Below are 104,016 nucleotides of genomic sequence, written 5' to 3'. Positions count from 1 at the left end.
TTGCTCCATCTTTCATGTGACAGCTCTTTAGATATTTGAAGATGGCTATTGTATCTCCTCACAACATCCTCTTATCCAGGGTAAACATCCAACTCCCTTAACTGTTCCCGACCTTGATCATCTTGGTCACCCCTCTCTGCACACATCTCAGCTTGTCAATATCCTCCATAAACTGTGGTGCCCACAATTGGACACAGTACTCCATGTGTGGTCTGACCAAGGCAGAATTGAGCAGTACTATTATTTCCCTTGATCTGGCCATTATACTTCTGTTGATGCAGCCTATAATGGCATTAGCTTTTTTTGCTGCTGCGTCACACTGCTGCCTCAACCTGTATTAATACAATATGCAGTTTTCAACATAGGTCTACAAGATGAACTTCTTTCTGCTTTTCAGACAAGCAACAATCATTTAAAGACACTACCTTGAAAATCACCAAGGTAAATGCCTTCATTGGAATTTTAAGTGATGGCATCTGGCTTTAGAGCTGAAGAAATTGTACCCTAAATATGGAGACACAGCATACCACATATAATAGAAAATCAAAAGGAAGGTTAGCTCACTTTTGTCTTTTAAAGGTGTGTGTGTGTGTGTGTGTGTGTGTGTGTGTAGTGATGATTTACCTCTGGTGGAAGGTATGTTAGCCCATAAGAGACTTGCTTGATTAAGCGTGCACATATAATCTCGGATCACTTGGAACAAAGCTCTGCTCATGTAAAGAGAATAAACGATCACTGCTTTCTCTTGGTAAACTACATAAGCGGATTAGCTGTAGTGATACAAAAAGCAGATAGTCCAGGGATCATCACAGATATTTATTCAATTCTGATAATAATACTTGGATGGGAGTAAATGCAGAGGAAAAAAATATCTCTTGTTGGGATTGTATGATGTTCAGAAGTGGCAGCCCTATCGGCCCCAATGAAAAGTACATACCATTACTTTCCCCACCAGGGATTTTGCTTAATTATGCTAACAATCATGGTGCAGGCAAAAGGAGCTATTTAGGGCCCAGCTTCCTAATCATTAGAAATCTTGCTAAACTTTTTCCACTCATCTGTGACACTTCATCAGACATTACCTACATGCTTTCCATCTTGTCATAAAGGTAATAAACTTGGTTTTGTTTGTTTTTAAAGTGAAAGCTTGGATTCTCAGCCTTACTATGCCTAATATCAATTTCTCTATATTTTTAGGAATTGTAGAAAGTACGTGATCTTCTTTCAGCTTTTCCTTTCTGAGCTCAATGCTTAAGATGGGTTTATCTTTGCCTCTGTAATGAACCTGTGATGTTTGCCACTGTACAGTAGGGGGAGAACACTGATTTAAATGTCTTTAACAGGGCATTAGGTAAATTAATGGGGAATAGGTTATTGGCAAGGGCTGTCAGCATTGAACAGCTAAGGGAAACCTTCAGGGTGAGAGGCAGTCTACCATTGAATAGCAAGTGCTGAGGAGCAAACAGACAGAGGATTAAGAAGGGCCTGCTTGCTTTCCTTGTGGGATTGCTGAAGGCATCTCCCTGGCCACTGAATGGGTCTTTTGTCTGATCCAGTAGATCTCTTCTTACCATCCTCGATGTCTGACAGTCCCAAATCCTGAATCATGCTCTCTTTGTGTGTATGTGTGTGTGTAATTACTACAAGCAAAATATCTAGCTGTGGCGTCCCCTGTTAAGAGTGTTGCCATAGTAACATGGGCACACTTAAACCAAGGGAAAGCAAACCGCTGGAAAATAATCATGTTCCGTTCTGTTTTTTCGTTTTGCACTTGGAAAGCAAGGTTGATCAGAACTTCCTCTTCATGGGAACAGGCAAAACCAGATAACGGCACTGAATGAAGCAACACCAGGTTGATCTTCATGTGAGAGCATCGCTTAGAACAGAATCAGAATAGACTTGTTCACAGGGCCGTGTCAGAAACAGGCAATATGCTAAAACATTTATTTTTTAGATGCCAGCAGCTTCCAAGATGATATTTGTTTTTCCCCCACCCTTGAATAATTGAGAGAGCATTTTAAAGGGGTTTTCTGTTCCTGCAAGAGGGCCTTTTAAAATTGCATGATACGGAATCAACAGACCGGAAAATGTTAGTAGAAAGTTCATAATTTATTGACTGGTTTAGAAGTTTCCCCTGGTGAAACCTTCCTAAAGTATTAGAAGTGTGAACACAATAAACATTTATTTATCTTTTAAATAAAATTGGGAGAGAAAGGTTGGAGAAAATCGGCAGAGAGTACTCTGGTAAAGAGATTGCCCCATCACAGAAGGCAACAAATGGAAAATTATTTTCTTCAAGAACTACTGTTTAAAAACAAAGAAAACCAGCCTGTCTTTCATTAGTTACCAGCAGAAGGTGCAAGGGCCTTGCTATTGTCTCATCTGGTTTCTCTTGCCTTCCTCCCTCTCCAGACTTTATCTTCCTGTCTGTTGGCCAACCAGTGAAACTTAGGATAAAGCCTTACTTGTTTCACCCGACTTTTTAAAAACCCACCCCAAATCTTAGGCAACCTTAGCATTTCATGTTGCATCACCCCAAACTCCTGTTCACGGAAACGGTCATCTGCTCAGGCACCTCAGCATAACTCTGGCTTGAGTTTTCAAATTAGATGGAAGCCGGTTTGAGGGAAAGGAATATTTCTCAAGGAACTGCAGGATCCCTATGGATTGTGGTTGACGTCATGTGTACACAGCTTTGAACATCAGTGGTGGGAGCAAACGGTAATGTCAACACAGCCTTACTCTGTGCACTAATGCTACACCGCCCTTTAAAAAGCAACCACAAATGATGCTCTCACAGAAAAGCCCATGTGCCATGACATGGGGAAAGTTGATGAGTCCCCGAGAAGCCATGGGAGGGTGGAGGAATGAAGAAGGGGAGAAATCAGCCCACTCCCCAGTGCAGCTCTACAAATGTTGTCCTAGTGGACCATCTGAGCTCTCTCTGAACGCCAGCTCTAAGTTAAGCAACCTGCACAGATCCTACTCTGCTGCTGTAGGAAGAAATATGCTTGGTTTTGGCATCCAGGACAGAACAGGTCCTCTCCCCACCCCCAAGCTCTAATGCCCAGGCCAACATGCTTCAAGCAAATAATTATTACTTGTAGGGACCAAACCACATGCAATTTTGGAGGGCTGCGCTAGCTTTAATAAAACCTGAACAAAGGCAGTTCCTATTTCTGTTGCTGTCTGGAAGCAAGTGATCTCAACAGCATAATAAATGCTGTGGGAAGGTTAGCAAAATGGCATTTGTAATTTGTGATGATGTACACAAGCTGTAAACCTTCCTCCGCAGTTCACTGGAGTCGGTCTTCATTCTCTCCCCCCTATGATTTTTTTTCTTTATGCTTTAAAAGGCTGAGGATGAATGCTTGCAAAATAATAAAAAAATGGAAGGACATGTAGAGCTAGGTTAGGGCATAATATCATTTTCTGTTGTCTTTTAATAGCCGTATGCCTGCTTAGCTAGCTAAAGCGAAGTCCAATTCTACAAGTAAGAAAGCCCCTTTGTGTTCAGTGCACTGATTTGTTTATTAGTGGCTGGGAGCGCATGTCCTTTTTACCAAGAGAGTTCAGCCTTAGAGCATAATCTACTCGGTTTCCAAATGTGTCTCTTCTCTACAAATGTAAAAAATCTTAAAGCATGTATGAAGGAAAGGCCATTGTTGTTTTCCACTCATATACAGTTACCCTCTACAATAAGTGTTCCTCTTTCAGCTGGGAACAGGAGCGTTCTGCCTTTATTAGAATCAACTAATAAAGCATCGAGGACGAGATGGTTGGATAGTGTCTTCAAAGCTACAAACATGAGTCTGACCAAACTGCGGGAGGCAGTGGAAGACAGAAGTGCCTGGTCCATGGAGTCACGAAGAGTCGGACACGACTAAACGACTAAACAACAACAAATAAAGCATCAGAACGCAATGTGCAAGCTTTTAAGAAAATCAGAACTCGTGATCATACTGGATATTACGCAAAACAAACAGGTGAGGGATCATGAAAAAAAGCCCTTTTGCAGCAGGTGATAAGAGTCTTGTGATGGAGTGGAGAAGGAGTTGTGTAGAATTAAATTGGATTGTGTCTGGTGCAAAGAGTTGTTGGGCTCTTTTGGGGAAAATGTAGCAGTTTATGGATTTGGTTTTAATGGACTAAGACAATTTCCCTTTTGAAATGGTTACTGGTGTGTTTTAATATTCAGGAACTTTTCTGCTTGCGTAAGCAGCTGAGTTCTGCTCGTGAATAATTCCTGCACAGTGTGAAATGGTGCAGATGCCTAGGCATGCACAAAGACTTCAGAGAGCCGGAGTAGAATTTATTTTCTTCATAGGCCCAATAATAAAATTCTAGGTGCATAGGAAGGCGCTGACTGGCTTTTCAGAAGAATCAGCTTTGAACTATTGTCATTCGTGTGGGGATGGGGGTGGCTACCTCAAAATCACTTGGGAGGATGAATGTGCCTAGCAAGCTTTAATGTGCTGTATCTGAACAGAAATCCAGAGAGGCAGCCTCCAATACCTTACTTTATTTAATGCATATATTTAACAGGATCCCAGCAGCAGCATTACTGGGAGGATGAGGGGTGGGGAGGTCAGGACTGGGTGGGCCCACTGGTGATAATGCCAGAGTTTCTTTACCAGTGAGGTAAAAGAGTTCAGACCTTGCCATTATCTTTCCCACTCCCTTCACTCTCATCTCAAGCAGCACTGAGGCAGCTGCCAGGAGGCTATTCCTGTAGCTTCCGGCAACCCATTCCTGTTTTTCAAGTGGTTTCTAATGGCTATCAGGGTTCCAGGTTGGAGTTCACGCCCGTCCTACCTGGAGATGCCAGGGTTTGAAGTTGGGGGATGTTCTACATGCAAAATGTATTCTACAGCCCTACCCTGTTTTTATTTCCCTTCTTCAGTCACAAAGGGTTATCAGAGCATCTAACAACTGAAAGTAATAGCCTAAAAACAGTCAACCCATAATAAAATATTAAAAACAGCAGAAGATAACGGGTAGATTTAGAATTGTGTAAGACTAGAAACAAACAGCAGGAAAAATAAATAAATAAATAAATAAATAAATAAATAAATAAATAAATAAATAAATTTCTAGTACCCCGCTCATCTGATTGGGTTGTTCCAGACACACTGGGTAGCTTCCAGCAGAATATAAAGAACACACAATACATCAGACATTAAAAGGAAAAGACCCAAAGCCAGAGAGAAGGAACATGTGTCTCTCCAAATATTGAACTGCAACTCAAGTCAGCCCTAGCCAGAATGGCCTATTATGCTAAAGGACTATGGGAGCTGTAGTTTAGCAATATCTCAAGGGCCACAGGTTCTCCATCCCATCGCTGGAAAAATGCAGATATCTTTACTGAGTGCTGAAAATATGAAGTCAACATCAAAGCAAATATCTCTATGGAGTGCATTCTAGAAACACGGTCCCACTACTAAGAAATCTCTGCCTTGGCTTTTCTCATCTCAACAACAGAGCAGTTGAAGGCTGCCCACAGGCAATCCAAGAGGCTGAAGCGGAGTCAACGGCGCTTTGAGGTATTTGGTCTTGACCTACTCGGGGCTGGGAGGCGATGAGGACAGCACTTCAGATTGTGTTTAGAAGTGGACTGGTTGCCAATGGACTGACAAGAATTTGATTTAAAATGTTGAGCCCAGCCTAGCGGCAGCATTTTATACTAGCTGAAACACATGTGAAGTCTTCAAAGAAATCCCTTAGTGAACAATGCACTAATCCAAAATGTACACACAGCTTCCAAGAAGCTGGGTTTTCTGCCTTTGTACATCCTTAGGCCTCAGCAACGAATGGGCTCCAAGTAGCTAGGTTTGGGTGTCAGAAGCAGGTGCTACATAATCCAAAATAGCCAGGGAAGCACTTCAGGCCAGGACATAGTCATTTAAGCAGCCAGCACTTTCTCACCAGCCAACACCAAGACTTTATAGGGCCTGGTGGCAAAGATCTCCCTCAGGGCTGTCTACATCCACCCCACCCACTCCATTTTGCACTTTTGACCGAACGCTTCACTTGAAGCAGCATGTAATAATAAGCCATTAAGTGTTCTTTAACACAGGTAACATCCAGCACAAACGGGGACTTTTTTTCTGATGATGTTATCTTGTATGATTTGTTTCTGAGTTTTTGGTTCCAGAGAGACAAAAAAGAAAGAGAACAAATTGGTTTGACGTCTGGCTGAGGATTGATTGCAGCAAATGAGAAATGATAGCTAGACGTGTTCCATTTTAGGTTATTTCTAATGGTTTTTCTTATAACTGGATCCGAGACACTTGGGAGCTTTTGAGTGTCAATCTCACTTTAATACTGCTGGTCTAGTGATCTGACGGTAATTGACAAAAGAGAGTTCCAACAATGGAGAAATTAAGTCTTACGTTTAAGACTTACAGGGTAATTGTGTTAAACAAGATAGCTCTTCCAAAGCTTTTGTTCTCCTCACAAAGAGGGCCTATCCACATACATGGAAAGGCTTTGAAATCTCTGCAAGCCATGTCTAATCACTTCATGTGGCTTGGTGTAAAGCTTAGATTTGGGGGGAAATGGGCGGAAAAGACCCCCATACATAGCTGTCAACGTTTCCCTTTTTTTAAGGGAAATTCCCTTATTCCAAATAGGATTCCTCACAAGGGAAAAGTTGACAGCTATGCCCCCATAGCCTGTTCTCTTGCAGTCTGAGTCTTTTTTTGTAATACTGCTTGCCAGCTAAGAAATGTATTGCTTTGTAATTATTATTATATATTCATTATACACTTACATTTAGAAAAACTACGACGACGACAACTAGTTGGATTTTGATCAGCTACATTCAGGAGCTCTGTGGAGAATCTTATGAATCCCTCTATAACAGAACATAATTTGTGTTTGTTTAATGTGTGCATAAGCGTATGCTTGTGTGTTTTTCAATATACCTTTTATCATCTCTTTAGAACACTTTTGTAATGTCCTAAAACTTTTTCTGTATTCTTTTTTAATGTGGTATCTTTAGCAATGCGAATAGTTTTAATAATATGAAGAACAACAACCTCATAACTTTTGCTGCCACACGTTAGTTTTAAAATGTCCCTTTGGAATGTTTTGTATTCTACTGAGGTTGATTGATCTACGGTTTGATGGCTTCCTTTTTCTCCATTGTTCCTTCTCCTCCTCCATCTCCTTGCCAACAGCTTGCTTGCCTGCCTTTTTCCTCTGGCCAAGAGGAAGCAAAGTATGGCAAAGAGGAAGCAAAGTATGGCAAACACTCACCCACCAGTAGCCTCCCTTCCTAGCAAGCAATCAGGTAATGGTAGTGAGGAAACCCACTAGCCCCACTGTACTTAAGAGCCCTCCAAAAACTGCTGCTGGGAATTGAAAGGGAACTTGTCAACAAGGACATCATGGTTTAGTTGATCTCAAAGGATAACTGAACTTTTATCCAATGATCTTGAATCTGCCTCTTTTGCAAACAACACGCACTGCAGAGCACAGGCCCAGGACACTCCAACCTAAATGTGAATTGAGCATTCAGGGAGCACCAACAATCATTAAAGGGGCTCAGCTTCTTTTCTCAAATTCTTGCTTCCAGGTAAAACCATGGAGACAGACCCATTCACATTAATCAGTGCACAACAGGTACATCCAGACCCCTTGCAACTGGTTGCTATGGAATCTTGTGGGATCTTAAAGGGTGACACATTTATTATAGCATAAGGTTCTGGGGACTGGGATCTACTTCATCAGATGCATTCCAAGTTGAGCTATGCTTTTTAATAAACATTGGCACAGAGAAAACAATTGTTTCAGAAGCACATATTTCAGCCTCCAGGCAGTGCGTGAGACAAGATTTGCTCAAAGAAGGCCAATGTCTTTAACCTTCTGGAAACCCAGAAGTGCAACCACATGCAGCTCTACAAGGAAGGAGTTCCAAAGGCATGGAGCTACCAAGAAAAGGTCCTGTCTCTCAAAGGTCTAGGAGCTGGACACACGGCAAAGCTCTCAGACTGAGATCCCAGTGCGTGGGCATCATAGTATGAGTGCAAGTGGCTCATCTAATAGCTCAGGCATGATTAGGGCTTTGAAAATTAACACCAGCACTTTGAATTGGGCCTGAAAATACACTGGCAGCCAGGGCAGCTGATAGAACGCAGATGCTATTTTTATTTATGAGATTGCATGTGTTAATTTCAGTTTGTACCAACTCTGGATCCTTCCAGGTGAAGGGCAGGCAAAAAGTGGTCTGCATATGAATAAAATAAACAAGAACAAATGAGAGGTATTAAACCTTATCTCCCTGATGCGCTAGCTTTCTAGAGGCAGGTTTGATTAAAATAAGAAATAGTTTGCAATATAATCGCCACCCACAGTTTGCAGAGGTAAAATCCAATAGGCTACCACCCGCTCTGCTGCTCCTCCAATGGCCCCTGTCCTTTTCGGAATTCGATGCCACGTGACCAGAGCCTTCTTTTTTTTCCGACGTGGGAGGAGCTTGAGAGCATTCATTCACGAGGCTGGCTGAGGGGGAGGAGCTTTCCTGCCTTTGCTTCACTGCGGCGCGCTTCTTCTTATGAATGAAAGCGGCTTGCCCGCTCGTCTGGAGCGGAGGAAGGAGCCCCGGACAGGTAAGGGGATTTATGAAGTGGGGGGCGGGACACGGGACACGACGAGCTTCGGGCGCTTCTCCCGCGGCTTCCTCTCCTAGCAAACTCAAGGGAGTGTATGTCTTGATGGGATGGCTGCAGGTGGGCTCAGAAGACTATTTAATTCGGAGGGGACCCTCTGCTCTCCTTGCTCTTTAGCAGCACCGTAGCCACGTTTTTACTCCGAAGCAAGCCCTGTTGGCGGATCGATTCCACCGCTGCGCGCGTGTCTCAGCCGCCAAGCGTTGAATCGCTCCGTCCCCTTATTGTAAAGGGACCGTGTGGAATTGACCAGTGGCTCCGTATCTCCGTAGAAAGACGCGGCAGGGGTGGAGGTGCCGTCTGGAATCGGAACCGTGCTAGAATCGTAGAATTAGGAGGGACCACAAGCGTCATCTAGTCCATTCCCTGCAATGCAGGACTCTTTTTGCCAACGCGGGGCTCGAACCCACGACTGTGAGATAAAGAGTCCGGTTTGCCTGGAAGCGGGAGTGCAGCTGTGACTGGGAGAATCAATACTCAGCTGGGAACGTGTAAATGGAGGAGGGGAGGGGGTTCTTTTTTCTCTCTCTTTGCCTCCCTCCCCGCTCTGGTATCGCTGCCGCTATTGCTTTGCAGCCACAGACTTTTGCTGATGACCCGCTGTGGCTGCTGATCACCAATTTCTTTAGTCGAGGCAGCTGGTAGAAAGGATATTTATTTAGCTATAGAACCTTTCGCAGACTGCTTTTCAGTCTCTAAAAAGAGAGTGAAACATGATAAAATTAAAGACAAATTGGAAGAACGGCAGCTTTTTTACTAAAATGGGAAGGGGAACAAAAGATAAGAGTTTTTTTAAAAAATGCTTTTTAAAAACACAAGCAAATAAAAAGGTCTCCATCAGGCGCCAGAAAGACATCAGAGTTGGCACAAGGTGAGCTTCCTTAGGGAGAAAATCACTGATACCATCTACCTGTGAAGGAAGTTAGGGAAACCTGGACATGGAGTTTGGAGGAAGATCTTAATACATGGGCAGGTTTGTGCAGATAACCGGGTCTTCTAGTCATTTAGGTTACAGAATGGAAGCCAATGCAGTTGCTTTAAGATTGGTGAGGAATAGTGTATACACACACACACTGCACCAATTGAAATTTCAAGGGCAGCCCCATGTATCTTGTATTATAGTAGTGCAGATAGGAAGTTATCAGAGCATGGCTAGCTGCCACCTGGCCAGCTCTGTCCAGGACCAGCCATAGCTGGTGGAAAATGCGTTGTGTCCCAGGTGTAATTTGAGCACTCAACAATATGGCTGGATCAAATAGCTCCCCTCAAAATAAAAGCTAGATTATGTAGGCAGGGTGCAATCTGGCCCACTAGCAGTATCTCTGTCTTGTCTGGACTCTGCTTTAGTTTGTTGTTCCTCATCCAGTTTACTGCTAATTCCAGAATTGGCTGCAAAACATATTGTTGGATCTCTGTGTGTGTTATTTCACTCTTGGGATTTTTGTAGTACAGAAAGTCACCACTGGGACTGTTTTTAGCATTTTCGATGCTGATTGAACTGTTGAAAGTAAGGTGTTCCTTGAAACAAATGTCAAGAATATGAAATGTTAAAGCAGAAACAACTGGAAAATAACCAGAGTCTCTGTAGAAGAGGTGCTGTATTTTTATGAAGTGGCCTGATCCATGTCTTGTTCTGCTTGATTGAGTTATTTCTGAGATTTCTATCTTGCTTCAAACCTCATGTGATATTGTGCCTTTTGTGTACACCAGTGCTTTTTCAGTGGCATTTTCTTTTGCAGCTCTTTCTTGAGAGAGCAGCTCCTGCTCCCCCATTTATGTTCTGTCAGACAGAAAAAGTTGTACAAGCAAAATGGCATTTAAAAAGGAGCTGAAAGCACAAAGTGTTGGGGGCTGTTTTCTTTCTTTTTTAAAATGCTCTGGATTTTTTCCTTTTATTTTTCCTGTGGATTGATGCTGCTGATTTATGGAAAGTTTCACACAGTATATTTAAAGCACAAGCAACACACATTTATAGCCATGACTTTCCGCAAAGAATTTTAGAAACTGCAGTTTGTTGAAGGTACTGGGAAATAATAGCTCTATGAATGGGGAAATCACAGCTCTCAGGATTCTTTGGGGAAAGTTAAGTGCTTTAAATCAGTGTTCAAAATGCCCCAGGTGTTAGGACCTGTGCAAGGAGCAAAACATTCCTATCATGACTCAGTAGAGATTTCTGGGCACCAAGTTGGCAACCACAGTTAGTCCATAGTTAATACCATTTCCATTTCCACTGTGTGTGTTTCTCCTTCTTCCATACTGGGACATGTGAATTGATGTTAGAGCAAGCCATGGTCAAGCAATGTAGTTGAGATTGTAGAATCGTAGTGTTGGACGGGAACCCCAGGCTCATCCAGTCCAACCCCCTGGTGAATAGAAATTCTGTTGTGGCGACCGTAACCCAGGTTTAAGGTGCTATTTGTTGCCTGGCTTTCTAACACTGCTTTAAATGTATGATATGGACCTGCCCTGTATCTGTGAGAAGCTATGAATGTTCTGTTAAGCTGATGGCTAGCAATTGTGCTCCAAAGGGAGATAGAGAGATGGAAATCATCTTGTATTTGCTTTTCTCTATCTGTTCTATCTGTCCATTATATTCTCTCTGGGGATGTGGGGTATGGGCAGTACTCTTCACTCCAACCCAGATGTTTCATCTCCTTCTCTTCTTGTAGCCCATCCCCATGACCGCATTTCAGAATTAAGAGTTATATGTGAACTATTTTGTGTGAACCTGTTAGAAAAAAAGTGAAGCTGGTTGGAGGCTCTGCCGATCATATGTAGAAACTGTGTTACAGTGAGGAACGGTACAATGCATTACAAATGTGGGCGAGGACAAATGATCAATTACTGTCATGCTTTCATGAAGAACTTAAACAATTTTTCATCAGTGAGTGAATAATAGCTTTGTCTACTCTGGCAGAACCACAGAGTGAGATTTATTCCCCCACCCCCATTGTTGAACTGCTTCAACAGACATTAGAATGGAAACATAATTGAAATTGTTCTGAAAACATGCTGAAGAAGGATTGGGAAGGACAGAAACAATGTATGATGTGCAGTTCCACCTAAATATCTGTGGTTGTGGCACAACTGTGGACCTTGGCAGCTGAACAATAGAACCACAGAATTCCACAGAGCCTAGGACTTGCCAATCAGAAGGTTCGAATCCCCGGGACGGGGTGAGCGCCTGTTGCTCGGTCCCTGCTCCTGCCAACCTAGCAGTTCGAAAGCACGTCAAAGTGCAAGTAGATAAATAGGTACCGCTTCGGCGGGAAGGTAAACGGCGTTTCCATGCGCTGCTCTGGTTCCCCAGAAGCAGCTTAGTCATGCTGGCCACATGACCACATGACATGCCAGCTCCCTCAGCCAATAAAGCGAGATGAGCGCCGCAACCCCAGAGTTGGCCACGACTGGACCTAATGGTCAGGGGTCCCTTTACCTTTAAGGGACCACAAGGACCATCTAGTCCAGGGGTTTGCAAACTTTTTCAGCAGGGAGTCGGTCCACTGTCCCTCAGACCTTGTGGTGGGGCGGACTATATTTTGGAGAAAATAAAGAACAAATTCCTATGCCCCACAAATAATCCAGAGATGCATTTTAAATAAAAGGACACATTCTACTCACATAAAAACACGCTGATTCCAGGACCGTCCGCAGCTGGATTTAGAAGGCGATTGGGCTGGATCCAGCCCCTGGGCCTTAGTTTGCCTACCCATGATCTAGACCTACCCCTGCAATGCAGGAATCTCAACTTAATCATACGTGGCAGATGGCCGTCCATCTGCGACAGCCCCCAAAGTTGGGCCTGCTACCTTTACCAGCCTGGAGCTGTCACAGTTAATTATTTTCCCTGTTGGTTTCAGTTGTGGTGGAAGGAAATTAAAAGGCAAAGATCTGCTAGGTGAGAAGAATGGAAAGCAGTGCCCTACTCCCATCCTGGCCAGCGTGAGCTGGCAAGGGTTTGGAAGTGACAGATGATCTGCCCATCATTCCTACTCCCCATCCTACAGAGGATTGCTCTCCCCATCATTAGGTGGCAGAGACTATAAGACGCTTCCATACAGATCCCTGCATTCCTATTTAGACTACCGTATATAGTTCCAGGCTTTGTTAATTTGTAAGGGCATTTGTAAGGGACGCAGGTGGCGCTGTGGGTTAAAGCCTCAGCGCCTAGGGCTTGCCGATCGAAAGGTCGGCGGTTCGAATCCCTGCGGCGGGGTGCGCTCCTGCTGCTCGGTCCCAGCGCCTGCCAACCTAGCAGTTCGAAAGCACCTCCGGGTGCAAGTAGATAAATAGGGACCGCTTACCAGCGGGAAGGTAAACAGCGTTTCCGTGTGCGGCTCTGGCTCGCCAGAGCAGCGATGTCATGCTGGCCACGTGACCCGGAAGTGTCTCCGGACAGCGCTGGCCCCCGGCCTCTTAAGTGAGATGGGCGCACAACCCCAGAGTCTGTCAAGACTGGCCCGTACGGGCAGGGGTACCTTTACCTTTACCTTTAAGGGCATTTTAGTGTGGGGGCATTCTAGGCTGAAAAATGGGAGGCAAACAACTGGGTCCCTTCCAACTCCATAATTCTATGAATAACTTGGTAAAACTTCATTCAGGAGTTGTTATCAAATGATACTTGGTAATGTAAGCAAACCCTGTGGTCTTCTTTTTAAAGTGAGTCTCATGCTGTGCGGTTTAGGGCCTCTTTGCGTAACCATCCAAAAATGATGTGATTGGAGGCAACTAGAAAATAAAATGTCATATTTGGGGTTGTTTCTTCCTCCTTAATTGTCTGCACCACTCCCATCTCCCAAAGAATATCTGGACATTATGAGAATACTGTAGATCAGGCACCCCCAACCTGCGGCCCTCCAGATGTTTCAGCCTACAACTCCCATGATCCCTAGCTAACAGGACCAGTGGTCAGGGATGATGGGAATTGTAGTCCAAAACATCTGGAGGGCCGAAGGTTGGGGATGCCTGCTGTAAATTAACTGAACTGTACTGTGGAACAAAAATAGCTGATTGTGAAGATGCTTCCACGAACACACTTCCAAAAGCTAAATATGCCCATCTTCTTTGCTTTTTGTTTTTCAACCAGTTCTGTGGGGAAATGGTGGCTGAAATATGAACCAATAAGTACTGCACAGCAAATGGTCTTGAGAAAGTGGCTGGGATCACAGTAGGGTTACTCTGATATGTCATTGATGGTGGTGAGTAGAAGTGAATTGGCGGAATTTATTCTGAAGTTAATCCAGATCCCAGAATGAAACACTCACAGAGGGGGAAGGGAGGGAGGGAGAATATGCCTAGAGCAGAGTTGTTATGGCAGGATTCATTGTGAGGGTGATAATTGTCGTCTGAATTTAAAATTGGTTTGCAGAGAAAAAAGACAGATCAAGTCTGTGAGAACAGTATGTTCCTTGATAGACGCGAATTTGGCTGAACTGAGTCAGTGCTGCAGGGGATGGAAAGCTTTTGGGGAAAGCTTGCAAGAGAAGTATTTGTTGCAGTTCTCTGTTTTTCTGGCTGTTGGGATTATAGCAATTCTGTATTGCAGAAGAGAACACCACAACAGGCCAATTGATGCTTCCAGTCTCCCCTGGTCAAATTCTGACACTTCACTAAATAAAAGAAAGCCTCTCTCCAGACTTCTGATCCTGTCAGCCAGAGGAATAGACATATGTGATAGCAGGATCAAATATGGTTGCACTAGAGTTGACCGTGTTCCTATCCCTTCCTTCAACCCATGCGTTCAGGGTTGGCAGTCAAGGGTTCATATTAATACATTCTCCCTACAGCTCTGAGAGGTAGGCTGTCGAGACTGTCACACCGTAATCTTTGTAGTTGTTTGAACCCAGGTCTTCCTAGTCTCAATTCAGCACTCAGTTTATTTTCTTGAGACTTTCAGTATGGGGGGGGGGAGGGCTAAATAAGTACCAGACAAAGGAAAGAAAAAGTATGAGGAGGAAAAAAGGGGGTTGAAGCTTCAGGGTTGCTGAAGAGTCTGTTTGAAAACGAGGACAGAAGCAAAAGACTACATATTGTAGACTTACCATCTATTCTACCAGTAGATCACTGGACATCTGTGGGAGATCACTGGCTCCCCCTAAAGAAGCTCAACAAGTTTGGCTCCCCTAAAAAAAGCTCAACATTTTTGTCCTGCATGCCAAAAAAGCATGGCTTTCCCCCTCCTTTAATAAAAGGTTAACAGTCTTGACCTGAACCCCTAAAAAACGGGCCTTCCTACTTCCTAAAAAGATCACTGCCAGTTTTTAAAGATCGTAGTCTCTTGGGAGTTGCCCACCCCTGATGTGTTCAAACTACAACCTTTGGTATCACCCATTCCTGCAACACTTTCCAAATATAAGGTAAAAGGTAAAGAACCCCTGGATGGTTAAGCCCAGTCAAAGGCGACTCTGGGGTTGTGGTGCTCATCTCACTTTCAGGCCAAAACTTTATTGATTACAGAAATGTGAGCGGTATTGGCATAGGCATTGGCAAAGGACTATATCGGACTCCTGCCCCCTTTGCAGGAAGTCAGTAAGGGTAAACCACCCGAAGAGGAAGTCACATTGGAGGAAGCCGCCTGTAGCTCTCCTCAGTGTCCCTAGAGGCCTGGCATGGCCCTAGCCCCTCAAGTGGACTTCGGACAGGATCTAGGCCCTGGATTCCTTCAACGGAATACTCTTGGTCAATGGAGGGGCAGGCGATGACTGACCTCCTCTCCCACAAATCAGTGAGTCAATGCCTAACCGCCAAACCTTACAAAGTTGTGACGATTGCTAAGAGGTCGGTGAAAACCAAGTGGCCAGTGCCAATCTGCCAAATGGAAAAATTCCTACCTGGCCCCCGTCCCAAGACAGGTGACCAACCAAAATCCAAACCAATGCCAAAGGACATCTAAAATAAAGGGCGGGTGGGCGGGTCTTTGGCAGCTTGAAGCAGGTGTCTGACACGCGTCACACTGCCACTTTTATATCCCCCCACGAACCCCCCCCACAAAAGCGATTGGCCAAGAAGCCAAGGTGATCGTGGTGCCACCCTGGCATAACGGCATTACTCTGCCCACCCAGTGGAGGAGGAACCCTGGGGGCCTGCCCGCAACCAGGACCATCCTTAAAGATGATCCCAATTACCTTCCTGCCACAGTGGTACCTATTTATCTACTTGCACGGGTGTGCTTTCGAACTGCTAGGTTGGCAGGAGCTGGGACAGAGCAACAGGAGCTCACCCCATCGCGGGGATTCAAACCGTCGACCTTCTGATCAGCAAGCCCAAGAGGCTCTTTGGTTTAGACCACAGCACCATGCACGTGCCTCTTTCCTGTAGGAGTGCAAATATCCAGAGTGTGGGGTCAGGTGGGATTACTATGAGGAATTATAAAATATGCATCAAGCCATTGTGTCCACGATGAATGCATTGTGTTGACTGGGTTTGATACATTGACAATAATTTCTGTTCAAATCCCACAACCCTCTGCATCTCTGGCCATTTTCTCTACTGTCCATTTCTCTTGCTTGGCAAGTCACGTATGCAGCCCAGTTGCTACCAGTTGCTTGCCAGGAAGGCACCCTGGGCCATAAAGATAGTGGGCAAGTTTCTTTGAAGTAGCCTTTCTGATATGTTAATCCCAGGATGTTAATCTTAGGGCCAGGAAACAGATCTCACATGAAGGTGATAATGATCGGGTCCTCCTGGCCATCCTTCTTATCATGTATATTGCTTGTTTATGATCTCTGGGGTTGCTGGATGCACTCCTTTGTAGTTCTCAATTTACCCCATGCTTAGTTTTGGTAGTTTAACTTTGTCCCCACGTGGGGTTTGTTGAAATGCTCAGAAGAAATCTGATTGGTTCTTACAAACACTCTGTAAAAGTTCTTTTGTGAATAAACGACCTGGGCCGAGGAGTGGAGGGAGACAGAGATTATTATACGCACCCAGAGTCTTGCTGGTTCAAGCCTCTGTGTGTATTCTTATTAATCAGAGTTCAATCTTTCCTTTACTTTGGGTACGCCTCAATTTCCAAATATATGGTACTGCTGACAGCCATAAGGCAAAGATGATTTATTGATAGTTCCTAGCTAGCAGATCATATTATGTCCCCAAGCATGAATAACTTGACTGAGTCATCTCCAGTGAGAGTTTTAGTAAAGACAAGTAGATTTGAAGGCTTACCTGCAAGATCTGTTGTTGTCAATTTATCTCTGCCATACCTAGCTTTGGAATGTGCTTAGAAACCCTATTGTCCTGCCCATATTTGCCAAATAGGTTGGACAGAGGGAGACATTTGCCTGAACTTTTGTGCTGCCCAGTGGGAGAAATAAAGATGGGGATAGCAAAGCAAAGGGTGACCGAAGCCTCAAAGAAGATGAGCAGTCAACTTTATGTCAGATCTCAATCTTACGCTTGTATAATGAAGTTTGCTGGGAGAGATGGTGTTGTGGGCAGGGGGTCCGGTCAGTGAAAGGGCAGACATGTAAGAGCTGCAATAATTGGGCTAATGTAATAGTTCAGCCAATACAAACTTGTTCCACCGTAACTTGAATGGATGGAATTAAACTGTCTACCATCTGGGAAACTGAAATGAAGTCTAACCGAAAATTCCAAAAGGAATGGAAATTTACAGAGATTATTAAAAAACAACAACAGTATCCCCAAGTCAAAACCTGGATTTGCTTTGATTAATTTTCGCAAAACACAACATGGATTACAAGTATAGTATGCGGAAAACAGTAAAAATGAAGAAAGGATAAAAGGAACAGTTTTTAAAATAGGCAAAATAGACCTGCGTTGAGGAGGATGGAAGCCTATTAGAGAAGAAAAGGAATTGGGATTAAAGAATATAGTGACATAAGTCCGTATGTAAGAACTTATAGATTTATGGTTGTATGTATGCTTTTTGTAAGTCCCTCCCCCTTTTTTGTTTTTGTTGTCATTTTACTATTTTGGTTATTTTATTGTCTGTGTTTGTTCATCAAGCAAGAAAACTAATAAAAAGCAAATTTTAAAAAAAGAAACTGAAAGAAAAAATAGCTGCGGGTCTAGGCTGAAGCTTAAAAGCAAGCTGGATTTATTAAATTGCTTTGAGTTTCTCTAACGTTGAGGAAGGGGCCGACTTAGTTATAATTTAGTTTCCGCACCCGCTAATGATGTGGAAAATATGATTGGGACATTGCTAAAATGCTCCTCCTCCAGTGTTAAACAAAACAAAAACAGCATTTCTTTCTCTTTAACAGAAGTCATTTTCTTCCACATGGCATTGGCCAAGGCTAATAGTAGAGCAGCCATTTAGTAACTGCACAGAACTGTTTATGGAGGAAATAAACGTGGTTGTTTTTGTTTCTGGGATAAAGTACACCTTCAGTTGCTTCTCTGTTACGGCCTCAGACAGCAGGGGTTACTTCAACACTTGCTCTCTCTTGTCCTTCAGCTTAGAGCATGGCAAAATGGCTTTCTAGTTTGTGAAACTGGATATCTCAAGGAAAGAAATGAGAGGGTGGGTACGATTTTGGGAAGTAGATCCAAGAGAAACATACAGTAGCTTCTTCCTTCCCCCCCCCCCTTCAGCTAGACTTTTGTAACAAATCATTATCCTAATCATTTTGGACACTTTATATTCTTATTAAAAGTCTAGCTGAAGGGGGGGGGGGAGGAAGGAAGAAGCTACTGTATGTTTCTCTTGGATCTACTTCCCAAAATCGTACCCACCCTCTCATTTCTTTCCTTGAGATATCCAGTTTCACAAACTAGAAAGCCATTTTACCATGCTCTAAGCTGAAGGACAAGAGAGAACAAGTGTTGCTATACTGCCTTTCATCAAGAGGCCACAGGGTGGTTTACACAAAACAGAATAATGCAATAATAGTAACAGGAAAATACAATACTCCCCACACATCTACAACCCACCTGCTGGAAATTTAGCATAGTGTTGCCACCCAGTGCTGAGAGCCACTTCCTGACTTTCTAGCAAGAAGATATCCACCTGTTTTGCACAATCACGCTTAAACCTTGAGCTCTACACCCGTAACAGGTTTGCATAGCTGTTTGTGCTAAAAAATCAACACTGGAGTAGTTTGGGTCACTGAAGCAAAGCTTCTCCAGCCCTTTGTGACTGGGTACCAAGAGGATCACAGATCTTTGTATAAAATCTTTTTATAAGATAAAAAAGATATGTAAGCTGTAAGCTGGTTGTAATTTGACGTAGCTCTTTCGGAAGTTCATTTTTATTTTCTTTCTCCTTCTAACCCTCTTTTGTGTTGTTACAGTAATTGCTACAGTCAAGCAACCCAATTATTTCCCTTTGTATCTTCCTAGCTATACTGTACTGTATTCTTGGCAGGAGAAGCGAATGCCAGGCACTCTCTACATCATGGGTAGCCAAACTAAGACCTGGGAGCCGGATCAGGCCCATGGACGGTCCAGGAATCAGCATGTTTTTACATGAGTAGAATGTGTCCTTTTATTTCAAATGCATCTCTGGGTTATTTGTGGGGCACAGGAATTCGTTCTTTTTTTTCTTTCCAAAATATAGTCCGGCCCCCCACAAGGTCTGAGGGACAGTGGATTGGACCCACCCCCTGCTGAAAAAGTTTGCTGACCTCTGCTCTACATATCTGTGTTACCTTTGGAAAACACCAGGGTTTAATAAACAGTGTGAATTTTAATGCAGTTGCAGACAGCGAGTTGTTATAATGTACAGAGAAGTGGATAATTTGTTCATCCGTCGGGGGAGTGTGTGTATTTGAATATCTTATTTGATCTTAATAAGCCACATAAATTTTAAATGATAAATTTAAGCAGGCCACCTGTGTAAGACCTTGCACTGCTGTTCTGGAGAAGTGGGGTAGTAACTTCCAATGTTCACAGTTTTGAGGTGGGAATTTCTTGAACAAGGCACTGTTTGTTAAAGGCAACTTGATTGTGTGTTGCTTCCAGTGCTGTCTGTGTGAATGCAGTGGAGTTCTGCATGGACAATAGGACTCACCTCCCTCTCCTCCCTCTGCAGTCCTCTGTGTGTTCTCAAAATCTGGAGGGGGGGACCTTCTGGTTCTGGAGCAGATATTTATGGGGCTGGGGGGTGCAAAAAGTTGCAGGGAGAAGAGTAGAATGTGAAGTTCCATGGTGTGAGTGGTCATTCACTTGTGCAACTTTGAATTCAGCCTTGTATTTCTGTGGGAAGAAGTCATGGGCAACGCCAAAATGCCTGCATGTGGCACATCCCTGACATGTCACACTATTCAGGAGAACAATACAGATAGAAGTGAACAGAGCATTTGTGTTGAATTGTGAAAGCATCAGAAAACCTTGGTTTAGTCTAAATAGGAGAAACCGGTAACAATGTATTTAGGTGTACTTTTTAATCCTGAAACAGGTGCCTTTTGGTTATTGTAAACCTCTGTTTGTTTGTTTTGAAATTTCTTAAGAAGCGAAGATTTTCGTTTCACAATAGGAGGGAGCTATTATCACTCATGTGGTTCATTCAGGTGGGGCCAGGGAGATGATGGCAGTGTATTTCTAATGAAGCAATTCCTGCCTTTGATAGACAAGAAGAGCCCTACTGAATCAGACAAAAGGCCTATCTAGTCCAGCATTCTGTTTTCCTGTATTGGATAAATAGTAAATTATATCTCTGTGCATCATGATGATGATAATAATAATAAAAATAATAAATATATTATTTATACCCCACCCAGCTGACTAGGTTTCCCCAGCCACTCTGGGCAGCTCCCAACAGAATATTAAAAACACGATAAAACATCAAACATTAAAAACTCCCCTAAACAGGGCTGCCTTTAGATGTCTTCTAAAAGTCAGATAGTTATTTATTTCCTTGACATCTGATGGGAGGGTCTTCCACAGGGTGGGCACCACCACTGAGAAGGCCCTTTGCCTGGTAAAGCCCTTCACACTGGTCACTGAAGGTAGAAAGGACTACTTCATCTTATACTGCATTCCTTTCTTAGTTGTGCTAATATTAGACACTGACTCTTTCAGTTGTTTTTTTACCATTGTATTGTTCCATGTTTCTAAAGTGTCAAGACTCTAATAATAAAGTATACACACTATACTTAAATATTTCTATGTGAGCTTGCTTTTAAAAGACAAGTGTTGCCTTGCAATGGATAGATGTGTCTACAGAGACACTCCTTTTTCTTTATTCTCCTTCCTTAATACGTTCCCTCTTCCATTTCTCTTTCTGCCACTATCATTTTCTTCTTCTCCTCTGGCATATTTCTGCTTTCATGCCAGGCTCCTCTTCTTCTGCCTTAGGTGTTATTGGCCATTTATAATAAGATAGAATGCTTCACATAGCCTTGACAGAGTCATGTCAATCCTTACTCATCATCAAACCTTTTATTGGCATCACATACAAACATCCAAAACAAATCAATACAAAATAACCACTTCCCCAGTGGCACAAAACATTTGATAAAAGAAAGGAGGCAGAGATCCAGTAATTAACTGGCGGGTCTGCGACTCACTAAGCTGACCACCACCAGGACCCTGATTTGGCTCAATGGGCTAACCGATTGGGAAAGCTCTGGGAATCCTTACTGATGCTTGGCTCCTGGGGCCAAAGGGAATCTGTTTGACTGGTCCTTGTACACTGTTTCCCCCATGCAACAAAAGAAAGTAGGGCACAGGGACTGAGGACCACCACTGTTCCCAGGAGAACACAAGAAGGACCCTGCAGGATGAGGCCAAAGTCCCATCGAGTCCTGTGTGGCTGATCAGATGCCCACAGGAAGCCTGCAAGCCAGGCCCTGAGCCCAACACCACTCTTGAAACTTGTGATAACCCGCAACTGGTACTCAGATGCATACCAACAGGGGAGGCAGTATGAACCTTGGACCAGCACCTCCTTGCTCTATGGGAAGCAGTGAGAATGAGAATGAAAAGAGGGGAGAGGGAGATGGAGGAGGAGGAGGAGGGAATCAATAGGGGGCCATCTCTTCTGTAACTAATTTTAGTTCTGTGCTAAGATCCTTAAACGCTATCTAAGCTTTATTTTCTGCTTTACAGCCGCAACCGTTGTTAATGAGCATTTATCAAAGCTACTTTGCTTTCTGGGTTGCTGCACTAGCTGTCTTGGAGCTCATTAATGTAGATGAGTAATCTCCATGGTTCTTCCTAAATTTCCTTACTTTGCTTTTTGGTGATGCCTCATTTCATCAGCCTGATTTATCAGCTGCAGGAACCCATGGAAGATGGCTTCACGGGCATAAAATCTCTCAGATTGACTTGTTTCCTTGTGGAGTGTTGCGCTAAGCTTTTAAGTCCTGGAACTCTGTATGCACATGGTGCATTTGTATGTGTATGTGTGTATATTCTACCCCCCTCTCTCATTGCCATGACAGGAGGCAGCATCTTGATGGTTTCAGGGTGTGTGTATACACCCACAAGTGTGTGCATGCAGGAGCAAGGCACTTTGTGGGTGCCATTAAATGTAGCAGAATAGAATGGGAAGAGACATGATCTATTGAGCACAACCCACCAGGAAGTTCTCTGTGCAATGCTCCTTGTAATGGGCAGGAGCAGCAGAAGAGCTCAGTTTACACTGAGCTAAGGCCATAAACTCATTAAGCATTTCTGTTTATTTCAATGTGGCTTGAGCAGGGGCACTTTCCACTGGAATGTTCCACTGCCACACTGCTTGGTGAGGAGACTGCCATTTTAGATGTGCCACCTCAAGCGCCATTATGTCTCTGGCCCATTCTGTGTGGGGTGGTGGTGGTGGTAGAAAAGCATCTTGGGATATACTCTGAAGTTCAGGAGCCAGTGCTGAACGTGTGCTTCCACAGGTATGAGCTGTGCCATCTGACAGCCTGTTGTTGTTTATAAATGGTTGCTGATGTATATAAGATTTTGCTGTAAATCTGCAAAGGATTTTGCCACAATGTGGCAGGTTTGTCATCCGGGGCTTTCATGTTATAGATTTAGTACAGTATTATTATTATTTTTAAAAGAGAGAAATTTGTCTTCTAATTTGTAGAAGCCATCAGAGGACTCCTTGGATGACCTATGAGGTGCACTTTGTTGCCAGATTTATTTGAGGTATAAGGAGTAAGGGAACACGTAAAACAATCTGCTGAATCATCAATTTCTACTAGAAACCTGTTGTTATCATCACTTCACCCACTACCATTATTTGCAAATGCAATTTTCCAACAAGCTTTCCTGGCCTGTCAGTTCTCTGACTAAACATTTGCCTGGAGCTCTCAAATTTAAATTGATGTCATGCAGAGACTCACTATGGTGAGAATTGAAGATGCTGCTGGTGGTTTAATGATGCCTTTTGCTTGAGGCAGGTAGAGAATGTGGATTCTGCCTTTTGATATTTTTTAAAGATACAGTTTGATGCTGTGTCTATTGCCTTCCAAAATCCCCCTGGCAAAAGACAAAATTATGTACCTTTACACTGAGTAACTGAAGGGAGAAAACAGTCTCCGCTAACCCAGAAATAGTACCTCGGGTTAAGAACTTTGCTTCAGGATGAGAACCGAAATCGCACGGCGGCACTGGGAGGCCCCATTAGCTAAAGTGGTACCTCGGGTTAAGGACAGTTTCAGGTTAAGAATAGACCTCCAGAACGAATTAAGTTCTTAACCTGAGGTACGACTGTACAGTGACGCCTCTTTCCCCTGCCTGCAATATAGAACACTTTAGGGAAAATTTTCCTTGGGGTTATAAGTACAGTTTCCACAAAAGTCTCTTCAAGTGGATCTTTTGCTTTCTCTTGTTAAATGATAAATATCTCATAAGCACAGATAGAGATGGGAAGACCTGGGGGAAGAACTGGAATTTTTTCCTGGGTCCGTCCCCCCCCCCCAGGCCTTCCCATCCCTAAGCACAGAATAGCCATCATTGGTGGCCCATCTTTTTTTTAAAAAAAAATATCATCCAAGGATTGGGCAGTCCTCCCACACTTGTTGCGAAGGGATCCAGGCATTTGAAGTCTCTCTGGCTGGTGTACCCATTTCTTATGTTTATGTTCATGCTAATAAAAGCATCAGCTGCTGATTTCTGAATATCAGATCGTTGTTAAGGAGCCAGAAAGGGTGAGGGATCCACTCCCTTTTCCTGGTCAGGTCATATTTTGATTATGTATTCTGTGTTTTGATATCGTGATTTTATTTTGTGAACCACCCTGAGACCTGCGGGTATAGGGTGGTATACAAATTTAAGAAATAAATAAAGTGCTGATCTAGCCCTTAGGGGATCAAATGACTGTATTGATGCCATTGCCAGATCATGGATCTGTTCTATTGTTAAAAGTTTCTTAAGGATGTTAAAAGCTTCATAAGGATGTACAGTGGTACCTCAGGTTACATACGCTTCAGGTTACATACGCTTCTGCTAACCCAGAAATAGTACCTCGGGTTAAGAACTTTGCTTCAGGATGAGAACAGAAATTGTGCTCTGGTGGCGCAGCGGCAGCAGGAGGCCCCATTTGCTACAGTGGTGCTTCAGGTTAAGAACAGTTTCAGGTTAAGAATGGACCTCCAGAACGAATTAAGTTCTTAACCCGAGGTACCACTTTACACTTCACTGCAGTGACTGCAAGTTATCAGGGGTGGCGTGGAGGGACTGGAGCAACATTTGACCTCAAGCTCAAAGGGGGAGTCAAATTCAGACACTTGTTATGAGGGGGGCATTTGAAGTGGTTGTGTGAGCCAGGAACTTGGCTCCTTCTCCTGCTGTTGTGGAGGGGAAGCAGCCTCCAGCCCATGGCAGCAGCAGGAGGCGGCGAAGGAACCCCGGCCATGGAAGCTGAGCTGCCTGGCCGTCTCGCTAGGCACTGTGCCCAATGTCACGACATTGCAATCCATGATGTTGTGCACAACGTAAGCCCCCACAATATCTTTCCGGAGTCTGAGACCCGTTAGCTAGTCGTTCATCTCTTATTAAAGAATACTATGTTAGCACTTCAGTTGGTAGCATACACTGTTTCTGAAAGCTGACAAGCTTAAATAAGAGCAGGGAGCATGAGAGGGAAAGTGGTGGGGCAGGGAGGAGGAAACAAATCATCAAATGTGAATGATTAACAAAAATGATCTCCCTCCCCCTTGCCCCACTTTCCCTGCGTCACTCAGGTGTACAGGACAGAATGTTGGGTTTGATCCCATGAAGTGCATTGATTGGGTATGCTAGGAATCCTACGTTTTGTCTGCTTTGTGAAGTTGGCATGATAAATGTGGCAAATGCTAAAAATGGGTGTATGTTGACTAATGCTTTCAGTGCAGTGAATAAATGTTTGTATGTACCCACTGAGCAGACAACTGGAAAATAACATCATGCCCCAGAGTTGTTTGTTATGAGACATGAGGTGATGATTAGATACTGAGAGTCAGTTGGAAAGTGGCTATACTTAAAAGTGAAAGGGCCCTGGCAAGAAACTGAACGTGGAGCACATGCTTTTGTCTGAAGAATGGAAAGAAATGAATGGCTATCACATTTTCTTTTTTTTAATGCTAGTAGTTAGTTTTAGAATTAACAGATTACCTCCTGAGGCTGACTAGAGTGTACACTTTTTTCAAAACTGTGCAGAATTTATTACGAACTGCCTATCAAAATTAAGAGCCCAGCTATTTTTAAAACACTAAGCCTGTAGAGGGTTTGCAAAAATCCCTCTGTGACAGGTACGCTTGGATAGCGAGAGAATACCATATAGCCTGTACTGCACCGAACAGTCTTAATATATGTGCACACATTTTTCAGAGTTCTCTTTCCTCTAAAGTGGAAACGGTTGTGAGGCTTCAACTTATTAATGTCCTTTAAACTACACTGAAGGCGCCTGATTGTGGCATTGTGCTACACATATAAGCATACATTTGTAAACTATGCAAACGTAAAATGAGGGCTTGTAATAATTGCAAGCTGTCTCTGAATGGATGATAACACAGCATTATGTTCCTTTTATGTGTCTACAGCTGGTCCACAGCACCTCACTTTTACCATAAAATCTATGAGCCCCAGAGAGTCCAGGTGGCGTAAAGGTTAGAGTTTTGGACTATGCCCTGGGAAGGCAGAGTTCTAATTCCCACTTAGCCATGAGGCTCACTGGGTGACCTTGTGTCTCTCTCTCAGTGTCCCCTACATCACAGGAATGTTGTCAGGGAGAGAACTCTTGTATGCCAGCTTGAGCTCCATGGAGGAAAGGCTATATATAGCCTAACATCAGTCCTGGAATCACCTTGTGTTCAGCCGCTTCAATGCTGATTTTAGCCATCCACCAACAGACTGCAAAAGGTGGAGGTGAAGGCTGGCATTTGTAAGAGAAGAGAACTGCTGCTGATTGGAATGAGGAGTCGTGGGTAGAAAGCTGAGAGGTTTGGGGTGGGGGCTTGGTTCAGATGCGTTTTTTCTGCTAAAGCTTGTTGTCTTTGCATTTCTGTATTGATGCAGGTTGGAGATGGCTGGACCCAGATTTGTTTCCAACAGAACATCCCACCACTCTTTGCTATCGAATTCTGATTATACTTGGGAATATGAATATTATGATTATGGGCCAGTTTCCTTTGAAGGCCTCAAGGCTCATAAGTGTAAGTCTTAATATGGAAACTCTATGTTTTGGTTGTTTCAATTACTAAAATTCTTCATTCTCAACTCGAATGTCAAGAAAATGCATTTTTGAAATTGCGCGCGCACACACACACACACACACACACACACACTCTTAGTCAATTTGATAGCACCATTGACTTACCCCTTGTAATTTTCTTTTCTTTTTTAACTTCTTTTTATTCATTTTCTATAACCAAACAAAAAATAAAATAAATAAATAAATAAACAGCACACACCAAAGAAAAAAGAAAACATCAACCAACACAAAAAACATGAACAAACCAGAAGACAAACATTAATTAAAAACAAATAACGGTTGACTTCCCTCCATCTCGGTTTTGGGCTATGTAAATATTACATCCATTCTGCAGTTTTTCATTTTATATCGTCTACACATCTCAAGGGTTATATTAAACCTACTGTGATTTTTATGTCTCTTGAGTTTGTTTCCATGTATGTTATGAATTTGGTCCAATCGTCAATAAACTTTGTACCTTTTTGCTGTCTGATATTCTGCGTCATTCTTGCCAAATCCATATATTCAAATAATTTAATTTGCCAATCTTTAACGGTCGGGATATTTGGGGTTTTCCAATTTTGTGCTAACAGAATCCTGGCAGCTACAGTTGCGTATTGAAACATTATATGATCTTCTTTCTTAATCTCATCTCCGATCATTCCCAGAAGGAAGGCTTCGGGCTTTTTAATGAAAGTGTATTTAAGTATTTTTTTCAGTTCGTTGTATATGGATTCACAATTTTTTTTAACTTCTTCACATTTCCACCACAAGTGGTAGAAACTTCCTTCTTTGGATTTACACTTCCAACACCTTTTATCACCAGTCTTATACATTTTTTGCAATTTCACGGGGGTGATGTACCAACGGTACATCATCTTTTCCATATTTTCTCTAAGGGTAGTGCAGGCTGTAAATTTCATTCCTTTAGTCCACAACCTCGTCCATTTGTCAAAATCCAAATTATATCCAATGTCTATTGCCCATTTTACCATAACCTCCTTGACCTCTTCGTCCTTGGTGTCCCAATCTAATAGCTGATTATACATTTTAGATAGCAGTTTTGTTTTGCTTTCTATTATCTCTACCTGGAACTTAGATTTTTTCTCATTCATTCCAATCTTTTTATCTTCCTTCCATAAGGCGTTAATTTGATGATACTGCAACCAACCTGTTAATTTGCTTTTTAACTCTTCGTATGGTCTAATCCTCTTTCCGATCTTACCAGGAGATCTTCATAGGTCAATCTCTCACCTTCCATGTTTATTTTTTTAATAGTTAAGATATCAATAGGCGATAGCCACCAGGGGGTATTTTTTTCCAATAGTTTTCTATTCTTTTCCCATGCTTCTAACAGTGTTCCTCTGATAATGTGGTTTGAGAAGCCTTTATGCACCTTCTCCTTATTCTGCCAGAGATAAGCATGCCAACCAAATCTTAAATCGAAGCCTTCTAAGTCTAGCAGATCTGTATTTTTTAAGGTAATCCATTCTCTAAGCCAGCAAAGGCACGAGGCTTCATAATACAATCTCAAATTTGGGACCGAGAATCCTCCTCTGTCTTTTCTATCCGTTAACAATTTAAATCTAATTCTCGGTCTTTTGCCTTGCCATATAAATTTAGAGAGAATTTTCTGCCAGTTTTTGAATATTACACTTCCTCTAATCACCAGGACATTTTGGAATAAGAATAATAGTTTCGGCAGTATGCACATACCTGACCAGTATGCACATCTTAATTGCTGCCATTCTACCTGACCAGGAGAGTTTTATCCTATTCCAAATATCTAATTCCTTTTGGATTTCCTTCCAGGTATTTGTGTAGTTATCAGCCGTTAAATTTATATTTTTCATCGTTAGCCACACTCCTAGGTATTTTACCTTTTTTGCTTCTTTGATTCCCGATTGAAATTCTAACTGCCTCCTTAGATCTTCTCCCATGTTCTTAACCATCATTTTAGTTTTAGTTTTGTTTAACTTAAAGCCCGCTACTTTCCCAAATTCCTCTAGAAGTACCAGGACTTTGTCAATACTTTGTTTTGGGTCCTCCACTGATATTACCAAGTCATCAGCGTATGCTTTTAGTTTGGATTCTTTCGCCCCAATTCTAATTCCTCGTATCTCTGGCGTTTTCCTTATCTTATTTGCGATTACTTCCAATACCATTATGAATAGAAGCGGTGACAGGGGGCAGCCTTGTCTCATACCCTTTGAAATTTTGAATGTGTCAGATAAATTGTTGTTAATAATCAGTTTAGCTCTTTGATTTGAATAAATTGCTTTGATTCCCTCCATGAAGGCACCTTCTATCCCTGCTGTCTCCATACACTTTAATAGGAACCGCCATGATACATTATCGAATGCTTTTTCTGCATCAATAAAAATTAATGCTGCAGGGATTTCATTCTTCTTTTCCAGGTATTCGATATTTATTATATGCCTAACATTATCTTTTAATTGTCTATTAGGAAGGAATCCAGCTTGATCTGTGTGTATTACATTTTTTAGATAATTCTTAAGTCTGTTTGCCATTATTTCAGCAAATATTTTATAATCATTGTTAAGAAGTGATATCGGTCTATAGTTTTTTATATTCAATTTGTCTGAGTCCGATTTAGGTATCAGCGTTATGTGAGCATCTTTCCAGGAGTCCGGTATCTTCCCTCCTTGTGAGGTGAGGTTTTCATGCAATCATTCTTTTCCCTTCTCCTTAAAGCCTTCTCAAGTCTTTTCGCAGTCCTCTTGACTGCAGCTCTATTGAAACAAATGAACGCGGTTACTCTTTAACTTTTTGCTTTTCTAGCACAAAGGTATTCAAAGTCTCTAGTCAGTTCCTTATTAGTTACTTTGTAATTGGTAAGTTTGTCTGCCGCAGCAAAGAAGTTGCTGTGGACTTTTTTGTTTTGTACTCACTCAGATAGGCAGCAATTCACTTCCTTTCTCATTCTTGCGACTTTGTTTCCTGCGCCATTTTCCCCCTCAGCCGGGATGAATTCCCTGTTTTCAATCTTTAAGCATCCAAAAATCACTTGGTCCAATCTTCAAGATTTTAGAGTACAAATATTCCACTTTCGCCAAGGATTTTATTCTTATCTTTCTGGAGATTCATCGCGCTTCTCAGGGGAAGCTGAAGGCATCACAACACAGGGTCGGTGCTCTCCCACTTGCGATCGCAGTCTCGCCGTCCTCGAGCTCTTCTGAAAAAACCCCCCGAAAAGACAGCGAAACAGCTCCTTCGCTGCTGGGTAGCCTGTCCCTCAAGGGTCTCCCCCGTGAGATTTTTGTGGTGCGCAGTGCCCTAGCGACTCCCCCAAGCCCCCATGTTGCTGGAAAACCCCGACGAGGTTTTCCGTGCTTCCTTGCTGTCCGCGAGTCAAACCGGAAGTCACCCTTGTAATTTTCTTAAATATTTGTGCCCGTAGTTTGAGGACATGGGCTTTACAGATAGGGAAGGGGGCAACCCTGACTTCTGAGCCAGGAATTTCTTTTCTTTTATGAGCACCAGTCATTTCAGGATCACTCCATGCCTCAGGGGTAGATGGCGAGCTTCTTTTTAGATTGTCTCTACTCATCCTATGTTTCATGGCCTTGGTAATAATCACATAGCCTCAATTTGTTCCTGTGATCTGAGCTGTTCTTTGCCAAGACTGTTGTGATGAGCACTACATAGTCCTTTATGAAAGGAGGCTTATCTTTCCAAATGGAATTTGCCAGAGTTGTATGCAGAACGTCAAATGTGAGCAGAGCATAAAGAAGCTGCAATCAGCCTTAATTATAAGCTGCTTTACTCTGCCACGCGGTAATTGTTCCTTTTATTGTTTGAAAATTATATAGCTAAGAAAAAAATAGCTTTTAGTATCTTACTTTTGTGTTCTTGCTGTCATTTGAGTTCGCCTTCTTTGCTGGTTTTAAATTCAACCCCCTGGACTATTGGGAAAGAAATGCCACAATGTGTGTGTTTGTGTGTATGCGCAGAGACCTAGCTGGTTGTTTCCCATGCTATACATGTGCTAGAGGAATCTTTGCAAAGCAGCAGCAGTGGAGAAAGCCGTTCGGGCGCTTGGGGCGGAACGTGTGCCCTATGCCCAGGGCCGTGCCCTGCACCCATGGATGGGGCCAGCCACCTGCGGGACGGGGCCATCCGGGGCAGGATGCTCCACGGGGCCTCTGAGGAGTCTGCCTGTCTCCTCCCACTCAGCTGCCCTACTGCTGAGGGGGAGGCAACGGGCGGACTGTTTGGGGCAGCACAGAACCTGTGGGCACTCAAGCCACCGTGTCACTCCCAGGAGAGACGTGTGGCTTGGGTGCTCTGCAGGCCTCGCAGTGAGTGCCGCCTGGCATTTTGTCACCTCTCTCAGTTGTGACACCTGGGGCGGCCCACCCCCACTGCACCCCCTTCCTCCACCCCTGCAAAGCAGCACAGTTTTTCTGTGATTTCACTGACAGTGTATATTAACAATACAAGACTCTGGCTTCAATCTAGAATTCTTTACATGACTGGCAGTGCAAGTTCTAACATCACTGATCACCTGCTGCAAGTTAGAGAGGAAGGTAGGGAGGGGCATTTAGGCACCCCAGCCTGCTCACAAGTGACCCACACTGTGAACAGCTGACACAGACAGTGATATATGTGGATTGTACATATAGCTGGGGGCAGTAGCACGCACAAATACATTTCTGTGCAGAGATGAACCTCACCAAATCAGGGCTTGACAAAATGTACACGAAACATAATCAGCCAAGGACTGGGCAACAGCTGGTTCATTTTTCATTTTTGTATTAATGGAAATCTAACGCACCCACGCCGATTAATCTCCCTCCTTCTCTGCTTCTCTTACAGATTCGATTGTGATTGGGTTTTGGGTTGGCCTTGTTGTCTTCGTCATTTTTATGTTCTTTGTACTGACCTTGTTGACCAAGGCGGGAGCACCACACCAAGAGTAAGTACCACCAAACAGACGTCTAAGGCCCAGGACCCAGGTGGCGGCAGCCCCTCTGTTGCCATAGCTCTTTGGAATTCACTCAGAAATAGAGTAGACCCAACACAGCTTATGTTTTAGCCACTGTACAATTCTATGTAACTTGTCCGTTCTGAAAAGACGATGTCCCTTTGATCTTGTCAATGAAGGCATGCCAGTTACTTCAATGAAGAAAAGGACACAAGATGCTGCTTTATGGCAAGGCTTGGAAGCTGGGGGAAAGATGGAAAGGGCAAAGCCCCATCAGCCTTCTTTCTCCCGCACCCCCAAACCAGGATGTCTAGAAATAAATCAGATAGCCTAATGAATATTTGAGATGAGGAATAGAGAACTGGCCCTGTGGATGGAGCTGGACTCCAATTCCCATCAGCCTCAGCTGGCATTGCCAATGGTTGGGAGTAATGGGAAGTGTAAACCATCGACATCAGGTGAGCCACAGGTTCCCCATCCCAGTTCCATAACCATTGGGAATACAGAATGTCCAGCTATAGGGTTTAGCTGGCTTGCAGGAGGCAGAACCCATCTATCACAAACCTTTTCTGGCAGATGGATTCCAACACAATTTTATCCATTCTCTGAGTGTAAGGGTGCTCCCCTGAAAAGTTGTTTAGTGATTTTATTTAAATTGGTATGGCTTAGGTTTTGTTTATAACTGGGTTTTTTAAATGAAAATTACAATTATGTGGAAAACATTCAAAATTCCTGGGGATTTTTTTTAACCGTTGAAAACACAAAATTAGAACTGCATGTCAAGCTTCTCCTTTTAAGAAGAGTATCTGGAGAGGACAAGTAATTCCATTCAGTTGCTATGTTAAGTTTGTGTTTTCACAGGTGTTTTGCTTTATTGTTATCAGAAATGTATGGTTTGTCGTGGGGCAGGGAGGACAGTCCTTCCAATGAACTCTACAGAATTTGCAGCACTTAGGGTTGGTTCAGATTAGGCATGTAATCAGTTGATTAGTGTAGGATAAGGGCAAGCCATTGACTCAAGAGAATGGGGAGGACATTTCTTTTGCCATCCTGTCTCAGCCCAGTCTGTTTCCAGAGAGTTTTTTTGGCACCTGATCTTTTATACTGTGTTCCTAAACAAAATGGTGCCCAATTTTTCACCCACCGCTCCTCTCTCCTTGCTTCCTAGCACTGCGGACTCTTCTGAGAAAAGGCTCTGCATGAACAACTTTGTGGCAGACTTTGGAAGGCCTCTCGATCCTGATAGGATCATTTCTCAGCAGGCTGCTGAGGAATCCAGGCTGCTTTTTCACTGCTACATCAATGAGTATGAGAACATGGACAGGGCAAAGCAATGCCAGAGAGTGCCAGTTATGGACAGTAACATCCATTTTCAGGAAGTAATTCAAAGCAGCGAGGGACTGGAGGAGGAGCTGAATAGCCATGCAAAATTCAACATCCCCAACTTTGTGAACACTGACCAGAATTCTTCCCTGGGTGAAGACGACCTGCTGATTTCAGAACCACCTATCATTTTAGAGAGCAAACACTGAGTCCAGCCTCCCACCAGATTATGGACTGAAGAATATTGAGCAAGGTATTTCTTACATTAAAACAGAACACATTTCTCCTTTACTTTCTATCCTATTTTTCATTGGTGAGTACAGGACTACAGTTGAATACACTCTGGTAACCAGCATGGGATAGTTCTATGTGGTGTTTTTAAGTGTTTGATGAAGCCAGAGCTTTTTACACTGCTTATCGTTTTATTTCATTTTATTTCTAGAAGTACAGGACAGGTGTTTAATAAGGAAGTTATCCATGCTGGAATATGATGGGATGTGAGAGTTGTTGGATTGTGTACATGTGAAGCCCCTGAGTGTGTTTGAAAGTCACAAAACTCTTAAGCCTTGCATTTAAGCAAGCTAAGAACACAACCCTCCAAAAACTCAATTCAGAGGAAGTCAATTGTACCTAAGTGTTGAAATAAAGTGTTGTGGGATTGCCACAATTTATCTAAGTCCTGTTGAGATCAAAGGACTTAAGCACTAGTAGCGAACTCTGCACTGAGGTCAATGGCTTTACAGTGAGACATAGTTCTATGTAATTTAGAAGTAGTTGGACATTCTGTGGCGAAAGCCTTATGCCATATGCTGTGTTGCAGGAATGAGTGGGTATCTATGCTGTATGTGTGCTTTATAATCCTCATAATGTGCAAGAACTATTCTTGTGTGTTCAGTCATATGTATACCACATATACTTACTGGGACCAATTGTCTAGCATGCTTCTTGCATGTATACAAAAAGCCCTGTAGGTATACATCATGCTCAGATAAGTACCTTCTATTCCCTTATGTTCCCATAGTTGTATTTTTCCTACTGAAAAAGTAAACGGAGATGCTCTTAATTGGTTTCCGTGTGAATAGCATGTTTTGTTTTGCTTTTCTTTATGCTTGATCCAGGAGTGTAACTTCTTGATATACAATATTTCTCCAGTACTATTGTTTAAAATAAACTGGGTTGTTGATTTTTATATTAAAAAATAAAGCCTGCAACCTTCTGTGAACTGCCATACTTTTATTGTGCCATGCAATATCTAGTCTTAAGTGAGCTTCTGAATTGCATTGCACATAGCACTATGGAAACAAACTTACAAAGCGAGCCATGGATTGAAGCCAGTGTCAGTTTTCTGCGGCAGCAGTGCTTCCCCTTTTGCCTGTAGGCAATTGGATGGGCCACTCATGGGATCCTTGTTGACATCAACCAGCAGAAATCCCCCAAATGGCCCCATTGCTGTCATTGGACCAAATTGATATGCCTGCCCCACCTTCTGCCACTGCAGGGCTGCAGATGTGGCAATGGCCCCACCTCCCTGGGATGTGGGGGAGGGGGCTTTGGCTTGCTCATGAAGACTCTGATCTACTAAAGAAGATACCACACCTAGCCATTATGAAAAAGAAATGTGCCTCCATCAGAAGGAAGATGGTGACATCTAGCTGACAGCATCATAAGGACTCTAACCATTACGAGTCCTTACTGTTGACACCAAATGCCCTGACCACTCTGCAAATCCCATCACATCAACATACAGCGTGCCTCGGAAACATTTCCAGCTGTGGTAATGTAAGTCCCTTTTTGCTTTATATTTTCTTTATTTTACAAGGGTTCTCTGATGGTGGGATGGAATCTTGTTGACCATTCCTGTGGTTTTTTGTTTGTTTGTTTGTTACTGCCTTTTCTGAGGATTTATATAACATAACTGTTGCAGCAAAGCAAATTAACATAGTATCTCCTTAAATGCTCCTATTGGTTTGTTTAAATAATTTGAAATTCAAATTTGCCCATTTTTGTATTGAACATCCTTCACTCAATGAGCAGCTTTCTACATCTCAAAAGCTTGCTTCTAGTGTTAAGTCTGAATGAGTCCAAGGAGTATACATATATATACATATATATCTGCTACTAAAGCAGTTGCATTAGGGAGTAGTAGTTGCATAAGGGAGCAGGTGGCGCTGTGGTCTAAACCACTGAGCCTCTTGGGCTTGCCACTCAGAAGGTCAGTGGTTCGAATCCCCGCGACGGGGTGAGCTCCTGTTGCTGTGTCCCAGCTCCTGCCAACCTAGCAGTTTGAAAGCACGCCAGTGCAAGTAGACAAATAGGTACCACTGTGGTGGGAAGGTAAATGGCGTTTCCGTGCAGTCTGGTTTCCTTCATGGTGTTCCATTGTGCCAGACGCGGTTTAGTCAGGCTGGCCACATGACCCAGAAAGCTGTCTGTGGACAAATGCCGGCTTCCTCGGCCTGAAAGCGAGATGAGTGCCACAACCCCATAGTCGCCTTTGACTGGACTTAACTGTTCAGGGGTCCTTTACCTTTTAACCTTTGTATTAAAAGAACAAGAAGCTGGAACACAACACCATGTCTGTAATGGCAGGTTTGTAGCCAGAAATGATGGTTTTGTATGTTACTTTGCTAGGTGTTATTTCTTTTTTAAAAAATAGAAGGTGGGCGAACAGGTATCTAGACTGTGTAGGGACACACTGGTTTTTTTAAAAAAACCTTTTTAAAAAAGGTTAAAGTAGTTGCGCCTTTGTGAGCTTGCCTGCTCTGCCCCCTTCCCTCACTTTCTAGGACTTCATTTAATCTCTAGGGAAGGTGGAGATCATGTGAAGTAATGTGGCACCATGTTGATACCACAAAGGCCTTTTTAAACAATGCATACTATTTGATCCCTTGCAAAGTTAGGGCTCCACCAGTCTATGGATAGCGAAAAGCTTAGGCATCGCTAATTGTGATGGATCAGGCATCAGGAGTGTCATTAAATGGCCTGCTCCTGGTGCATGTAAATTAGTAATTTACATGACTAAATATTGTAGCATTTTTCCATGGCCAAATAGAGTGGCACACCATTTATGGGAAAGGATACCATTAGTGTTCTCACTTTGGGGAATCTCAAAGCAGAGTAGAAACAAATCAACCCCTTTGTTTCAGAGGAAACAGACTCTAGGGCAGATGGTGCGACTTTCACACTGACTTGAGGCCCAGTGCTTTTCATGTAGCTGACTAATTTTTAGCTGGCTTTGATGTCTGAAAGTGGCCTTAATGGCCAATGGTCCTGTTTTTGCTCAAGATCGCCAATTATGATTGGCGGCCTTGCCAATGAAATCTTTCCATCCTAGGATATCTAAACCAGCACTTTTCCAGCATTAACTGACATGGAAAAGGATGAGAATAGATGCCATTTGCAAATGTTCATTCTGTCCCTTCCAAGGAATTAAAAAGCTGTTAACCTGATAACGATTTAACAGTTGCCTCTAATTGCCTAAAAACCACCTGTATGCCTTTATTTTGTCATGTTGCAACAGCTGTAGGAGACTGAAATCTGCTGCCATTTTATTGATGCACCTATGTCACCTTGTCAATGCTACAGTCACAATTTGTGGTATTAAGAGCATTCATTTTATAAATACAGTGGTGCCCCGCAAGACGAATGCCTCGCTAAACGAAAAAACCGCAAGACGAAAGGGTTTTCCGATTTTTTAGCGGCTTCGCAAGACGAATTTCCCTATGGGCTTGCTTCGCAAGACGAAAGCCCATAGGGAAATCTCCGGGGACAGCGGGGAAGCGCAGCACCTGTCCTGAAGGCTTGCGGTGGGAGGTCCGGGAACAGAGGAGAAGGTGCGCAGCGATTCTCCTCTGTTCCCGGGGCTTGCGGTGGGAGGAGGGTTTTTCCTCCCCACCGCCAACCTTCAGAAGGCTGTTCTGAAGGCTGGCGGTGGGAAGAAAAGCCCTTCTCCCGCCTCCAGAAGAGTTCCCCGCAGGGCTCCCCAAGCTGCAGATGTCTGCCCCGCGCGAGGGGCGCTCTGCTTCAGAGCGTCCCTCGCACTGGGCAGCAGGCTGCTATCCGCAGCCTAGGCAGCCCTGCAGGAACTCTTCTGAAGGCTGGCGGCGGGAGAAGGGCTTTTCTTCCCACCGCCAGCCTCCAGAAGGCTGTTCTGAAGGCTGGCGGTGGGGAGAAAAGTCCTTCTCCCCCCGCCAGCCTTCAGAAGAGGTCCGGGGACAGACTGTCCCCGGATCTGGTCTGAAGGCGGTCTCCCTAGGAACGCATTAATTGATTTTCAATGCATTCCTATGGGAAACCGTGCTTCGCAAGACGAAAAACTCGCAAGAAGAAAAAACTTGCGGAACAAATTGATTTCGTCTTGCGAGGCACCACTGTACTTTATAAAATTATATATAGACTGCACTAGCAAGGCAGGTGCAGCAATAAAACATAAAATATCATTTGAAATTATGTGCATTTTCCTAATTTGATTTTTAGAAAAGCACCTGGAAAATTGTGTTAGCAGAGATATATATACACCTTACCTTTCAAGAGCCTTTATTTATACCTTTTCAAGAGATAGAAATCCATACTTTAAAGCTTTGCTGTAGTTGCTTCTAGAGTGGAAAGAAGCTCCTTTATTTTATACAGGTTTAGGAGCAGGAATGAAAATGGAAGTTTGCTGACACCCCTGCACCCCAAAGGAGAAAGACCTGGTGAAAGTTGACATCATACACTGCTTATGGATATTCCTGCTTGGTCACCAATAGTTTACTTTGGTAGACAAATCTTTTAATGCATCCAATAAAGTGCGGAGATTATTTTTTGTGAAGGGGAAAAAAAGTTCAGCACTTCAAATTTGCAAGTAGTATTATTTAATATACAGAATAAAAACAAGTCAGCAAGGATAGGGATAAATGTATACAGGAGAAACCTGGGTACAACTATAAAGTTAAAAACTAATCACCTTTTGTGGCAAGGCTTCATCTTCTCTCTCTATTGAAGCTGTTTCACTGATTAAATGAGGAGCTTTCTAGTCTTCCAGTCATTTTCCGGCATGCTTGGGCCACCTGGTGGAATGATAACACCCTGTTTCTGCAGCTGCCGTAGAACATCCAAAATCGAATCCAGTTCAATGCGAAATTTCTCAAGCTCTTGGTTCTTCAACAGTGCCAGCTTCCGCCATTTCTCAGTTTCCAGGATTTGTTCATCTTCTGCAATATGCTGTGTTTGCTGTATTACCTGGGTAGTAAGCAGGTTCATTGATGAGAGATGGCAGCATAATTTCTAAACCCGACTATTTCATTATCAGAGCATTTAGAAAACCTTTCATTTATACTTGTTTTAAAAATTCTTTGGAAGGGGCTCTACAAATCAACACATCTAAATACTGACTAAATCAGGTTGCAGGTCTATCAGACTTTTTAGATGTGGCTTGAGACTCCATAATTTAAGTACTTGTCACATTAAGCATTTTGAAGGGCATTTGTGCTCAGACATTTGACACATTGACTTTTTAAAGAGAAGAATTCCCTGTTTTATTTACCTCATGAAGTTCTTGTTCTCTTTGTTCATATCTGGCCTCCAAGTGTTTGATCTTCCTTTCTAGACACACAAATCGTTTCATCTCTGGGGTCTGGCTCTCTCTGGCCTCTCCAAGTTCTTCTAACAGTTTTGCCATCTAAAATTTGAGAACACGAAATTACCTGTTTTGTTTTTTTGTGTATGTTCAACTGCATTAGCAGCAACAGATGTTCCTACACCCACTCAAAACATTCCTGGGGATAGGAGTTTCCCCAAAAGGAATTCAGTAAGCACACCATCCCCATTGATTCAGTATGGGATGCAGCACACTGGAATCTAATAAGTGCACTTGTTTATTAAAATATCCCTACTATTTATTATATAAAGAGGATAGAAGTCATATGGATTGCACTAGCTTAGCGGCAAGGCTGGAATCCCAAGTACACTTGCTAGAGAGAGCTCCTGCAGCTGCAGCCAATCGGAAGCTGCAGCAGTCCTGTTGGATGTTCAAAAATTGGAACAACCACTTCTGGGTTTCGATCGTTCGGGAGCCAAAACATTCGAGAACTAGGCTGTTCGAAAACCAAGGTATATATGTATTTTGTGTGTGTGTGTATGCGCACATTGTCACATGTAAAAATTAGTTTTTATTTTTGGTTTTATATCTCATTCTACAGTACAATACTGCACCCCTGTTTCCCATTTAAAATGCAATGGAAAACTCTGGCTTAAAGTCTCAATGAACGGAGCACCAAAGCCAATACAGTGGTACCTCTGGTTACATACCTAATTCGTTCTGGAGGTCCGTTCTTAACCTGAAACTGTTCTTAACCTGAAGCACCACTTTAGCTAATGGGGCCTCCCGCTGCTGCCGCACCACCGGAGCACGATTTTTGTTCTCACCCTGAAGCAAAGTTCTTAACCCGAGGTAATATTTCTGGGTTAGCGGAGTCAGTAACCTGAAGCGTATGTAACCCAAGGTACCACTGTACATAAATTGCAGAAAGGGGGAAGAGGGCAGAGTCTGGGCACCACATTGTTGTTCCTGCTCAAACTGTCGTTTTAAAGAATCAAAATTCTAATACTCTGAATTACCTCTTTTTGAAGAATTTGCTCTCGCTTTTGTGAAACTGCAAGCGCTTCTTGATCTCTTTGCAACTCACGAACTTGTTGCTGAAGATGTTTAATAAAGACCTATGGAAAGATTTTCAATTATTAGAATTTTTCAACAAAGTATCTCTTGAATCCTATTACAAGTAGGTAAGTGGAGCTTTGGTTTAACAACTTGAACTTTTGTTGAGTAAAGCTGTATTAAGATCACTTGAATTTAACTCTGACTAAGCATGTAAGATCAGCTATGACTAGGAACACAAAAAGACACTGGAATGGAGAATTGTGAACTTCACCTTAAATGAATACAAAACTATTACCATAGTATATTTCAGAGGCAAGATTACAGTACGAAACATTGAGAAACAGGAAACGCTGGCAGTTTTTTGAAGCAGTGAGACAGACGACTGGTCTTCCTCACCTCCTGTGCTGAAATTTTGCTATTTAACTCGGCTGCCTTGGAAGTTGAATGCTCCATAGCATACTGACAAAGAATTTTCTCCAGCTCCTTTTGATGTGATGCTTTAAGCGCTGTAGTGTATTCTTCCAAATCTTCCTTTGCCCTGTAAATGTTGCAAAATAAAATAGTATGTAGAAGTTTGTTGGAAACATCAGAAAATAACACTGCATTTTCATGAAAAACAACACATTTTAGATTTGTATGTGCATGTATGCCTGTGATGTTCCTGTAGCAGTATCCTTTTCTGCCTAGAATCCTTCCTGTACAATATATCTTGGCTCATGTACAAAAAGAGGGCAAGGGATAAGAATGCTAAAGAAATGTTGGGTTTGCCCCAAAATGAACCTGGCATTAGCCTTGGTCTGCATGCCCTTTAAAAACACAAATATTTGGCATGTGGTCTTCCCAGCTGGATAGGTACTGTGACATGGGAAAGGGGCTTGAAGCCTTTGTCCCCCAACCATGGTCCCAACTGGAAATGCCATTCCCACCACCCAGTGCTAACCATGGGAGAAAATGGTGCCATCTGAAGATTTTATCCAATTGCAAATAACAGGCATAAGTGGAAAGAGAATCAGGTATGCAGTTGGAGAAAGGAGTTTAAAGCTCCTCTTGTCATGGCCCCAATCCAACGCATATCCTCCTGCGCCTACTACATTTTGAAAATACAAGCACAAGGTTAAAGATATGAAGAAGGTCATGCCTAGCTTGGCCCTTAGTCCCTGATGGGGACAGCTGCCTTAGAACCAAACTGCACATTAAATGTAGGGTGTGTGCTTGTGTGTGTGGTTTTTTCCCTAGAAAACAGCTATGCGGGGGCTTGATTTTTAAAGCTCCTCTTGTATACTGGAGTATCAGTGAAATTATTTGGGGTGACATTTACACGTCCAGATTTACAGCTAGGCTGAGCTCCCATGAAAACGGAATACATAAATAAAAATGTACATGTCACAAAGGTGTTAAAACACATTCTTTCTCCTCCTGCTGCTTCAAGCCACCACTGCCCCAAGTGGAATAGCAGCCTTTTGCAGCTGCATTACAATTAAAATAGGGATGGCGGAGAGAGGAAGTCACTGTTTTCCAGCATGATAAGGTTTCCATTGTTCAGTGAACAAAGCTATGCATAACTCATTGACTCTTCCCATGTTGGAAGCACAATACACTACAAAAAAAATCTCTATGTTGGCTTAATTTACACAATTTATTGAAATGGCAGGGTATGGTTTTTCTGTGCCCAGAGTTGGTGGTGGGGTTATTAGAACAGTGTACCAACAAGCAGGAGTAGGAAACCTGTAGCCATACAGATGCTGGTGGATTCCAACTCCATCAGCCCTATTAATGGCTATAGAAGACATGAGTTGTAGTCAAAAACATCTGGATGCTGCCAGGTTCCCCACTCCTGCCCCAAGCCCAAGGAGTGACCTTGAACATCGCATTTTAAAAACTGCTCAGTGTTAAGTGAATTACCTTCTTACAAGACTTTCAGAATTTGCCATGGCTGCTTGAGCTTTTATCCTTTCCTGGCTTAGTTCTAGAGTCAACTTTTCTACATCATCTTTCAGATGGCTGTTTTCTTGCAGGACTTCTGAAATGTGACAATCGGCAAAAGCGTGGGGCTGATATATTTTCTCATCGAGAGTGCCGGGGAAGAACTCTTCATTTCTGGGGTTCAGCTGACTAGGTTTGACAATATCCTTTTTCAGGATTCCTGAAGGCTTCTCTTTAGCATCCGCTTTGCCAGCTGAGAGCATAATCCTCCTCTCTTTCTGAAGCCTTTCTACAGTTTTTGTGAGATCCTGTATCTCTCTATTTTTGGCAATCATTTCCTGATTTAGTCTTACCAGCTTCGCTTTAGAGTGAGCCTGCTCCACCTGGTATTCTAGCGACTGGAGGTCCGCATCATCTTTTGCTTTCTTCTGCAGCTCTAGCTGAGCTAACTGGTTTCTGAGAGAGTTTATTTCAGTCTGAAGGTTTTGCACTGTGATCTGGTGGGCTTCATTTACACTACAAAGTTCTCTTTCATGAGCTGCAAGGGTGGCGGCCTTGTCTGGAAGTTTCTGCGGCTCGTTCAGCAGCTTATATTCCAGTAGCTGCTCAAGCTCCCCAATCCTCTTCTCATACTGAATCTGCAAAGACAAGACCCCATGAAGTGACGCTTCCTAGGTAAATTAGATTTGCATCATACACACAGCTGGGATAGCCCAGTTGGTTAGAGCATAGTGTTGATAACGCCAAGGTTGCAGGTTCGATCCCCATATGGAACAGGTGTATATTCCTGCATTGCAGGGGTTTGGACCAGATAATCTGCAGGGTCCTTTCGCAATGGGCTGTATTGAGACTAACTGTGAATGCAGCTCTGCTCATGGGATGCTTCCATGGGTGCAAAGGGAAGAGGCAGGTTTTGTGACTCCCTCACCCTTAACCCCCCGTGCAGCTTAAGGAGAGGATAAAAGGAGCACCCTAATTCCGCACCCTAAAAGGCTCAGATAAAGGAGCACCCTAATTCAGGAAGTTCTGCATATGGAAGCAGCCTTCCACACACATTGCTAGTATGGAAGCAGATAGGCACCTAGACCCACATCCCCACTGGGATGCTCCTCTGAGTCTAAGCAAACTTGCCGTAGGCATCTTTTGTTATGACTATGCAACTGAATCTGCACAGGAATGAGCATACTTATTGTCCATGAATATGCCTGCATTGGAGCATGTCTATAATATTAAAGGTATTGAAATTTCTGGTGCTAGAATACAAAGAGTTTTTAAAGAATATATAAAAGGTAACTATCATCTAATTCCCACTCCTTGGTTCATTACTGTAGGATTCAGTTAACACTTGGGAGCGCCTAGGAGCAGCTCAAACTACTCGTCGGTAGAAACAAAAACTATGCAAGCACATCAGAACAATACTGCTGTTTAAAAGCACAGTGGAGTCTAAATCACCTTTATCTTTTGAAACTGCTGCTCCATGGCACGGAGACTTTTCTTCGCTTCATCATCTTTACCCTCAAGTTCGGCTTCCAGCTTCTTAACTCTTCTCTCAAGAAAATCCACTGTATTCGTTTTTGCTGATAGATTGCCTTCCCCTTCAGAAGCAGTGGCCGTGGCAGCGGCATATATCAAAGCTGGCAAAGAATTTGGGTGCCTTCGTTTCAGTATCCCTTCCATTTCTTTAACCTTTCAAAAATTAGGACAACAACTATTAGTTACTGTGTTTTAACTAGGCTGAAATCACATGAGCTGCATTTCCCCAATGACAGAGAATATACTGACAGTAATTAAGATCATGGATGTAATCCTGTCTACGCACTTTGCACTGCAAATGTTTAGAAATAGTGCTTCCAAATTTAAAATTCTATCATTAATGAGACATGGCTGGGATTTTTTAAAAAGTCACAAAGCAAGTTGTGCCTAAGAGTTTGGGCACACAGAGAGGCTTTTACAACTTTTTCTTTTAAAAAAAAAAACTGAACAGCAGACCCAGTGCTGTTCAGAACAGAGAACAGAGAAGGGACCATAGCTCACTCATAGAGACCTGCATGCAGATGATAACAGCATCAATCCCAGGCATTACCACTTAAAATAAATTAGGTAGCAGGTGAGGAAAATGACCCTTGGCAGAGACCCTGGAGAATCACTGCCTGTTACTGTGTATGATCCTAGGATGATAACACCCAAAGTTCCCTTGAGGATCTGAAACTAGTTGCATGATTCTTTCCCATATGCCATAAACATATACATACAGGAAATGAGAGTATAAGGAAGTAATAGCTTTAAAAGCCATCACCAAATTACATGAATCAACTATTAAAACCACAAAATTATCTCTGACATCAATAGCTATACCATATAATTAAAAAAATCTTTTTTTCATAAACACATGTAGCAAAAACTTCATTACATATTACTTATCCCATATCTGAAGTCTGGATTGCAGTTTCTTCTCTGACACTCAATGCTCCTCACCTACCTGGATTTTGGTGCCCTACCTTTGGATACAATGCTATTTGAAACATTGCAATATATAGTTAAGATATATGGGAAGCAGTGTTTCGTTGTGCTGACAATTTGCCATTATTCTTCTCTCCTAAAGCATAAATGGGGAAAGCGGTAGCCCTCCAGATGTTGCTGGGACAACAACTCCATTCTTGACCACTAGTCATGCTGGCCTAGGACAAGCAAAGGCAGCCGGAGTCCACAAACATCTGAAAGGCCACAGTGTCCCCATCTCTGTCCTACAGCACTCCCATTTACCTAATTTTAGCAGCCGAATCAACTCTGGCGATCAGTGGGGTGACAGATGTCACACCGAGATCACCCTTTTCTAGTTGTGCATCATTAGAACTGGTACAATCTAAACAAATTAAGATCAGCCCTTCAAGTGCCTAAACACGTCTCCGATGCTACCATACATCTCGAAACTGGATTCGTAAGAATAGAGGCCAGAGTATGGCTCGCCACACTAAATTACCAGCAGAGACTATCCTTCCTCCCTTGCTCCCTTGACTGTTAAGGGGAATTGTTGTACTACGTGCCTGCCGCTCAAGGTCTTGTATTCGTTTGGCATCTGCTGCTCTGTCCTTCAACCGTTTCTTTTGTTGTGCAGACTGATTCCCAGCTTCACTTCTAAGCTGATCCACCTACACAGTACACAGAAAGGCACACAGAAGACTGATGTAAGCAATCCATTCATTTTATCATTAGCACGACCTCTTCTTTAAAACCGTTGAAGACTTGCATGTGTACGAACAAGAACGATAAACACAGAAATTGGTAACCACGGTGCATAGGAAATGATCCCCTCAATCTTATTTACAAAACTTGTAATTTATGCAGCAGGGGAAAATCAGTACCAGCATGGTAAATGAATGGGTCGTTTTATCCCAGTTTAGTTAGTGCCAAACCTCATGCGCAGAATGTTCTAACTACATATTCTGGAGTGGAAACTGAATTACAGCCTAGATTCAGACAAACCCTGACCTACCGTGAAACCAAAGAAAGGGAGACCATAGGCTGAGATGGGGAAGCTTGCTTGGCAGCCTATGACTCAAAGTCATGCCTTTGGGAACTTTATGACAAATAAATCTATAATCATAAATGTGCAAGCAGAACTGTTTGAGCCCCTGACAGCTGGAAACCTGAAGGACATTAGATGGGTTTCAGCCCAAGTGTCACTACTCAGCTCTGGCCAAAAGGGAATTGCAGCAACAATTCCCAAAGTAAAATTCCTGAAGTTCAGACTGCATGGTACCCTAGCCTTTTCTCTTATCTCTATGTGAAAAAGTAAGATTTTGCTGGCTGGTCTCAGACGGCCTTTGCCTTGCTACTGCCTTGAATGGTACTGGAGGGAAGTCTGACAATGCAATCACCTCATGCTGCAGTTTATCAATTTCTTCTTTAGCTCCTCGAAGGCGAGCTGCATCTCTGTCTAAGAGTTCCTGATTTTCTGCATACCACTGGAGTCTTTTCTGCAAGCGACCAATTTCGTCTTTGTATGATTCTTCTACAATCTTCATCTCATATGATTTTTCAGCTAGGAAGAAAATGTTCCAATTAAAAAAGTGTGACAAAGCATATCCGACTCAAGACTAAGCTTATTTTGGGCATTGGGGAAAAAATAGAGGCAAATTAATTTTAAATATCTTAAGGCTTTCTACAAAAGCTGTAAGTTATTTAGATTTCCTCTTTGTGGTGAAAATGACGCTTGTAAAGAAAAGCTATAAATCATTGTTTTAAAGTCTGACGATTTGTGGTGGCAGAGAGCTTTTTCGAGAGCTGTTATTCCTTCCTTTCCATTCTAATAATATACATAGGAAGACCAGACTACTACTGATATGCAAAGAACCAGTGGCCTGGAACCAACATCCCCCCCCAATTCCATCCCACATTGCCATCAAAAGAAATTTAGGAAAATTTCTCCCACTGCCCCCAGTCTTTGATGCATACTTTCTCTCTCGGAACTGCTCTTGTTGCCTGTCCCCAATTCATATGTGAGCAGTTTCCTTTGCATGCAAAGGGTCCTAGGTACAATCTCTAACATCTCCAGAAAGGAGCAAGATCAGGTGACGGAAAAGACTCGACACTTTGAAGAGGACCTTGCATTAGGCAGCTTCCTATGCTAGTATGATGATAAATTGTTTCGTTTGTGAGATATTCATCACACAGGCCCACCCCCTGGTAGACAACTCACAGAAGCAAGTGTTGTGCAAGTACCCTGCTCACGTGTTTCTGGAGGGGTAGCTGCTAATGTACATATAATCTACCTACTGCCCCCGCCATCTCTCTTGATTACCTCACTCTTCCCTGGTGTGTTAATGCAAGACACAGTATCACAAAAGCTTAATACAGTATTAATGGAAACACAGATTTTATAGTCAGTGAAGTAAAAGATCTTATTATTAAACAGAGGATTAACCTGTTCAAAAGCAGTGTTTTACCTGAAGTGGAAGTGATTTGGGCTCTTGCTAAATCTCTTTCCTTCTTCACTTGCACTAAATCTACTTCAAGGGCTTGCTTGTCTTGCTTTAGACGCTTTCTCTCTTCGAGCAAATTGCTTTCTATAGTCTTCATCCCCCACACCCCAGGAAAACAAAAGAGAGATACAGAAAACATGCCATAATAATAATAATAATAATAATATATTTTTATTTATATCCCGCCCTCCCCAGCCAAAGCCGGGCTCAGAGCAGCTAACAACAATAAAAGTAACACAGCATTCTAAAATCAATTCAGCCATGAGGATAACACCTCTTCTAACCATTGAAGTGAACTGAACTGATCATCATCACAGATGTCTGGATAAAGTGAGAGATTTCCAGGCATAGATCTGCTGTACTGGGGCCACAGCATGGGGAAAAAGAGCCTGACCTGCACAGCAGAGGGGAGCAGATTTGTTATTTCCCCTTGTGCCAGCAGAGTCAATGTAATGCAAATTAGAGTGTCTTGTTTAGAGGTCTCCATGCAGCTTGGCCACAGCAATTTATTGTAAATGGCCCATTTGTTTCATTATTTGAAATAAAAATAAATAGTAATAGTAACTTGTTGGCAAAATGTATAATGTTTTAAGTAGTGACTATTTCAGCAAACTAGTCTAAAGAAAAAGCATAAGTACTTGCCTTGGCAGCCCGAAGTTCTAAAATCAGGTCAGTGAAACTCTGATTCCCAGCTGATTCAGCATTCTGCACTCCACATGATAAAAGGTTATTTTTATCCTGTTGCTCTCTAGTTTAATTTTGAAAAAAGGAGAGGATTATTAATTTTATACAGTTTGTGGTTTGTTGAAGTAGTTCTATCTAAACACTATTCCTGCAATTAAACCAGAGTAATTTTTAAAATATCCAGTCATTGTTAACTCACGCTGGCCTGATTCACATGTCACGTCAAGGTATAGTTTGGTGCTGATTGTTGGAAGACTGTTTTACTCTCTCTGGTGAGAAATATTGGTGAATGTTTATTTTCCCTAGTACTGTCAGAGTGAGGGAGGGGCTGTGAATCTAGTGGGAGTCAGGACCCATAGGGAAGAAGTAGGGGTGGGTGAATGTTAAAGTACCCCAGGTGAGCTTTGGGATATCTCCCTCTCTCTTGCGATTTATTGTGTCTTCCGCCTCCCCTTCCCCCTTCCTTCCCTGCTGCATGGGTATTCTCTCTTTATGTGATGGTGAGTTGGTTGGATGGGCACTGTATTGTTCACTGCTATGATGCATTGGGGGTTGATGTGAAAAGGTAATCTGCATGCAGCATGTATTTGCAGGGAGTTGCACAGAGCCAGGGCACAGGGGACCATGTAACTTGGTGACAGAAGGAAAAAATAGGCACAGCTAGTGGTGGCAATGGAACAAAAGATGCTCACATCTGATGCCTATATCTGCCTCTCCACAGCCCCAGAATACTGTTGGATGCTCTTCCACTGTGCCCAACAGCTTGGTGGTGCTATTGCTAAATGTCAGGTCTGTACAGAACAAGACAGTGCTCATTCATGGATGAGAGTGCCCAATGGCATGCATTACTGAAAGATGGGTGAGAAAGATGGGGGTAGAGGATTGCACCCTTGGTCTTATTTACTGGTAGGTGTATTCTGTCACAGAAAAAGTGCAATTCATATGATTCTCTTCAATCTATTTAACACACAATAACTACTTTTTCTATCAATGTTAGTGAGGGTCCTCTCCCCCTTTTGTAGAATGGAATGTTAATGTGTTGTATGATAACCCTTTTCTTTGGTATAATGTATTCATGTATATATATTTTTCACTGTAAGGTCCTTGAAGGCTCTTTAGATGACAAGCGACTAAATTTAATAAAACAAACAATCATTGTTATACTACATCTTGAAAAGTTAAAGAAATGGAAGGGACACTGAAAAGAAGACACCCAAACAATTTGCCAGCTTTGATACATGACTGCTGCTACAGTCAAATGGTATATAATTTTCTAAAATAAATAAATGATATCTGTGATCCTAAGCCTGATTAAGCTGACTTCAATGGAAGAATTAAGTTTAACTCCCTTCCACACAAAAAATTGGACATGCATTTCAATCCTATGTACGTTTACTTGGAAAAGAGACCTATAGTGTTCATTGGGGCTTAATCGCAAGTATGTGGGCAGCTTCCTCTTTACATCCTCTTTACATTAAGACCTCTTTACATTAACTCACCGTAAAGACACCAACTCAGCCATCAAACGCTGGTTCTCTTTAAACATGTTTTCTTCATTTTTCTTGTTATTTAGCTGCAGCTCTTTCACTTGCTTATATAATCTTTCATTTTCCTTCATTGAAATATCAAGGATTAATTCACTTAGTTGTTATGTATTCATGTGAAAGACACTTCTTAGAAATTACTCTTTACAAATTCCAGAAGGGTAGCCTTTTCTTCCGTCTCCATATAAATAAATACCTCATTGAACTAATCAATGCACATTGTCCCTTGCTTATGAATGGTCTAACATTTTCATGCATGTCCCAGCAATTGTCCAGCTGCTCTACCCTCATTATCAGTCTTTTATCTACCAATTTCAGATACCAATGTCTTTTCATATACGATATCTTTATTGTCATTGTCCCATACAGAACAATGAAATTGGAAATCTACATAAAATATTCAAAAACCCCTAAAAACTCTGAAACCCCATTTTAAAATACAATATACTAAAGAGACTCCTTATGCTACATTTGGAACCAGAATTGCATTTGAGTAGAAACTGTTTCTCAGGAGGCTAGTCCTGGTCTTTATAACCCTATACCTTCTTCCAGAAGGCAGAAGCTGAAAGAGATAATTTCCAGGGTGTGTACTATCCTGTGCTATCTCTGCAGATTTCATATGGCACCTGACAGCATAGATTTGATCTAAGGTGGGAAGAGTGCACCCAATTATTCTCTCTGCAGTCTTTACAACCCTGGACAGCATTGTTTTCCCCCTGGCCATGCAGCTCCTAAACCACACACACAGACCATAAGTTAATACACTCTCCACAGTACAATGGTAAAATGCCATCAACAGGTCCTTTGAGAGATTGTTTTTCTGGAGGATTCTCAGAAAATATAACCTCTGCTGTGCTCTCTTCATCAGGTCTTTGCTGTTTTCTCCCCAGGTTAGGTCATCTCTCAACTCCATTCCCAGAAATCAAAACACCGAGACCTGTTCCACGCACTTCCCCTCAATAATAAGTGGTGTGAGGGCCATTGCCTTTGACTTTCAACAATCTGGTCAATTCACTATCAACCTCCCCACCTCTCCTTTTATTTTAATACAATGCACCATAGTTCTCAACCTGGATACAGCTTTAAAATCTGACTGTGTAAATACTTTGTAAGTTTTACTCAGTGAAGCCACAGTATTAAGTATATCTACCTGTTGATACCCTTGAAGGAGAGTCTCCTGATTTTGGACTTCTTTTTGGATTTCTTTCAGCATTTCTCCATCATCAGGAATTCTTTCCAAAGCATTTGACAACTTTGTTCCTTTTTTCGGGTCTTCTCTGTTATTTAGCTGAGAAAACATGAACTATGAATAACGTATACTTCATAAAATCACTAGGAAGAAAAAGCCCTTATTAACAGATTCCTGTACATTTAACAGACTGTTCTCTTATTTGTATCTTATGCCTGTCTCCTTGCAATATAGCAAAACATATTAAGGGGGTGGGGAGCAGCTTGCTTGGCTACCAGCTGAAGTAGCCTTCTAAACGCAAAATGTCACTTCCTGCAAGGTGTTTTAGATAGCTATGAGAGACAACATTTTATCCATGGCTTGCCATGATTCCCAATTTGATTTTATCAGAACTAAAATGAAATATATAGTAAATGCTGTTTTTAGTGAACTGTATTAAAAGTTTTTTTTTTAAAAAAAAAATTGAACAGGGAAAGGATATAACTAGGTACAGTACCTGTGTTTGAAGAATGTAATTTTCTTGGTTTAGCTGAAAAAGGTCTTTATCTTGTTGCATTTTCATCTCTAGGATCTTAGTCTCCATTTCCTTCTCCTTTTGCAAAGATGCGGCTTTTAGATTCTGAATCAAATCATGGGCTTCGGCCAATTTTTCCTCTGCTTCCTGAACTCTTTGCAGTAAATAAAGCTCCCTCCCACTATTTTGGGATGGAGAATATGAGGCAACCTGCTGTGGGGAAAAAGTATACTATTCTGACAGCTCATCGCACAACCAAGATTTATGGATCATTTTCTTTCACTTCTGTAGTACAAATTGCAAGTTTCAAAATTGAGAGAGGAAAACAACAACAATGCAAGTGAGTTTTCCATGAAACAAGATGTCAGCTTCAAGGTCAACTCGTTTCAAGTGTGAGGTAGCTTTGGCACTGCAGAAAAAACTTCATGCATTAAAAATGTAGCCAGTTGTTTGGGAACACCCTGTGCTGTAGCATAGATATGGATGTTATCAAATTAATAGATGGAGAACCATTGGATATGAAGTGAAATCAATATCATTTGCTATGGGTTGGGTCTAATTTAGTATTTCCACAAATGGAAAATCAAAAGGTCTCCTTATGCCAGGCATAGGCAAACTCGGCCCTCCAGATGTTTTTGGGACTACAAACCCCATCATCCCTGACCCCTGGTCCTGTTAGCTAGGGATGATGGGAGTTGTAGTCCCAAAACATCTGGAGGGCCGAGTTTGCCTATGTCTGCCTTATGCAGAAGAAGAAGAAGAGTTTGGATTTGATATCCTGCTTTATCACTACCCAAAGGAGTCTCAAAGCGGCTAACATTCTCCTTTCCCTTCCTCCCCCACAACAAACACTCTGTGAGGTGAGTGGGGCTGAGAGACTTCAGAGAAGTGTGACTGGCCCAAGGTCACCCAGCAGCTGCATGTGGAGGAGCGGAGACGCGAACCCGGTTCACCAGATTACAAGTCTACCGCTCTTAACCACTACACCACACTGGCTCCACCAGCCAGAGGCTATGATTCAATGAAGGCTTACATGAATGAGCAGGGATAGAAGTTGCCTCTTCCTACACTCTCATTTATGGACCTCTGCATCCAACCTTATGCAGTTTTTAATGACAGCTGTCCTGCCTCCAGTGGACACTTACTCTATTAAATTCAAAGAGAAGGCAACACACTTTTGTAACCTGAACGGGATCTCTAATGCTGCACACACTTTTTGTGCAATGATTTGGAGTTACATTATAACTGCAGTGTAAATCAGGCCACAGATCAGAACAGATAGAGTGCATCAAATTACATATGTATTCTCTTCTCACATTTGTGAGGGTAGACAACCCGGGTGATACTGAGACACTCCAGGACAGCAGGGATTCCTACGACTCTACAAAAAGTTTATATCTGCTGCAGTACTGTTATTCCCTTGCAAGTCCCCTTAAAAAATTTCAATTTAGGAGCAATGACTTACATTGTGTGTCTGTAAGCAAGAGTCACTTTCTTTAGCTGGCTGTTGAAGACTGCTTGCAGATGATTGTCCAGGTGTAGCACAGTAATTTCTCTTTATAGAAACTGGATTGTTTGCTGTCTGTATTGTCATAGTTCCAGAAAATGTTTCTTTGATGAGAAAAAAAATATAGTGGGCGCTGTAATCTTAATAGCCCTAGCTATTTATATGGAGACATAACATTTCTTTGAACAGATCATGCAATGTACAAGTGGAAAAGCGAATACTACTACTGGGTGAAATTCCATGATGCCTGTTCACTAGTAGAATAGACTTCTGCTTCCATAAAATAACTTCCCCTTCCTTTCCTCCTCTTTGCTGTGTTGAGGGAACTTCTAGAGGAGGTGGAGGTCACTCATGTGACATTAAATGTTGCCCACTGCTGTTGTCTTCCTGCTTTAAAATTACAAAACCAAATACTGCTGCCATACTTCCAAACCACTTTCCACAGTTCACTATTCTTCTTTATATATTCCATTACCCCCTAAGTATTTAAAATGACATATAATCTTCTCTTACAATTCTGGGGGGGGGGGGGGATCCACTTTAAACAAGGATCAATCCTGTAGGGAACATGCATGTTAAAACAAGGCACTTGTGTCTGACAAGTCATTTTACAACTTCACCCCCTCGCCTTATTTCTGTGCTTTTATATTGTAAACATACCACCATCTAAAATATTTCCTTCCTGCTTTAACAACCTTACCTACTCAAAGGTCTCTAAACAAATCCCACTGTTACTTATTGTATCCTTCTCTAAAACACATCCTTTGCACAAATTCTTTCAATGTTGTGCAGCCAAATCCTATACAGATTGACCACATGGTAAGTATGCACAGGAATGCATTTACAACTTGTTATCCCAGCCTCAGCCTCCCTTCACTTTGTCAACTCCTCCTCCTCCTCATCTAGATTTGGATTGTAAACAAATTAGGAGAAAGTTCTATATTTTTCAGAGTATCCTAAACAGAGCACGGTGTTGACCAAACTGAAGGACACTTAACAAATAGGTCCTCAATTTTTTGTTTTGAATTCTGACTTGCTTCCCTGAATCATCAAACCTGATAATCTATCCCATCTTCAAAAAGCAGTTTAGAGAAGATGCACAGGAGCTCTTTGTAATGAGAAGCTGAGGGAAAAGCGCATGCACAGGGTGATCCCTTTGGGACTCCTTCATGGCCAACTCTTTATCTGCTGCCTTACAAATAGTCTCAGGCCACAGTGGCTTTGCCTCGGGAACTCGAGGTCAAAGATACTCTGCAGTCTCAAACAGTTTGCTGAATATAGTTGACAAACTGGAAGTGCAGTTAACTAACTACACCTTGCTTTAAAGAAGTTGAAATGCCTTGTGCAATCACGTTGCTATGTTGAGCACTGGTAAATCTACCAACAAATTTTTTTAGGTTAAAACGTATGTTTGAATGTATCCAAAAGTTCCACGTTTTTAAACAGTATTATCATCATGCAAGAAGCAGTATGCAGTAATATTTAACCTTGAGGAATCCTACACTTGACATTTTCCCTACATTAAATCAAACACATCTGCATTAAAGACACACTAAAAATCCATTACCTTTTTGTCTTGGAGGAGATTTTGTTTTTAAAACTGGCTTTTTGACGTTTTCCTTTAATGTCTTCTTCTCATTAATTGTGGAAAAGTGCTTTAATGGAGAACTGGATCTTCCATATCCAGAACTCCTAACAGAGCTATGGGGTCCACTTAGAGATTTCTTTCTATGTACAGCAGCTGTATTTTTGGTATTTCTGAATGTTACTTGTTTGTTCATCACCGAATTTAGACCTTCTTTAGTCCAAGTGTGGGACAGACGGGTCTGGAGACAACATTATATGTTATTAAATCAACCAGCTTGGCTTTGAATGTAAAATCAAGTCAAGTGTTTACAATGAGCTTAACACAACAAGTTTTATACAGAGTGCTCACCTGTCAATCATCAGGTATCAGGTGACAGAACTTCAAAAAAAAAGAATCTGCTTGAATTCAAGCCAGAATGCAAAGGAAGAATTGGGAGCACACTTCCTGTTAGCTAGTTAGAACTTTCCCTGGTCATCAGGCCAGGCATAGTGTGCCCAAAGTAGGGCATAGTGTGCCCAAAACAACCTGGTGAGCAAACCTCTGAGTCTGGCAAGTCTAATGAGACTCAAGGGAATAGAGGTTCCACACCAATGATATATACCAGATTACATTTCAATGTGTTGTGCTATTCAGCTCATGTGTAAAATTTCCTCTTAGCTCCCAAAGTCTGGAAAATGAGAATAACCAGGAAACAAATTTGTGTGCCCATGCAGAGGTACCAGCTTCTGTGGCAGGGTGAAGCAGCCTTCCTGGCACTGCCATCACTGCAGCTTACCTGGATGGGGCTGGGGTCAGAGCTCTGTTGGCCAATCCAGCACTACTGCTGGTGCACCTAAGCAGCCTTGACCTTCCATTGCCCTGCTCTATCCAGGTAGTGCAGCGACACAGCTGTCAGAAGAGTGGCTCTGCCTCACCGCTACTGATGGGCAAACTGAGAGAGGTGAAGGCTGCATTCTTAAAACAATTTGCCTGGAAGTAAGTCCCACTGAATTGATCTCGCTTACCCGAGTAAACATGGGTAAGAGTGGGATGGAAAGAAGTCTGATTTAACAGGAATTGTTCACAATTGTTGATAATATTATAAAGGCCTACTAAGACTTCTTTGATATTCAGCTGCCTAGCCCTCAGCTGCTTCAGACACAGAAGACAAGGCACCTTCTGTCTTCAAAGCTGCATAATCAGAGAAGATTAGCCAAGAGTGTCAAGACAGGTGAGGCAGGAAGAGGTCAAGGAGGAAACTGCAACAGCGAAAAAGTTAGAGCAGGGGTCAGCAACCTTTTTCAGCCGTGGGCAGGTCCACTGTCCCTCAGACCATGTGGTGGGCCGGACTATATTTTGAAAAAAAAAATAAATGAACAAATTCCTATGCCCCACAAATAACCCAGGGATGCTTTTTAAATAAAAGCACACATTCTACTCATGTAAAAACACACTGATTCCCAGACCGTCCGCGGGCTGGATTGAGAAGGTGACTGGGCTGCATCCGGCCCAGTCGCCTTAAGTTACCTACCCCTGGGTTAGAAGAAAAAAATGGGGAACAATAGTAGGGATTCAACAACAGAGATCTTTATTGGCTGAGCCCATTGTCTTGGACTTCTTTCTAGGGAGGCTAATTTAGTTAACCATCTTTGGTGCTTGGTGAAGGTAAGTGAGATAAAAATATTAAGGAAGAAATAATCAATCAATTAATCCTTGTAGCACCCAAGGGCCTAACTAGTGAATATTATGTACAATCTGCTTATTAAACAAACAAACAAATATGATATGTGCATAGCTGATCTTTTATACTTGCATAAATCTCTTTAAGACACTGAGATGCCGTTTACCTGGTTAGTCTTTTTGTCTTGATGCAATACTGAAGAACTTGGGAGACTATTTTGCCTCAACACATCATGTTTAAGTTTATCAGTCCGTTTGTCCTTGCCAGTCCTTTGATGAGGAATCAGTTCACTATCTTCTTTTGCAACAGCTTGAACAAAAACATTCTCTTGTCCACTATGCTGCTCCAATGAACAGCCAATGTTTTGCTTTTCCTGAGCAGTATCATTCTGCTGCTCTTCCAGTATTAAATGGCTCATTAATTCATCAGAGCTGTTGTGTGTTGCTTTCACAGGGCTACAGAAAAAGAGTGAAGAAAGCACAATCCAAAGATTCAAAGATTATATGCATTATACATTATTGTTATGTGACTGTTAATGGGATACATTAAGACATATGGCCTGATCCTGCAGGATGGGCTTTAAGCAGTCATGGAAGAAACCGTAAGTGCTGGAGGCTAAAAAGCAGACCTTGTATGAGGTTGAGTGGAAAAGACACAGCTTGATATTCCCAGTTTTCTTTAACAGCGTTTGCAGGTAGGGCTGGGAATGTCCCTGCCTGAAACCCTTGACAGATGCAGCCAATGAATGTAGACAATACTGAGGTAGATGGACCAATGGCCTGATTTAACATAAAACAACTTTCTATGTTAGAAAAGACTAGGGTTGGCTCCTACAGCTGGCGCAAAGAGAAGAGCTGTTCACTTATGCTGGAAACTCTGCCCAGTCACAGCACCTCTTCTCTTAGTTTAGCATTCTGCAGGACTGAACCATTAGAATCTATTTCAGGTGCACAACAGCATGCCAGCTTCAAAGTTAAGCCAATAACTGTATTAAGTGAGTACTGGCAGTATGGGACTTAATCTCCGGATTAGGTTTTAAGGACTGATCTGTCTCAACTGCAAAGCACAAACTGCAAGCTAAGGCGAACTCCCAAATCATTTGGACAGAGGTTGAAGAAGGGGGAGGGGGCAAAGAACAAGACAGAAAGAAAGGACATTAATTGCCATAAACTGTGTATTTTCTAGAATGAATACCTTGCAGGGTCCCTGGTAAAATCTGAATCTGCTCTGATAGGTTTCATCAGTTCTTCTATGGTGGGGAGATCTAAGTAGATAAAACGACAACATTCTAGATCAAAAACAGTAATGAAATACTTTCAAATGAAACTCATCCACTGATTCTGTGTTCATGTACATGCATGTGCACATCCTGTATGTTTTTGGCTATAGGTAGTCTCCTGTTATATGTAGTCTGATCTCTCCTGTCTATGTCATAACATTCCTTTTGTAACAGCAGCAATCCTTTTGAGATTAATTCATAACCTCCCCAGACTACTTACAAACCAATTAATCTTCACTTTTCTGTATTTGTTTAGTAACTGTCTTACATTTTGGTCAGGTCTCCTGTATATGCGATCTTTTTTAGTGAGTGAACAGTTTGTGTGACTCCTGGGTCAACTTTCACATTACTAAATGAACACACTCAAATGGTATCTGATTAAGGACCTACCACTCTAAAAATGAGCATCTAAATCGTCAGTGCTTCAGAATTTACTTTCATGCTGTGCTAGTATCTGAGCAGGTAGCAAAGACACAGATGAATAATAATTCGCTGGGTGGCAGCTTCCACAGCAAGCTGTTGAGGGTCAATGGGGCTAATAGTCACTTATGAAGACTGTATGTGGAAGATGCTCCTCTTTATCTTGGCCTTTGAGACCATTAAGATATTGTTTTATGTTGTGCACTTCTTTTGCTGAATTTGTTCCATTTGGAACATTTTTATGTGCTTTTATGACTGTAATGGATTTACTTGTTTTTATAACTGTATATTATCTTGCTACAACCTGCTCTGGGACCTTATGTTGAAGGGTAGGTAATAAATATTATCAATAAATAAAGGAAAAGAAGCTATTGTGAACAAAAGAATGAGCCATCTCCTTGGAAACCAAAACACTATCCTCAAAGCTGAGGAAGACCTCATAAACATCTAGGCAAGTGCGGGTTCTGATGCTGCAGATGGCAGGATGAGTCATCATGGAATTAAAAGGGAGATTTTTTTAAAAAAGGACTTTGCCCCTCAGTCTGGCTCAGAGAGTGCTCTTGAAGCCATGTGTACACCAGAAGACAGACTGCATTAACAATTATGCTTGCCTTTGCAACAGTGTGCAGCCAATCTTTTAACTACCGTATTTTTCGCACCATAGGACGCACTGGACAATAGGACGCACCTTGTTTTAGAGGGGGAGAACAAGAAAAAAAAAATCTCTCCCTCTCTGCCCAGCGCCCCTTCAGCGAAGCGGCAGGAGGCGCTGCGCAGAGAGGGGGAGAATTTCCCCCCTCTTGTTTTCCCCCTCTAAAACAAGGTGCCGTTTAAGGTGCGTTCAGACGCCTTCAGGCGGCTACCTTGGAAGCCTGGAGAGCGAGAGGGGTCGGTGCGCACCGACCCCTCTCACTCTCCAGGCTTCAGGTTCCTTTTAACCTGCTCTTTGGGGCTGGTGGGGAAAAGCCCACCACCAGCCCCAAAGAGCAGGTCGGGGAGCAGCGCAAAGGCGTGCGGCTATAGAGGCTCCTGCCATAGCCACATGTCACCTCTCCAGCCAGGAGAGAGTCGCGGGCGGCTTCTTTAGCCCCGTGCGCGCTCTCCCGGCTGGAGAGATGGCGCGCGGTTAAAGAGGCTGCTGCAATTGCTGCGTGTCACCTCTCCAGCTGGGAGAGGGTAAGCGGGGCTTCTTTAGCCCCACGCGCGCGCGGCTAAAGATGCTGCTGCAATAGCTGCGTGTCACCTCTCCAGTGGGAGAGGGTAAGCGGGGCTTCTTTAGCCCCGCGCGCGCGCTCTCCCAGCTGGAGAGGTGGCGCGCGGCTATAGAGGCTCCTGCCATAGCTGCGTGTCACCTCTCCAGCCGGGAGAGAGTCGCGGGGGGCCTCTTTAGCCCCACGCACGCTCTCCCGGCTGGAGAGGTGGCGCGCGGCTATAGAGGCTCCTGCCATAGCTGCGGGTCACCTCTCCAGCCGGCACAGGGTCGCGGGGCTATGCTGTCTTCGCTCCATAGGACGCACACACATTCCCCCTTCATTTTTGAAGGGGAAAAGGTGTGTCCTATGGTGCGAAAAATACGGTAAACTGTGGTTTGGTGCTAGTGCAACTGCAGCCTACTAAACAGAAGGATTGAGTGCTGGAGATGAGAAAATAGTGTCTCGAGAGGAAAGGTAAAATAACATGATTCCAAGAGAATTAAGGACTCCATCCCTAAGCCACCAGTGCTGGTATAAGCTTGTGCTGGAAGCAATAATAAATCAGGAATCTTTTATGTGCATATGCCAAAATAAAGTTGTATTGGGAATTTTCAATATTTACCAGAATCAGTAGTGGAGGTATTTTTGGGACAGCCTTCTGTGTTCGGTGAAACATCTTTAGCCAAGTTCTCTTCTATTTTGCCACCATGAATTCTTTGCTCATCAGAATCTCCTAAAGACTGCTCAATATGGCAGTAGGCCTGATGCAAAGCTTCAATATCACTATTCGTTTGTGCACCAGAAATACCTGAGGAGGGACAGGTGAAAAAGTCAACCAAGATGAAGTGAGCTGAAATGTCAATAAAGCAACAGCAACGATTACCTAAGATACTAACAGTAGAATCGTGTCCACTGAGAAACACATTCTACTGAGTTCAGTGAGGCTTACTCCCTAGTAATGGATAAGGGATTGCAGCATTAGGCTACAATCCTATGCACATTTCCCCAAGAGTTAAGTAGGATCGACTTCCAAGGAAACAAGTTCAGGATTGCAGTGTTAGGCTGAAGTTCACATGATCAAATATTGGTTGCCACCAGTCCAGTGACAAAAAAATAAATTACATCCTTAGCCATTAAGCTCAGTAAGTAGTAAGAAAAAAACAAAGCAAATCACTCCTAAATGTTTATTTCTCTTTCTCTTCTTCAATTCAGAACTAGATTTTCAAAACTTAGGAATTGCCTACATAATCTTTTACCTTGAGAAAACATTAAGCAATGAAGACATAGCTATAGTTATACACTTCTAAGTCTCTTCAATTTGAAATGCTTGATTCTTTCCTGTTGAAATCAATATGACTTCAAAGAGCTTAGCTTTGGCTGAAAAAGGCTCTAAATGTTTACATGATCAAAGGGTAATTGTGAAGCAGAGAGAGCTAGAACTGACCAAGACAGACTGCTCTTGCCTTACTTCTGTTTTCAGCATGGCTAACAGATGTGGAAAGAAGTAGTCAATAATAAAGAGGGTTTACCTGTTCCATTCATTTCATCGGCAGCGGTTTCTTGAGGTAGAGGGTGTTCTGTCACAGCTGCATCCTGCTGCTCACCGATCTTTTGCATCTCCAGGGTCGAGTCTTGGGAATCGAGAAGGACAACTAAAGAGAAAACAGATAGAGAAAAGTTAGAGAACACTGATGTGCAACACAATTGTATCTCCCATAGCAGACAATATGAGGGTTACAAACTCTAACCTTTGCTCTTCTGCCATTTCAGTACAACTTTTTTAAGTAGCCACCCCAGCAATCTCAGATGTCCCTAGCAGCTTCTAAAAAGCACATGAGTAAGATATATAAGGCGGCAACCCAAACCTCTGGCTGGGAGCAACAGGGCTTGCCAGAGTGGCTTGGCCACATCCACAGCTCTGTCCCTTGTGCTAGCCCAGGCAAAAGATGGGTGGGGGAGCCTCTTTGTTGTGCCACCCCCAAGACTAGGCCTGTTGCTATCCTGTGGTGGCAGCAGGGCTGGCTCAAGACCCAGCATATCCCCTCCATCCCTTCCTTATCCCTGAAACACCTCATTTTGGTGGATTTCTGAGGGCTGCTACCAATGTTAGGCTCCGCCCACCTGCTATTTGGGTGGGTGCATTGGGGTGCTGGTGGGGCTCCCCTGCCAGTGGAGGCTTGGCAGCCAGGCTAGGTGGAGGGACACCTCCGTCCCCTCCCACATGGTGCACGGGGGGCTTGGATCGCTTTGCTTGATTAATAATTGAGGCTAGGGCCATAGGCCAGAAGATGTTTCAAAAGTGGAGAAGGCATTCATGATAAACAGGGTGGAAGGGGGAAATTGATAACACAGTTTTTTATAGTAAACAATTCACTAGAAAGGATTTTTGAAGTACAAACTCCAACTATGGCTCTTAACTACTGGGCAATTGCTTCAAGCCCTTACCAGATTTAGCTTGTTTTCCCCAAAGCATGGTATAAATTTCATAGCTAAAGGTGCAATTAGGCACCCTTTTTTGGAAGAAAGTCACAATGAACTCAGTGGGAATTACTTCTGTGTAAAAATGTATGCAGTTGGGTGCCACATTTCTCAGAGTAAGACAGGTCAGAAAGAAAGCAGTGCAAGGAAGTTTACCTGACCATGAACTGCAATAAAATATAAATATATTGAACTTAATACAAATATATATTAATTATTTTACTGGGATTGTTTGGTTTATAAAATTATTGTTAAAGCCAACTTGGCACCCTCCTGTTATTCTGGATCACTCCTGACTATTGACCATGCTAGCTGGAGCTGACAGGAGCTAAGGTCCGATAAATAGTACAGGAGGCATCACATTGCCGAACGCTGGTTTAGATTATCCAGCATAAACACAATTTACACATCTGAACCACTTCTCAAAATGATTCTCAAAACTCAAGAACAACGCTCTATGCTGGTTTCTGTTACTAATAATTTGATTTCAGACCTTGCTCATGTCCTCCCAGATAAAAATGGGGATTAATAGCGATAAATACTGATGACTGCACTGTTACTACATTAAGGGAGGAGATGATTTTAGTTTATTCCTCCTTGCCCGTGTGTTTATTTTATCTAACAATAAATGACTGTAAGAAAAACTCTAAGCGGCAAAACCCTATACTCCCTTAAAAGGTCCTCCAGAGATTTGGATGAGCCTCTAGAATATGGGAGAGGGAGTTTGGTGAACATTTGATTTCTCCCTCCTTCTACTGGATCTCAGTCCCTTTTACAAATGGAAGGAGATATTCAGTTCTAGAGCTAACCCTCTGATTCCAAAAGGAAGCCAATAGTAGGCATCAATTTGGAATAAAAGGAATACCATTTACTTCTACAGATCTCTAAAGCAAATGTCGCCAGCACAATCTGAGCTAGCACTGAGGTCCATTTGAAAAGTATGGATAATTTCTGACTCTTTTCACCCAAAATTGGGTACAGCAAAGCCAATCAAACATTCAAGCCCTGTGCCGTATTTTTAACACGTTTCCACATCTTGTGAATTTTTTGTACCTTCAGCCAGCATGCCAGTCTTTTCTTCCTAAAAAGTTAGAGAATACATATGAATATGCATGATGTGAAATATACATATTTTGATTATTTTGAATGCTTTAGATATCACTGCTACACAACTACAGTGCAGGGACATTCATTCTGCCTTTATTAAAATAATAAGGTAAAAGGTAAAGGTACCCCTGCCCGTACGGGCCAGTCTTGACAGACTCTGGGGTCGTGCGCCCATCTCACTTAAGAGGCCAGGGGCCAGCGCTGTCCGGAGACACTTCCGGGTCACGTGGCCAGCGTGACATCGCTGCTCTGGCGAGCCAGAGCCGCACACGGAAACACCGTTTACCTTCCCGCTGGTAAGCGGTCCCTATTTATCTACTTGCACCTGGAGGTGCTTTCAAACTGCTAGGTTGGCAGGCGCTGGGACCGAGCAGCGGGAGCGCACCCCGCCGCAGGGATTCGAACCGCCGACCTTTCGATCGGCAAGTCCTAGGCGCTGAGGCTTTAACCCACAGCGCCACCTGTACATATGTACATATGTACATATGTACAAATGGATTTCCATCTCTCTTCCTATCACATCCATATCCTGTAATTCACAAGCCTTTTTCTATTCTATTTTGTGACTGAGAGTGATGCCTGGGCACTGTTAATGTCTTTTTGGTAACATGCCTTTTATCTCCTAATCTTTTTCTGCATCAGTACTGCTACTGATCCAGCCCCCCCCCCCCCAAGTCTGCTGCAGTTTTCAGATTACATTGATCTTTGTCACATTTATCATTGCCCTTTGTTTTATTCCTGGACATATACTAAATATTAGAGTCCACCCCTACCCTAAATAGCAAGCCTATCAACTAAATCGCATCCATTACGTCTGGGATGGATGCATCAGCAGCAGCAGCAGCATCTGCTACCCTACTACCAAAGAGCCTAATGGCCCTTTAGTGTGTCTGAATAGGAATGCACTGTAGATGTCTGGTAAGTTCTTTGTTGGGTATAAGCGACACTAAAATCACAGGGCTGACTTATAAGTAATCAAAACATGAAATGGTTCTGCTTTTCCAAAATGCTTACTTTAGCTTCTGTCACAAGAACTTGCTCAGCTTTATTTTCTTCATTAGATTCTGAACCTTCTTCAAAATCTTCACTATAATCACCTGGAATGTGCATGACACAAGGCATACGGTTAATTCTTTGTAAGAAAATAGGACCAGCCGTCTCCCTACATCTCTATATAGCTCTTCCTTGGGTCAGATCAAACAGCCAGGAAGAGATGGATACAAGAAATAGACTGGAATCCTTTTATTAGCAGATTTTTTCATGAGTAAGCAGCTCAGCCCCCTCCTTCAGCAGACTGTGAACTGCACAAATTCAAGTATTAGACAAAGGTTCTGGGGGTAGGGATAATCTCTCAACCCTCCTCCTAGCAGAAAGAACCTGGATGGCATGAAAAAACCCAATACTTAAACCCTCATCATTTGGAATGGAGTCCCTTCCAAAGTGCACACTGTGCTCTGCAAAAAAACTGATATTCTGCAGTAAGCATTGAAAAATGTTCTTCAGCATCCACCTGTTCTGTAATATTTCCGACATGTACTGATAGATTGTAAGAACAACCTTCTCTCATCAGACTAAAACTTTTATCTTGGGTTGGAAAGCATCAAGCCTGAGAGAGGCCTTCCAGGTCCTTCTGACTAGACCTTGGAATTTCCCCCCTAGGCCACACCCCTCTCCAGGCCACACCCTGTTCTTCCCAGACTCCACCCCTCACCAGTTCTGCTCCATCCTCTCCTTGAGTGCTTTTGCATGACTGGAGTGTATCCCTGAACTGTGATAATGCCTTTTGCTTATCTGGATTAAGAGAGGTGTGTGTGTGTGTAGAACCTCTGAGTCGCAGGAATGTATCCTATGGCTCAAGGGTAACTCACTTTTGTCTCTGGCTCCACCCATGAGGCCCCTAGAAAGTTGTTCATAAGACAATGTGGCCCTCAGGCTGAAAAGTCCCCCCACCCCGATATATCTGTTTCAGCACTCTGTTACCCATGGCGGACAGCAATATGCTTTCATTTGTCTCTGGTAACTACAGCTTTATTGGCTCTGAATATGGGCGCTCCACTTTAGGCTATCATGACCTGACCTGCATGGATTTATTAGAATTACTCAGTTTTAAACAACATGGATCATTCACTTCATTAGTGAAATTATTATCCATAAAATGCTGTCTTTAAAGCAAATGATAATAAAACACTAAAGTACAGTTACCAGATTTTTCATGGTTCCTTGGTTCATCTTCAATGCCTTCTTCAGAGTGTTTGGCTTCAGAGTGATTTCTGCAAAATATGACAGTACTACTTCTAGGAAAAGGTCTCTCACTCAGCAGTATTAGACAGAACAAATTTGTTTTCATGCTCATAGTTCAGACTGCTCTGCTGTTCTGGTAGTTAACAATTCTAAATTTTTTTTAAAAAAATCTAAACTATGCAAAATAGACAACTTTGCAAGTAGTACAGAACTCTCGATACTAAGCCATGGTCTGTTTTAAACATTGGCTTCATAGCAAATGTGCCTCTTAGCCCTCCTGCTTCCATGTGCAGCACAAACAGGCTATAGTATAATTATTAGTACAGTATTATAATTATTATTGACTTACTGCTTGTTTGAAACAAAAACAAAAAAAACATTATCTGGGTCCACGTGACATGACAAGCCACACTGTGGCTAATCTGCTGTGTGCAGAATGCGCAGGGGGGGAGTCATAAGAGAGGGCGAGGAGCACACTCACAATTAAGTCATGTTTTAAAACAGGGATGAGGAACCTGTGGTCCTTCAGATGTTGTTGTACTACAACTCCCATCAACCCCAAGTACTGGCCACATTGACTGGGGCAGATGGGAGTTGGAGTCCAGCAACAGCTGGAGGCCTACAGGTTAGCCAAATTCAATCAGAATCCTGAATACAATGAGCCATAAAATGAAGATTTAATTTGCACAGTTCAAAGCAGAGAATTGAGGTTTCATCATTAGAAAAACTGGATATTATTATGCCCTGCTTAAGAAACTATTACTGAAAAATATCACAGGAATGTTTAGAGTTCTGAATATTACTACAACTATTGATTTTTATTTTAACTTTACCGTAAAAATGCTCTTAATCCTTCAGAATCATTGGAATCCAGCTCCTTATTCAATCTAGAATAGTCTATTGTAGATGATGCTCCTTTCTCAAGATCAGCAAAGAACTTCTCCTTTTCCTCTTGTTCTTCTAAAGTATCCAATCCGGCTCCCAAAAAGATCTCATGAGGCCCTGAAGCCACAACTGAATCTAAATTTAAAAGCACCAGAATATAAATAAGTACAGCAAATTAATATCAATTTTCGTAAGAAGGTAATTGCAGGGGGAAATTGTCTAGTGTCCAGGCACTGCCTTAAGTGAGAAATCAAGAAAATGCAGAGATAATGCCCAAAAATGTATGACTTGATCTTAAACAAACCTATTCTAAAAATAGCAGAGTTTCATGAGCATTATACATTTATTGAGTGTTTATGAAACTGGCACCGAGTGCTCACAAAACTCTGGTGTAGTTGTGTATAACTTCATGGAAACCAATAGAGAAGATGTTCTGAGTAGGAGAGCTGCATGTGTGCACCAGAGCTCCTATGGCTGGAACAGACTGAGGGACTGAAGTAATTTGTAATGAGAGCAATTCAGAGAACACTAAAGGACTGAACAGCACTATATAACATCAATTGATTGCAGCATCTCCCAAGTTTTAGGGCCAGTGTAAAAATAAGTATCATATTATTTTAAGGGGGTCAGTTCATATTCATATTCAACATATAATTTAACAGTTGCAGATAGGTAGCCGTGTTGGTCTGCCATAGTCAAAACAAAATAAAAAAATTCCTTCCAGTAGCACCTTAAAGACCAACTAAGTTAGTTCTAGGTATGAGCTTTCGTGTGCATGCACACTTCTTCAGATAGCTAGGTATCTGAAGAAGTGTGCATGCACACGAAAGCTCATACCTAGAACTAACTTAGTTGGTCTTTAAGGTGCTACTGGAAGATATAATTTAACAGTTATTTAATCTGCCAAATAAAGCTGAATAGGACTGGGGTAGAGTGAAGTTTGAGGTCTGAAGCAGTTTTACCGTTAGTTTCCAGGCTATCTTTGCTTAAAGAAACCGAAACCCCACTAGGTTGCTGGAGCTGAATGCTTCCCGCATGATCTTCGTCTACTTCCAGGATAGCATGAGAAAGCCTTCGCGACTTCAGGAAACTGCTACTTGTGCTGCGTATTCCTTAAAACAAAAGGAGGAGGGGGAAGAAAAGTCTGACATAAAAATCCATGCTGGAACACAGTTTTGTTTTTGGAATTTATATAGCTTGCCCCACAACACTGATCTTTGGATGCCTTGCAAACATAAAATAGATGCCATAAAAAACAAATCGTAGCTTTAAAAACAACACGTCAGCAGGGGTAGAGATAAAACCGGTTTCACTGCAAGGCTAAACAATGCACAACATGTAAACAGTGGTTTACAATTATGAAAAATCGCACATTTTTTCAGGCCTGAAGAAAATCAAAAAGGTATTATCAGGCACCGAAATAATAAAAAACAAAGTGCCAGGCGAGTCTCACCAGGGAGGTGGTCACATAGCTGCAGCTCAACTACTGAAAAGTCCCCTCCCTAGTAAGCAGCGTCTCTGAAGAGGATCTCAAGATTTGGGGAGGTGCATGTGGGAGAAAGCAATCTTTATTTTGGAGGAGAAATCAAAGTGCACTGCACTACTAAGGTGTCAAAAATCCCTTCATTGGTCCGTATAGTTTACGGGCTGTCTAAAAGCTTCTTGAGGGCTGCAACTGGAAGCGATAATCAGTACATCCCCAAGGCCCACATGGAAGCCAGTGCACAGGGCTCTCTCGATTCCAACGATGGATCTTTGCTTTCACAACTCTATTTCACAAAGCGCTCTATCCTGGCAACTTCATTTTCTAGATTATTTCTAAAAATAATAGACATTCACTCACGTCAACTCCTGCACCACTGGCTCCTACATTATAGTTGATAACTAGGTTGGAAGTTCTATTAATAAATCATTGAAAGATTTTTTATGAAAAACCTAGGATATTTCATAAGTTGCAAAAATGAATAACTAGATTCAAACATAGGCCAGGAAACAGAGCCCTGCTTACTTAATGAAGCCCATTCAGCAGTATATTGATTGATAAAAAATATTTATATTCTGCTGTACTATAGAAAGAAAAACATTAAAGCAGGTTACATCAATAATATATAAAACATGCAATAAAAGTCATATAAAAAAGTTAAAAACAGACAACAATTTATAGCTGTAAAAAAGAACAGACTACATTCAGTGGCACTTTTTAACAAAAAGGCTATATGTGTGGATAGTTCTTTTAAATAATAATTTTAAAAATCATACTGAAAAACCAGTTTAGGCTTGTTACCCTTAGTATGGTCATGGTTGTTGTTAGCAGAGATTTCTTCTTTGTTAGAACACACACTTTTCTTTGCCTTAAGGGATTTTTCCAGTGTTTTGTACTTAGCGAGTGCCTTGCTGTGGGATGCACTTGAAAAGGGTTTAGGAGCAACTACTTTAACTACACACAAACAGTCACAAGTGTACAGGTAATGGGTTAGGGACCAAAAAAAGAAGGGTAAATTTTGTTACCAAGCTGAAAAAAATGATTCAATATCTAGCTATTTTCACACTGCAGCTAGAAGTGCACCACAATTAGACAACTCCTCTAAAACAACACCACACAGTTCTTTGGCTAAATTACGCTTCCTTGAAGTATACACCAAACTATTTATTTAATGCTTTACAAGAAATATTGCACATGTTCAAGGAGTCAGGATGCTCAGTGTAAAAAACAAAACAAAACTGGTTTGCTCAAGCACTGTTTGCAATGAAACTTAACAGTAAAAATGAATAAAAGATGTGATTATAATAACTGGTTTAATATTTAGATTGAATTTGTGCAATCCTAATTCCTGGCTGAGAACTGCACCATGCATCATCTCTACACATAGCTCATGATGACACAATTAATTCATATCATATTTACATACTTTTGTATGTTGCCTAAAAAAGCATGAGGTTTTTTACCCAAGTCAAAGTTGCGTTCACCAAATACTGTTGGTGATAGCACACATAATTAAAGCCAATATCTGTTTGATCAGAACTGGTATCAAACAAAGGAAAACCATTATTTCTGGGAAATAATTGATTTTGGCTTGCAATATAGCACAACTATTGCAAAGCTGATCTCTAAAAAGGGGTAACTAAATCTAGTACCAGACTGGTTATTTGAAAGTGGTGATTTGTTTTCACTATCTTCAATCATTTCATCTTTTGCCCCAATGAGTTTCTTCTCATTTTCTTGTTTGATAAATCTGTTTGTTTTAGAAGCTTGGGAAATGAAAGAAAAACAACATGTGCAGAAAGCCAAGGAAGACATCATGTCAATTTTTTTTTTGGAGAGGTTACCAAAAAGCAAACAAACAAGTTAAGTCCAAAAAAGGATTTAATAAATGGCAGGGTCAAGCACCTTTGAGACAGCATCAATGTCTTAGCATGCCAAGTATAGAAGTCCATGACTGGAAACAGCCACCGCTGGCCAATGCAACCTTGGCTGAAGACCAAAGGAATCAAAGTACACCATCTCAATCAGGTGCTATACATTCCTGACTGCACTCTCCATGCAACACTTTTGTCCTCGGGTAACCTTACAAATCCTTCACCAAATATGAGGCCCAAAATAATGTGAATTCACTCCTTAGGCACTACTGCACTTGACTAGGGATAAGAGAGAAACTGATTCACAACTAAATATGAGCCTACCTAATTTGTGCTTCTGGAACCAGTATGTGACCTGGAAAGAAGCGCTCAATATGCAGAACGGTGATCTTCTTAAAACAAGATGTTTGTACAAGAACTTTGCATAAGTAAAATCAAACAGTATTCAGAGAAAATGTTTTTGCATGCAGAGGCTGCATCGCTCACCTACTTTGACACACAGGTTCCACAATGGCTTGCTTGAGTAGTCTGTATTTTAAGAACAGCATCTTTAAAACTGAAAATTACTTTATCTAACACAGGAACGTCAATAATTCTATTTGTAAAAAAAATAAATCATAAAAACTATGAACACAAAAGGCCTTGATTGCCATCTTGTGGTCACAAGTAGTAAAGACATTACACAGAATCCAAACAGAATTCACTACCGTTATCGGAATCGTCCTCGGATATCCACCACGGCACAGGATTCTTCTTCAGTTCTTTATTTGTGGCCTGCCCAACAGTGTCAGGAATGCTGGATTTTTTCTTTGGCTCATTTCCAAGTGAATCATCTGAAAGGGACTGAATCAGAAGCAAGAATCACTTGTGCTGTTACGGTTTATTTTCTTGGGTCTCCATAAAATAGGACATGAGACCTGTTCAAAGTTAAGCTTTTTTAAGACCCACTGATCTCAAAGAGAGTTGAGCATATGGCAGCAATTCAATGGGTCTTAACTAATATTGATGATCAATTCCATGGTAATTTACCGGTGGATCAGAGTACTGATATTCTATGGCAAAGTGTGATATTTATGTGGTTTCTAGCCTCTCTTCTTCTGTTTTAGCTGACAAATTAATCTCTGACTACTCCCCAGTATTTCTCATCACTGTCATTCCTGAGAAGGGAAAGAAAGAAGCTTATGTACTTGTAGCAGAACCTGCAGACATATGCCAAGGACTTTCTGTACAACCATGTGCAGGACACAACAATTACCCAAAGGATTGCTTGCAGACTTCAAAGATCACTTAGATGATATGGGGAAATTTTTACTTGTGGCACTGCACACTACAGAATATCATAGGGTGGTGACAAAATATCATCATTTTCCAAGCTTTTCCCTACACTTTAGAATGTCTTTTCTTCTGCTGTATGTGACACAACATTAATTATTTGCTTCAGAAGTCTTGTAAAGGTGTATCTGTTTGTGCAGGCTTTCCCTGATCCATAAGATTGAAGACTGAACTACAGGTCTTCTGTTTTATCTTTTATTTATTGTGAGATTGTTTCACGGCTTTTATGTTGATCTGTACTGCTTGTGAGCTGCTTAGAATTTTTTTTAAGTATCATGTAGTTTAGAAATGATTTTAATTAAATACATTTTAAAGGTGTTTTTTTTAAAAAGTCTAAACACAAACCATTGTTCTTACATCTTTATCAACCCACAGTAATGTACATAGTATAGACTTTTTCTAGACATTTCAAGTATTGAAACATAGCATACGAAGCAGCCCTTAAGTAAGTGGTAAAGACAAAATAACAGCATTTATTTCTACTTTTCCAAGCTATTGAACTATCCAGAGAAAGCAGATTTATGTTTTTAATATAATTTTAATGCATAGCATATAAATAACAAAGTCAAAGTTAAGTTCTGTTTTTAAGGCAGAGCACAAGTTCAAATGCAACACTGAAGCCACAAAACAACTGCATTGGGAGCTACTGACAGGTGCTTGATGCAAGTTCTGTTATCACTTGCTATTTCTTTGCGACTAACTGCATCCTCTGCTCAGCAAGTGGAACTAGGATGATGCTGATACTCCTCAGAGCATTGTAACTGAAGAAACTGAAATGTCCCCAGATGTTACAACAGAGATCTGGAAACCTTCTATGTCTAGCCATCTTGTCAACTTCAAAAACAGTAGAGTAACAGCTGGGAAAGAAAACACTTACAGAAAAAAATGGCATTACGGGTCCCTGATATATAAATTGCATGAACATGACCATAATGAGAAAGACTGAAAAAAGAAAGGAATTATCCAGGCCTTTTTAGCTGTACCGTCCAAGCCCCGGTTTGACAGACAAAAAAACCCTCTGTATGTCTGTGCAAAATCATGGACTATACAAAGCAGTTAGATAGAGTTAGCGGTGAGATTTGGATCTAAATAACAATGGTTCTTATTGGAAAGCCAAATGTAGCATGATAGCAGCATTGAAAAACTAGCATACAGTGTAATTAAACCAGGTTGCCTCATTAATGGCATGCACCATGAAGCATTTTACAAAAGATGAGAGTTGCATCCAACTAAGTAATAGAGTAGACACACTGAAATTAATGGACGTGACTAACTTAACTTTGTTTATTTCAGTGGGTCTGTCTTGAGTTGGATACAACCCTGAGTGTCCACACAATGTGTGGGTTACAAGTGTGTGGTTACACTTACACAGACACAAAATGTGCTTGTAGACATGCCATATAGGACTATGCTTAATAGCAGCATGGGAGGCAGTACTAAAATACAGATAAACACATTCCTCAAGATTCCAGAGAATGTACAAAATGCAGTTGAGATATGCACAGTGTCCAAGGCCAGTTGTAGTCAACCAAGTCCTACTTAGAGCACACCCACTAAAAATTAATGAACTTAAGTTAGTCATGTTCATTAACTTCAACAGGTCTACTAGGTCTACTCTGAGTAGGACTAGCATGGACTACTGCCCTACGTATAAGAGGAGGAGTTCAACATCATGCTGTTATAAACATTCCAACTGTGGAAGCATTTCTGCTTGTCTGATGAAACAATCTCTCCTCTCCTCCTGCTGTGCACTGTTCTGGAGTTCTCTGCAGAGCTGATTTTGGGGCTGGGCAGGGAAGGTTGGGGGGAAGTTCCATTACACTAGCGGAAGTCCTTTATAAGGCTTTCACTAGCAGGACCAGTTAGTTGAATCAATTCCATTGTTGAATCCAGAGTGCAAAACACTGGACAGATTATGTGCACATTCTCAATGAGGCCTGGTGAATGTGCAGAATGGCTGGCTGCTATGTGCATTAACTGCTGAACTTACATCACCCTAACATATATATGGCAATGGTTATTATGTGCACACTGTAGTTGCTTCTCCTCTCATTAGAAAGGAAGCAACAGGATCCCTGCTATGGTATCCAATAAAGAATGATAACCAAGAGTCTCACTGATGGATCACCCACTGTCACAGATCTAACAGTGACTAGCTACAGAACCTTTCATTTACAGGAAATACTTAACAGTCAAACACACTAATAAAGAACATGATCTGTTTGTTTACACCAAGCTCTGTAAAAATTAGGAACAAGCTAAAGAGAGATGTATATTTTGCCATTTCTCACAAAAGAAAATGAAAGCTCTGTCTTCCAAAAGTTAATTCCATAAATCAGAATTCATCTCTTGTAAGCCAATCATAGATGTTAATAAGTTTAGCCAAACTGCAGGTATGTCTCTGAAAGAATACAGTAAAGAAAAAAAAGTATAACAATACCTCTTTCAAAAACTGTTCAAACTGTTCATCTAGGTCTTCTTTTGAAAACCGGTGAGCCATAATCAGCAACTGCGTTTAAACTCACAAATCCCTGAAATTACCAAGTAGATAATAAAAGAAACGGCATGAACAACAAAAACAGAATAAAGCACAAATTAAATTATTGCTGCCAAGTATTTGAATTTTTAATGTACTGTACAACCTTCCAATCTGCTCTTAGCATACTTGTTTGACAACCTTTAACAAACCATTCATGCTGGAGTAGACAGGCCCTTGGTCTGACCCCACAGAACTCTAATGCTCTTTAAAGTCATGCTCCGAAAGTCACGTACTTCTGCACTCTTATGTAAATACCAGAGTCTTAAAATGAAAACTCTTCTTACATAAGGTTCTATCCGTGGAAGAGAGTAAGCTTGCTGGAATTTTGTCATTTCTCACAAGAGAGACTGAAAGCCATGTCTTCCATGAGTTAATTCCAGATCCTCCAAGTGTCCCTATTTTCTAGGGACATCCCTGACTTAGAGAAGCCGTCCCAGATTTTGATTTGATCCTGGAATGTCCCGCTTTTTCTTAGGATGTCTCTATTTTCACTGGAGAAATGGTGGAGGGTATGGAATTATCTGACACCCCCCCCTCCCTGAGCCATCAGAAGGCAATCCTGTATAGGGAAGTTTTTTAAAAAAATGCTTAATGTTTTATTACGTTTTTATATATGTTGGAAGCTGCCCAGAGTGGCTGGGGCAACCCAGTAAGATGTGTGTGGTATAAATAATAAAATTATTGTTATCTCTCTGCGGTAGCTTATCTTAAAGTTTTAAGTGTCTATACTATACACTTATTGTATTTATAAATTTTAAATTTATTGTTGTACACTGTTTTAAATGTTTGTTTTCCTTCTGGGATTGTACCCCCAAGTGTGTTTTATAAGCTGGTCTCCAACCGTAATAAATTATCTATCTAGTAAAATTATCATTATGGAATGGGACGTCCCTATTTTCATAGGAGAAATGTTGGAGGGTATGTAATTCTATTAAAATGAATTCTTATCTTGTAAGTCAAAACCCGTCTTTTGTTACATTACTCTATAAAACACATTGAATGCTGATGGCTCCATATAAATAAACAACAAGCAAACAAAACAATTATTTCCTATAAGCCCACCCATTCCATTCAACTAACACAAGAGAAATGATCCTGAGATTGAAATAGTTAGATGTACCATGTTTTGCTAAGTTGTGCAACTTGGATATCTCCTTAGCTATGTTCTAGTCAAAGATCTCAAATATTTTTGTTCAGATAACTAAATAATAGAAACACTTCCCAAAATGTAAATAAAGCAATTGTCACTATGAATACAAGCAAACTTACCTCTCAAAGAAAATCCCTTCCTGAGCCAATATGGGTGAACAACAGGCCTTTAAACCTTCTTCAAGTAATTCATGAACCAGGAATATATACTATATATATAAAAAGTAAATGAGAAGTGTCTTGATTGGTCTCTAATAGGACATTTTAAAGCTCTCTAGATGTGTCAAGTGCCGACACAAAATATCAAAAACAAATCCCAATTTCGGAGGTTTATCACAAAGCATATTTTCCATATCTTGCTCATGGTTCTTCTGAAACCTACATGGCACTACAATATAAAACAACAGGGATGACTGCAGAAAATTCAATTAAATAAGGTATTGTTATGTAAGCACATGGAAAAAGTCTCAGAAAACACGGTAAGAAGATTACAAATAGATAGATAGATTCTTTATTGTCATTACACAAGTGCAACATTGCACAAGTGCAACGAAATTGGATGCCATCCCTTAAAAACAACAAAAGCAAAACAACAACAACAACCAAACAAACCACATTCCAGCCACACCCACACCCACACCCATCAAACTCCCAGGTCACACTATCGAGTTACAGCATTTAAAAAGGCCACAGCTCTTGGATAGAAACTATTTTTCAGTCTATTTGTCCTTGACTTGATGTTTCTATATCTCCTGCCAGAAGGCAGTAGTGCAAACAGACTGTATCCCGGGTGAGATGCATCCTGCAGGATGTTGTTTGCTTTCCTAAGACAACGGGAACCGTACAGTTCTTCCAAAGATGGGAGAGGATGACCAATAATCCTTTGGGCTGTGGTTATGACCTTCTGGAGCACCTTCCTCTTCCTAGCTGTACAACTGGAGAACCAGGCACAAATACAGTATGTGAGAATGCTCTCTATGGAGCCTCGGTAGAAGGACACCAGCAGTCTCTCACTCAGATTGTTCTTCTTTAAAAGTCTGAGGAAATAAATTCTCTGCTGGGCCTTCTTCACCAGAGCAGTGGTATTTGCGCTCCAAGTCATGCCCTGATCGATAGTCACTCCCAAAAACCTGAATTCCGCCACCCTCTCCACCCGTTCCCCTTTGATATACAAGGGCTGAATGTCCGCCTTTTTTTTCCTGTAATCCACCACCAATTCCTTGGTCTTAGCCGTATTAAGAGCCAGATTGTTCTCTCCACACCAAACACAAAGCCGCTCCACCTCGTCCCGATAGGCGGACTCATCCCCTCCTGAAATGAGCCCCACCACCGTGAATTACTTCTTCAAGTAATTCATGAACCAGGAATATATACTATATATATAAAAAGTAAATGAGAAGTGTCTTGATTGGTCTCTAATAGGACATTTTAAAGCTCTCTAGATGTGTCAAGTGCCGACACAAAATATCAAAAACAAATCCCAATTTCGGAGGTTTATCACAAAGCATATTTTCCATATCTTGCTCATGGTTCTTCTGAAACCTACATGGCACTACAATATAAAACAACAGGGATGACTGCAGAAAATTCAATTAAATAAGGTATTGTTATGTAAGCACATGGAAAAAGTCTCAGAAAACACGGTAAGAAGATTACAAATGCCACCTCTCATGACACATAATCTAATCTGCTTTTTTTAAATAAAAAAGGCACAAGAAATAATATTGTATTGCTTTACAACTAAGTACAGAAAGAAAAAAGAAAGAAAATATTTCGGCCTTTTGTAAAAACTAAAAATCCTATTCCTTCATCTGTAGTGCCTCAATTTATCTGCATTTATCATCAAAGAAATTTAACAAAGTGTCTAAGGAAAGCTTACATTATAATCCTATACCTGTTTTAACTCAGCCCTTTGAGTGCAATGGTGCCTACTCCCAGGAAAGCATGCATAGGACTGCCACCTTATGGATTTCCTGAGCTGCCAGCCTGAGCCCACCTGTCCTACTAAACGTAATTAGACGTACTGAAAATCAGAGAGATCAGTTTCAACTGCGTGGCCCAAGTCTGTATATGCAGACTTGCATATAGATACAGGTGGATATGAGCAGCTTGAGGTAGGAGCCATATGGATTTGCGTTGCTTGATGAGGAAGAGGGCAATTTTAAGTGCCCAGCATTCTGGCAAGCGAGGGAGGGCGCTTAGAAGTAGGAAATGCGGCGGGGGGAGGGGGGGCTTTACACCTGATTGACAGGGAGACAAAGGCTCCTCGCATCTGCCACACCTGTTGACAGCTCTAGCCTTTTTGCATCTGCTTATTCCCTTTTCAAGTTCCCAGGGACCAGCCCCCCCCCCCACTCCGGCAGGGCTGAGAGGCCTCGTCATAGGTGGCCCGTTTCTTTCTCACCCCCCCACCACCACCCCGAGAAGGCGACGGCTCTCTTCTATATCCCCTCGCGGGACTTCACCTGCCGAGGCGGAACTCTTCATGGGACGACGAGGGTCCGCGGAGCGACTCGGCCCCATCCGCGCCAGGCGTCAGCCGCCGTTTCCTAGGAAACGAGCGGAACTCGCCGGGCCACCGTAGGGTTACGGGCTACGTGGTGGTCACGTGAGGCAGCGCCGATTGGGGAGGGAAATCTACAAGGGGGAAGGGAAAGAGACCGGCCTCTCGCCGTCACGTGGTACAAACGGTTCCTCGCCTCTCGCAGCCCGCGCGCGAATTAAAAACAACTCCGAACCCGTTTTATCTCAGCGCGGGATCCCACTTGCTGGAGAGGAGAAAGGAGGGCAGAGCAAAGCGCTGCATTTTAAATGTTTAAAACCTAAATAAATAAATACCGTTTTGCACACCCATGTAGTAAGGCTTGATTTCTGCTGCCGCCTTCTGCTCGAGGCAGGGCGCGCTGGTGCTCAGACGCAGCCATCATGGTAACAAATCGGAATTTCTGCATTGATTTCTATGCGTAGCTCTTCTGTTCTGGGGAGAGGGGAAAAGGAAGTCGTCGCCTGAAGCCAGGAACCGGCCCTGTGTCTTAAACCGAGCAATAATCCAGGAAAGAAACACAGCGCTTCGGAGGGACGGGGGCTGGGGGCTGAATGGAAGCATCGCCAATGCAGCGCTTAGGGAAGCCAGAAGCTGCCTAACGGAGGGAAGGAGAAAAATGCACGGGGCAACTGGGTGTGGGGCGGCGGCTGGAGATGGACGTAGGTGAGCAAAAGGAAACTTTGAGAGTTTGGTTCGCTTTCAACTTCTTAAGACAGCTTGCTACTGGCCGTGTCGATAACATCAGCACCGTAAAAGCATTCTGCAGGCATCATTGACTCTCCTTGTGTCACATTTTCTTGAGAATTCTGTTTTTGCTTTTGCTATCATAGAAGCGTTTAGCATTGAAGATGATCGTGCCTAGCAAACATAGCCAGTGGCCAAGGATGTTGGGAGATGCAGCTCAGCAACATCTGGAGGGCGAAAGGCTCCCCCCACGACACATACCAGGAATGCATCCCCCTCAGGCTTCCAGAGGGGGTTCAGTGAAAATCACACCGCTGCAAAGGAAGTACTGGAAGGCTAAATAAAAATAGTTGTGGTGATTGTAACATAGACAATATGGTAGCAGCCTGTTTCTGAAATGCCAGATCCAGGATTAAATTTGGGAGCAATTTTCCTTTGAACTAAGTGGGGCTTCCTTTTAAGGAAGCGTGCATAGGCTTTGGTGTAAATCTTATGATAAAATCTTATGATTAAAAAGACTTTCCAGTTTAACATCAGAGTACGGAGTTAATGCTATCTAGTGTTGGCTCAGTCTTCATAAAGCTGAGAAACTAAGGACAATGCCATAACAAATCTGTCTTGTAATCAACATGCATGTTGTGCAACTCTCAAACTGCTTGCTTATAACTTGCCATTCATGCACCCACACTTTGCATTAGATTTCCATGTGGGGCAGGGTGTGGGGTGTTCAGTGGGGGGAAGATACGGGGGGGGGGGTCTTCAGTGTGAGGTGTGTGCATGGAAAGTTTCTGTGTGGAGCATTTCAGTGTGAGATGGCGTATGTGTACAGCATTTCAGTGTTGAAGTCCATGAGAGAGGTTGTGTGTACATCAATAGATAATAAACTGAATGTGTGTAGATTAGAGGGGGGGCTGTCATCATGATCCTGCCCCCTGTTTGCATGTTCACTCACCTCTACACTGCTCTGCATGAAGATAGATTTGCTTTCTAGCAAACACACTCTGAAACTGGAGGCAAACTGTTAATGGAAAGAAAGTAAAAGTCAGAGGAAGATACAGAGATGTTTTCCTCAAGCAGCATAGCAGCAAGTGGGGATAGCCAGAAACCACACTATCCTATGTACTCATACAGGGAAGTAAGTCCTCTTATGTTCAATAGGACTTGTTTGCCAGTAGTGTTCAGGATCACAGCCCAGGCCTCTTGTGTACAGCTGCACACACTTTACAACAAGTGGGGAACCTGTGGCCCTCCAGATATTATTGAACTCCAACTCCTATCCTCCCTAATCAATGGCTGCACTGACCGGAGCTGATGGGAGTTGGAGTCCAACAACAGCAGCATGGCCATACGTTCCCTCTTCTCTGCTTTACAATCTAAGACACTCTATGGTGAAGCCAAGATGCTAGAGTGGTTTACCAAAACTGAAGTAATCTTAAATAATTGTGTTACATTGGCAACAGCATGAAAAAAGTAGAGTTGGCAACATTTCAGAACCGTAAAACAATGTGTTGTTTTGGACTGGATTTTCAGTGTCACTGCTCAACATGGCCCCATCTGTCTCTGCTTTGTTCAGTAGAGACTGGGCTGGTGGTCCTCTGACAAATTTGTGGCTAGGTTACTTGAAGTCTAAGGCTACAATTGCCTAAGGCAGCAGGAGTGAAAAATCAAGACTTGGGCTTTGTTGTTCAGTTCACAGCAGGCTGCACTTCCAAGTATAGAAAACAGAGGTCTTTCTATTTGCTCATCCCAATAAAGAATTATTCCAAACCTTGCTATACATGGCATAGATTCAGGTATCTGTAGCTAATGTTGCAACAAAACCAGATAAATATGTGGAGAGGCTTTATTGAGAACTAATTTGACTCACCCTTTTCTTCTTATATGTGATAATTGCATGCGGCATTGAAGTCTCAGTTGTCTCCCGGTTTCCACCTCTCCTCTGTATTCTAATTTTATTTTTCTACTTTTTGCATTCATTATTCTTACTGCATTTTCTATGTGCTTATGTCAATTAACGACCATTCTGTATGAGAAATAACCATCATCATAATAAAGTTTTTTTTTAAGAAAAAAAGGGGGAAAGTACCCCAAAGTGAGATCACTCTTGGGTATTTTCTTCATAATTTGTTAAACAATATGTTTAACAATATAGAACACCGCAGCAGTAATGTAGTGTGTGTCCTTGTGTGTGTAAACACGCACATTGTATGTTTTATTTCCAAAACAGAAATATGCCCAAGTGGTGATGAAGCTTTAAAAAAGAGAAATTGGGGGAAGCTGCTGAGCTTGCCTGAGGCATCTGATTAGATAGTATTTCAGGACTGAACTTGAAAATATGTGAAATCAGATATTATGATAATAAATCTTAGGCCATTTTCAAAGCCATGTGTTGTTGTTTTTTTAAAAAAATAAAAGGTTAGAAGTTTCATACGAGATGAAAAACAAACAAACAGCAGTGAATGGAGAATTTTCCTTAAACTGTGCTCTCTGTTTGTGGCCACTGCTGCTACTTCCTTACATGACTATGCAATAAAAATAACACACAGCATCTGCAACCAAAAATAACAAAAGGGCTTACCACACACGTACAAGCCACATAGCACTCAGAATTACCATTAGCTTCCTGGGAGGCGTTCATTTTTAGAAAAATGAAAAATAACCTGTAAATTCAATAGATGTTATTCGCACATCATAACACTGGCTCTCATTCGCACATCATAACACTGGCTCTCATGGCACTCCCCGGGACATGTTTGTGTGAATTGATTCTCCCCTCCTCAATATATGAAGCAAGCAATAAAAGTAGTAGACTGCTTCACCCAGAATAAGTCCTATCAGGGCCAGTGTCTGCCTGGTGTAATGGCTGCTTCTGGTTATATTTCCAAACTTGTTATTTTGAAACTATAAGGAAAGCAGCCAGAGAATAGCCATAAGCACTCGCATATAATAGTACGTGACTGTGAGATGTCTGGAGTGGAGTGAGGTTCTTGAGTTCGGAAAAAAGATTTCAACATCATTTGCTCATCATTTCAGAATTACAAATGATGTGTGGCTTTGACCATTTCTGATTTCTGGAAAACTGTGACTGCATTAAAAAAAAAGTACGGGACAAAAAATAAATCTGATATTCAGATTGGAAGGCTATGAGCAAGACCACCTGTTTATATTTATTTTTGAGCAAAGCTTAGTTGTAGCTGCTAAACAATATTTATTATTATTAATAATGATTGCTTCCAAATATGCCTCAAAAAGGGTTTCAGTCTACGGGCAGTAAATTATACAATAGTCTCTCGTGTTGGAACCCAGACACCCTCATGTGCAAGTGGAAAATGCTTCCATAGGCATATGATGGGAACGGGTGAGATCAGAGGTGGAGTTAGGGGAGCATGACCAGTTCACCTTCACTGGGCACCAAGCTGAGAGGGCATTACAGGGGCCACCACAACAGTGACAAACAACAGAAGGCAAGGGGGTGCCCCTGAAATGTTAAAGCCCAAAGAATGTAACTGATGAGATTTCCTTCTGACAGTAGCTGCCCCATACCTCATGGGGCACCCCTACCTTGTGAAACTTAAGGAATGCAAAGGGAGCTGAAGCCCTACGGCATGTGCAGATCACTTCAGATCCCAGTCCGTAAAACCCAATCCATCTATTTCAAGACAGTTTCCAGCTGATTGCACTGCTCCTGCCAACCTAGCAGTTCGAAAGCACGTCAAAGTGCAAGTAGATAAATGGGTACCACTCCGGCAGGAAGGTAAACAGCTTTTTCGTGTGCTGCTCTGGTTCGCCAGAAGCGGCTTAGTCATGCTGGCCACATGACCTAGAAGCTGTATGTGGCTCCCTCAGCCAATAAAGCGAGATGAGCAACGCAACCCCAGAGTCGGCCACTACTGGACCTAATGGTCAGGGGTCCTGAAATATACTCAGAGTCGCAAAGTGATTTCATGCTCTTTATTCAGCTCATAGTGGTGAGGAGGAATGAATGTCCCCTCAAAGTATCTGCTTTATATACATTATTTACACAATGGGCTGCACATGATTGGCTAATCCCGGAATTCTACTGTAAGCCAATCAGGTTGTGGATTCACTTCAATCTGGAGCATGACTGGGTGGTTCCTGCCAACCAATCATACTGCTGCATTGTTCTAGGACCAATCAGACTGCTGCATTCTGAATCCTATTGTTCTAGGACCAATCAGACTGCTGCCTTTTGGATCCTATTGTTCTAGGACCAATCAGACTGCTGCAGTTTGGATCCTATTTGACTCAGTACATAACACCCCTCCCCTCTAAGTTCCAGTCCTGCCCGGGAGGTCGCATTCATAGTCCTCAAGGTACGCTGGCGGCCTACGTGTGCGTTGCGGCCTGGGGTGTTCCCTGGTCCGGGGTTCAGGTTCTGGCTCGTGTTCCAAGGATGCTGGCTGTGATGGGGCTGTTTGGTCTGGCGCAACCGGCTCGCTCAGTCGTGGTTCTGGTTCCGGTGTCCTTTCAGCCTCACGGGTCCTCTCTGTATTTACTGATTCTGCCTCTCCTGCTGGCCCCTGCTGCTCTATGGGCCTCACTGCCCCACTGTTCCCTTGGGACTCCTCTGACCTGTCCTCCTCCTCCTGGTTTTCTCCCGGGAATCGTCGGCGTATCTGGTCGCAGTGGCGGCGCCAGCATTGCCCCCCATCTGTTAGCACCTCGTACGACACGGGGCCAGTGACCCTGGTGACTGTGGCGGGTACCCATGCAGGGCCTGCCCCAAAATTCTTTGCGTACACTGGGTCCTGGGCCTCGAAGGTCCGGGGGTTCCTGCCTTCCCCCACCACTACCTCATCCTGAGCTCTATCGGGGTGAAGGCGGTCCAATCTGATTGCAAGGCGCCGACCCATTAGTAGTTCAGCGGGGCTCCTGCCAGTTGTTGAGCTGGGGGTGCTGTGCTGTGCTAGAAGGAATGTGGCAAGGCGGTACTCCCAATCCCCTTGCGTCATGCGGCGAAGGGTTTCCTTGGTGGTCCGCACCATGCGTTCTGCTTGGCCATTGGTGGCAGGGTGGAATGGCGCCGAACGGATGTGGCGGATGGCGTTCTGCGCTGTGAAGGTTTGGAATTCTCCTGACGTAAATGCAGTCCCGTTGTCTGAGACGAGAGTGTCAGGGAGCCCGTGGGTAGCAAACAGCCTGCGTAGTACCCGGATGGCTGCGGACGTAGAAGTGGACGGTACCAGTGCGACTTCCAGCCATTTGGTGTAGGAGTCCACCACTATGAAGAATGTTTTCCCCTGAAAGGGGCCAGCGAAGTCCACATGCAGTCGTGACCATGGTGCTCGGGCGGACTCCCAGGACTGGACTGGGGCCCTTGGGGGATCTGGGCGGGATTCTTGGCAGGCCTGGCAGTGTTTGACCCAGGCCTCTATCTCTCCGTCAATCCCCGGCCACCACACATAACTCCTGGCAAGGGCCTTCATTCTTACTACCCCAGGGTGTGTCTCGTGTAGGGCTGTGAGGACCCTTTTTCGGAGGGGCTGGGGAACAACGACCCTGCTTCCCCATAACAGGCACCCCTTGTGGGCCGACAGTTCATGTTTGCGGGTTGTGTAGCCGGCGAATTCTGGCCCGGGGCTGCTGCTGGGCCATCCCCTCCACACCCAGTCCAGGACCCGGGAGATGACCCTATCTTTCTTGGAATGGTGTGCAACGTCTTGTGCCTGAATGGGGCGGTCAGGAAGCAGCTCCAGGCTCATAACCTCTTGTGCAGGTGCTGGGTCAGGGCCTGTTTCCGGTAGTGGCAGCCTGCTGAGGGCGTCCGCATGGCCCATCGCCTTCCCAGGGCGGTGAATCAGTGCATACTGGTAGCTGGTAAGGAAAATTGACCACCTGAGGACGCGAGGAGACAGCACTTGGGGGGTCTGCTTTTCGGGGGCAAACAAGCCAAGCAACGGTTTGTGGTCAGTCACCACGGTGAAGGGCCGCCCGTACAAGAAATCATGGAATTTTTTTTACTCCCTTCACGATTGCCAGACCCTCCTTGTCGATTTGCGAGTAGTTCCGCTCGGTTGCGTTGAGTGTCTGGGAAAAGTATGCCACTGGTACCTCTCTTCCATCCGGGAGTTGGTGTCCCAGGACAGCGCCAATGCCATAGGGCGAGGCGTCGCATGCTAGCACCACCGGCAGCCTCTCGTCGAAGTGTGCCAAGACCGAGTTTGAGACAAGCAAGTCCTTGACTGCCTGGAATGCGGCCTCCTGGCGCTGGCCCCACACCCAAGGGGCCCGCTTGTCCAGGAGTCTGTGTAGGGGCTCCGCTACCGCCGCCTTGTGGGGAAGGAAGGAATGGTAAAAGTTCAATAGTCCCAAGAAGGCCTGAAGTTCAGTCTTGTTCTTGGGCGCTGGGGCATCACAAATGGCCCGTACCTTGTCCCCAGTCGGGTGGACCCCTTCTGCGTCCACCATAAATCCCAGAAAGTCCACCTGGGGCACTCCTAGTAGACATTTTTCCCGCTTCACCTTGAGACCTGCTGTCTGGAAACGGTGCAGAACGGTGCGGAGGCGGTCCTCAAACTCCTCTGGTGTGGGCCCGGCAATCAACACATCATCGAAGAAGGGGGTGACGCCAGGAATCCCTTTAAGGAGAGAGTCCATTAGATTCTGGAATATGCCTGGTGCCACGCTGACACCGAATTGCAGCCGCTTTACCCTGAATGCTCCTCTGTGCGTCACAATCGTCTGTGCCTCTGCTGTGGCCTCATCTACTGGCAGCTGTTGATACGCTTGGGCCAAGTCCAGCTTGCCAAAAATTTTCGACCCAGCCAGGGTGGCAAGGACATGGCTGACCACTGGCACTGGGTATGCATGGGCCGTGAGGGCCTTGTTTATAGTACATTTGTAGTCTGCGCAGATGCGGACTGAACCATTAGGCTTGACAGGTGTGACGATTGGGGTTTCCCAGGGGGCATTAGGCACCGGTTCCAGCACTCCTTGCTCCATGAGCCGGTCCAATTCCTCATCTATACGGGGTTTCAGGGCGAACGGGACCCGGCGGGCCTTGAGCCTGACCGGTCGTACTGCGGGGTCAAGCTGTAGAGCAATGGGGGGGCCCGTATACTGTCCCAATTTCCCATCGAAAACCCCCGGAAATTCCTTGCATATGGCGTCCACGTCCACTTGTAAGCTAGTGTGGTTCACCCCGGTGACAGCTAGCCCCAGTGGTCCAAACCATGACAATCCCAGTAGGCTAATGTAGGGGCCCTTGACCACAAGTAAGTCCAATTGCCGCGTCCGCCCTCGGTATTGCACCCTGAAGGTCCCCACCCCCATTGTGGGGACCTTACGTTTCTGGAAGTCCCGGAGGGTGAATGGGGCCGGCCTGAGTTTGGGACCCCCAGTAGGACACAGTTTCCTTAAGGTCCTTGCCGAGATTATGGATAGAGTTGAACCCGTGTCAAGCTCCATGCGGCATGGGGCCCCCTCTATCTGTACCTCTACATAAATTTTTTCTACATTGGGGTGGGGCAACTGGTATACCTGGAAGTCCGTGAGCTCCGTCGAGTTGCCTTGGTGCGTTGGGCCCCGGGACCTGGGGTTCTTGGATTGGTCATCTGATGCCTGGCATCGGGTGGGCCGAGCCCGACACACCCGGGCGATGTGTCCCACTTTTCTGCACTGCCTGCACTCTGCGTTGCGGAAACGGCAGGTCCTCCTCTCGTGACTTTCTCCACAGCTTGCGCAGTTCCCTCCTTCTCGTCGAGGCAGCTGTGGTATGTGGGCTGCTTGAGTGCGCTGCTGTACTCGGTGCACCTCCTCCCTGTCAGATCCTGAGTCGTCGGTGAGGTCTTCGTGGTGGACCCTCGGTTGGGATGGCTGGCTCGGCCGTGCCTCTTGCGTCGACCTCTCGGCAGCTTCCGTTGCCAGGGCCTCCTCCAGAGCGACCTGGAACGTTAGGTTCTTCTTAGCGTAGAGGCGTCGTTGCAGCTTCTCATCCCTCAGGCCACCGACGAGGCGGTCACGAAGCATGTTCTCCAGCTCTGAGAAGTTGCAGAACCGGGCGGCTTGGCGGAGAGAGGTCACAAACCCAGTTATGGTTTCCCCAGGGGCTTGCCGCTTTGCATAGAAGGCATTTCGACGAGCTACCACTGAGGGCTGTGGCGAAAAGTGCCCCTTCAGCTGTTCCATTATTGTTTTGTATGGAACAGTAGCAACGTCTTCAGGCGCAAGGAGAGCCCGGGCGATTTCAAATGTCTCCTCTCCGCAAACGCTGAAGAATATTGCCCTCTTCTTGGCGTCTTCTTCATCGGTGACCCCTTTGGCTTCTAGGAGGAAGGTGAAACGGGAGGCGTACGCTTCCCAGTCTCCGGATGCTGGGTTGAACGGCGAGAAGCTGCTGTCGGTTGCCATTCTGAGTTCCTTGTGTCCCGGAGCTGAAGCCTGGATACACGGTGCGAGGCAGCGGTGCGGCAGGTGGCGGTGCTGCGGTGCTGTGTGTGGCAGTCAGCTCAGCGGGATCCCATCCTCGTCGCCAGTGAAATATACTCAGAGTCGCAAAGTGATTTCATGCTCTTTATTCAGCTCATAGTGGTGAGGAGGAATGAATGTCCCCTCAAAGTATCTGCTTTATATACATTATTTACACAATGGGCTGCACATGATTGGCTAATCCCGGAATTCTACTGTAAGCCAATCAGGTTGTGGATTCACTTCAATCTGGAGCATGACTGGGTGGTTCCTGCCAACCAATCATACTGCTGCATTGTTCTAGGACCAATCAGACTGCTGCATTCTGAATCCTATTGTTCTAGGACCAATCAGACTGCTGCCTTTTGGATCCTATTGTTCTAGGACCAATCAGACTGCTGCAGTTTGGATCCTATTTGACTCAGTACATAACAGGTCCCTTTACCTTTACCTTTTACAGAAGCATGGTATAGCTTCATTTTCTCTCTCTCTCACACACACTGCAGAACATCAAAGGCTTGGGTTTTTGTTTTGTTTTTTACATCTCCAAGTAGGCATGGACAGATCTGTCAATTTCTGTTCTCTGTTTCTAATTTTTACAATCTTGAGTTCTCCATATTTCTGCAGCAGTTTGTGAACTGTATGCAGCTGTGACTGAAGTACATATTTTTCCAACCATTATCCCTAATATAATGCATTTCTTAAATGTTATTTTCACTAATATATTAATTTTACGCACATCTCTCTCTAATATATGTATTTTGGTAAAAATTGGCTGGTTGAAGAACTGTATACAAAATTCAGAGAAGTTTGTTTCGGTTCTCATATTGTTTCAGAAACTGTGGATTAACTAGTTTCGCCTTTAAATGCAAAGTGAGTTGATTCCCTTCTCTCCCTGTCTCCAGGTAAGGCTGGAAGTATATCCTGTTTGAAATGCTCTGCCAGTCCGGGTAGACTGAGCTGGATGGGCCAATGATCTGATTCAGTACAAGATCGTTTCCTATGGTCCAGTGCAACTCCCTACCATGGTCTTATCCAATATGTCAATACAGAAACTAAGCTTTGGGCCTTGTCTGTTGTAGGCAATTTTTTCTGAATTCTAAGTAGGTTGCTTCAAAATGCTGGCAGAGATTTCAGCCTTCCATTTCGGATTCTTCTTTAGTTATTTTTAGTCCTTCTGAAGCCTGGGAAATCAGAAATATAACCACTTTGAACAGCCTAGAGAGCCAACTATAGCAGAAGCTCTGAATTTGATTAGATAAAACAACAAAGAGGTTCTGTTAGGGCAGAGGCAGGAAGAACTGAGGTGGGTGGCAATATCTGTCATAACTCAGGGGAAATGTAGCCTCAAAGCACTCAAAAGTGGGTGTAAAAATAACATAAGCAATAGACAACTTTCCCACATCTTGAGGTCACTCTTCAGCCTGAATAAAAAAAAGAGAATTCTTCACATTCACTTTTTTTTTACTTTTAAAGTATAATAAACAGTACATGAATGGGTGTTTCTTCTGAGAATCCTGGGGAAGGGATCTTCATCAGTCTCCCCCCCCCAAAAAAAAGAGAGTGCTTCAGCAAGAAGTCTTCAAAACAAAAGAATCCCATAGCAATTGCATTTGTTATGGGATGAGAACTTAAGAATCAAGATTATGTGTAAATCACCTCAGATTGCAAACTGTAAATTTATTCATTTTAGATTAAATCTATGCTGGATCAGTATTATTGCTATGTATTCTCATGTTTGAGAGTTAACCTTTAGTTAAAGAGAATTTTCATTACTAAAGAATATCATTGTTCTATATAAAACATATTGGATATTTCTTACCTCAGAATATCCATAGGGTTGTTGCTCAGTGGCAGAACATTTGATCTGAATGCTGAAAGTCACAGGTTGAACCCCTGGCATTTCCAGAGAGGGCTGGGAGAGAACCGTGTGTGAAACTGGGAGAGAACTCCTGGAAAATTCTGCTGGTCATTGTAGACAAAACAATTAAAAATAAATAAGCATGTTAAATACATAGTCACAATGCAAACATTCTGCCCAAATCCCCCTGGGGAAACAAAAATATCTTTGCCTGACAAAGTTGGCACCAGGTGGGCATCCCTGGGGATAGAATTCCATAGAAGGGAGGTGCTACAGAAAAGGCTTGTTCTCTCATCATCGCACTCCAGACCTTTTTTGGAGGTGGCACACAGAGAAGAGCCTCAGGTGATGATCTTAGGGTCTGGACAGATTCCTATGGCAAAAGGCAGTCTCTTATGGCGTACAGGTCCTGAGGCATAAAAGGTTTTAAAGGTTAAAAACGGCACTTTGAATCGGGTCCTGTAACAAACTGACAGACAGTACAACACTTTCTTGTCCGAGTCTAGCTGCTATGGTGTTCACTAGCCGTAGTTTCTAACTGTCTTCAAAGGTAGCAGGCATGCAGGGTATATGGGGCACAGGGCCGTCTTTAGCATATGCGCCGCCGGGGTGCAAAGATCCGCCCAGCACCCCCAAATTTAGTTTATCCCCCAAATTAACTTTTATTATGCCTTATGCCACATTTATCATTTGATAAATAGCGCTCACACCTGCGCAGCTCTAAAAGGAGTTTTTGTGTGTGTGTTTTGTTTTAAACCAGCTTTTCTAAAGAAGACAAAGAACACATTGGGAGTCGGTGTGAAGACTCCACACATGCGCTTACGGTCGTAGAGAGGTGTCTGAAAGATGAGACCGGCGGGCATTGTGCGCATGCGTGGGAGAGCCATCTCAGGCAGCCTTTCATTGTGGGAGCAACCTCCTTTCTAGAGGAGCTGGGAGGGCCTTTCTGAGTGTGCATATACGAGTTCTTCTTCCAGAGCCTGTGCACACTCCTGTCGCTAGATAGGCACATTTTCTTTCTTTCTGTCTGTCTCTCCCTCTTTCCTGCTACTCCCCCTCCTCCTGGCTTTGGTGAGCGATACTTTCCAGAGAGCTCTCCCTGCAGCAGCATTAGCAGGCAGGCGATGCAAGATCAGTCGTGGCAAAGGTGTCACTGACCCGCTGCCGTATAGCAGCTCAATCCAATACGCTTAGGCGTCTTCAGTGGTGGGCGCCTGGTGCCCCCCAGAATTCAGCACCCAGGTGCCCTGCACCCCTGGGTAAAGACGGCCCTGATGGGGCACAAGAGGCTGCACCAACCCCATATTGAGGGGGCTGCCGCCCCCCACTGACGCGAGGCGCCCTTCACGCGCTACAGCCACAGCCTACACCAGGCAGCCCTCGGAGCCCAGGAGCTTTGCGGGAGCTGTAAAGAGTGAGGGCGATTTTCGCTTTCACTCATCCCAGCATCCGCCTGGCAGCCCGGGAGCCTTGGAGCCAGGCAGGAGCTGCAATGAGCAAGCTCGAGGATTGCCCTTCCATGTGTTCTGCCTCTGCCTGGCACACACCGGGCGGCTGTCACGTGACACGTGATGCATCACATGGTTGCACCCCCTCAATGTGTGTGTGTGGGGGGGAGCAAGTCAGCGCCCCTGAAAGGTAGCCACATGCACAGCACATTGCAGTCATCTAACCAGAATATAGACAACCAAAGCCACCCTATCCCTGTTCAGATTGGGTTGCAGCTGAGCTACCAGTCAAAGCTGGTAGAAGATATTTTGCAACTTAGGTGACACTGTTGGATTCATGAGTAATGTCAGCTGACTGACAGGTAGGCCATGATCTGCACCACTCCTATGCTTGATTCCCTGTCCCCTCCAGATAATGGAAAGCACACAGTCATTTATTTCCCAGGAAAGTACGTTGTTGGAATTCTAGTTTTCCTGATTTCATGTCTGTTATAAATGATACCAAATGGTTTTTCTAGTTCCCTGGCATTTCAAAAAAAGATTTTTTAAACAAAACAGTCATAACACAGCAAATGTTATGGAAATATGCTGAACACAGAGTTCATTCCAATTCTCTTTTTTATCCAAACAATTTTTTTAACAAGAATTCTCTCTCGAACTATTACGCTCAGTATCCATTTTGCCTCTTAAACAGGGGCAGGGGTGCTCGTTTTGCATTTTTACAAGGACCACAGCTGTAATTTTCAGGAGCAAGTCCAAACAAACAATAAAAATGCAAAATTGTTAATGTAAACACAGCAAATAAATCCTTAATTCCCCTCCCCCACTTCTCCCGGAACAAACGATCAATTTATCAGGCTTCTAAAACTTGTTGAGCAAATGCCTTTGCTTGAGATATATACAAAAACATACACATTTTTGTACTTTAAAAAAAACACATGCATTATACGGTTTGGAGGGGTTTTTCTGCACTTTGCTATTTGATTTGGCTTAGGTATAGGTTGCACAATATATGCCTTTGTAAATCGCAAATTCCTCAAAGTTAAGGAAAACACAGCCTCGAAGCTTTAGGGGTGTAGCTTTTGGCGCTGAGACTGTTGACTAATGAAAAATGCTCTGCAGCTTTGCATGAAAACGTGTACAATAATTATCGTGGCAATGACATGATGTCTGACTCATCCTTGGTGGTTTGGATTGCATGTGTGGGATTGTGTTTTGGACAGAGCACTCCAGAATAGCAACACTCCATCAAAAAACACAGCAGTACACCTGTATTCCAAATGGCTGAATAAGGCAAAACACATGTCACCCCAACGCTGCAAATGAAATTTAACGGGGAAAGCTGCAGGAGAAATAAAGGCAAGGACCGTAACACTGGCATGTTTGAGGATTTGTCTCTCTCTCCAGCTCTCTGGGATGATTTATTCATCACTAAACCTCTGTTCACAAGCCATGTTTGATTTCACTTAATGCCGACAAAGTCGCTGCAACCGGATCTTTGGAAAGCAGTGCCAAAGAATGTTTGATCCAGATAGATAGATTACAATAGCAGGCATAATTTACAATGAAAAGCCAACGCTGCTTCTGCCCCCAACGTGTGATGTGGTTTTAAAACACTTACAGGCCTGATTCTTATTTACACAGTTTTCTTTGCGCTGCTAAGAAAGGCCCTCAGATGTGAGGGTTAGCGACATTCATTCATTTTATTTTTTAAAATTATTTTTATATGTCCCTTCCCCGCCAAGGAAATCAAGATGGCGTATGTGTTCTCCCTCATATTTATCCTCAGAACAACCCTGTAGGTTAGGCTAAAAGGAAGTGACCCAGACCTAATCTGCTACTCTAACTTAGAACCAGGTATTTTTCTTTTGGTACATTTAGGGCATGCTTGCACTATAAATATAAAACAGGGGTTTTTTTATCTTAAATTTACAAGTCAAAAAACAAAGCACACAAACATCTGAACGGTCAATAGTTAACAAAGGTATAATATTCTACTGTGCCCTACAATGTTAGCTGGGGAATAAAAAGAAAATGGGGGGATATATAACAAAAGGGGAAAGGGTTGTCCGTTATAATCCTGAGTTTAGAATTCCAACAGACTCTCAAATACTTTTCATTCTTTGACTGTAAAACAGTTTAACTGGCACAATTTCCTGTATTCCTGTGAAAGGGATCACTAGGCATAGTGTTAGCTCTCTTCCAAACTACATTTTCCTGAGTGAAAGGAGGAATGTCAATTAAATCAGATTAAAATCTGTTTAAGGCCACAATCCAACCCCATGGAATTGGATGCAAAGAAGCCAAATTGCATACAGCCGCCCTTGGTCATGCCACACAAGAACAGTGACTACAGCAGAAGAAAATGACAGTACATCTTGGTTGTAGGTGGCACTGTTGGGGTCAGTTCATCCTTGCCACGGTGAGGAACTTTTAGTGGACCTCTGGGCATATTGGCCAGTCCCTCTGTTACTGAGAAATCCGGTTCAGGTGGAACTCTGCACATGTCTTTGAATATGGGTTTGGTTTGGCTTTTGGCAAAAGCATAGAGAAAGCAAGACATTTTTGTGCAGTAGCATCTGTGCATGGATTGAGTCCCCAGAACCTTAGCCATTTTTAATGCAAACACACCCTTCTTCCATACAAGGGACATCTCAGCTTCTTGGCTGTGAGTTTCATATAAAGTTTTTAGCTGTGAGATTGACCAGAGACCCCTTATGACCAGAGACCTTGCCTACGCTGAGAAAAAAATGTGTGCTGATGTCTGGCAATAACTCAGTATTAAAATAGCATTGAATATCCCTTTTTCATATTTTGCATATTTCGGTGCACATACATGTTCTGTCCTCAGTGTTCACCACATTGTCTCTGCACAGTATTTCTAAAATGGACAGTACAGTGGTACCTCAGGTTACATACACTTCAGGTTACATACGCTTCAGGTTACAGACTCTGCTAACCCAGAAATATTACCTCAGGTTAAGAACTTTGCTTCAGGATGAGAACAAAAATCGCACGGTGGTGGCGCGGTAGCAGCGGGAGGCCCCATTAGCTAAAGTGGTGCTTCAGGTTAAGAACATTTTCATGTTAAGAATGGACCTCTGGAATGAATTAAGTACGTAACCAGAGGTACCACTGTATTTCTAAAATGGACAAAAAACAGAATCCATTTATCCCATTGGTGAGCCACACAAATACATATTCTTCCTGAAGATCTCCAGTTGCGGGATATTTAAATGCGTGTCACTACTCAAGTTTTAGTCGAGATTAGTATTACCCATTTAGGCACCTTTTATGTTTTCTCATGCAAAAAAGTAAATAAAAAGATACCTTGAATATTTCAAATTTCACAGTGGATCACATCCACTTCTGGGACAACAACTGCAAACGTAGCCTTTCAGACACATGTCAGTGTGATGAGCCAAAATGCCAGCAGTGAAGGAGCACACATATGGTATTGTTTGTACTCCAAAGTACGGAGGAACGAAACAAGTTTAACAAATACAGATGGTTAAGATCAGTAAGGGTGTTTAATGAAAACAAACAAAGGACGGCTGCATATAAACCAGAACCTGTTTGCCTTTTGCTCCTTTTGACCAGTGACGAAGGACTGTTTTCTGAGTCTACAGCAACCCTTTCCTGGTGACAAATGTCCTGTGGTAGTTTTTGTTGTCTTCTTTTGGGGATTTTGGCCTCCACAGATGCTGACTGTTGCTGGTTCTTTCATGCTTACTCATCTGATGAATTAATAGTTGGGTATTTTTCTGCCTTTCTTTTTTAAATTAAATGTTTGTACAACCTGTGATTTAAAAGTACACTTGCAGCAAGACAACTGGAATATGGGAGGGAGCAGCTCCTATTTCATTACAGAGGACAGGTCATGATCCATTATATATATATTATTATTATTTCATAAACAGATTCTAAGCAACTGAGGAAGCTTTAAAACATAAAAAGCATTACATAAAAGCAAAGAAGGGGAAACCCCCACCCCAAAACAAAAAACTTACGGCACGAAACAAGAAAAAACACACACATTTCAATAAAAACTGTACAACGACTCCTACAACAAACAGGGAAACCAAAATTAACAGATCAGTCCATCTCTACACACAAACATGCATAAAGTGAAAAATACAAAAGTTAGAGAAACCCACTTTAAAGGGCTGAAAACAAACAGGCACGCTTTCAGCTTGTGTGTGCATACAAAGGCTTCCCAAAAAATGACATAGAGGGTGTGGCATTTTGTATCTCATCCATGCAGTGATGGAGCAGACAAGTATCTACTTTGATGCAGAAATAATCCTTTTCAAGTCACTGTTTTTACTGGGTCTCTCAGGAAACACTGAGTCAAACAGAAAAAAATAACACAGGAAACTGCCTGTATACAGAGTCCACCAAGCTCAGTATTGTCTACACTGATGACCAGCAACTTTCTAGGATTTCAGTCGAGGAACCTCCCCTTTCTTATCTGCAGACGCCAGAGATCGGAACTGAGACTCTTCCTCCATGCAAAAATGGTGCTCTGCCACAGTGCTGAGACCTTTCCCCTTCTGGATCAGACCAAAGACCAATCTAGTTAACCATCCTATTCTCACACTGGCCAGATGCTGATGGGAAGTCTGCAAGCAGGAGTGCAATATCACTCTCCCCACTTGTAAAAGGCAGCAGCAATGACATTATTTATTTATTTTTGAAGATACTGAAGTAGTGAAGACACAACTTATACTTATTATTTGCTACAAATGGGAACGAACAAGGCTATTGACTAGGTTTTGGGGTTTTTTTGTCCAGGCTACTGGAGAAAACTGGATCTGAGTGAACTGAATATTATGGATTGGTTTTTTTAAAAAAATATGAATTTTTAATACACGTAGAGTGTAGTTGCACTATAGAACTTGTTCTCACAGGAGGCAGTGATGTCCACTAGCTTGGATGGCTTTGAAAGAGGATTAGACAAATTCATAGACAATAAGGCTACCAATGGCTACTCCATGCCTGTGTTCTGCCTGTATAGATGGAGGCAATAATGCCACTTGCTTGAAGCTATGTGAGAGGAGAGGGCTCTTGTGCTTGGGTCCTGCTTGTGGGTTTCCTGCAGGCATCTGCTTGGCCACTGTGAGAACAGGATGTTGGACTAGTCGGCCAGTGGCCTAATCCAGCAGCCTCTTCTTACATTCTTAATACATGGGAACCAGTATGGATATCGGTAAGTTTCTGAAGATTTTGTTCCCTCTTCTTAAATGTGACACTGGGAATATGTACATAATCTTCACAGAGCGGGAGGGGCACATAGAGAAGAAACACTTTGGTACATCTGCCATAGCACAACTGGATGCCTTCATTTGCCCAACTGCAACAAAACATGTCTCTCCTGTATGGGTCTCTGCAGCCACAGCAGGCAATGCAACCTTCCAACAGTTTGACTTCACCCACAAAGGCACACTCCTCCATTGTCTCTCAAGACAGACAGATGGCAGTAACATTTATAGAGTTGGAGCAAATCATGTGACCATCCAGAACTGGAGTATCCCCAACTACCTGGCCTTTGTTGGAAGACCTTCTTCTGTAGGTAATATATCCATACTTTGAGGGTATTTGCAGTCTTCTTAAAATTGAGGGGCCGCTCCTTTTAAATGCAGTACTAGCATACCAACCCAGCATCCAACTGAACCATAGATCGCTGGTTTGCTAATGCTGTTCATGTAGAGCAGTGGTTCTCAACCTGTGGGTCCCCAGATGTTGTTGGACAACTCCCATCATCCCTGAGCTCTGGCCTCGCTAGCTAGGGGTCATGGGAGTTGTAATTCAACAACATCTGGGGACCCACAGGTTGAGAAAGGCTGATGTAGAGGATACTGGTCTGATTTAAAAGTTAGCCATATGGAATTCCACACAGGAAAGCTTTACTAAAAACAACAGCATCACATATCCAGTGGATTTCTGGGAAAACATGCTTACCTTTGTGTCCTTGCAGCATTGTTATCAAAAGTGTAGGATAAATCTCCACACCCAAATCCTAGGCAAGAGATGAGTCTATATGATTTACGAAATCTTATTTGGCTCTAGCCTCTGGGAATGGGGGGGGGGGAGGAAACCAGTATCTGGTAGCAATGTCACACTCTTCAGTGAGGCTTAAAACAAAACTCAGAAATCAGTGTCAGGGGATTGTGTTGTTGTTGTTGTTGTTGAATGAGGCATTTATCATATCACTTTGGGGTTAATCTCTTGAGCCAGGGTGGATGAGGTAATATCTGCACATGCTGAGGATAAGATAGAATGGAAATGGATGGGTGGGAGAATGGGACGGTAACATGCCGTGAAGATTATGAGCCTGTTGGCTGAAATCAGTATGAGCTGTGACTGAGTAGTAATGTGTGGAAATGCCAGATTAGAATGGCTTTCATAGAGAATGCAATGCCCTCTGAAACATGAGTTTTCCGTAGCGTGTGCTGCAAAGATGGGGGCCTGCAGGAGTACTAAGATAAGTAATTGGGAGTTTGACATAATCCTGGAGGGAAGAAGTTCACAGAGCCAACACATTTCACGGATAAAACTTCAAGTCTCAGCCTTATTGATTTACTTAGGGGTGTCAGCAACTAACTTCTATGGGGTGTTGGAATTTTGAAGATAGAACCAAGTTAATGCTGTTCATATGTCCCGGAAGAGAATGTGGCACTGGCTCATATGGTTACAGCATATCCTTAAACACACACATCCTAAAAGGATGATGGAAGAATTCCATTAGCTGTCTTTTAGCATGCCCTTAGTAAAAGCACAGCTCATCCAGTCATTTCAATTCTTCTTCTTCGTCTTCTTCTTCTTCTTTTTACAAAAACAAAATCTAAAGGTGACTTAACAAGATAATGTGCAACAGATAAAAACAATGAAACCCATAAAATTTTAATACAATGTATAATAAAAACATCTAAAATACTCATACAATAGCATAACAACAAGGACAAGTCCTACCCAGTCCACTAAAAGTAACCACCACAGAGACCAGCTTAGTTACCAAAGGCCTAAGTGAATTAAAAGGTCTTAGCTTGGCACCTAAAAGCTGTTAATAATGGTGCCAGGAGCATTTCTCAGGGGTGATCATTCCACATAATTTGCTTTGGCCCAGGGTTGGTGCTTAATGAGCTTTTGAAAGTAATTCATTTTGAGAAATATGATTCTAGATATGAAGGGGAGCATAATCCTCTTTCCTTCTTAATCTCAGGACCTCGCACCTGCATTCTAGACTAATCAGCTCATCTTTAGCATGCTCTCACTATGAAGGGAAATTTCTGCTGTCAAATTTACCTCATAACCAGAGCCCTCTCAAGTTCCAGCAGAATGGTAATCTCACACACAAGGGTAATGCATGGACTCCTAGATAATCTTTCAGAATGCACTTCACATTTCTTTAGGGTTATAAAGAAGAGACTGCAGAAACTTGGCAGGTCTCTTCTCTTTGTGTTTGACTGCTTTGAGGTGCAGGAAGAGGATGTGTGGTGAAAAGTGTTTTTATATATGTACGCCTGCTTTGGTTGTAAGACCAGGATGTGTGGCAACCCTGTTGTGGGTGAATACCCACATGGTAAGTGTTAGCCAATTGTGGAAATGTTATATAGGAGTCCTGCTTTCCTCACATTATAAATATGGCACCTGAAAGAATCTCAGTACAGTGGTACCTCGGGTTACATACGCTTCAGGTTACATACGCTTCAAGTTACACACTCCGCTAACCCAGAAATAGTGCTTCAGGTTAAGAACTTTGCTTCAGGATAAGAACAGAAATCGGTGCGGCGGCAGCAGGAGGCCCCATTAGTTAAAGTGGTGCTTCAGGTTAAGAACAGTTTCAGGTTAAGAACGGACCTCCAGAACAAATTAAGTACTTAACCCGAGGTACCACTGTACTGTTTTTGTTCTTATAGGGCACAGGGTGTCACTGAGGAAAACCTTTTCCATTCTGCATAAAAGGACAAATGAGTGTGAATTTGCCTCTTTTAAGTCTCCCTAGTAAGTGTATTCTAGATGGCCACAATCCAGGGAAATATGGGGGAAGAAGAGCCACAGACACAGGGAAAACTCATTTTGAGCAACAACACAGGTTGCAAAGACAGCTTTTGACATAGCATGGAAAAATGGCTGCTCACTGAGGATATTAAAATAGCTCCCTGCACATGTGTGTGTGCCCGTGTGTGTGTGTAAATGACCCTCATAGATCGGGGCTTAAGACACAAATTTCCGGAAGGTAATGCCCAAGGTAGGCTACTAACACCGGCCCAATCTTTGGATACTCAAATTGAATCCATGGCATGAAGCAGCTTCCATCAGTTGATCCTACCCCTCCAGAACAGCTGTAACTTGGGCACAGTTATTCATCCTCTGGAATGTGATGTGGAGTTGTTTTTGAAGACTGGCCAGAAATTTTAGTTGGTTTAAAATGTAGCAGGAGAAGTGGGCACAAACAGACTGAGTTCCTTCTGGCAAGACAAGCCGGACAGGGCCAAGTCCAATCAATTCAGTAAGTCAATGCCAAGTCAGATGTAGAACGAATATTCTAGTCAAGTCAGTAATCAGGACCCTGGACAGTTCCCAGTGGCCCTTCATGCAACAATGCTCCATCAACAGAGAGCTGAAGCATCTGCAGTCTTATAAAGGCAGACAAGGCCTGTTTTATATTAGACCCCACCTCCTTCAAGGTGGCAGCTGTGTTCTTAAAGGGCCCTTGCCTGATTCTGTATCTTTTAGTTTCTGTGAGGTCTAGGAGATGAAGGAGCTCCTTTGAGTCCACAGATGGTGGTAGGGCCACATTCTTTGGCCAGGAAGGCACAGGAGAAGATTCTTCCTTCGGGGAAGTGGCCTGAACTTCATCCTCATCCAAATCTTCTGAGCGTGGTGGGACCCCAGGAACATGGGCATGATAGTGTTGGGACATAACTCTTCTTGGTTTCCCGAATCTTGATTCCTTGAACTATGATTTTTACATCTGAACTGGACCAAGTGGCATAGCAACACAGAGAGAGAATGAGAGAGAGAATGCAAGAATGCAAAAGCAAAACACCTACCAGACTACGGCAAAGTTATGTAAGAAACACCCATAGACTTCATTTTCATAGAGGCTCCCATAGACTTTTTTTTGAGTGTGTGTGCTTTGTTCCATGAGTGAATGAAGAGATACTTCATCCAACAAAAAGTTTTACAAAAAGCCATCACTGGGCACCCAATTTCAGGAGTAGGTTAATATGACAAACAACTGATAGCAGAGTTGTAGGGTGGGGCACCTGGATGGGTGGAGAGGGCTAGTAGCCTTTGTTACTTTCTTGAAGGTATATGGCAAGACCTTTCCTTGTTTTAATATCTCCATCTTGAGGTATGCTTCAGGTAATGGAAGGCCATTTCAAATTTGTATTAGGCACTTACCCAAAGTAGTTTAGCTCAACGTGCTGCTAGCTATAGAAAGTATTGCTTAATGTAATTTATTTGAGTCAGGATTTACTGAGCAGTGTCCTGATCTGTAAATAAACTGTTTTCCACAACAGTCAGATCATGTAAGGAAGAGGCATGCTGTAAGACAATTGTATGGGAATGGTTAAAAGCAGATGTGAGTTGATGCAAATAACAGGAAAATAACCCCCCACCCACCCCTGCCACCATCAAACAGCATGTAAATTATGGATAAAATGGTTTGAATATGCAATTCAAACAATATTTGATCTACCAAATGGAAGCTAGAAGCTTATTTCTTCTTCTTCTTCTTCTTCTTCTTCTTCTTCTTCTTCTTCTTCTTCTTCTTCAACAACTTTGCTTTGCTAGCGCCTATCAATAACTATATAAATTAGTAGATCTGTACTAGTGTAGAGCTAGGTGGTACAATCAATGATATCAGTCCCTTCAATAGTATTCACGCAGGGCCACCCCCCCCACCCCCTCAAGATGTGGAGGGTGCAGCCCCAGTGTTTTCATATCCAACCAGCTGCCACCAATATTGGCACAAAGGTTCTGTTATGGTTCACTATTTCCAGCACTGAATTATTGAATGCACAATCCATGCCACGTACACCATATTAATGTAGTAGTGCCTGCTTTTGTTGTTGTTCTGGATTCAAAATAATAATAATACTTTTTGTATGCTTTTTTTTTATTACATGCTCTAGCTAGGTATGGGCGTGGGACAGACAGACCAGGAAATAAAGGACTGAAAGCCAAAAGTAATAATTTTTGAAAGCATACTATAATAAAGAATATGTTGACTATGCAATAATACTTAGTTTGATAATTGCTTAGACATATTACGATTGTTTTAAAGATGATCCATTTCTTTTAATGGTGTTGCATTTAAAGAGGTTTATATATGTACTTGTTCTACTTCCTATCCCTATATAAACACCACTAATCAACTACCCATTTAGCTCCATCTCCAGTTTAATCACAGACTGGTTAGAGAGATTTACCTGAAATATTACTGATAGCATGACTAATTAATTAAAATTCTGCTACTGTGAGTTTTGAGACAAACAACATACTTTTGGTTGGAGGCCAATCTGCAGTGGAATGGAAACAGTGCTGCATGTGACAAACACAGGTCAGAACAGAAATCAATACCTTCGTACATCTGGTACACCAACAGAAGCACCATATTCAAAATGGTGTTTCTTCCAGTGCATTCATGCAGTCCTGACCTTTCTGTACCTTGCCCCACCATGACCCTTCCATGTAAACAGCAGTGACACTGATTTTGGGAGAGAAGCTCTGCCTCGCCACACATGCTGCTACTGAGCAAACAGACTCACATAGTCTAACTCTCAGACGGATTGCAGTGGGACTCAAAAGGACTAAACTGGCTATATTGTTATTGTACTGAAAGATTATGAAGAGACTCTAGACTTAGGTTTAATACCTAGGTAAAGGTAAAGGTTTGGACAGCCGATGGCATGCTTGCATACAACTCTGTATTGCCAGGTATAGGATAGATTGAGCCTGAATGGCATTCAAACTATCAATGAACAAAGGAATTGCTGGCATATTGAATCACTAGTAGGTCAGCTGGAAGAGTCTGATATGATTTGGTTTTCTCATTGAGCTAGGGCCATGTTTTCAATGTGCTGCTGGCAAGCTTGGTTATAATGCAACAACAAACTTTTTCCGACTTCTGATTCAGAAGTTTCCTAATATGCTAGCTGCATTATAAAATACTTTGTTAATCTCATATCCTTATTTTCAAAGAGCCACATCATTTAGTTATCTATTTTTCTGAAGTAAAATGTTGGCAGATGTGAGCTTTCTGTTGATTTCACTGCACAGGGCAGAGCAAGGGTGGGAAGATAAGAATGAAAGAGGTTGAATGTGCAATCATTTAACTAGCAAAAGGGTGCCATTCTTATAAGCTATTACTGAGCTACTAAACAGGAGATGTAGAGTCACGTGAGCATGGCTGTCTTAAATGCCTGACAGCTGCAAAAAGCATCACAGTTCCTGCAAAGTACATTTCCACAGATCAAGTTACTGCCGGGGAAGGCTTTAACAATCTTATACTCTACTTTTAACCAACAACAATTAGTATTAGCAAATGGTCCAGGCCATTGCCTGGAATCACATATGATTTTTATTCAAGTAAGACAAAAATCTTATTCATAGCAGATCTGTAAGCTCAGCACAAGTTACTCTGCTTAAAATAATGGCTCTGAAGTAGTCCTATCCTTCATTTTCTAAGCTGCACAAAAAACATGCTCACGTTTATTTGAAATCAAGTCTCCACCCCACTTTTTTTGTCAGCCATCTGGAAATGGGAGCTTACGTCTGGGCATACACTTCATTCTGAAAACCATTATTCATTGTGCCTTTATGACTCCATTGTCTCTCTGTTATAACCAATCATCATCTGAACTTTGAAAATAGAGGATAGTCTGGCTGTGGTAGTGATGGAGGAGGAGGAAGGAGAAGACACACAGAATGTTTTCTTCTAGCTGATTTATAATGTATTTCACAGAGAAAACTGTGTCTTCTTGTGGGGAGGAAGATGTGGAAGGCGGGTGGTGGAAATCACAGACCAATTTTAGGTCATTCAAGTTCATTCTCCAAATCAAGACAGGCACAAAGAGATTACTTTTCAAAAATGATGCATTTATGGAATATAAAATATGTGTTTTGATTTCCAGTGCCTGGGCAAGTTCAGGATGTAGTTCCTTTACCACATACTTCATGATCTAAAGGGGTAAAAAATGCACAGAGGTTTTGATGCCGAAGAAAAATATTGGCACTTCTAAGCTCCCCCCCGCCCTTCTCTCACATGAAAGGACTTGAAAATCTATCCTCTTGCTGGCTGCTGTAAGTAGTTAAAGGGTTTAAGCATAAACCTTATTCTCTGTGGATACAAATCAGGAAGTACAAATACTTAGACACTTCATTGTAGAAAGTTCAACCTTCTTCACTTCTGCTCACAATGGGATATGTGAAAATAGCTCAAAAGTATCAAGAAAATGCTTTTGTTCAGGGATGGTAATATATGTGAATATACGTGAGTAGGGAGATGCCTGAATTCACTCCAATCCTGAATATACACACATATATCACGGAGTTTCAAAAATTGGGAATCCAGCCACCCATAGCTTGCAGAAGCTAGCACACAGGGCTCCTTGCCACCACATGCTGTGAATGCAAATACAGCAAGTTCCTTTGGAAGCAACCATGCCCCTTTCCACCACTGCATAAGCAGCCACACCCTTCACACCAACTGGGGACTGGTGCTCGTTATCATAAATACTATTACCTCATGCCATTTCTATTGAGAATTCTTCTTTGCCACTTATCAGTTTGTGTCCTTGGCATAATAAGGCCTACCAATTTGCCTTAAATCTGTCCTGCTACATATTACACCTATGCTGAAAGACGAGACCACCATTTTCTCTCAATTGCAAAACAAATAAACAAACATCAACAACAATTCATGGCTGCATTGTGAACGAAAGTCCTGAATTTTCAGCTCAAAGAAACCCAGAGTGCCATAGGTTCTTCCTCTTCCCCAGTATGTTAATGGGCAGGGCATAACAAATATTAGGGTCATTGAGTTCAATTTCAGAGGCAATGCCATCTTTTGTAATAGTCGTCGTTTTAGTACCAATGCATCCCAAGTGTCCTCAGTGTCTTTAAAATACATCCTAGCACTGATGCTGCCAATTTATTGAGTCTGTTATGTTGGCTGCAAACTTTGTTACCTTCAAAGTCACACACATCTTTAGTTTTATATGAGCCTTTCAGTAGATGTGAAGGGTGTGTTTTGTGGAAACTGGGACACACAACACTTTCAAATATTTAGAACCAAGGGCTTGATATTTTCCATGCTGTCCCTTTCAAAGATTTAAAGGTTCATGAGCCACATTTGACTGTGTGTGCCCTTCAGATTCCAACAAGAGGCATGTGAGATTTTTTTAAAAAGAGTGTAAGTCATACTTCTCAGAACCATCTACTATGGCAAACCTATTATGCAGTGCTGGGCAGAAATTGGTGAGTGCTGAGTTGCTTCATAGAGAGGCTAAGGCAGCATGGATACAGCACCTTAGTAATATTAGCAAATCCAGAGAAGAACATCCAGCTACATCTATTCAGAGGTGAATCTCACTAAGAGGTAATTTTCTTAGTGATGGTACAGTCCTGTTGCAAATAGCAGCTTATGAAATGACACATATTTAAGGCACAGCTGTCCAGATCATTTCCTTAAGACCAGGGCTCAGGAGTCTCTTTAGAGTAACTGCTGGAAAATATAAGGCAGTGACGTCTTCAGATTTGCTTTACATGGGTTTTTTTAAGACTTTTGCCGTGATCCACCTTTTAGTCAGTAAGTGAATATTTTTCATGTTTGCGCACAGGTGTGATATATCTTCCACCAAAGCTATGGTGCTATCGGAAGAACACACACACACAGCATCAAACTGCAGTATTTTGTACCATGCTTTACTTCTGCTCCCCTGATTTCTCTGCAGAGGATGTGTGCATGCCCACCTGATATTGTATGTGGCTAGTGAGTGGTGGATGAATCTTGCATTTTCAGTTTCTCATTCTTTCCAGCCTGAAGTTGAATTCCTCCACATTTCCACATGTGATACATATTTGTGTGCGTGCATGCGTGTATCATGAATATTAAGTTTCTGAATATTTGCAGTATCTCCAAATCTGGGAGAGTTGTGTACAGCTATTAACCAAAGGAAAAACAACAAAGACAGCAAACCTGATGGGATACCTGCCAAAGTCTTCAAAGTGGGTGGAACTGAACTTATATAACAACTTCACAAGCTCTTCGAAAAAATCTGGGAGAGGGGAGATCCCAGCAGATGCCAAAATTATCAACCTTTTTTGAAACAGATTGCAGAAACTAACAAGGCATCTTTTTATTAGCTGCGGCCAGCAAAATTCTTTCAAGGATCTTAGCAAACTGCCTCTTAACTATGTACATCCAAGGCTACCCTTCCTGAATCCCAAAATGGTTTCGACCTTCTGGGGGACAGTGGGCATGATTTTCACTGCTCGACAGCATCAAGAAAAATGTGGAGAGCAGAACCAACCCCTATATATGGCGTTTATCGACCTGACCAAGGCCTTTGACACTGTAAATCACAATACCCTGAAATCGGCAGCCTTCGGCTCCTCCATGATAATATGACAGAAACAACTGCAGATAACAATGGCTCTCAAAGTGAACCATTCACAGTGGGATCAGGTGTTAAACAGGGTGGTGTTATCACCCCAGCTCTATTCATTATTTTCATTGCCATGATCTTCTACCCACCATAGTAGAAATTATATATCGAACAGATGGAAAGCTCTTTAATCTGAGTAGGCTGAAAGCAAAGAGTAAGGTTACCATAACTTCTGTCATAGAGCTTCACTATGCTGATGACAATGTAATGTGCGCACACTCAGAGAATTCACAGAAGCCTACGAAAGGCTTGGCCTATCACTCAACATCCAAAAAACCAAAGTGCTGCACCAACAAGCACAAAGCAACCCCTTTGCAGTGCCTCAAATGCAACTTAATGGTGCAACGCTGGAAAGTGTCAAATCACTTCTCCTACCTGGACAGCTATCTTTCCACAAGGGCCGACATTGATGCTGAAATCCAGCATCGCCAGAGCTTGGTGAGTGCAGCTTTCTCCCAATTGAAGAGCAGAGTGTTTGAAGACTGGGACATTCACAGGGAAACCAAAATACTTGTTACAAAGCTATTGTACTACCAATCTGATTGTATGCTTCTGAAACATGGACCACTTATAAGCACCATCTCCAACTCCTTCGAAAATTCCATCAACGGTGTCTCTGAAAAAATCTACATATCACTTGAGAAGCCAGGCAAACTAATGCCCATGTACTAGAAGAAGCAAAGATCACCAGTGTTGAAGCAATGATTCTTCAACATCAACTTTGTTGGACTGGTCATGTTGTACGTATGCCTGATTATCATCTTCCAAAACAACTACTCTATTCCGAACTTAGAATTGGAAAGTGTAATGCTGGTGGTCAACAAAAGAGGTTTAAAGACGCTCTCAAGGCACTGATTCACATCTAAAAAAATGTAGTATAAACACTGACAATTGGGAAACACTGGCCTGTGAGTGCTCCAATTAGAGAACAGCCTTTACCAAAGGTGTAATGGACTTTGAAGACGCTCAAACTCAGTACGAAAGGGAGAAACGAGCTAAAAAGAAGGCACATTTAGCAAACCTTCACCATGATCAACTCCCGCCCAGAAACTTGTGTCCCTACTGTAGAGGTACATGTGGATCCAGAATTAGCCTCCGCAGTCACTTATGGACTCGCTGTTAAGACCATGTTCATGGAAGACAATCTTACTCGGCTATGAGCCAAAGAAGAAGACATTTATGTGTGAATTTCCCTAATATTCACATTTTTGTATGCAATGTTGCCTAATATTCACATTGCTGTAGAGCAATTTCCCATAGTATAATGCATCTTTGTATATCATTTTCACTAACATATGCTTTATATACACATTTTCTCCTAGTATATTTGGTTGGAAAATCGCATTGCATTACAAACATCAGAGAAGTGTGAATTTTGAAGCATAGGTCTGCTTCACATATGCTTTCGGAATGTTTGAATTAGGTAAGTTCACCTTTAAATGCAATGACCGCTCCCCGCTTAAAACGGGGGGCGCCCTTTGCGTGGACGCGTGCAGCCCTGGATCTGGAGTGGCCCCATCAGCATAGGCTTTGCCTTCCCTCAGGTGGGATACCTGGAGGTCCCTGCCTACCCCTGTGAGTTGTCCAATCCCACCTGGGGGGAATCGTTGCCAGGGAAACCAGGCCAGGTAGGGGGAGGGATTACCTGCC

The 104,016-nt window shown here is 42.7% G+C and overlaps 2 protein-coding genes across 6 annotated transcripts; one reads left to right on the top strand and one right to left on the bottom strand.

The window, feature by feature from the left end:
* The first annotated feature begins 25,839 nt into the window (after positions 1–25,839).
* Positions 25,840–33,734, top strand: MRAP2 (melanocortin 2 receptor accessory protein 2). Its single transcript, XM_079970585.1, is given in 5 exon segments — positions 25,840–25,932; positions 26,067–26,203; positions 31,081–31,180; positions 32,358–32,713; positions 32,716–33,734. Coding segments are annotated over 5 exon segments (687 nt in total). The 5' UTR covers positions 25,840–25,873; the 3' UTR covers positions 32,751–33,734.
* Positions 33,735–37,348: 3,614 nt separating this feature from the next.
* On the bottom strand, positions 37,349–75,314 carry CEP162 (centrosomal protein 162). 5 transcript variants are annotated; one of them, XM_079971103.1, is made up of 29 exons: positions 75,186–75,314; positions 72,841–72,929; positions 71,473–71,563; positions 68,408–68,543; positions 65,306–65,455; positions 64,292–64,478; positions 63,420–63,487; positions 62,232–62,314; positions 61,164–61,191; positions 59,162–59,284; positions 58,255–58,440; positions 55,935–56,004; positions 54,967–55,195; positions 54,907–54,933; positions 53,060–53,318; positions 51,451–51,596; positions 49,968–50,198; positions 49,433–49,570; positions 48,238–48,350; positions 46,697–46,802; positions 46,019–46,145; positions 44,951–45,114; positions 44,117–44,221; positions 42,525–42,758; positions 41,052–41,710; positions 39,546–39,687; positions 39,110–39,208; positions 38,037–38,171; positions 37,349–37,732 (listed from the first exon to the last, which is right to left on the bottom strand). In XM_079971103.1, exons 3-29 carry the CDS (start codon positions 71,530–71,532, stop codon positions 37,508–37,510), a joined length of 4,230 nt encoding a protein of 1,409 aa, XP_079827229.1. In that variant the 5' UTR covers positions 71,533–71,563; positions 72,841–72,929; positions 75,186–75,314; the 3' UTR covers positions 37,349–37,507. The 5 variants fall into 5 exon arrangements, with proteins under 5 accessions (XP_079827229.1, XP_079827225.1, XP_079827228.1 ...); XM_079971099.1 differs by having other exon boundaries at positions 54,907–55,195; XM_079971102.1 differs by having other exon boundaries at positions 49,968–50,195; positions 54,907–55,195.
* Positions 75,315–104,016: the final 28,702 nt, after the last annotated feature.

Source organism: Podarcis cretensis (assembly GCF_951804945.1).
Source record: "Podarcis cretensis genome assembly, chromosome: 3".
Classification (NCBI taxonomy): Eukaryota; Metazoa; Chordata; class Lepidosauria; order Squamata; family Lacertidae; genus Podarcis; species Podarcis cretensis.
The sequence above is the reverse complement of the archived record's forward strand: the minus strand, read 5'-3'. Positions and strand labels throughout refer to the sequence as shown.

Coding starts and splice junctions, on each gene's coding strand:
- CEP162 (XM_079971099.1), bottom strand. CDS start 71,532: ATGGCTCACCGGTTTTCAAAAGAAGACCTAGATGAACAGTTTGAACAG. Junction 48,351..49,432: donor TCCTTCAAGGGTATCAACAG/GTAGATATACTT, acceptor ATTTCAATGAAG/GAAAATGAAAGATTATATAA. Junction 44,222..44,950: donor TTGATAAACTGCAGCATGAG/GTGATTGCATTG, acceptor TGTACTGTGTAG/GTGGATCAGCTTAGAAGTGA.